At 40.9% G+C, this 127809-nt stretch overlaps 8 protein-coding genes across 10 annotated transcripts; 1 reads left to right on the forward strand and 7 right to left on the reverse strand.

Annotated features, from left to right (window-relative positions):
• Window positions 1-2872: 2872 nt before the first annotated feature.
• LOC133451164 (ras-related protein Rab-27B-like) lies at window positions 2873-9654 on the reverse strand. Of its 2 annotated transcripts, XM_061730121.1 has the most exons (6): window positions 9567-9651; window positions 8805-8975; window positions 7594-7679; window positions 6631-6734; window positions 6354-6477; window positions 2873-3388 (listed from the first exon to the last, which is right to left on the reverse strand). In XM_061730121.1, the coding sequence occupies exons 2-6, from the start codon at window positions 8955-8957 to the stop codon at window positions 3199-3201; spliced, it is 657 nt and encodes a 218-aa protein (XP_061586105.1). In that variant the 5' UTR covers window positions 8958-8975; window positions 9567-9651; the 3' UTR covers window positions 2873-3198. The 2 variants fall into 2 exon arrangements, with proteins under 2 accessions (XP_061586105.1, XP_061586104.1); XM_061730120.1 differs by having other exon boundaries at window positions 8805-9654.
• A 943-nt stretch (window positions 9655-10597) lies between these two features.
• On the reverse strand, window positions 10598-22944 carry poli (polymerase (DNA directed) iota). 2 transcript variants are annotated; one of them, XM_061729590.1, is made up of 10 exons: window positions 22742-22944; window positions 22524-22643; window positions 21638-21802; window positions 19389-19535; window positions 18927-19163; window positions 18647-18825; window positions 17028-17119; window positions 16806-16939; window positions 15663-15883; window positions 10598-11472 (listed from the first exon to the last, which is right to left on the reverse strand). In XM_061729590.1, exons 1-10 carry the CDS (start codon window positions 22830-22832, stop codon window positions 10696-10698), a joined length of 2163 nt encoding a protein of 720 aa, XP_061585574.1. In that variant the 5' UTR covers window positions 22833-22944; the 3' UTR covers window positions 10598-10695. The 2 variants fall into 2 exon arrangements, with proteins under 2 accessions (XP_061585574.1, XP_061585575.1); XM_061729591.1 differs by lacking the exon at window positions 19389-19535.
• Window positions 22945-25057: 2113 nt separating this feature from the next.
• Window positions 25058-36733, forward strand: LOC133451303 (RNA exonuclease 1 homolog). Its single transcript, XM_061730271.1, has 17 exons — window positions 25058-25208; window positions 26643-27287; window positions 27447-28060; window positions 28139-28237; window positions 29208-29466; window positions 30973-31319; window positions 31412-31558; window positions 32352-32466; window positions 32580-32651; window positions 32738-32875; window positions 33018-33131; window positions 33993-34066; window positions 34149-34253; window positions 34541-34656; window positions 34757-34895; window positions 36182-36302; window positions 36517-36733. The coding sequence occupies exons 1-17, from the start codon at window positions 25058-25060 to the stop codon at window positions 36603-36605; spliced, it is 3345 nt and encodes a 1114-aa protein (XP_061586255.1). The 3' UTR covers window positions 36606-36733.
• Window positions 36734-36989: 256 nt separating this feature from the next.
• LOC133450744 (UDP-glucuronosyltransferase 2A2-like) lies at window positions 36990-47538 on the reverse strand. Its single transcript, XM_061729592.1, has 6 exons — window positions 46737-47538; window positions 46443-46591; window positions 44718-44849; window positions 43819-43906; window positions 40008-40227; window positions 36990-37527 (listed from the first exon to the last, which is right to left on the reverse strand). Exons 1-6 carry the CDS (start codon window positions 47449-47451, stop codon window positions 37245-37247), a joined length of 1587 nt encoding a protein of 528 aa, XP_061585576.1. The 5' UTR covers window positions 47452-47538; the 3' UTR covers window positions 36990-37244.
• A 4393-nt stretch (window positions 47539-51931) lies between these two features.
• Window positions 51932-61298, reverse strand: LOC133450745 (UDP-glucuronosyltransferase 2A2-like). Its single transcript, XM_061729593.1, has 6 exons — window positions 60496-61298; window positions 60206-60354; window positions 58332-58463; window positions 57878-57965; window positions 53368-53587; window positions 51932-53161 (listed from the first exon to the last, which is right to left on the reverse strand). Exons 1-6 carry the CDS (start codon window positions 61208-61210, stop codon window positions 52879-52881), a joined length of 1587 nt encoding a protein of 528 aa, XP_061585577.1. The 5' UTR covers window positions 61211-61298; the 3' UTR covers window positions 51932-52878.
• A 6703-nt stretch (window positions 61299-68001) lies between these two features.
• On the reverse strand, window positions 68002-69960 carry tal2 (T-cell acute lymphocytic leukemia 2). The gene is made up of 2 exons (XM_061730122.1): window positions 69825-69960; window positions 68002-69124 (listed from the first exon to the last, which is right to left on the reverse strand). The coding sequence occupies exon 2, from the start codon at window positions 69118-69120 to the stop codon at window positions 68779-68781; it is 342 nt and encodes a 113-aa protein (XP_061586106.1). The 5' UTR covers window positions 69121-69124; window positions 69825-69960; the 3' UTR covers window positions 68002-68778.
• A 5677-nt stretch (window positions 69961-75637) lies between these two features.
• Window positions 75638-98777, reverse strand: LOC133451304 (protein shortage in chiasmata 1 ortholog). The gene is made up of 28 exons (XM_061730272.1): window positions 98773-98777; window positions 97812-97887; window positions 96717-96837; window positions 93005-93095; window positions 92768-92928; window positions 92475-92636; window positions 92238-92314; window positions 92026-92167; window positions 91831-91929; window positions 91625-91754; window positions 91410-91504; window positions 90752-90997; window positions 90142-90522; window positions 89302-89520; window positions 88428-88622; window positions 88209-88301; window positions 87832-88010; window positions 87632-87704; window positions 87350-87416; window positions 86017-86195; window positions 85828-85927; window positions 85002-85113; window positions 83183-83304; window positions 80075-80162; window positions 79455-79586; window positions 78198-78347; window positions 75959-76655; window positions 75638-75856 (listed from the first exon to the last, which is right to left on the reverse strand). Exons 1-28 carry the CDS (start codon window positions 98775-98777, stop codon window positions 75771-75773), a joined length of 4278 nt encoding a protein of 1425 aa, XP_061586256.1. The 3' UTR covers window positions 75638-75770.
• A 6223-nt stretch (window positions 98778-105000) lies between these two features.
• Window positions 105001-117439, reverse strand: krt1-c5 (keratin, type 1, gene c5). Its single transcript, XM_061730123.1, has 8 exons — window positions 117042-117439; window positions 115106-115188; window positions 113601-113757; window positions 112464-112628; window positions 112239-112364; window positions 106736-106953; window positions 106062-106090; window positions 105001-105732 (listed from the first exon to the last, which is right to left on the reverse strand). Exons 1-8 carry the CDS (start codon window positions 117432-117434, stop codon window positions 105617-105619), a joined length of 1287 nt encoding a protein of 428 aa, XP_061586107.1. The 5' UTR covers window positions 117435-117439; the 3' UTR covers window positions 105001-105616.
• Window positions 117440-127809: the final 10370 nt, after the last annotated feature.

Here is a 127809-nt window from a genome sequence, read left to right on the forward strand (position 1 = left end):
CTTCTTATTTGTATAAATAGCAGACGAATAATGCAAAAGAAAACAGCCTTTGTGAGAATAAATATGGAACATAAATGCACGCAGAAAGAATTTTGTTATAAATCGCATATTCTTTTGAGTAACTTCTGTATGAGAGATGCGTGAAGGCTTTAAATAAGCCAAACCGCTGTATTTTACACGGCAGAAAAAACCTCCACAGATGTAGTTCAAATATAAAAAGCTTTATTTTTAACTCGAGGTAATCCTGAGTTCTCAAGAGGTCCGGCCAATTATGCAAGACCGAGACAAACTTCTGGGAAAGTAGCTCAGGATGACTAGAGCCGAACAGTAAAAGCTGACCACATGAGCGTCTTATGATTCTGCAACATGTGCTCAAAAGTCTGCCTTAATCTGGGGTCATAGACTGTTTGTCCAGGGTCTAATGCCCCCAGGAACTCAGCCATTCACCGCAGGTAGCGCTGGTATTTAACCTTGTACGTATTTGACTCGTGATCGTGTGTCTTTTTATCCTCAGATAAAGCGTGGAGCCTTCGTTATGCCGTGCTGTGCTGCACGGAGGCAGAATGGCACCACATTTTGTTCCATCCTCTTTACGCCGCTGCGCCGCCGTCAGAGGTAATAACAGTTAATAAAGGGAGGAAATAAGCACAGTGTGAACTGGCAACGTGGGAAGGAGTTACAGGGCTTTGAACATGGCTCCAAACTCTGCGTGGATCATTTTAAAACAGACAGTCTACAGTTTAGGTGTGAAGAATTATTTTTAGAAACAGGCACCAAAACATCATTCTCACACATCTGTTACATCAGTTTAATCTACTGGAATTCCCTTGTTAACTCTTTATTCATTTACAGGCTCTGCCATTGAACTGTGTATAGTGAATTAAAGCTTTTGTGCATGAAATGACTAGATGGTCACACGAATTGCCGAAAATATAAAATGTCTATTTCAAATGCAGCTCCTGTTCCAACAGTGACCTGGTCCCAAAATCCTAAATCATTTCAACCGCCTTGTTGTATGTTTGGATGAAAACAAAAGTTCATATATATAAAAAAAAAAGAAGAAAGAAAGAAACCAAAAAACAAAAACAGTGTCTCGTTTGCTGTTTTGATTATATTCCAAACAACATCCACGTTAAATGTCCGTCATCTGGTCATGTCAAAGCTCGGCAGTAATTATTATTGTTATTTCTATTAATTGCAGTAATTTGGAGTTTAATTCTGTTTTTTGGGTGCCTTTAAAATTGAATTACTTTTAATTCTGCTTTGTTAATGATTTTCTAAGACAGTTTAGTAAAGTGCTACACAAATATTGTTTACTATTATTATATCTTCTAATTTGTGATAAAGACGACTACATTGTGAAAATGATATTGACAAGCAAACACTTGATCCTTACATACTTTTTCCGGTGGTGAAATAAGCCTGTTCAGTAATTTAAGAAGAGGAACAGCCTCTTGTAGACATCCTGATTAATGATCCTCCAGCTATTGATCCACGTATCAAGCACGGCTCCTTCAGCTGCAGATGTTTGTAGCTTTTCATACACGTCTGGTCCATTTCCAAGTCCCCCATAATGTTTCAGAAGGATTCACATGTGCTCTTTTCCACATTTCCCTGTTTTACTGCCTGCTTCTAGTTAATCTTCAACTTTCATAGTTGAGTCAGTGACCACAATGTGTGGTGAAAGAACCTCAAAAAATAATGTCTCCATTGTGCTTCATAGTCGTTATCCAGTTCTTTTTTTCTCTGAACTGTCAAGCATGTGTAATGTTTCTGTGGTCAAACTTGTCTGTCTTAGATCTTTCTCTCTCTCCGCAGCCCCCTCCCGGAGGATGGTCTTTGCCTGGATGTTTATTGGCGAAGGCGTCTCCTCGTGCCGCTCCAGTGTAGGTCAAAAATTCACGTTCAGTTTCAAAAATCATCAAACTTTGATCAAATTTAGCAAATTTTGAATGCCTCCTGATTAACTCTTTTATGCCCAAAAAATGAGGTGCAGAAAAAGAGGCAGGTTATGACAGAAATTAATATAAACCAGAATTTGACAGATCAGTTGCTGCATATGACTTTGAGGTAGTAATTCTAGTTGATTTCTACCACGACGGTTACAAAATCTTCATTTTTGTAATTTATTTGAGCGGCACTGTTTAAAGCAGCACAATGTAACTTTCAGCTTTTGTTGAGTTTGGCGGCTCCTTTGGACAAAGGCGGTAGTGCTTTAACAGAAAGAACTACATTTCCCATGAGCACCAGCGCGTACTGCCGGAAAACTCCTGTCCCCGTCGCTGCATTTGTTTGAATGTTTGTTTGAATGAACGGGACGGACTTTCAAAACTACTTTTCTGTTTTCAGCGGTCGTTTGCAGGATGGATAGTGAAGAGCTAATGTATCTATTTTTGACTAAACAACATAATATGACGATGTTCAAAATCACTAAGTTCAACTTGGTTTTATTAGTGAAGTCACCCCCGCCCCCCTGTCCTGTTTGGGCCAGATAATGCACCCCAAACTACAAATGCTCTGATTTTGTTCTACTGCACCTTTTTTAGAATTTTAGAATTGTGAAGAATGTGTAGAATGTGAAAACATTCTAATTTTGATTCTTATTGAACATAGAACTCTACATTTACATTTGTATCATAACAATTCTGTCTTTCTTGTCGGACATCCCTCCTCGTCTTTCAGCTCACGCCAGCGAGTGAACGCCGGGCCAATGTTTATTCTTGTCCGGGCATTTAGCTTGTTACTCTCCCGCTTTCTTTTTTTCGCCTTCTCCGTCAAAACTTTTTTTTTCTTCTGATTTTTCGCTGCTTCAGCCATGATACCAGCTTCTGCTGAGCTCTGCGCTCCACGCCCCGCCCAGCTTTCGTCTGGACTGCTAATCGGGAAGGAGGGGGAAGTGACGTATGCCGTAAAGCAGTCAAAGCCGTAAAAATGTGTAGTTTTTTAGTGTGGCAGGGTTCCTACCATGCTCCTCAAAGTTACATAGTGCCAGTGAAGGAGATACAGACCCCTCAGACCAGGACAGAGGTTCATTAAACCTTTTGGAAGTTGATGTACCATCACAATGACTCTGGAAATATGATATTAAGGTGGAAAAGTTACATAGTGCTGCTTTAAAACGAGGATCAAATGTTTGCTTCTGGTGAGTATATACAGTTTTGGGGGTCCTGCTCTGATGTAGGCTGGCCGGGGGTGACATCAGCAGGCGCACTTCCTCCTAACGGGGTATTCCTCCAATTGGTGGCTGGCGGTGAGGCTCCCGTTGGCCTCGGGGCTGGGGCTGCCGTGCGTGCTCCGCTCCATCCTCTTCATCACCAGGTTGAGGAGGGTGGTGACCGCCTGCTCCACACCAACGCCCGTCAAGGCACTCGTTTCAAAGTAGGGAATCCTGAGAGAAAATGGAGGGATGTGCCTTTTTACAAAAAACAGCTCGGTTACCGAGATTTAAAACTATGAAATGATCTATGACCGAAATCTTTTCAAACAATGGCTGAAATCATTGTTTTTGTTCAGAATCGGAATCAACTTTATGCGGCAGGTTTGGGCAAACAAACAGAGAATTTGATTCAGCAGACTTTGTCTCTCAAGGTTCAACAGAATAAATAAATAAATAAATAAAGATAAAAAGCCACAACAATCAAAAAATATATAAACAATGTACGAGACCGAACCAGTATTTACAGTCATGAAGATATTGGACAAATATTCATAGCGTGTTGCTGGTCAGTGAATTCCTGCTTTAGTCTGATGCGTCTGTGTTTTGTGCTTTAAGAGACTCGCAGAGTCTGTTTTTCATTTGGGACACACAAAACTGAATTATTAAAAGTTTACTTTAGGCAATTTGTTTCAGTTAATTCATCCATTATTTTCTGCGATTTATCAGATGGATTATGTTGTTAGTAATCGGTGGATTATTGCAGGAGTTTTATTTCAGTGCTTTTTTTTCAAATATATTTCATTAAATGCTAAGTTAAAAGTGGTTGAAATGGAGCTTTTGAACATCTAATGACATAAAAATAAAATAATTAAAAAAAAAAAATCACTTAATTAGAAAAACACTAACTTTAGTAATATTTTACTCCAGCAAAGGAAAAATCATTCAGAGAGATTTTTTGTGAATATGACTTTCATCAATATATCTGATCACAAGTGACAAATCCTAAATGAAAATAAAACTTCTCTACTCACAGAGGTGGGAGCAGGATGCAATAAAAAATGCTTTTTTAGTAATCATTATATTGATTTCTATGACATTTTTCTTTGATGACGCTTATGGGTTTAGGAAATAGCTAACAGGGTCCCAAAGAAAAAAAAATCTCTCAGCTCTGTATATTCTTCCCGTTCTGATAGGCTGATTTGGCATCCCCGACATTATAAAGACAATCCCCGTTAGCAAACACAAATAGATAAATAAAATTGAATACAATGTAAAGCAGCACAACATATTAAGTGCATGGCCAATATGGGGGATTTTTGTGATGTATGCATGTAACTTAATGTTCTATCAAAAATACTTCTGACCACTACAGCCGATTTATCAATAAAAGGACGTTCAGACGTCTCCAAAATGTGTGTTTGCTTTATGAAGGTCATAAGATGGAGACGTACTCTGAGTTTGTGGAGTAAAACTTGCTTTCGAACAGGTTATGTTCGCAGAGTAAGTTACCATGGTAACAGACTCTGAGATTAAGTTACCTCACATCGACTGAATGTGATGAAACGAGTTCTGCATTAAAAATAGCAAAAAAATGGAAATAAAAAAAATGCTTATCCTACCTTTAATCTCTAACAAGGTAAACTCCACTGAAATTAGCAACATCTTTTCCAATAAACCTGACCGAGATGGCAGCCTGACAAGGTGACATCAATGAATACTTCAATAATTTATGAATAATGTTTCTCAACGGCAAATATCAAAGAATGTGAGGATGACTTTATCTACAGCACATAACAAGTACAAGGTACAGAGGATCCACACAAATCTGTGCACACGAAGGACAAAGCAGAACATCACCATTACATTTATAACGGTCTATATTTTGCAAACATAATCTTTCAACATTTGATATTTAATCCTTCCTCCATACAACTGAACAGCAATAAAAACACTTCCATGTCTTTGCACCTTCTTGTTAATTGCATTTTACTCAATACCATAAATTGTTTGGGAAAAAATGGCCAATAAAATAATTATGAGAGGCAGATGAACAGGATGGAAGTCAAAGAAAGTACACTTATGAAACACTTTTAATGAGTTAAGTTTAAATTAGTTATAAACATGAACAGTAATGTAAAATGGAGAGTATTCAGACTCAAGTTATTGCTACGAATGTAAGTACCGGTACGCTGGACCGCCAGTAATCTGGTAACAAAAACAAATTAAAGGTACAAGCAGCGATGAACGGGCCGTCGCACTCATGGCCACCGCCACACCCCCCCCGGGTTCTCCCCACATTCCTAGGGCAATAATACTATAAAAAGTGCCTTTGCTGTTCACATAAAACTCAACTTATCATCATGAGCATATCAGTAATGACACCATCCACGACTCTCTATGTCAAACCATTCAAAAGTTATGGCAGGAAATAGGAACTATGAAATATCGACCAATCAGAAGAAGGGGCGGAGCCAATTTACACCAATGAAGGTTAAGGACTCAATACCGAGTCCGATGACACCACCCACGACTCTCTATGTCAAACCATTCAAAAGTTATGTCAGAAAATAGGAACTATCAAATATGGACCAACCAGATGAAGGGGGGGTGCGCTTTTTGGCGTCTAGCATCGCCACGGTAACGTTTTTGAAAGAGAAAAGTAATACGCATCTTCGCAGGATGGAGACGCACATTTTGATGTATAACACACCTGGGTGCACGTTACGGTTCGGGCCGTATTAACTGCCGAAGGAATGGCATAAATTTAGCTGAAATTACACGATTAATTCAAAATGGCCGACTTCCTGTTGGGTTTCGGCCATGGCGCCAAGGGACTTTTCTTTAAGTTGTGACATGATACAGGCGTGTAACGATTTTCGTTCATGTACGTCAAACCGTATTGTGGGGCTTGAGGCACAAAGTTTTTTTCTAGGGGGCGCTGTTGAGCCATTAGGCCACGCCCATTAATGCAAACCATTAAATATCAAATTTTTCACCAGGTCTGGCTTGCATGCAAAAATTTGGTGACTTTTGGGACACGTTTAGGGGGCAAAAAGGCCCTCCTTTCGTCGGAAGAAGGAAAATAATGAGAAAAAAGAAAAAAAAAACTCCTACAGATACAATAGGGCCTTCGCACTGTAAGTGCTCGGGAAAAAAGATAATAAAAAACAACACTTTTGGAAGGTTTTCCACTCACCCATATCTGTCTGCTAGATCTCTGGCTTGCCTGGCGTGAACATTCCTCAGGTCGCCGAGGTCGGCCTTGGTGCCCACCAGCACCACGTCGGGGCTGTCGCAGTAGGCGTTGGCCTGCAGCTGACCTGACCCCACACACAGGAATTCAGTTAAACCAACCGTGCGCGCCAGCCGACCCCGGACTGGGAATTAGTGAAGCTTATAACTGGTGCAACTAAAGGAAGGACAAAAATAAAATAACTAAATCAACAAAAGAGGAAAAATGCAGCGAAACATACTCATCCAGCTCCTGACGTTGAAGAAACTCTGCTGGTTGGTCAGGTCGAACATCAACAGGAAGCCCATGGCATCTCGGAAGAAAGCTGTGGTGAGACTGCGGAACCTGCAAACATGCAGCAGTTTAGCAAAAGTGCTAAAGAAAATAAACATGGTTTCCTCTTTATTAGAATTTAATTATATCCTTTTATTTGCTTTAAACTTGAATTTCAGTGAGCAGGAGTGGACACATTTGTTTCTGTGACAATCCTGGTGATAGCTGGGATCTTCAATTTTTTGTAAAAGATTTATAACCTTATTAACTTCTTAATTATTGCTTCTTTATTCATTTATCTACCATTCTCATCCAGGATTTTTTTCAAAAAGTAATTGTTGGTATTATGAAGTAACTGTTGATTCAATATCACCACTGGATGTTATCACAATGTGAAAATCTAATTTGTACACACTAAAATAGTCAATTCAATTCAAAAATAGTAAATCTTTACCGAGTCCGATGACACCACCCACGACTCTCTATGTCAAACCATTCAAAAGTTATGGCAGGAAATAGGAACTATGAAATATCGACCAATCAGAAGAAGGGGCGGAGCCAATTTACACCAATAAAGGTTAAGGACTCAATACAGAGTCCGATGACACCACCCACGACTCTCTATGTCAAACCTTTCAAAAGTTATGTCAGAAAATAGGAACTATCAAATATGGACCAACCAGATGAAGGGGGGGTGCGCTTTTTGGCGTCTAGCATCGCCACGGTAACGTTTTTGAAAGAGAAAAGTAATACGCATCTTCGCAGGATGGAGACGCACATTTTGATGTATAACACACCTGGGTGCACGTTACGGTTCGGGCCGTATTAACTGCCGAAGGAATGGCATAAATTTTTAGTAAATCTTTATTATTGTTTGTATGTAACTTTGCTATAAAATGACATGAAAATATGCAGCAAAGGCCAGACTTGCCTCTCTTGGCCCGCTGTGTCCCAGAGTTGAAGGTGAACTCTGAAATTCTTCTCACTTGTCCCATCAGCACCTGTTCCCATGTAAACCTGAGACGAACCAGAGCCGATTAATCCATCCATCCATGCATCCATGCATCCATCCATCCACCCATCCATCCATGTTATTTTTATTAACGTATTTGGGAGGTGAGTGTTTATGGCATCAATTCAACACCAAATGTGTGGCGAATCAAAATTCAAAAATCTGAGAAGCAAAATCCAGAATCTGCAACCTAGAAATCGGAATCTCTAACCGAGAGTGCAAACACCAGACAGGAAATAAAAGGGTTGGGGTTGAATCCCCCCTAATCACCCCCACTTGTTGTAGGTGGCTTTCCTGGGATAAGTGCAAAACCCTCAGAGCACTTGCATAAATATTTATTGAATTAAATATCATATTATCTGCTCATTGTTGGCTTGAATGTAAGGCTGATTTTGTTTCGTCAACATCTCATGACAGTTTAGTCTAATTGGGGCCCAGGGTTTCACCTCTCAGCTACATGCAGCATCGGTGCTCAGCGGTGCTCTTTAAATAGATTGAAAATAATTCAACCTAACTTTGTTTACTGAGCGTTACATCCATTTTTGGTAAGGAAGTGGGGACAGGGACGCTCTGTAAGAGAACAATTACATTTCACATTAAAATAACCAATCTGAACAGCCTAACGTTTCCTGTCAGTTCACCGTAATGTGGAACATTATAATGTTGGAGTTTTATTAACACAAAAATCAATATTTCATTTCTTAGTATGATTGTTAAATTCAATATTGTGGAGGGAAACTTTTATATCCTTACAGACGGCTTTTTTCTTTAAAGAAGAGGAAATAAATAATTATCGATGACATCAAAAATGTTTTCAATTTGTATGCCCCCTCTTGTACAATTTTACTTTATGTTATGTATTGTTACAGTACATGTATACATATACAAAACTAGCTAAATAACTAACTAAATAAAGAGTTTAAAAAAAAAAAGAAAATCTCTCAAAGAGGTGAAGTCTCATTTGGTTTCCTTAAAAAACAAAAAGAAAAACAGCTTCATTTAAAAGTTTTAGTTCCCGTCTTAATGCTTTGTTAAGAGAGTGGTTGAATATTTATCAGTGTAGCTTAAATAAAAAAAAAAAAAACAAAAAAAAAAACAAGATACAACCCAAAATCACAAAACCTTCTCACCACTCTCTTTTCCCTGAAGTCGATGCCCACGGTGGTGGTGAACTTGCGGTGGAACTTGTCGTCCGTGTACCTGTGGAGAAAGGTGGTCTTTCCCACGCCCGAGTCCCCCAGCGCCAGCAGCTTGATCAAATAGTCATAGTCCCAGTCAACCATTGTGCAGCCGCGCTGAACCTGCCGGAGTTGAGCTCACAGTACAACGCTTTGCTGCTTTTCATTAAAAAAAAAAAAACAAAAAAACAACGCAAAACTTTTGACAAGTCTATAAAACGGATCAAATTAGAGATTCTTCCACCTAATCTGCAGTTTTTCTTTGCGAGTGTGCACGAACATCACAGAGGATTAGCAGGACGTGGTAACTCCCCGGTCATTAGGGGATGATCAGAGACGGACGAGCACATGACTGGAGCTGGCTTCCACATGAGCAGTCAAATGCCTCTCTGGAGTTTTTCTCTGAATTAGCCTCGGCAGAAAAAACACGGTCTGTTAGTCAGACAGGAGTCCTTTCATCGACTTAAAGGTCTACGGGTGGGCGGCGCGACCCTGCATGATACGGCTGAGGTCATGTATGCCACCGGGGCCGGATCCAGTAACGCAGGATGGTTTAAGATTTGCTTAAGAGTCAAACACATATCAGAGCTTTAATGCATGCTTTGACACGACTGACAGGTTGTTGTAGTTTTGGGGGTTTTTTTGCAATCAGAATAAAGAGGAGAGGTGGACATTTTTAACCCAGTTTCAGCCAAAAAAGGATGTCAATCTTACCAGTTTATCTGCAGAAAGTAATACGATCCATTCAGAAGCTTTTCTGTTATTAAACAGTAACAACTACCATGAAACGATGGCTCACTGCACCCACTGCACCCCCACCCCCGTCTCACATGTGATCCAGGGAGGAGCTAAGGGCCAGCAAGGTTCCAGCCCGCCGGCGCTGTGCTTTAAGACCTCGTACGTGTGTTTTTTTTTACTTTGTTCTGGAAAAAAAAAAAAAAAACTGCGGTGGATTTGAGTGGAAAACCTCCAAGCAGTAATCAAAGAAGCAAACTTAACTTTTTGGTTCATTATATTCCAGAGGTGTCAAGTAACGAAGTACAAATACTTCGTTACCTTACTTAAGTAGAAATTTTGGTTATCTATACTTCACTGGAGTGATTATTTTTCAGACGACTTTTTACTTTTACTCCTTACATTTTCACGCAATTATCTGTACTTTTTAGTCCTTGCATTTTAAAAACAGCTTCGTTACTCTATTTCATTTCGGCCTTTAAAAAAAAACTATCCAGTTAAATTGCTCCGTCTGGATAGAGTGAATTTGGTTGTGGTTGTTTCAGATGTTCTTGTCCAGTTTTGTTCTTACATCCGTTCCCTCAGATTCCTGCAACTAAACTTGGATGTACATTCCAATAAAGGTTAGGATAAATGATAACATTCCTCTGAAGTTTGACTTTTTGCACCATTACAATACTTATAGGCAACTAGTCATCATATCTCCTGCTCTCTGAAACACATGTTAATGCTCAATAGTACACATATATGGTTCTTTAATATATTGGCATTATACTAAGATGCATTAACTTTCAATGGCTTTTGTCCTTAATGGCTTTTTCCCCCCTTACATTACCTTTACTTTTATACTTTAAGTAGTTTTGAAACCAGTACTTTTATACTTTTACTTGAGTAAAAAACTTCTACCTGAGTAATGCATGTGAATACTTTTGACACCTCTGTTATATTCAGATCACCAGAGTATTTCCAGCTCCACCAAAGAGGCATTTCAGAATATTGTTGAATGTTTATTTAGTCGTGAAGAACTCAATAAAGAGAAATAAACTCTGTTTTTAAAGAAATATCAAAAATGTATAGAACGCATTTAACACAGCCAACAATTCATTCTCTAACTGGGTTTGAAATATTTTAACAAGTTATTTAACTGGCTGCCTCTTCCTGCAGTCTTTCTGTCTTTCTCTTTCCCCGTCGAACTTCTGCCTGCTTTTCTAGACGAGGGAGTTTTCAGAAGCGGTTTCTGCTGCCTCCATTCGGACATCAGCTCCCTTCGAATGTCCGGCGGAAGCTCCGCAAACACCTTAGGGTCTACGTTTCCTGGGAACCCGCTGTCAGACGACCTGGGAGAAGACAGTTTCTCTCCCTCTGTGACAGTTTCTCCTTGAACACTTGTGCCTGCAGAACACTGGGGACTCCAGGAACTTGCTCTGTCAGATGCATCCGATTCACCTGCAGCCTCGTTCACGTCTTCAGTATTTTGAGAGTCTGTGAACGGCTGTGAAGGTTTGTTTTCTGATGTGTACCCGATATCAGCGACTGAGGGGCTGGCAGAAGTGCTTGACAGGGAGTTCAGGTAGGCAGGAGATAAGAGTTCCTTCTGGATTTCCTCTGGAAGGAGCTGAAACACCTCCGGGTCAACATTTGGTGGCACTTGACGCTCCAGTGCTCTCGTAGTCTCATTAGAGTTGCATCCTGCTGTACTGCAGGTCTCTTTTTGACTCCTTTTTACAGCAACGACAGCGCTTTGTTTCCACGTGAAGCCACTCACTGGTACCTCGGAGCCGGAGGAACTCTCCGGCGTGGTTTCTGCTCTGCGTTGAGCAGTCGTGATGCTTCCACTGACCTGATGGTCCCAGCAGCGACCGTCAGCATCCTGAGACAAATCCTCCTGGCGGAGCAAAGAGCACAGTGTCAAAGCCAATCACAAACACAGAGCAGAGTTCTTCCTTCAAAAGCTCCATTTCAACCAGTTAAAGACTTTTAACTTAGCATTTAATGAAATATATTTGAAGGCAGAGGCACTGAAATAAAACTCTTTAAAATGCATCTTGCTATAATCCACCGATTACTGACAACATAATCCATCTGATAAATTGACGAAAAAAATAATGGGCAAATTAAAGGTATAGTCTGTAATGTTGTAGAGCTAGCAAGATTTGAAAGTGGCACCTCCTCTAAGCCCCGCCCCTCCTCCCTCTCCCGTCAGCGCTCCGTCCAAAGCCACGCCCCCACAAACTTTGGGGAACGCGCATTTGCAGGAGTCCAGTTTTCCAGGACATTTTGGACAGCACATTTTCAACAAAACTAGCCCATGTCTCATTCACCTGTAAGCGAGGCCGGTTTTGGGGGGGGCACGCTGGAGGTGGTATTTTTGGCTGCGTTTTCTCGTTTTCTCTGCCATTCTTCAGATTTTCGACGTGACGAGTGCGCGCATGGGACAGAGGGGGGCGTGGGCGGGACTTAAAATGAAGGCATCTGATTGGTTCTTTCCCCCCTGCCAATCCTCTGGTCCTCTGACCAATCCGTGCCATTCGGTGCGCAAAAAACAGATTGGTCAGAGTTTTTACATGATTAAAGCCGTCAGAGGGGTCAGATTTTTTTCTTTCCTTTTTCTGAACACATTATTCACTGGCTACTATCAGGATGGAAGGACCATTTCACCCAGTATAACAATTACATAGCACGATTACATATAACGATTACAAACTATACCTTTAACTGAAACAAATTGCTTAAAGTAAACTTTTAATAGTCCAGTTTTGTGTGGTCCAAATGAAAAACAGACTCTGCGAGTCTCTTAAAGCATAAAACACAGACGTATCAGACTAAAACAGGAATTCACTGACCAGCGGGTCACCGATATTCAACACTATGAATATTTGTCCAATATCTTTGTGAGTGTAAATACTGGTTCAGTCTCGTACATTGTTTACATATTTTTTGATTGTTGTGACTTTTTATCTTTCTTTATACCACGGCCTGTGTGAATACTCGATTCTGATTGGCTGGCAGGTGGAGGTTAAAAGTGATAACCTACACCTAGGTGTAGGTTATCACTTTTAACCTACACTACTAGAAAACAAGTTCGGTCAAATTGCCTCATAACTTTAATATCATTGCGCTGGATCAACTGCCAGGTGGTAACCACGGCAACGGAGATTCAGAGAAGAAGAGCCGGCTACTGCAGGACGGCGACATGAGTGATTTTGTCATTTCTTTTAATCTATTTGGTGAAATGTTTATTTATTTGAATGATTGATAATGGCCGGGTTTCCCAGATCAGTTAAGTAGTTCTTAACAGCGAAAGACTTCTTTCAAACCTTCTTAAGGAGCCTGTGAAAGAAAATCGCGTTTCCCAGAGTCGCTCTTAGCTTAAGTATCTCTTTCATTAAGAAGGAAATGAAAGATGCTGCTGACCCAGTCTTTACAACCATCTTAGTGAACAAAGACTCACAGATCCAGCCGCGTCAGGCAAAACAATATCACACCAAGCAATGAGATATTAAAACAATGCACCCCGCACAAGTTTTGATCTATTTTATACTTTAGATTTATATTGTTTAGCATTTATTGGTGACAGCAAAGGGGGGAAAAAAAAGAAAAATAAGGAATAACAAGTGTGTTCCTGTATATGCTTTATGCATTACGAACAAATAAAACGATCATCATGAATATCATTTATTTGATGATTTGGCTGCTATACAGCATGTTCTCGCTGCAAATCAACCGCGTCACCGTGCGCGAAACAGAACTGTTTTTATAAACGCATTCGTGCGTCAGCACTTCAGTCCCCTGGACGTGTGTCGGACCGGGCTGTCCAGGCAGCCGGGACACCGATCCTCCTGCGCGGCGCCGCGCCCGAGCGCATCTATGTGATGACAGGGAAGCAGCAGCTGATCAACGGGATCCTTTGATGAATCGTTCATTACAGTCTCAAATATAATCAATGGTGTCGGTTTATATTAAAGAATCTTTTTGCCCAGAAGAAAAAAGAGCGAAGACAACGACCCATAACTATTTTCTTCTCTTGAAAAAACCCACCTGCGGGATGCAGCAGCATCAGAAGAGCAGGAATACGTGCGTGGCGGGGATGATCTCTGAAATCTGAAGCCCTCTATAATTGTAAAAAGAATTTCACTTATCACGGGTTCTTTTTGGAACATAACCCCTGCGAAAAACCAGGGATTGCTGTAATTCCACGTTGCGATTTGCGAAACTCGCCTTCTCTTGGCTCATGTTTTTGAACACACACAAACGCCCACCCCGTTTACTCCCGGTTTCTGCGTGTGGGGAAAAAAAGCCTCACTGTAGCCAGAAATAACGGAGTAACGCACCGTTTGGATGAAAAAGGGTAATTGAATTATATTTATCATCTTAATTTTTCATTATAACGCACAGGCAGCAGGGAATTAGTGCGTTAGGTAGCAGTGCTGCGTGTGAAAATGCGCTGATAGTGCTCGGTGATCGATTTGCCTGGCATCGATTGATTTGGTTTCAGAACCGGACAGCTGCTCCAAAGAGCTTCTGAAAGAGCGAAACTAAAGAACGGTGTTAAGAAGTCATCTGGGAAACACCCATATCTTAGGGTTCTCTCTTAGTTCAAACCTTCTTTGAACCTCTCTTAAATCCTTAAGAGAGGTTGGATCTGGGAAACCCGGCCAATATGTGTAGCTTTATAAAACGGTTTAGGAAACTATCTGTGGACTTTGATTCTTTGAAACAAATCTATTTACTGTTTGTTACTGCAGCATAGCAGAGTGGAGCTGAGCGGACTAGAATATCTCCCGTTGCTAAGTCGTATCTCTGGTCCGTCCTAGTTACTGAAGAATCAACACTGTGTCCATTAAGGAGCTTATGGGACGGTAGTGATTGTTCCAGGTATTAGTCAGACCCTCAGGTGTTACTGTTAAAAACTACCAGGTCCGCTTAGCCGCTCAGCTGTGGCTTGTTAGAAAACTAATGATTTACACTGAAAACACATTAAAGCATGAATAAGTGATTTAATATTTATGTTTTTTGGTAAGTGACCGTGGTATAAGCGGGATAACGCTCTTCGAGGTGACATTATCAGACGGTTCACGCCCCCGCGTCGTCCATATATTTCTGATAACGTACACCTCGTCGGGCATTATCCCTTACTTATTTATTCTGTTGAACCTTGAGGGACAAAGTCTGCTGAATCAAATTCCCTGTTTCTTTGCCCAAACCTGCCGAATAAAGTTGATTCCGATTCTGAACAGAAAAATGATTTCAGTCATTGTCTGAAACGATTTCTGTCATAGATCATTTTTAAGTTCTAAAAAAAAGCAGAAGCAGCTGCTTTTTCGTCTTTCATTTCACATTTTAGTTTATAATCAATGTTTTAACCTATAAGGGCGACTGGCGCCCAAACTGAACCATGGAAACTTTTTTAAATCTTTTTTTTTTTAATCTTCTTAATACCTTCACATACCGTATTTTCCGCACTATAAGGCGCACCTAAAAGCCTTTAATTTTCTCAAAAACCGGCAGTGCGCCTTATAATGCAGTGCGCCTTATATATGATCATTACGGTAATTTCTGTTACTGTAGTCAGGGGGATTGTAGCTACTATAGTTGGTGTCGCCGAAGTAATGGTGCTAAAAACGTCAGGAATCGTCACAGACGTTCAAGACAACAGCAGCGACGCTGACTCGCATAATGGCGACTTTGACGAGACGGAGCAAAGCTGGTTTTTATTTTGTTAATAAAGTTTGACATACGGTACTTTTCTTCTTGTTTTTTTTTTTCATTTGCTGTAAGATTTTGTATCATTTCCTGTAGCGCAGCTCCATCAGGTAGATACGTAACTCAACCACAGCCACTATAGTACGGTATTTTACCAGATATTTAATGCGTCTTATAACGCAGTGCGCCTTATATATGGAAAACGTTTTAAAATACGTCATTCATTGAAGGTGCGCCTTATAATGCGCAAAATATGGTACTTTTTAAGAAACTAAATTGAGTGTCTTTTCAGCTATATCATATTTATTAGCATGAAATTATGTGAACAGTATTATCAAAAGCACAGGAAGCAGCGTGATGTCACTCCCGTACCTGGCTCTGGGAGGAGAACACCTGAGTTTTCGTGGGAGACGTGTTCCGTGTAAAGAACGACGTTATGGCCGCCTTCCCGCTGACGGCAGCTCCTCTGGTCTGTAGATTACTGAAGCAGACGTTGATGAGCGTGAGGTGGAAGGCGGCGCCGCGGTCCACCATCTTATGGAAGAGCTTGACGGCCACTGGCACCAATACGACCACAGCATCTTCAATGCTCCCTGTGGAGGAACGAGGAGAGGATTCATCCTTATTCCTCATTCTAAAATAAAAACATCCTCATTCTACAGTCTTATTTTTAAAGATGATTCAAATAATTGTGCTGATTTCAAGCAGATGCCTTAACTACCTTGACGGAGACGACAGCAAAGTAAGACAGAGATGTCTCACACATTACTTTAACCCCTTGATGGCTGATATATGAAATAATACACTAAAAACATATTTTTTTTTTTAATTCAAGTGTTTGTCATAAATTTTAATTAAAAACTCTGCCATTTCTGTCTTTGACAGTTTTTTAATTCATATTTTTTTGTATCTCTTCTTTTTTTGGGGGCGTAGTTTTATTTAATTTTCTATTCATTGTATTTATTTTTTTATTTTTTTCTGAGGTCTCAGAAAGGTATGTATTAAATAAGCCTCATCAGCCATTAAGGGGTTAAGCAAAAACATTTAAAAATCATGGTTTAAGATCTAATATCTCTCAAGCCATAATATGAAGGCATGAGATTAATTCCATGAGATTAATTCCATCAGAGAAGCTTCTTTCCGTGGTAACTAGTGATTACAGTGAACCTGTTGACTCTTATTCTGTTAATAATTAAACCAAAAAGTGCATCCACTTAGAATCAGATGTTCTCAGCTCTGCTCTCTGCTGGCCCACAAAGAAGTGAATAAAGTCTGTGTGAGTGACTCTGATACTTCAAAGCATCATCAAATAGTAAAACATTTAAGCAAGTCCTTGTTTGACAATAGCAGACATCAAAAATGTGATGAACTTGTGACTCTGACGGACCAACCACTTTCAAAGTTCCCTTTATTCCTACAGAATTTAGTGCATCTTTTGATATTCTCAGAAGAAAAAGCCTCCACATGATCCTCCCTGAGCTTTTGCAGGAGTGATAGCAGAGCTTCCTGGCGCACCTGAAGTGATCTTTTGTCCGATGTGGCTGGGGATCGGGCACTGCCGGCTCTCGCGACTGAACCACTTGTTGGTCTCTGAGTATCTACGGATGGTGAGCCTGAGGGTTTGAGGCTGCCTGCCATCTTTGTGCATCCTTCATTTTCCAGCAAAATGGCAAACATTAGAATCTGCTACTGTAAATGAACAGATTTGAGTTAAAAGAACCTTAAGATGGTACTTACCTTTCCAGGAGACTGCTCAAAAGCTCCTGAATCTTATCCAAGACTTCTTTGGTTGAACTCATTTTTTTGAAGGAGTCTTCATCACTGAGAGACTGAAACATAAAGAAGACACTCATGCAAACCAGAAATATAAACAATTTGAAACAAGACAATGATTCAACTTTTGATTTTTACTGAGGAAATACTGGATTTCCTGCAGGGGAACAATCAGAAAGAGTGGATATGAATCATGGTTTAGGATTAATTTAGGATTAGATTTCTTAGTTGAAAGCTTTCTTTAAAAACTGAAAACGTCTCATGTGCAAGAACTGGCCACTTTCACTTCTGGTACAATGTAATAAGTGTAAACATGTTTAATTACATGATCAAATATACAGTAAATATAGAAATGTCTGCACATCCGTATAAAATTGCAGGTTTTAAAGCAGCACAATGTAACTTTCAGCTTTTGTTGAGTTTGGCGGCTCCTTTGGACAAAAGCGGTAGTGCTTTACCAGAAAGAACTACATTTCCCATGAGCACCAGCGCGTACTGCCGGAAAGATCCTGTCCCCGTCGCGTGCATTTGTTTTGATAGCGAATGAAGACAGGACAGACTTTCAAAACCACTTTTCTGTTTTCAGTGGTCGTTTGCAGGATGGATAACGAAGAGCTAATGTATCTATTTTTGACTAAACAATATAATATGACGATGTTGAAAATCACTAATTTCAACTTGGTTTTATTAGTGAAGTCACCCCCGCCCCCCTGTTCGGTTTCAGCCAGATAATGCGCCTCAAACTACAAACTCATACGCTAGTCCAACATACTTACTGACAAAATAAAAAAATACTTTATAACCTGTGAATAACTGAATGTTTTGCAGATCAGCCCTGCACAATTTTACAGTTCTCAGGAAAAAGAAATGTTTTATACATTTTCTTTGCGTTGCATTCTTTCCTCTAGGGCTGTAATTCTATTCAATTGTATTATTATTTTATAAAGCTTCCTCATTGCCAATTACACAATTTTATGATCACTATTATTATTCTATGTGTCTGTTGTTGATATTGTCAGTAATTTTAGAATTACCAAAACCACGCCAGAGAGTGAACGCTGGGCCAATGTTTATTCTTGTCCGGGCATTTAGCTTGTTACTCTCCCGCTTTCTTTTTTCGCCTCCTCTGATAAAACTTTTATTTTCTTGTGTTTTTTCGCTGCTTCGGCCATGATACCAGCTTCTGCTGAGCTCTGCGCTCCACGCCCCGCCCATTTTCGTCTCGACTACGAATCGGGAAGGAGGGGGAAGTGACGTATGCCGTAAAGCAGTCAAAGCCGTAAAAATGTGTAGTTTTTTAGTGTGGCAGGGTTCCTACCATGCTCCTCAAAGTTACATAGTGCCAGTGAAGGAGATACAGACCCCTCAGACCATGACAGAGGTTCATTAAACCTGTTGGAAGTTGATGTACCATCACAATGACTCTGGAAATATTATATTAAAAGGTGGAAAAGTTACATAGTGCTGCTTTAAAAGAATTAAATGAACAATAACATAAATGTCAGAAACATGGGCTGCAAAAAGTTGCGAAAAAGAAAACTCTGAGACTTAAATGTTTGGTTTTTAGAGGTGTCCCCGCTTACCTGAGGGGCTCCAGTTGGAGTGACACGTGCATCATCCACACCGAGGGCAAGGTTCTTCAAGCGCTGAGCAGAGGGACTTCCAAACTCTCGCACCAATTCATTTAGTGGGTAGAGCTGTAGGTCCTTCACACTCACCAATCCCAGGGCTTGAAGCCTCTTAGCAGTTTGGTGACCCACCCCTGAAAACAGATCACAGGAACACAAAGCGGTTATACTCACACTGATGACCAAAACACACCGAGGAATCGTGCATACGGTTATTTTTGTAGCGCGTGTACACCTGGTACTTTTCGGAGGCTGCTCAGGCAGCCCATGACGTGACTGACGTCCTCCTGCAGCAGAGCGGTTTGCTGATTGGGTTTGAAGGTGCCGGAGACCAGTTTGGCCAGCAGCTTGTTGGTGGCGATGCCTGCACAGCCAGTCAGGCCCACCTTACTGTGGATGGCTTCTCTCAGTTCTGCTGCAATGTGAGAACCCAAAGCCAACCGCGGGTGGTCGCTGGCTTGAACCTCTGCACCTGTGCAGGAAAAGAAAAAGAGGAAATAAGGATGGATGTGAAACACTCAAGAAAAAAAACTACCAACAAAAACTTAATGGTTTACTTATTACCAGGCATGAAACTGAAATTGCCATGTAAATATCTAACGCCTTTTAGCAACACGACTGATTTGCAAGTCATTTTTCAGTTTCCTTCCGCCGCCAGATGTGCAGCGAACATGCGAGAGGCACAAATCTGACTTACTGGAATGATTGTAGACGTGTCCTTTAAATGAAAACCTATCAGACTCTGCTGTCTGTGCAAGCCTGCTTTCCACCATTTCTGTGGCGTCCAAGAAATTTTCATCAAATCCAAGTCTCTCTACGAGTGGACAGTAGGACATCAGAAGCTCTGCAGGAAGGACAAGACGTGGTCCAGGTGAGAGCGGAAACAGGAAAAGCAGTGATCTTAACTTTAAAACATCAACTCCATGAAGCTTTCACCAACATTCAGAGCAGTATGTTTACGCCTCATTATTTGGTTATGTAGGACTTTCCAATAGTTTCAGCCTCAGTCACAATGCCATGCGTTTACTCTCTAAGTTTGGGCTTTGGAAAAATAATTGTAACTGCATGGATTTTACTTTCTGGCATCAAAAAGGGACATAGTGTTGTTACATGTGGGCAGAAACTCCGTTCTTGGAGTGCAGGTTTACTCGTAGTTCCTAGAGTATCCAAATGTAGATTAGGAGGGCGGGCGTTCTGCTATCAGGAACCGTTACTATGGAAACAACTTCCAATATGGGTTAAGGAGGCTGACACCACCTCCACCTTTAAAACCAAACTTAAAACATTTCTGTTTAGTAAAGCCTATAGTTAGTGTTTAGTAAACCTCTAGCTGGTGTTTGTAAATCTCTAGGTAGTGTAAACTCTAGTGCAGTGGTTCCCAACCTTTTTTCCTTGTTCCCCCCTACTTGTGTCTAAGACCAGCCAGGCCCCCCGACCCGTACATACTAGCACCAAAATAGTCTTTAATTGAAAAAATTAACATTAATTATGTTTTTTTGATACATTTCTCTTTGGTTTACTCTGTATACATGTGTTTTTGTCCAATGTCACCAATGTATAAAATACGCACAAAAGGACATAAAAATATTTCTGAAAAATATCTCTTTTAATATGAGAACAACAATTTTTTAAATTTTTCCTTTAACAACCTGTCGCAGTAGATTAAATGTTGAGTAATGATATAATAATAAGTAGTGAAATCATTTCCTGTGTTTGTCACCAGTGTATAAAAAACACAAAAAATATTCAAGACATTCATAAATTATTCCTAACAATGTCTTATGAATGACTCATTCGCAAATATAATTGTTACAACTGCATAATTTCAAAGCAGACAAAGTTTTGCGCCCCCCCCCCCCCCCCCAGAGATCTCTGGCGCCCCCTCGGGGGGGCCCGGACCCCAGGTTGGGAGACACTGCTCTAGTGTGTTAGAGTCAGTAGTCATAGTTGCAGCTATAGAACTAGACTATAATAGTTAGTCTCAAATATAGCTTAATGGTAGATATGCTGCTATAGGCTTATACTGCAGGGGGGCACCGACATGATCCACTGGGCGGTGCCTCTCACCCTTCTTCTCTTCTCGTCTCCTCTTCCTCTCTTCTCCATTTCCATTTTATTTATTATAAGTATCTCATAGCTATCATTTTTGTCCATCTCTCCTGTAGTTTCTTGTGCTGGCCCCCCTTTTCTTTTTTCTCTTTTGTACATGGTGCAGAATCCTCTGTTGGTGGCGAATAGCATCTCTGAATGCACAACACCGGATCCTGCAGCGTGGGAGTGAGGGGGGCAGGGTAACGGCCCGGTCAGGCGGGGGAGAGATTTGTCCGTCAAGACTCCTCTCCCTGGCCCTGCCCCTTCTCAACCTTTCCCCGACCCTGCACCTAACCTGGGGCTTGCTGATTGGGCCGGGGCTTCGGGAGCTGCGTGCTGGCCTGCAGTCCCCAACCCCGGTCATCCCGTTGCTGCTTCCACCTGCCTGCTGTGCTGTTGACGTCCCCGACCCCCCAGTCTGGCTTCCGGCAGGAGGGTCCCCCCTTATGATCCAGGTCCTGGTCCAGGTTTCTCCTTATGATCCAGGTCCTGGTCCAGGTTTCTACCCCCCTTATGATCCAGGTCCTGGTCCAGGTTTCTACCCCCCTTATGATCCAGGTCCTGGTCCAGGTTTCTTCCTCCTAAAGGGGAGTTTTTCTTGCCACTGTTTGGCTTAAGGCTTTTCTCCCACTAGGGGAGTTTTTACCTGCCATTGTTTATGTAATAATTGCTCGGGGGTTTATGTTCTGGGTCTCTGGAAAGCGTCTGGAGACAACTTTTGTTGTATTAGACGCTATATAAATAAAACTGAATTGAATTGAATTGAAAAGCATGTAAATTCCACATCTAGCAGTAATCAGATGGCTTGGTGATCCATATTTGTCTAAAACCTTGAGAAATGAGTGTCTTTCCTACCTGTAACTTTATAGGACATCTCTCTGTAGTGTGTCAGGTCCTCTCCCTTAACCAGAACCAGCTCAGGACATTTCTCCTTTGCAGCAGTTACTGACATCAGCTTATTGACACCCCTCTCCCTTGCCACGTAGTTACAGGTCACTATGATGTATTTCTGCTGAATACCTGAATTGATAAGGACATTTGGCCTTTAAAAGAATATACATAATAGAATGTATATTTTTTTTACCTGATCTTTGGAACCGCGGTTGAATTGGTTTGATATTGGATATTGGATATTATGAATTCAACACTCATAAAACTTGTGATACATACCACTGATTTTGGTCAAACCACTTGTGATGTGTTCATGGTCATAGACTATATATCACAAAACAGTAATTATTAAAAAATCATATATATGGGCATATATATGGGCTGATTTAAAAATCATATATATGGGCTGATTTAATGTGGTTTAATGAATTCAACACCCATAAAACTTGTGATACATACCACTGATTTTGGTCATATTGCTTGTGATGTGTTCATGGTCATCTAGACTATATATCACAAGAGAGTAATTATTATAAAATCATATTATGGGCTGATTTAATGAGGTTTAATGATGACTTAATGAGGTTTAATGAATACAACACCCATAAAACTTGTGATACATAACACAGATTGTTTTCATTAAACCTCATTAAATCAGCCCATAATATGATTTTATAATAATTACTCTCTTGTGATAGCCTATATAGTCTAGATGACCATGAACACATCACAAGTGGTTTGACCGAAATCAGTGGTATCTATCACAAGTTTTATGGGTGTTGAATTCATAATATCCAATATAGGCTACAATATCAAACCAATTCAACCGCGGTATCTTTGGACAGTTTACCTAAAGGCACGTGTGTCAGAGCTGGGTTTCTGAGCATCTCCACCTGAGCGTAGAAGCAGTCCAGGTCAAAATGCAGAATCACTCGGTGTGGAGGTCCCGGTTTCTTGTTGACACTTGCTTCTGAAATAGATATGTGACCAAACAACAGATGTCAGTAACTAAACGTCTGATTTCAGACAGTTTCTCAGCCCAGCTTGAGACTTTGAGACGCAATTTACCAGAAACAGGAGCCGGAGATGCTGCTGAATCCAGGAAACGACTCTCCCACTGGGTTTCATCTTCTTCCAGCTCGTCATTACTGATATCCATGTTAAAAGACCACTTTTCCTGGGTTTCTTTACATTCAAAAGAGATAAATAGCACTTCTGATTTCAGTAGTTATTATTGGTAGCGTGTCGCTCCTGTTGTACACTTTATTTACCAAATATCTCACATAGATATACGCATCCGCCCCATGGAGCTGCTGCGTTACGTCAGCGTCGCCGCCATATTGGATGAGGCAAGACTGCGCTGTAAACTAATACAAGTGAATGGACTTATTTTAATAAAGCGCCTTTTTACAAATAAATTAACGTTTTACGTCTCATTTATTCATTCACACACGCACTAATATACTTGGGAAACAGTTAGGCACCAAATATAATATATTTAATTTTCTCAGATGGCAAAAATAAGGACTTTATCGATCCCACATATATATATATATATATATATATATATATATATATATATATATATATATATATATATATATATATATATATATATATATATATATATATATATATACAGTACTCGAGTTGAGGGGGGATGAGGGGGGGATGAGGGGAGATGGCATCCCCCCTGAAATAAAAAACGGTCAAAATCAACCCCCCTGTAAAACTGCCATCCCTCCTTTCCATCCCTTATGTCATTTCATCAATGAATGTGTTTTTACTGCTATTTCAACATTTAGAGTCATTACCAGAAAAATAACTTATTTGACAATTTTCACCTGTTTCAAGTAAATTTTCACTTGAAATAAGTAGAAAAATCTGCCAATGGGACAAGATTTATCCTCTCATTACAAACAATAAAATCTTGTTCCACATGCAGATTTTTCTACTTATTTTAAGTGAAAATCTACTTGAAACAGATGAAAATTGTTGTTTTTTCCAGTGATGAGTCTTGTTTTAAGTGTTATGAGATTTTTTTTACTAAAATGAGACATTTTAACTAGAAATAAGACAAATATTCTTGTTAAGATTTAGAGTTTTTGCAGTGATCCATTTTACTTATCCTGTGAAGGACAGAGTCATATTGATAAGTTCAGAAAAGTGTTTTTTATTGTTGTGTTTTGATGTATTTGATGTAAGCCCAGTGGATATTTCAAGCTTACAGAAGGCTGCATTTAACTGCGGTTATGTCATTCCTGCAGTATTTCTGCAGGTGTTTTGGTCACTGCTATTATTTGTAATATATTATATTATTTGTAATCAGCACAAATTATCTGTCCCCATATGATAAAATCCACCATCCCCCCTGATATATATATATATATATATATATATATATATATATATATATATATATATATATATATATATATATATATATATATATATATATATATATATATATATATATATATATATATCCGTCTTCACAAAAATAAGAAAAATAGAGAAACATATTTTCTCATCAACAAAGCATATTTTACATAAACATATTTTAAAAGTAACAAAATAACATATTTGAACCATTTTTCAGATTTTTTCAGTTATTTTATTGTCTGAAAAATGGTTCAAATGTTATTTTATTGTCTGAAAAATGGTTCAAATATGTTATTTGAAAAATTTAAAATTTGTTTTGTTGATGAGAAAATATGTTTCTCTATTTTTCTTATTTTTGTGAAGGGGGATATATATTGTTTTTCGGCACTACCTTGTTCTCTATAGTTGATATAACATGAATTATTCCTATGTGGGATCAATAAAGTTCTTATTTTTGCCATCTGAGAAAATTAAATATATTATATTTAGTGCCTAACTGTTTCCCAAGTATATTAGTGCGTGTGTGAATGAATAAATGAGACGTAAAACGTACATTTCTTTGTAGAAAGGCGCTTTATGAAAATAAGTCCATTTACTTGTATTAGTTTACAGCGCAGTCTTGAACATCCAATATGGCGGCGACGTTGACGTATCGCAGCAGCAGCGCTCGATGGAGCGTCTACGTATATATGTCTATGATATCTCATCCCTTTTTTTTGCAGAACAGCGCCATCTACCGTGTCGGAGGCGACTTGACGACCAGCCTCCAAAAGTGAAAAGAAAAAAAAACCTCAATTTATTACATTTACCTCGTTATGAAACTAAACAGAATGAAATAAAACATGCTGAAAACACATTATTCATGATTATTTTGAACACAGTAAAAGTGAGACTGAGCGGAGCGGGCCGGTATAAGCGGGCCGGTGTGCAGGTGTGCAGGTTTCACCTGCAGCATCAGCGCTGATCAGCACGCCGCCCGGCGGCGTTGGGTCTCCGCTTCAGATGTTTCCTTCCGCGGGGCTTTTCGCCGATATAAACTGTCCCTTCGCTCAACGTGGGCTGTGTGAGAGACCTCACTGTTCATACAAACACACCTCAAAGCTGTGGGACACGTTTGGCAGCTTGAACAAATCCACCGTTGTGGATTTAACAGGTCAGTTGGACACTCAAGCCATGGCTGGCTAACACTCTTGATTTATTTATACCCATATCTTGACTCTTAATTAAAAAAATGCTTTTTAAATTTGATTTTAAAAAGCAGTATTTTTTTTATAATTTTTTTTTTGTGGCGTGTGTCTATGTGTGTGAGAAGTTTTATACTAATTTTCCCGTAGGTAGAGACATCTATAGCTTTAGGGTCGCTTCAATTCATTAGAGCACAAAACATTAAAAAAAAAAGTCTTAAGTCTTATTCAAATCACCGTTTTTAATCTCTTCAACTTTTGCTTAATATAATCACATTTTCTATGTCAGTATTTCATTTAGGATAAAAGTATATAATTTATTTTACATTTTTGCCATGACATGACATAATTTTCCCATTACAGGCCTATGCATGAACAATGTAATTCCTGTACAGTAAAACGTATAAAAGTACCTAATGAAGCATTAAAATCAACGCTGTTGTTAATTTTTTGGTATTAAGACTGACCTAAAATATGTTTTTTTTTCTAAATGCAGTGACATGTAATCAAATTGGCATTACATTAATTAAAATGATTCAGTATTTGGTCACGTGATTAAGACCAAACTTTTAGGAAGGGCAGTAGGCCTAAACGTGTTTTGTGTGTGTTTGGAACAAATCGAAATTAGAATTACATTTTTCAAGAAAAAAAAAAAAAAATCCTTACAGAGTAACAACCAGAATTGTGGCCAAACATTGGCTGAAAGGATGAAATGTCCCTAATTACCTACAAGGGTTGAATGGAAATTGTTTGAAAACTTGTAATGAAAAAAAAAAACTCATCTACACAGAAGTAATTTCTCGGGCTATAGCTTCCCTTCTGTATAAACAAAACCTTTCCTCTTCCTCCAAGCAGATTGAAGGTATTTGACTCTAAGGGTTAAAAAAAAGACTTAAAAAATATATATAATTATTTATTTATTTTTTTAGGGGGGGAAACGCATGCATAGATGCTAGTAAGCAATTACTGCTAAAAAAGACCCAAGGGTAAAATTTGATGAGTCATATTTAAACCAATTCAACATTTTTAATTTCTAATATGGCCAGATATTAATTTAATGAAATACTTGCGTAGGAAGTATCTGGTTAACAACTCAAAAGTTTGAAGAGCGGTATGCCCAACTCACTTCAAAAATGTTCATAGTTGCATTGTCACGAATTACAATACATGTTATATTCATTACAATATTATTGTGTCTTAAAAATTGCCAGTTTTGTTACGTTTTCTTTTTTTTTTAATTAAAAAAAAAATAAATTAAAGGGCCATTAACATATTATTTTTGATAAGGTGTACTCAGTTTTGTAATGTAAACCAGGGGTTTTGAATTCTTTGAATTGTATAGTCTCCAAAAATACCCAAACTTCACAATTCACAAAGTCTTATTTCCTATTTTTGGTGAACAGGAGAGCGTTCTCATGGTCCACACGCTTCCTATGGAGCACCGGGAAACGAGACGGCAGGCACCTGCCTGCATGAGCTGGAGCGCATCAACAAGGAGATTGAGACCGTCAGGCACGAAGTGGAGCGGGAGCAAAGGCGGCTTTCCTCCTACCAGACTGTTCAGGCAGAAAGCAAAAGCAATGCAGCTCCTTCAAGGTGTGCTTCTTATGAATCGCACTCGAGTGCAGATCACAAAGCCCTCCCGCGACCGAGGAAGTATGTGGTCGACAGCTCGCGACCAAGGACTGATTTAGAGTACGACCCTATGTCCAACTTTTCTGCTGCATTGCAGTCGTATAGCTCATCGGCCAAGGAGAAGAGAGTTAAAAACCGACAAGACTTGAAGAAATCAACGCCTGATCAGAAGGAACCAGCTACTCGGCAGGCCCACGTTTCTCAGTCGCCGTTTCCAGTACCATTAGATGACTCTAATGAAGACGGTGTGCTGATTATTGATTATCTTTCTCTTCCTGAGAAAATAAGTGGTCAACTCCAGAAACCTGTTGATTCTGTCGGGGGAAAATTCTCACAGGATTCTGCACCGCTGAACCTAAGAAAGGCCAAGGCGCTTTGTGACACCGGTTCATCTAGTTTAAGAGAGAAGAAAAGTAAGATTCATAAACATAATCAAAATGTACCTACTTTTGATGATGGTAAAGATTTAAAAAATGCATCAGTTGATGGGAGTATAGTTGATTTAACTGGCTGTTTAGAAGATCTTGAAAGTGAGTGTCAAATTGCTGATTTCCATTTTACTGAAATTGTAGACGATATCCCTGAGCCAACAAGTCTTCCTGTCGCCACAGACCAGCGGGATCACCACTGGGAAAGTCCTCAGCAGGAGCCGCTGGGCAGTGAGCACAAAATGAAAGGACTTGATTCACTTTTTCGTAAGGTTGAATATACTGATTCTCCACCCAGACAACATGCTCAGAAAGGCCCGACTGCAGAACAGAGCAGGCTCGATGACAAATGGCCAAGGCAGAGTGGACCATCAGTTGTGCAAGAGGGACAGAAAATCTCAAGCACGAAGCCAGTTCAAATGCACGGGAAATCTACCATGTCCCACCTCTCGTCTGTGAGACGCCAGGAGCAAGCAGGGGCAGCTCCAACTCAAGATGTTTCCTCTGTAAAGCCACATTTGAATACCAGAGCTGAGCCCAATGTGCAGCTTCAGAAGGCAGATCCTGAACCAGTTATAATCATCAGCTCCAGTCCGGATGAGGACGACGAAGAGGAAGAGGAGGAAGAGGAAGAGGAGGAAGACATCGGCTATTTAGAACTAGATTTGTCAGACAGTGACCCAATGGAGGAATGTTACAGGATCTTTATGGAGGCCAACGATGAGGACAAGGAAGACGAGGAGGATCCCGACACATCGGTGAGTGCCGTACGCTGCCGATAATTTTTCATTCAACCGTGTCAACATGTTCACGCATGTTTACTATTTGACTCTTAGACTGGATTTCCTATGGAGACGGAGAAGCCAGAGATGGAAGTGACACTCCAAGCGGTGCCGGGGAAGAAGAGGGTGGCTCATGAAGCCAAAAACACAGAGGTATATCAGTGTAAACCATGGCACATCCAGACATGTTCTCAAACATGAACACACACGCCTAGACTGAGCCGAGGAGGAATGGAGGGAATGCTTTCCCTATTCCATATTTTTTTTTAATTTATTTTATTTTTGTACAAATAAAAAAAAAAAAAAAAGAAACAACACTTCATGAGAAGTTTAAGAAAACAAGAATTTCATCCTTTAAAACTTGCTAACTTGATTTACATGTGCCAAAAAAGGAGTAGGAAGAAGTGTAAACTTATTTAGTCCTACCCCCATTCACTGATCATTTAACCTGTATTTATAAATATTCACACACTGTACTCACACTGCCAAGTAACAGTATTATTATTATTACTATTATATACTGTAATTATACTCACACACATACTTATACATGCATACATACATACATACACATAGTTGAATATTTCTATGTATTTGTACACATATGCCCATATAGATATTTATATAAATATACTTATTTACACTATATATATATATATATATATATGTATGTGTGTGTGTGTGTGTGTATATATATATATATATATATATATATATATATATATATATATATATATATACACATATGTGTTTTTATATTCGTTTTAAAACTGGTTAATGTTTGGACATTGTTTTATTTGATTCTGAATCCATTCTGTTCCATAGTTTAACTCCACTGACTGATATAGAAAATCTTTTCATAGTTGTTCGTATTCTACGAGTCTTAAAATTTAGAGTACCCCTTAAATTATACTTCCCCTCTCTGTCATAAAACATCTCCTGCAAGTGAAATGTAACAGTGAAATATGACACTGACATTGAAGTAAAAATACATGCACGTGAGAAAAGGAGAAAAGTAAAGTTGTACATGCTAAGAAAGGGGCATCGTCATGTGACATTGCTGCTCTTAAACTCCCGTGGTAGCCAGAGCTGAACTTATTTCTTTCTTCTTTCTTCTTTTCAGCAGCCACTGGCTAAGGTCAGGCCTCAGCCCCAGGTTTTGGTTCCTCTCAGAGAGCCAGGAGTGTCAGGGTTTGGTTTGCGGCCTTCATTCAGTTCTAAGGTCCAGCAAGTACAGCAGAGAGCCTCCACGCTAACTTCTTCAGTCAAAGCTGCTCAGGCGTTTACTTCCTCCAACAGCCAGAAGAAACTTGAGTTGCCGAGTTCATCTGCTACTCCGACCCTGATTCCTGAAAACCTGCAGCTTGCCACTGTACAAAACGGTAACCATCTGATACAGTAGTGGATCATGCTGGTTGGGATCTAGAGGTTGTTTTGTTGCTGTGGCTGTTGTAGGGCTGGGCGATATATCGAGATTTTAATATATATCGATATATTTTCAAACGCGATATGGTACGAGACAATATCGTTTATATCGAAAAAAGAAAAACACATTTTTTAATTTTTTTTTAATGATTTTGATATAGCTTATTTTGTGACAAATTGACTTAAATGTTTTATTTGAGATTTGCACAAATGTTTTGTTATTTGTTATTTCAACCTCAGTGGAAAAGTCTGCCTGTTACTGTCTACATTGTACGACAGAGTATTAGGGCCAAACTAAGACAAAAAAAAAAATGGAAATTACGAGAATAAAGTCGTAATATTTTGAGAATAAAGTCGTAATATTACAAGAATAAAGTCGTAATATTAAATATATTATAAATATAACTTCACAAGATGCTCAATATTCCTCATTTTTACACAGGGAGAAGAGTTCTCATAAATTATATTCTCATAATGTTACGACTTTATTCTCATAATGTTACGACTTTATTCTCATAATGTTACGACTTTATTCTCGTAATGTTACGACTTTATTCTCGCAATGTTACTACTTTATTCTCGCAATGTTACTACTTTATTCTCGCAATGTTACTACTTTATTCTCGCAATGTTACGACTTTATTCTCGCAATGTTACGACTTTATTCTCGTAATTTTACGACTTTATTCTCGTAATTTTACGACTTTATTCTCGTAATTTTACGACTTTATTCTCGTAATTTTACGACTTTAATCTATTACGACTTTAATCTCATAATATAATGACTTTATTCTTATAATACGACTTTATTCTATTACGACTTTATTCTCGCCACATTATGACTTTATTCTCGTAATTTTACGACTTTATTCTCATTATATTATGACTTTATTCTTGTAATTTCCAATTTTTTTTGTCTTAGTTTGGCCCTAATACTCCGTCGTAAAATTGTATTAATTGCACAGTGTATTTTAATTTAATTGTTATGCAGGAAAGGGATTTCGATTTGTTTTATTTTATTCAAGAAGCATTTTTATTCTATATATGCAGGCAGTTTATTTTTATTTCATTTGTTTTATACATTTTGATATTGTGCAGACCTCTGTTAATAAAGGAACCTGTGTGACATTTGGCACGAGGCTTTGTATTAAAACTGACTGTTTTTTTTAAGGGTTTGCCTCAGAAAAAAATGAAGCTAACAGAGATGCTAGCTATAATGCTTTGGGGGAAACCCCAATTAAGGCACAGAAAAAATATGGATATATATCGAGTATCGTCATTCAGCTAGAAAATATCGAGATATGACTTTTGGTCCATATCATCCAGCCCTAGGGTGTTGTTTTTGTTTGTTTTTAAAAAAACAAGAAATCAGGATGTCTTTTAGAATAACTATTCAAATGTCAGTAGTAACATTTTAGAAACAGTTACATGTGAGCTTTGCCTGAATGTTCCTTATTCCACAGGTTGTTTGAACTACATTCCTGTGGGGACTACTGTTGTCGAAGTGGGAAACGGCTTGCACCTGATTCTCCCTCAGGGTGCCTTCCCTCTCTCAGTCGCGTCGTCCACTTCCAGCCCGGTCACCTCGGTGTTAACGCCGGTGAGTCAAGTGCAGCCCAGCGCCGTCACGGCCAAAGAAACGTACCATCCACCCGGGGTGACTGCCGTCCAGAGATTCCGCTCGACGGCACCTCTGCTCATCGACGCTCCGCCACGTCGGCCTCCGCTCAACTCTGCCCTCGCATCCACATCTTTACATTCGCTGGTCTCTTCCGCAACACACAATGCCGCCGTCAAGGCAGCTACTAAGGTAGAATAAATTAAGTACTTTGAAACAAATGTAGGTCTGATAAAAGGCCAAGCATGCTTAAACCCATGAATATTAATAGTAGTGCTTTTCAGCCGGCGCCTTCCAAACGTAAACTGAAGCAGCAGCAGTGTGAGGCGGCAAAAGAAAAGGTACCCCATAACGTCCGTCAGCGTTATGTTAACATCTTCACAGAGGAGTTCCTGAAAACAACACCCAATGTTAATGATGCCTTTCAGAAGGTGAGCATATTGTGCTTCTAAATGTCGTCCTGACTGACAAACGTCCGTCTGGATATAGAGGGTCTGCATTGACGTCACTTTCCCACTGGACTCGCACTGAGTGGCAAAAATGGCTGCAACTAGTCGGGGAAACTGTGGAAAAGACGGGATAATAGCCGATTATGGGCTTAAATTAAAAGCAGTTGGACTTGACAGTGACCCGTACAGTTACCAAGAACCAATGGTCCATGGACATTAATATTTGGCCACGAATCCAGTTTCCTGATTTTTATATGTACTTAATTTCTACACCGGGGAAATACACAAAGCAAAGCTTGAAGACTTGAAGACAAAGCTTGAACAAAAGTCTTGACACTTGGTTCTACTTCAAGGCAGGATTTGTTGGCGATAGGAAAGTGATGAGGACACTGAACTTAATGATTTGACCGTTTAACGTTAGCTACCCAAAAATCCAACATTACCTGATACAAAATGGGAACCGCAAATCCACGTTTCGGTGCCTGGAATCCAGTTGTTTCTGTGAATTGCAGCGACCCATTTGTCTCTCTTAAGCTTATTTTTCATCAGTCTGTAAAACGATAACTCAGATTTCTTGCTAAATCTATGAGTACAGTCGATCCCACAACAGCTCTTTCCCATTTTAGATGTTTTTGAGTTGCTCAAACTGAAAGTCTACGAGCCAATCAGTCTTTCTGCCACTCAGTGGGCGTAACCCGCTGTGAAGTCACATCACATCTGTGACGTCATGTGCATTCCCTCTATTCATTGTACTCCCTTATGTTACCGTTGATAGGCACTTGCTGAAGAAAAAACTGTGTACAGCCGTAGTGTAAATAAACTCAAATACCTGAGCATTGCTGTGAATGCGCTCAAGAGGCTGAAGAACCAGAGTACTTCTACTGCAAAGAGTGAGTATCTCCGGAGGAGGGAGGAAACTGCAAGGATGTCCCTGCTGTTTATTACATCTGCTTCTAAATGGCAATTGGTTGGCTCTACTATATTTAAGATTTCTGTGGTTCAGGTGAAAAAGGAGTCAGCAGCCAGAGACTAAGAGGAAACATCCCACTCGACCTAAATATGTTGAAAGGAAATGGTGAGAGGCTGCTGTTGTGCATTGTTTTTTTTTTTTATTTTGAGTCATGTATTTTGAGAGCTTCAGTGTCTGTCCTGTTTCAGCAGACGATGCAGCGTTCTATGAAAGTCTGAAGGATCATCTTCTGAGTGACGACAGAATGATTGAGAGCAATTATCCTGTCCAGCACCCGGAGAAACGCGGTTGTGCTGTTCTGTTCGCCGATAAGAAAGTGAACACAGACCGTAAGTGAAAAGATCACACCACCACCAGCACATTCTCCTCAGTTCTCTTATTTATTCACTAGAGGGCACACAGAGCCACCACATCTGCAATGTGTAATGTTTCTGCGCATTTCTGTCTGAGCATTTTCATTGTTGACAAAAGCCCTCAAGAGAATCTGCTGTCGCTGCGGGGCTACGTACTCTGTGAGTGTAACTGGCAAACACATCCGTAAAGAGGAGTGCAACTACCATTCTGGGAAAGGAGTTGAAAGCAGAGGTAAGTTATTTCCATCATCTTTATCACTTTATAACTCATAAATGTACACTTTTCTTTTTTTTAATTCATGTCATTTGTGGAATTTCTGTGTTGTGATCCTTTTTTGATTAGTACTGCTGCATTAGTAATAGTACTGTGGTCTGTCTAGGTGAGTTTATGTAGCAAATGAGAGTTGAGTATTGACAGTTACTGCGTTTCCATGCATCAATAACCCTTTTAAAACCCGAATATTGGCAATAACCCGAATTTGCACGGCCATGTAAACACCTATAAACCTTTTGAATAACCCGAATTTGCTCATATTCAGGTTTTTAAAAACCCGAATATGACCTCTGGGTTACTCCTTTTAAAACCCAAATATTCGTTCATATAAACGCCTAACGGAATATCCCCATTAAACGGAACATGAATTTGTTTTCTGCACATGCTCTGTTCACAAGGAATCCTGGTCTTTTGAGTCCAGGAAGTTCTTATAAACACGGAGAAACACAAGACCAGGAGGAGACTAATCACTTCATAAATGTAATGAAGGATATGAACATTTCTGCATTTGTAGACGGTAGAAAGTACCGGGATAGCCAGATTTAAAAGAAGGTGAGCGAAAAGTTGCGCGAAGCAGCATTTGTTTTGAACTTGGATACAGGAAGAAGAAGCGGAAATGACGGTAATTGCGTCATCACGTTCTCCGTGCGTCGCTGGTTTGATCCAGATATCCCGAATGATTAATCACCATGTATACAGGGATAACCCTGTTTGCTCACACATGGAAACGGAATATTCAGAATGTTTCAGTAACCGGAATATTAGCAATAACCCGAATTTTTACTGCATGTAAACGTAGTCACTGTTTTGAACTTGCAGTACCAGGTGGAGTGGAGACCCGCTACAGCTGCTGTCAGGGGGTCATGGGAGCTCCTGGATGTCAGTTGTTTAAGGTAGAGAACATCTCCAGCTAGAGAAATGGCAGACCCTATAAGTGCAACAATACAGATGGTTATTTCTTATTTTTTTGAGCAGTTGCATGTTCATGATCATCTCAGCCTGGATGGGTTCGTGTCTACTGCCCTAAGGTGTCACACGGATGGAAGCTGTCCTGGGGTTTACTCATTAAACTGTGAAATGGTAATAAATATATATATTTTTTTAATATATTTATACATACTTCTAGTCAAAGGTTTGGACACACTTTACTTTTCAAATGAATGAGATACCGTGTCCAGACATTTGACTTGTGGTGTGTGTGTGTGTAAATATAAATATACTTAATCAATGATTATTGACAATAATTATTGATTATGGAAGCACATTTCCCTGATGATAAAACAGTCGGTGGTTCTGCATGTGGAGATGTCTGAACTTTAATACTTTATGTAGTGACGATAGTGCATGTCATCTGAATGTCTATATAGTGTTACACTGTGAAAGGTCTGGAGCTGTCCAGAGTGACGGTGGTCAGTTCAGATCTTCAAGTCATTTACGACACCTTCGTCAGAGCTGATAAGGAAGTCATTGACTATAATACCAGGTAAAATGTTTATACATTTGGATGTTTACGTTCAAATATTTTCTAATTAAGCATTGTTTTTTTTGTTTTTTGCCTATTGATTGCCTGTTTTACACTTAAGGTTTTCAGGCATCAGTGAGAAGGATGTAAAGGGAACCCACAGCTCCCTCAGAGAGGTTCAAGACACATTGTTGAGTTTCATCAGCGCAGATACGATTCTTGTGGGACATGGCCTAGAAATGGACCTCTGTTTACTGAAGGTGACCTACCAACTTACCGTTATTCACTCTCTTTTCACAGCTGACTTCATAACTATTGTATTTATTCCTGAACAGTTCCAAGCAGTTAGGAATTCACAGATTTTTGAAAACGTAATTTCTGCTAAATCTATTTTCTTCCAAAGGTCGTGTAAATCGTTGTACATTCAGACCCCGTCCACACGTAGCCGGGTATTTTTAAAAACAAATATTTCCCCCCTCCGTTTATAAAAAAATTTGCATCCACATTACATCATTTAAAAAAAAAAAACCCTTCCACACATAACCGAAGATCTGCATTTTCGACCACATTCATAAGCATTCTAACCTGTAGATCATCTGCGGCTCCCGGGGAAGCTGCACCTCCGCGCGGGCTCCGCGGGCCCTACACCGTAGGGTGCGCATCGCCGCGTACCCTACGGCGTAGGCTCTGTGTCGGTGTAACGTAGTAAGTGGTGGTCAAGACCAGAGACCATTTATTTAATAAATAGCTTGGAGAACAGATGCTGGATCATCTGTAGTTCTGTAGTAAACAAAAGTCGCACGTCAGAGCAGATTTGTTGTTGTTTTGGCGCATAATGTGACGTTCGAAAACGCAAAACTCCGGTTGTGTGTGTCTACACGCGTCTACATAAACGGAGTTTTCAAAAATCTTCACTTTGCCCGGAGTTTTTTTAAAGCTTCGTTTATTAGCGTTTTCGTGTGGATGACAGGTCAAAACGTAGGAAAATATCTCCGGTTTAGCAGATATCCGCAGATATCCGGCTACATGTGGACGGGGTCTCAATGACTCATTTAAAAGTTCTGTTGTTTTTTTTTTCCCCACTCAAACTGAACAGAATGTTGTCCTACTGTAACAATACAAAGTCCTTGAAAATATCTATAGTTTAGTATTGCCAAAGATTTAACCCAAATATCATCAAAGAGGACAAAGGTGGGTCACTTTTATATGCTACTTGTAGTAATGGTCAAACAGGTCTTTTTTTTTTTTTTTAAAGCTGTATTATAAAAGCTATCTGTGTCAGATGAGCTCACACAATTATGGTGATGACTTTGAGAAACACACTTAAACACTCCTGTCTTGCTCCTGGTGAGTCTACAGATACTGAATGTTCAGCAGCACCTCTGATCTCACTGACAGTGGTTGAGTTTGAGCTACTGTTATCTACCTGTAATAAAGGACCTGAAGGAGGCACTGGAACTCTATACACAACCACATGTAATTTATACTTTCAGACTCAAACCGGTAAAAATGTTCCAGATTATGTTCCTGTTTTACTGTATCATAGTTGCTTCATGGGATGGTGGTGGACACCTCGGTGGTCTTCCCTCATCGCCTGGGCCCCCCTCACAAGTTGAGCCTCAACAACCTCACTGCTGAATACCTCAGGAGGATCATCCAGGAGAGTGGTGGGTCATCACCATGCAAGCAGCAGATATTTATCCTAATGTCAGCTGGAAGATTCCACCCAGTTTTGTCAGTGTGTTAATAAAAAATGAGAGAAAAAAAAACAAACTAATGATGCTCTACAACCTGAATGGATAAAAAAACAGTTTGACAGATGTGCTGCTGTGGAGGCTGACTGACACTTTGCTAAATCAGTGTATTACTGTCTTCTCCCAGTTTGTGGTCATGACACTGCAGAGGACGCGGCTGCCTGCATGGAGCTCATGCTGTGGAGGATAAAAGAAGATGGAAAATGGAGAAAATGAAGAGGAATTCTCTTCACACAAAAATATGATGCATACATGAAAGTTGAAGTTGAAACAAAGGGGCTTATTGTTGTATTTACTTTGTTACCTCACTGTTTGTTATACTTTTCTGAAAGTGAAATATAGTTTTGGAGCCCCTTTTCTTTTTTTTCTTGTTTGTCTAATTTCTTTGTAAAAAGCTTGAAGGGTGGGTTTTCATGAACAGTTTAAGTAAAAGCATCAAATAAAAGTTCTGTCTGTGGCTTTATTTATTTTAAAACTCATACCAGCCAGTAACTAGCAGTTAATGCTAAATTGATCTCAGGTGTAGTTGTACAGATGAACACACCTGCCAGTAGTTGATGTAATTACATGATGGGGGAAAAAAAACAATGTCCACAAATATAAATTCAAGGTATTTTGTTTTTATGGCTATTGTGTTCTTTATTGACAGAGTGGAGACATGAAAGGGGGGTGGAGGGAATTGGGCAAGAGATGTAACAATAGGTCACAAGCAGGGCCTTGAAGCGCACTGCTCACAGGAGGACTGAAGGTTCATATATGAAGTTACCCATCACGCTGTCAGTGTTCCTAAATGTAAGTTACTTTACTTCACGTGTGTATTCTGCTCACAAACTCTCAACATCTCAGTTTAATCTGCTATTCAGCCTTTCTCTTTGTGCTTTTTCTGCCACAGCACTTCCTGAAACAGAGACTGCAGGTCTTGACGAGGATGAATGAGAAGATCAGAACCACTGAGAGCAGAAACATCAAGACATCCAGGCTGTGATACTGGTACCAGGTGAGCTCGTGGGCCTGGACACGCAAGTGTTTGGCCCCTTTGTTTCTCATGGTGAACTCGATCCAGAACACGGCCTCATCCAGAGGACTCAGGGGCCTGTCGTGGTGGATTCTGGACAGTCGCAGAGCATTTTCTTTATAGCTGTTGACGTGCAAGTGAAAACGTGGGTTACCGTGTGCACAGTTGGGCTTTAAGCTTCATTAAGAATTAATAAATGTGATAATATATAATATGCATTTTCCATGTAACTCATTAACAGATAAAAAAAAAAAACTCTTCAAGAAAGAGATAAGACTTTCAATTCCCTTTAAAGCAGCACTATGTAACTTTTCCACCTTAATATCATATTTCCAGAGTCATTGTGATGGTACATCAACTTACAACAGGTTTAATGAACCTCTGTCATGATCTGAGGGGTCTGTATCGCCTTCACTGGCACTATGTAACTTTGAGGAGCATGGTAGGAACCCTGCATCACTGAAAAACTACAATTTTTTTATGGCTTTGACTGCTTTACGGCATACGTCACTTCCCCCTCCTTCCCGATTGCAGTCGAGACGTAAATGGGCGGGGCGTGGAGCTCAGAGCTCCGCAGAAGCTGGTAACCCGTTGCTGTGTTGTGGCTGCAGCAGCTCCACACAACAGATGGGGGGGGGGAAAGATCAATAATGGTTTAACTTTTCACCGCTTTCCTGCCCGGAGGCAGAACCACGGAGACCAAGTATCTGAGATAACAGAGTAAAAGAGTGAAAGAGTCATCGGCTCGGTTGGATCGCGGCTGTAACGACCAAACATAACCTTCCACACATGATCACAAACAAACACTCACACAGACCGGGTCGGATCAAAACACAGGTTTTATTCCCCACTTCTCCAGCTAAACGCAGTTGCTGGCCAGCTCTCTGCGGAGCAATTAACCCCTAATCTTCAGATAAAACTAGTTTGAAAAAATATTAACTCTATTTGAGCTGCAGAGGAAAAAAATAATCGCACGAGGAAAACAAAAATATTGCTCACGCCTCGGAGCCTCTTCAACATAATATAGCAGTCAAAAAAAAAAAAGAAAAGAGAAGTAAGAGTAATACAAAACATGTACTGTATGTTGTACTATTATACAAATTTATTGAAACACATGGCGAGTCAAACATTTACCAAAGCAGCTGCCAAACACGCCTAAACAAGGTAGCCGGAGACGTGGGTTGTGCAGAACTGCGGCAGTAAATCCTTTCTAAAGAGTGGAGCTCCGACGAGGAGCTCCATTCTTTAGTAGGGATTTCATATGGATCTAAACCGATAATAATCATTATTTTCTCCATATACCGCTCCCTGGCTTCCTTGTTTAAGGTATCCCGGTAAATTCCAGTTCCTTTCCAGCAGTTTAACATCTTTTTTTTTGCGTTCCGTCTGTTCACTTGGTGAAACAGAAAAGTAGTTTTGAAAGTCCGTCCCGTCTTCATTTACTATCAAAACAAATGCACGCGACGGGGAAAGGATCTTTCCGGCAGTACACGCTACGTGCTTTAAAGCAGCACAATGTAACTTTCAGCTTTTGTTGAGTTTGGCGGCTCTTTTGGACAAAAGCGGTAGTGCTTTTCCAGAAAGAACACTACATTTCCCATGAGCACCAGCGTGTACGGCCGGAAAGATCCTGTCCCTGTCGCGTGCATTTGTTTTGAGAGAAGACGGGACGCTTTTCTGTTTCACCAAGTGAACAGACGGAATGCAAAAAAAAGATGTTAAACTGCTGAAAAGGATGTTTGACTCGCCATGTGTTTCAATAAATTTGTATAATAGTACAACATACAGTACATGTTTTGTATTACTCTTACTTTTTTCTTTTTTGACTGCTATATTATGCTGAAGAGACTCCGAGGCGTGAGCAATATTTTTGTTTTCCTCGTGAGATTATTTTTTTCCTCTGCAGCTACAAATAGAGTTACTATTTTTTCCTCAACAAACTAGTTTCATCTGAAGATTGGGGTTAATCGCACCGCAGAGAGCTGGCCAGCAACTGCGTTTAGCTGGAGAAGTGGGAATAAAAACCTGTGTGAATGAGCGCCCGGTCTGTGTGAGTGTTTGTTTGTAGTAAACTGTGGAAGGTTATGTTTGGTCGTTACAGCCGCGATCCAACCGAGCCGACGACTCCTTTACTCTGTTATCTCAGATACTTGGCCGGCCTCCGTGGTTCTGCTCCAAGCAGGAAAGCGGTGAAAAGTTAAACCATTAGCGATCTTTTCCCCACTTCTGGAGCTGCTGCAGCCACAACGCAGCAACGGGTTACCAGCTTCTCCTGAGCTCTGCGCTCCACGCCCCACCCTTTTTCGTCTCCACTGCGAATCGGGAAGGAGGGGGAAGTGACGTATGCCGTAAAGCAGTCAAAGCCGTAAAAATGTGTAGTTTTTTAGTGTGGCAGGGTTCCTACCATGCTCCTCAAAGTTACATAGTGCCAGTGAAGGCGATACAGATCCCCTAAGACCATGACAGAGGTGTCATTAAACCTGTTGGAAGTTGATGTACCATCACAATGACTCTGGAAATATGATATTAAGGTGGAAAAGTTACATAGTGCTGCTTTAACCTCTAAAACAAGAGGGAGCCAAAGATAAAAAAAAATAACTTACGATTTGTCGTTGACGACTGTGATGATGGCATCTCTAAGGCTCTCAACAGTCATGAAGTTCAGCTCCATAGCAACTGCAGCTCCTTTAGCTTTCACATGGACCATGTTGTCTGGCTGGTCAGCAAACATGGGGATCCCCACCATGGGAACACCGTGGTAGATGGCTTCATAAATCCCATTTGTGCCACCGTGAGTGATGAAAGCTCTTGTTTTAGGATGACCTGAAATCAACCAAAGTTATCAAATGAAAATACACATTTTTAAGCTTGTGCTACCAAGTATCTAACAGGCCCTTGAGTTCTGACTGACTTGAAGTATTTATTTATTATAAAATAAGGAAATGGCTGATGGTAGGTCACAGGTAGGATACATATTTACAAGATGAGTAACTTGTGAGATGAGATCTGTGAGCTACTCTGCCTTGGAGCCGAGGATGCCATAAACGGGCATATGTCCGGAACCACAAAGGATAGGCCATTGTTTGAACAATGACCACAAAAATGACGAGGAGCAACACCCAGATGATGGCGCATATTATCCTGCTAAGGTGGGGATAATGCTTCATTTCTACACGCCAACATACCTTACATTATGTTACATGGATAACGCCCCCGGACTAGCCTTCCCTCCCCTCAACTCTCCTTCAGGCATGATGTGGTAAATGACACGCCTTGTATTTATATTACCCTATGCACGTTAAACACGCATTCATCATCCAGCAATATGTTGGGCCACAGTCCTGTGTTGAACATGAAAAGACTTGATTTCAATTCTGAGGCCAGCCTCGATTTCTTACGGCTGACTGCATGGTTCGAAACAAAGGAACCTCCTTAATGACTCAAAGCCCCAGCAGGCTTTGCATTTACGGCCCTTCGGTGATAAGGAATAGCCCCCACGCCCCCTTTCTTGCTCTCTTCCTCCTATGATCCCTTCTACCTCTGACCTGTCCACGGTCCCATGGAGTTCTCTGTGAGCTATGAAAAGGCCACAGCTCCTATTTTAGCATGAAAAGCTACTAGCTATGGGCCGGCCTTCTCCATTATCGTGAAATGGCAACCATAGTCTGCAGAGCTGCAACGAGTGACCTGCAAATGTTCTGAGCCCCAGATGAGCCGAACAAGGGACCCTTGCATGCCCTGACGTGAACGCCTTTGGACCGACCTGGAGCTGAAGGAGGCCCAGCTGCTGTACCCATAATGCACCTCTCATCCACACTGAGATGAGAGCAGGATAGAGCGTAACCACCCAGCTGTTCACCAAGGAACGCTGACCGGCCAGACCAAACCACCTTTTTCTTCAACAACAAAGATCCACGTAAGACTCTGTTTTGTGTCTGGGCAGAGAAACATAGTTAACACATTTAACTAGCTTAGTTTTACGTTATGAGCCGACTGCTGATCCCGTCACAACTGTGTTTATTAGTTAAAGTGTGTTTATTTTATTGTTTGTCTACTGCTACATCCACGTTGCTGGATCTTGGTGACATGCTCTTCCACAACAGAAAACAAAGCCCTTCCTCATTTCCCGGTTGAATGACCAGAGCGCAGATGTGAAGTTAGTTTCACATTGGTGCGTCTCTGTGTGGGAAACATCAGAAGAACTTGGTTTTCTGGTAGTGAGAAGTTATTCTAGTGTCTTGGGTTTTACTTTATTCTTTATGCCTCTCATCCTCTCCTACTAACCCCCCCACACACACACGCACACTTATCTTGGCCATAAAGCCTCTGAGTTTGTTTTTCACTGGATGAGACGAACTCTCGTCCGCCATTTTGAATCACACGAGACTCAGTCACCACGTGACTTTGTCACAACCTGATCTCACAAAAATCCGTGAAATGCCCACGACCTCTCACCACTATTTTCCGTGGCACCAACACGGAAATGGTATAATTCCGTGTGAGCACCACGGATATTGTACCTATGCAAAGTCAATGGGCTCCGTTGTCGTGATATATACACGGATTATTACATTATTATTATGTATATTCTTTATTATAGTGGCTAAGTTATGAGTTTTTGACGCACAAGTTACTGTTTGTTACTGTCAGTTTGTAAAAACATGTTTTTAATGCTGTTTTAACAGTGTTTTAATGGTGTTTTTATGGAATTCCCTGTGGTTGACGAAATGGCAGAATGGTTAAAACAATGAATTTAAATATCGCCTGTCTCCACTTCCTGGTTCAAAAGCAATTAAAAAGAATATTTTGTGGCTGGACAACGATCTGGTTAAGGTCTGGTTAGGTTAATGCATCACTTATGATTGGTTAGAAGTAGGAAACGCTTGTGGTTTTTGCTAAAAATAATAATTTCACATCACTTACGCCACCTCCGTCGTCATGGCGACAGCAAACAACATGGTTAAATACTCGAATTTACGTTAAATACTAGAAAACATGGTTAAATACTCGCTGTCAAAATACTGTTAAAAATCATAAAAACACCATTAAAACACTGTTAAAACAGCGTTAAAAACATGCTTTTACAAACTGACAGTAACAAACAGTAACTTGTGCGTCAAAAACTCATAACTTAGCCACTATAATAAAGAACAATATATACATAATAATACTGTAATAATCCGTGTATATATCACGACAACGGAGCCCATTGACTTCGCATAGGTACAATATCCGTGGTGCTCACACGGAATTATACCATTTCCGTGTTGGTGCCACGGAAAATAGTGGTGAGAGGTCGTGGGCATTTCACAGATTTTTGTGAGATCAGGTTGCTTTGTCAGCCATCATTTCCTTTGCCTCACCACGTGTCTGAACACACACACACTCACACGTATATAATCTGAAGTTTGTGTTAATGTTTAGGTAGTTGTTGTTTCTGTGTAGTTTAGCCATCAGAATTTGTCCCATGTTGTTTCACTATATTTTAACACTTGTGTAAATAAATTCTGATTCATTTGAATAAGAGAAGTTGTTTGTGTTTATTTTATACATATTTGTCACAGCTGCTGGCTGCAAAGGTCTGTGCTCAGACTCCTTCCTTCACTGTTATTCTGTAACGCCCCCCCTGGCAACAGGCTGGCACGTAGGGAATAACAGTTACCTTGAGACTGATTTTGCTGTTCAGTTATTATTTTCCTGATAAGTAAGGTGGTGCCCTGTTTTGATTTCATTTTGATAAGTAATCTTCTTTATTAATTATTAATAATTATCGTAAGACAATTATTAATAACCTTTTAATAACTGAACCAGCACCCCCTTTGTGGCACACCAATTAATAGCGGGATCTAATTGGAAAACGCCTTATGTTTAACAGGAATAATCAGCGTTAAACTGGTTTCACCTACCCAGCAGTTAAACTGCAGTCTTGACTCTCCTTTCCTCACAATTTAACAGTCTTTCACACCTTAATTCATGTGACCAAAACATCTCGTATGCTGACCATGTAAACAGTATATGGTTGGAAAAATACCTTCATCACTATCATGAAAGTGGTTCAGTGACTTGCATTTATTTCAAAAACTGAGTGGGTAAAAAAAAGAAAACCTGCTTATAAATCTTAGCATTTTAGGTGTGTGTGTGTGTGTGTGTGTGTGTGTGTGTGTGTGTGTGTGTGTCATTTTATGGATGGTGTAGTTGTCATTTTAGGATAATCATTAACTTGTTTTGTAAAGGAACTGCAATAAACAAAGTAGATTAGCCTGAGTAAATGTATTGATGTGATTAGATTAACTGGGTTAAAGTCCAACTGACAGTAGTTAAAGCATCTGAATACGTATTGTAATTTTCTGTTAGTACAATGCAGTCATTCTGTTTTGAATATATCCTAAAATATGAAATCTCAACTTTACTCACCGAGCAGGTCATTCTGAGGGATCCAGTTGTAAATTCTGGTGTTCGGACCAGTAGTTTCTGGTTTTTTGCCACTGTATTTCCACAATACCTGAAACACAAGCAATAGTTTTGTCATTATATTTTAAAAATGTAATTGCACTACTTTGAATATCATTAATTTCAAAACCTTTTATTATTACAATTATTGTAAACAAATTCCATGAATTTTCAGTCTCCGCACAAAAAAGTCTGGGTCGTACTTAGCAATTGACAGATTCTGAAAAAAACACCTAATAAGTCCTTAAAAATGTAATTACTTTATGTAGCAAAGTCTCGTTTCATGGACCTCTGAACGTGCTCTTTGTAACAGACAGGATTTTACCCAGTCACAGAAAATTTCTGTTTAGGCTGGCTGGGGTTCAGGTTGGTGATTCTATTTGCGGTTTCAGCACTCCATATGCAAATGTCCAGAGTGAATGAGACATGCAGTCTAAAGCACTTCAAGTGGCCATCGAGACTTTAGAACTTTATAAATGCAGTCAATTTATCTTTAAACACTGTCATATTCAGGGTTTAGTGTCTTGACCAAGGGTTCGGTTGGTTTGGTGCAGCCTGGAAAAGTGAGGGACCAGATCACAGTCCTAATCTAGACCCACTCATTTTACAAACCTGTCCCAAAATTAGAAATACGTAAAAGGATAATAATTATAGAATGATAAATGATATGTTGCTCTTTGGAAATCAAAACAAATCTGGAGGTTTTCTCTGACATACAGGCTGTGATGTGGATTCCAACATATAAAAGCAGTGAACTAGTTCTAGTTCTGCAACATATTAAGGAAACTCCAAGTGCAGCTGTAAAAGTTGCTTTCAGGATTAATTGAAGCTGATTTAATCTGGAACCTGGAGATTGTTCTGACCTTCTGTGGAATCTGAGCGAGGGCTGAGGCAATCATGTTTGCCTTCTCTGTGGTGATGTTCTTGATCATGGATCCCAAAGTGAAGATCACAATTCCAGCCTCTCCAGAACTCTGCACAAATTTTTCCATATCCTGCAAGAACAGTAATATTACCCCACAGTCACCACACCAACTGTTTCAGTTTTTCCTTATAGCTCAGCATTTTACTACTACTATTGTCATTTTAGCAGACGGTTTTATCCAAAGCAACATACATCTGAGAGACCAACACAAGCAAGAAATCACATAGGAGGTCCAGCTGGATCAGTGCTGGTCAGACTGCTGTGAATCCAGTCTGACACAGGTGCTGCCATGCTAGCTTTTTATTCTTTAAGTGTACCCTTCACATTCAACACAACACTCCCTTTTATATAAGAAAACTACGTTTTAAAAGACGCCATCATACGATCATCTTGTCATAAGTGCATGCAGCTTTCTCAGTGCTGAGTCTTGCAAATAGTGGAGCAGATAAGTCACATAATTGTGCATTTGGTTATAAGAAAAGAAAATTGTCCATGAGTCACTTATCAAGAAAACCAAAGTGGCGGCCATCTTGATAAATGGCGGCCAACTTGAAATTTCCGGTGGCTGGGACAATTTTCTTGTCAAGTGACCCAAGGAGACTGCTCATGCCAATTTTCATGCCTATATCACCAACCAAACAATTACATCACTTAATTGATCGACCAAGGTGGCGGCCATCTTGAAAAATGGCCGCCAACTTGAAATTTCAAGTGGCTCAGACAATTTTCTTGTCAAGTGACCCATGGAGACTGCTCATGCCAATTTTAATGCTTGTATCACCAAATGCACGATTCTGCTTAAAATCCACTCTTAGCCGCTCCACTAAAAGAGCTGGACAATTATAACTCAATCTGATGAGCTGAGAAGTTTACTAGATGCAGCAGTGCTCCTTAAAGAGCTGAGTCTTTAGCTTGCTCTTAAAGGGAGGTACGGACCCTGCAGATAGGACAGTTTGGTAGGTCGTTCCACCATCGGGGATCAATGGAGGAGAAGAGTCTAGATACTGATTTCACACCACGTTGTGGTGGAAAAACCAGGCGTCTTTTGCTGGCTGAGCGGAGCTGTAAAGAGGGAGTGTAGCTCTGGATGAAGGAGTGAAGGTAGGCAGGAGCCGTTTGGGTTATTGTTTGGTAGCCAGAAGCAGAGCTTTGAATGTGCGCTGCAACTGGAAGCCAGTGCAGAGAGATTTGCAGCGGAGTGACATGAACTCTCTTGGGTTGATTGAAGACCAGACGTGCTGCTGCATTCTGGATCATCTGCAGAGGTTTAACTGATCCTTAAATGTCAGCTAGATGTCTAACATGACACAGAGATTCCTAGCAGAAGACTGGAATCCAGCTGCACGCTTATCTGAGGAGGTAAGGAGTGACTGGCTAGAGTCTTGGACAGATTTAGCTGAAGGTGACGGTCCTTCATCCATGCAGAGATATCAGAGGCTGATATTTGCATTGAGACGGCAATGTCACCAGGTGGGACTGAAAGGAAGAGCTGGGTGTCATCGGCATAGCCAAGCACCGATCCCTGTGGCACCTCTTTTGCCAGCACAAGGACGAGTGTCTCTCATCTGGACACTTGTCCTTGCCATGATACTCTGAAGGATCTTCCTGTTTTTTTACAAGAAATTGTGTCAATACTTTAAGCCTGATGTGGAGACAGACCCACCTTTGGTAAAGGTTTAGCAGGCCTGCAGTGGATTCCTCCAACATATTTGAAGTTGGGAAGCAGTGGACGAGGGAATTCAAAATCCCAGTATGTTCGTATTAACCAGATTTCTGCTTTACCCATCAACTCACAGGCGCTGGTGGGGGCTCCTATAACAAAATGTATCAGATAAAAGTTCACTTGATGTAAAAATATATCAAGGTACTTCAATTAACCAAAACCAAAATGAAATCATTCTCAGTAAATACACTTTTAAAAACATCAAGTCTAAGTGATTGTTGTTGAGTTTCTCACCTTTGACTTCAGAATAATATCTATCCACCTCATTCCACACAACGAAGTCTATTACTATGTCCTGCAGAGCATAGAAGATAAAGTTCCACAATCTCTCGGAGAAGTCCATCTTGTCTGTCAGTTTGCTCATGGCACCGGGGACATAGGAAGGTGGAGCGGGAATCTGACCACACAGTCTCTCCCAGTTATGAACCATGGAAAAACGCAAGGAAAAGACGAGCAGGATCCCCAGAGTATCTGCAACCAAGTCACTGCCGGGGTATATCGGGTCAGCCAGGAGAAGGTCATAGTTTCCTGCCTTCAGCTTCTTCATTATGGTTTTTGATTTAATCACACCATCCAAATACTTCAACGAATAATGCAGATCAGTTTTCATAATATCCATGTATCTCATGTAAAGCTGAAAGTAGTTTAAGTAATCAATTTCATACATGGAGAAATGAAAAAACTCTTCAAGAAAGTCCTCAAAATCCTTATGGGAGACGGAGACGTTGAAAGGTTCGTAGCGAAAGCGAGCTGGTTCGCTGCTGTTCATGAACATGGATACACTCGGAACCAAGACGGTCACCTGGTGTCCCCTGTCGATCAGAGTCTCCAGCACCGGCTTCATGTTAATCCAGTGGCTGGCCTCCGTGTACCACACCAATATGTTCCCGGCATTTGCACTCGTCAAACAGAGAACCAGCAGAACACAAGTAGAGCGACGCAGCTCCATGATGACTTGTACCGACGGTAAAAGTCACTGTCGTCTTCCAACAGCTGCACCTGCAAAGATATTCATCAACTTTATGAAGCTGAACTCTGACTCGCTCCTCTTTGTACTGCATGACACAAGATAACGGGTTACCCGGGTAACGCTGTTGGAGGTAAAAGGTTATGGTGGTCAAAGTAACAGACAGTGAAAATAGAACAATCACATTTATTACTGGTGCAAGCAAATGTTTTAACCAAAGTTAAAAACAGACATAGTATTTTCTATTAAGGACAGATGGCATTAAGATGTTCAAAAAAAATGAAATAAATTCAGCTGCATGGGTTAGGAGACTATTGTGTAATCTGAGACGGTACGTGCTGGTTTCTAACAGGGCAACATTAATTTTATTTTTTGTCTTTACAATTATGAACCTTTTTTGTATTTAGGATTGTAACCATCCAACTTGGTAGTGTTTTTAGAACTTGCAGTACCAGGCGGAGTGGAGACCCGCTACAGCTGCTGTCAGGGGGTTATGGGAGCTCCTGGATGTCAGTTGTTTTAGGTAGAGAACATCTCTTAAATAAGCACTATGAACATTTCCCTGATGATAAAACAGTCGGTGGTTCTGCAGGTGGAGATGTCTGAACTTTAATACGTAATTAGTGACGATAGTGCATGTCATCTGAATGTCGTCTATATAGTGTTACACTGTGAAAGGTCTGGAGCTGTCCAGAGTGACGGTGGTCAGTTCAGATCTTCAAGTCATTTACGACACCTTCGTCAGAGCTGATAATGTATGAATAAGATAACTTCCAAAGAGGAAAAATAGAGAAACATATTTTCTTATCAACAAAACATATTTTTAAATTTTCAAGTAACTAAATAACATATTTTAACTATTTTTCAGATTTTTTCAATTATTTTATTGTCTGAAAAATGGTTCAAATGTTATTTTATTGTCTGAAAAATGGTTCAAATATGTTATTTTTTTTATTTGAAAAATTTTTAATTTGTTTTGTTGACATATTTTTCTTATTTTTGTGAGGAGGGATATATATTGTTTTTCAGCACTACCTTGTTCTCTATAGCTGATATAACATGAATTACTCCTATGTGGGATCAATAAAGTTCTTATTTTTGCCATCTGAGAAAATCAAATATATTATATTTGGTGCCTAACTGTTTCTCAAGTATATTAGTGCGTGTGTGAATGAATAAATGCGACGTAAAATGTAAATTTCTTTGTAGAAAGGCACTTTATTAAAATAAGTCCATTTACTTGTATTAGTTTACAGCGCAGTCTTGCCACATCCAATATGGCGGCGAAGTTGACGTACGGCTCAGCACTCTATGCTTTGACCTGCCTGTGACGTCATTTCAACAGTTTTTCGACTCGTACCCATAAACCTGAATTCGTGTTCACAGTGAAGACTCGTAGTCGTAGAAATTAGAGTTGTATTCACAAGACTTTGCACTCACGGCTTTTAGATTCATACTCGCATAAAAACAATCCTAACCCTAATAATTTATCAGACTCATGTGTGTGACAGCAGAATTTTGGGTACAACTTTTTTATTTACATACAAATGTTTATCATTACGAATACGAATAGTTATAACATGGACACATCTTTTTGGAAGTTATCTTACTCCATAATAAGGAAGTCATTGACTATAATACCAGGTAAAATGTTTATTCATTTGGATGTTTACGTTCAAATATTTTCTAATCAAGCATTGTTTTTTTTTGCCTATTGATTGCCTGTTTTACACTTAAGGTTTTCAGGCATCAGTGAGAAGGATGTAAAGGGAACCCACAGCTCCCTCAGAGAGGTTCAAGACACATTGTTGAGTTTCATCAGCGCAGATACGATTCTTGTGGGACATGGCCTAGAAATGGACCTCTGTTTACTGAAGGTGACCTACCAACTTACCGTTATTCACTCTCTTTTCACAGCTGACTTCATAACTATTGCATTTATTCCTGAACAGTTCCAAGCAGTTAGGAATTCACAGATTTTTTAAAACTTAAATTCCAATAAGTCAAGTTTAACAAAGTGACAAAATGTTCATGTCTTTGTTCATCTTAAAGTTCTTTTTTTTTTCCTTTTCTATTTTTTATCTATTTTTAAACCTGTATTGTAAACGCTATCTGCGTCACATGAGCTCACACATGTTTTTTTTTTTTTTTCTTTTAATGTGCATGAATGTGTGTGACTGTGTGTGTGTCCTTCACCAGTCCTGTTTGACAGTCTGATCTGAAATATTTTTAAATTTGAAAGCCGTCTTCTGACAGAGAGGACTAAAATTACTGGTGGGGAACATGATAGGACAAAACTGAAAGAAAGACCAGACGGTGATGGCTGCAGTGTGTAGTGCAGTTATAACTGTAGTATTTGTGTGATGTCTTCATGGTGAAATGTGTTGCAGTAAAATGGACAGACATGCTAACATAAAACAGACGTTAAAAGAAAAGGACAAATAGAAATGTGTGTGTGAGAGAGATGCATGCTGGTCTATAAGATCTGTAAGTCTTTGTTACGTAATGTACAATATATATCCAAATTTAAACATGTAGGGATGCACTCGTATACATTTACAGAAATACATACATGCATATATATATATACGATGAGAGGGAGAGGTACACATACCAGTAAAAATACTATTATAATAATAGCAAAGACATCAACAACAACCATAAGCTCAATAATAACAATATTAACAATCTTATTATTATTATTATTATTGCTGGTATTACAATTAGTAGTACTACAAACAATAACAAAGCTAGTTATCACTTCCAGCATCCCCCTGGCTGCCTTGGATCCCATCGGAACATGCAACCAGCGAGAAGCAACCTGCACCCCGTCGGCCCGAAACACACACTTTAAAACACCCCCGTCTTGCTCCTGGTGAGTTTACAGATACTGAATATTATCCTTTGTCTACTAAATGAATGCTCACCAGCACCTTTTGAAGTCCCTGCAAGGACTTGTTGAGCTGCTGTTATTTACCTGGAATAAAGAACCTGAAGAAGGGACTGGAAATCAATGCTCAACCACCAGGCCCGGATTAAGAGGGCAGAAATTCTTGGTGCTCCCCCCCGAAAACACACACAAACATGCAAACAAACTGGGTTTTGAATTCTGGACTGCTGTTTGTTGGAAACACCTGTAGCTTATACAGGATTTACACTGATAGGGTACTGTCTGTATGATTACAATGGACAAAATCGGCACCTGCAGATATCCTCCATCATACAGGATTTTCACACACTTACCAATGATGGTTTCATCCAGCAGTGAGCAGAGAACCACAACAAAACATATTTACATCCAGGGGGGGGGGGGGTACATATTAAACAATCAGCCGGTTCTTCATCGCCGCAAACCTTTCAATCACTTTGCTCTCATCAATAGCGATGTCCCTCTGGATTGAGAGCAAGGTGAGGTTTGAGGCCTCATCCATGCAGCCCGGAGATAGTTTTTAATCATTTCTGCCTGCTGAAACTCAGCATGACTGTCCTGCTTTAAGGCTACTTCTGATGCGACAACTGGCTAAAGGCTGTTTATGGTTCCGCGTTACACCAACGCAGGGCCTACGCCGTAGGGTACGCGGCGGTGCTGTCAGTGCTGCGTTTATAAGGACAGTGACGTCCGACTTTGTTTGTCCAATCAAAACATTCCATTTTGGTAAAAAAAAAAAATCAACATGATTTTTATTGGTTATACAGTCTACGGGTTTCTCCAATTCTAGCTGCTCCAATCCCTCAAAAAAAAAAAAACAACAAAAAACAAACAAACCAAGAGGCTTGGCCATGGGCCCCTAGATGCGCGTGGGCCCCTGGGCGCCCCCCCATAATGCCCATTGGGTAATCCGGGTTTGTCAACCACATGTACCGATATTTATGCTTTTGGAATCAGACCAGTAAAAATGTTCCTGTTTTACTGTATCATAGTTGCTTCCACGCAAGCATCAGCTTTTTATCGTAATGTCAACTGGAAGCTTCCACCCAGTTTTGTCAGTGTAATAATAATAATAAAGAAAAAACAAACTAATGATGCTTTACAACCTGAATGGAATAAAACAGTTTCACAGATGTGCTGCTGTGGAGGCTGACTGACACTTTGCTAACACTGCATGGAGCTCATATTGTGGGAGATCAAAGAAGAGGGAAAATCGAAACCAAGAGAAATTCCCACACTGATCTTGCATTTAAAAAAAAAAAAAAAAAAAAAAGATCAATGATGAAGTTGAATTAAAGGGGCTTATTTTTGTGTACTTTAAGTTGCATCACTGTTAGTTGCAATACTTTTCTGAAAGTGAAATATTGTTTTGGAGCACTTTCTTCCTGTTTTTTATAACATTGTAAAGGGTTTAAACTAAAGGGTGAGTTTTCATGAATAGTTTAAGTTAAGGCATCAAATAAAAGTTCTGTCTGTGGGTTTATTTAAAACTCATACCGTCACAACCAGGCTGTGATTCAGGACAAACAGGGTTTGGTGTGACAAAAAAAATCTTTACTGTGATACTTTTTTTTTTTTTTTACAAGAAGAAGAGAGAACCAAAACGGGCTATAAAAACTCACTTCTTTCACACTTCTTCCAAACGGGAAGAAATGTGGCTATGAAATTTTACAAAATAAACAAAACTCACTCCACTGCAAGTAGTAGTAGTAAAGGTTAATAACAGAAAATGTCTTCAGCTATGGAGGAAAACAAGAATCAGAAAGGAAGACAGTGTCAACAGAGAACACTTTAAAAGTGGAGGCACAACACTATCATGAAACAAAAATCTCTGATTTGGATGAACGACGACTGTGGTTGTGGCTGGAGTGGACACAAACTGACGAGATACTGGCACAGGACAAAGGGAGACTGTTAAACATAGGGTAATGGATAACAGGGGGAGATAACGAGACCAGGACACACGAGGAAAGGCAAGTGACCTGTAGTGAGAGGAGGGTTATGTCCTTCAAAATAAAACAGGAAATGAGAAACGGAACGGGGAGAGAGAAAACAAAAACCCAGCTTGACCTCACCCCGGTGTGACACATACCAGTCAATAACTCTTCAGTTGTTAATGCTAAATTGATCTCAGGTGTAGTTGTACAGATGAACTCACCTGCCAGTAGTTGATGTAATTACATGATGAAAAAAACAAACAAATGTCCACCAATCTAAATGGGAGGTATTTTGTTTTTATGGCTATTGTGTTCTTTATTGACAGCGTGGAGACAAGAAAGGGAGGGGGGGGAGAATTGGGCAAGAGATGTAACAAAAGGTCACAAGCAGGGCCTTGAAGCGCACTGCTCACAGGAGGACTGAAGGTTCATATATGGAGTTACCGATCACGCTGAGGGGAACAGTCGGTGTTCCTAAATGTAAGTTACTTTACTTAACGTGTGTATTCTGCTCACGAACTCTAAACATCTCAGTTTAATCTGCTATTCAGCCTTTCTCTTTGTGCTTTTTCTGCCACAGCACTTCCTGAAACAGAGACTGCAGGTCTTGACGAGGATGAATGAGAAGATCAGAACCACTGAGAGCAGAAACATCAAGACATCCAGGCTGTGATACTGGTACCAGGTGAGCTCGTGGGCCTGGACACGCAAGTGTTTGGCCCCTTTGTTTCTCATGGTGAACTCGATCCAGAACACGGCCTCATCCAGAGGACTCAGGGGCCTGTCGTGGTGGATTCTGGACAGCCGCAGAGCATTTTCTTTATAGCTGTTGACGTGCAAGTGAAAACGTGGGTTACCGTGTGCACAGTTGGGGTTTAAGCTTCATTAAGAATTAATAAATGTGATAATATGCATTTTCTATGTAACTCGTTAACAGATAAAGAACACATTAAAAAAAAACTCTTCAAGAAAGAAATAAGGCTTTCCCTAACCTCAAAATGACAGAGCTAAAGTATAAAAAAAATAACTTACGATTTGTCGTTGACGACTGTGATGATGGCATCTCTAAGGCTCTCAACAGTCATGAAGTTCAGCTCCATAGCAACTGCAGCTCCTTTAGCTTTCACATGGACCATGTTGTCTGGCTGGTCACCAAACATGGGGATCCCCACCATGGGAACACCGTGGTAGATGGCTTCATAAATCCCATTTGTGCCACCGTGAGTGATGAAAGCTCTCGTTTTAGGATGACCTGAAATCAACCAAAGTTGTCAAATGAAAACGTACATTTTTAAGATTGTGCTACCAAGTAAAATGAAGAAAAAACACTTAAAGGTTGAATAGAAGGCAACTAAAGTAACTTTTCTGCTTCTTGAAGATGTTTCACTTCATCCAAAAGGTTTCAGTTTTATAATTTTTCTGTTGGGCCATTTATTCTTCAGTCTCTCAACTCACGTGTAGATCAATGACATGTCTGCTTCTTATGGGTCATTGAGGTTTTTTTGTGAACTTTTTTGTCTCGTCACCATGTGAGATGTTTTGTTTTGGTCACATTAATTAAAGTGTGAATGGCTGTAAAAGCATCTGGGGAAGGTGATCAAGGCTCCCTTGTGAGTGTGAGGTAAAACTAATATTCACCTTCTCTTGTTTAACCCTTGTACATTGAAAGGGTACATGGCTTATTTTACTCTTGTCTCATCTGAAACTTGGCACCTGACCTACATCTCAAGGACGAGGAAAGCAATGCAAGCATTGTTGATGAAAAAGTTTGAGGGAGGAGGGAAGGAAGTGTTGTGCCACAAAGGGGACACTGGTTCAGTTATTAAAGAGTTATTAATAATCGTCTTACGATAATTATTATTAATTAATTAAGAAGATTACTTATTGAAATGAATAATCAAAATGAATCAATCAAAACAGGGCACCACCTGACTTATCAGGAAAATAATAACTGAACAGCAAATCAGTCTCAAGGTAACTGTGACAGCCTGTTGCCAGGGCTGGCGTTACAGAATAACAGTGAAGGAAGGAGTCCGAGCACAGACCTTTGCAACCAGCAGCTCTGACAAATATGTATTAAAAAAACGCAAACAACTTTTCTCATTCAAATGAATCAGAATTTATTTACACAAGTGTTAAAAGACAGTGAAACAACACTTGGGATAAACTATGATGGCTAAACTACACAGAAACAACAACTACCTAAACATTAACACAAACTTCAGATTATATACGCGAGATTATATAGGTGGTGCCACCTTTTGATTGATTCATTTAGGTAATTCATTTCAATATTATCTTCTTTATTAAAGGAGCTGTATGTAAGAGCAATAATAAAACTAATCATAAAATGACCCTGATATGTCAACAGACATTTAAAAATCATGTTCATTTCAAATACTTATGTCACTGACAACAGCACTCAAGCCAGGATATTCCAGTTTAAAAAGAGGAGTTGCAGCCCTCAACTGATGTTGATGTTGTCATTTTTTGTTTTGGCCTGAAGCTCCACCCTCCACCTATCTCCCAATCACCAAGTCAGTATTGTTTCGGCATCCGGGTTGCCAGCTCGGCTCTAATTATGGCAGCCATGGCAGCCTACGTTCCTGCTGCATTCTGCAGCCTACCTGGCAACCTCTGGTCGGGGGGAGGAGGGGGAGGGTACACGCCGCTCAACAATATTTTGAAAGTGACTGCAGCACCAGTTTTGGCCATTTCTTACAGACAGCTCCTTTAATTATTAATAATTACTGTAAGGCGATGATTAATAACTTTAATAACTGAACGGGAACCCCCTTTGTGGCACAACATAAATGGTGCCCCTTGTGAGGCTTTTAATATACCAGCTTTGTGTCAAATCTGTGTAAAATAATCCATTATTTATATATAAATATTTATATTAATTATTTATTTATTTATTTTTTTCAATTTTGTTTAATTATTATTATTGTTTTTTTTTACGGTAATGGATACCCCAACTTCTCTAAAACCTAAGCATACATCAGATGCGTTTTGTGTATTGCTTGACTGCATTGTAGTGCTAGTGCACTGATTGCACTGCAAAAATGTTATTGTAGTCTTAACTGAATAAAACTACTCAAGTGTGACAGTATCACTTTCACCTCAACTGACTCCTCTCAATGTGAAGAAGCATCGACTCCGAGTGACTGAGCTTCTCACCCTATCTCTAAGGGAGCGTCCAGGCACCCGACGGAGGAAACTCATCTTGGCCGCTTGTATCCGTGATCTTGTCCTTTCGGTCTTTATCCAAATTTCATGACCATAGGTGAGGGTGGGAGTGTAGATTGACCGGTAAATCGAGAGCTTCGCCTTTCGACTCAGCTCCCTCTTCAACGGTCCGGTACACCGACCGCATAACTGCAGACGCTGCACCAATCCGTCTGTCAATCTCCCGCTCCATCGTTCCCTCACTCGTGAACAAGACCCCGAGATACTTGAACTCCTCCACCTGAGGCAGGACTTCTCCGCCCACCCGGAGAAGGCTTGCCACCCTTTTCCGATGGAGAACCATGGCCTCGGATTTGGAGGTGCTGATTCTCATCCCTGCCGCGTTGCACCTTCAAAGCGCCCCAGCATATGTTAAAGGTCCCGGCCTGATGAAATCCTGTGGTTCCCAAACCGGAACCCCTCCGGCCCCTGGCTGCGCCTAGAAATCCTGTCCATAAAAATTATGAACAGGACCGGTGACAAAGGGCAGCCCTGCCGGAGTCCAACATGCACCGGGAACAAGTCTGACTTACTGCCGGCAATGCGAACCAGACTCCTGCTCCGATCATACAGAGACCGGACAGCCCTTAATAGAGGGCCCCGGACTCCATACTCACTGAGCACCCCCCACAGAATGGCACGAGGGACACGGTCAAATGCCTTCTCCAGATCCACAAAGCACATGTAGACCGGTTGGGCAAATTTCCATGAACCCTACGGAGGGTATAGAGCTGGTCCAGTGTTCCGCGACCGGGACGAAAACCGCTTTGTTCCTCCTGAATCCGAGGTTCAACTATCGGCCTTAATCTCCTCTCCAGTACCCTGGCGTAGACTTTAGTTGGAACACACTCTCCGGTCCCCCTTTTAAACAGAGGGACCACCACCCCGGTTTGCCACCCCAGCGGTTCTGTCCCCTTCCTCCATGCGATGTCGCAGAGGCGTGTCAACCAAGACAGCCCTACGACATCCAGAGACTTGAGGTACTCAGGGCGAATCTCATCCACCCCCGGTGCCACTGAGGAGCCTATGAACCACCTCAGTGACCTCGGCTTGGGTGATGGATGAGCACGTCCCCGAGTCCACACTCTCTGCTTCCTCAGTGGAAGGCATGTCAGTCGGGTTGAGGAGATCCTCGAAGTATTCCTTCCATCGTCCGACGATGTCCCCAGTCGAGGTCAACAGCTCCCCACCAGCACCATAAACGGTGATGGCAGAGTACTGCTTCCCCCTTCTGAGGCGCCGAACAGTCCTCTAGAATTTCCTCGAGGCTGACCGAAAGTCTTCCTCCATGACCTCCCCGAACTCCTCCCAGGCCCGGGTTTTTGCCTCCAGGACTGCCCGAGCCGCGCATCGCTTGGCCTGCCGGTACCCATCTACTGCGTCAGGAGTCCCACCGGCCAACATAGCACGGTAGGACTCCTTCTTCAGTCTGACGGCATCCTGTACTTCCGGTGTCCACCACCGGGTTCTAGGATTGCCGCCACGACAGGCACCGGAGACCTTGCGACCACAACTTTGAGCCGCCGCGTCGACAATGGAGGCAGAGAACATGGTCCACTCGGACTCGATGTCCCCCGCCTCCCCCGGGATCTGAGAGAAGCTCTCTCGGAACAGCAGATAGTGAGGAAAATACTCAAGACTATCATGACTATAAACACACACAAGTGGTTCAGTGATTTGAATTTGATTTAAAAAATCCACAAAATTAGTGGGTTCAAAAAAACACTTAAGTCTGATGTTCCTCCTACCCAGATCTAACTGAATAAGCCTCTTAAATTAGGCAAAATTGTCAAGATCCAGGAAAAAAAAGTCCAGTTTTCTTAAAAAGTAAGATAGGATAATGGATCTTCTTAAGAAATAGACGTAGATGATAAAATACCTATCTGAGTCAAGTTATGACTTCCCAAACCAACTAAACCAGCAGCAGAGTTTCAGTAGTTTTTCTATTTATTTATTTATTTGTATTTATATTATTTTTTGTACATGTTAGACATAGTCATTTTATGATGATCATTAACTTGTATTGTAAATGAACTTCAATGAACAAAGTAGATAAGCCTGAGTAAATGTGTTTACTGTATGTGGTGACATTAACTGTGTTAACCCTTCACTTACCAGCCTGTTCCCAGGCTTCCGCTCTCAAATCACATGTGCCCCTTGTACAGGGGGCAACAGATTATAAAACAACAGGTTTAAAGTCCAACTGACAGTCGGTAAACCATCTGAATACATACGTATTGTAATTTTCTGGCAGTATAATGCAGTCATTCTGTTTTGAATATATCCTAAAATATGAAATCTCAACTTTACTCACCCAGCAGGTCATTCTGAGGGATCCAGTTATAAAGTCTGGTGTTGGGACCAGTAGTTTCTGGTTTTTTGCCACTGTATCTCCACAATACCTGCAACATAAGCAATAGTTTTGTCAGTATATTTTACAAATGTAATTGCACTACGACCAGATCACAGTCCTAATTTAGACCCACTCATTTTAAAAACCTGTCCCAAATGATGAATAAGTAAAAGGATCATAACTATAGAATGATAAAGTAAATAATAAAATACTATCATTTACACCTTGTTGCTCTTTGGAAATCAAAACAGATCTGGAGGTTTTCTCTGACATACAGACTGTGATGTGGATTCCAACATATAAAAGCAGTGATCTAGTTCTGCAACATATTAAGGAAACTCCAAGTGCAGCTGTAAAAGTTGCTTTCAGGATTAATTGAAGCTGTTTTAAGCTGGAACCTGGAGATTGTTCTGACCTTCTGTGGAATCTGAGCGAGGGCTGAGGCAATCATGTTTGCCTTCTCTGTGGTGATGTTCTTGATCAAGGATCCCAAAGTGAAGACCACAATTCCAGCCTCTCCAGAACTCTGCACAAATTCTTCCATATCCTGCAAGAACAATAATATTACCCCACAGTCACCACACCAACTGTTTCAGTTTTTCCTTATAGCTCAGCATTTTACTACTACTACTGTCATTTTAGCAGACGCTTTTATCCAAAGCAACATACATCTGAGAAAACAACACAAGCAAGAAATCACATGGGAGGTCCAGCTGGATCAGTGCTGGTCAGACTGCTGTGAATCCAGTCTGACACAGGTGCTGCCATGCTACTGCTATATTTTAAATTTTTTGTTGAAGTGTTCCCTTCCCATTCAACACAACAGTCCCTTTTATACAAGAAAACTACATCTTAAAAAACATACGATCATCTTGTCATGAGTTAATGCAGCTTTCTCAGTTCTGAGTCTTGCAAAGAGCTGGGCAATTATAACTCAATCTGATGAGCAGAGAGGTTTACTAGATGCAGCAGTGCTCCTTAAAGAGCTGAGTCCTTAGCTTGCTCTTAAAAGTAGGTACAGACCCTGCAGATAGGACAGAGTTTGGTAGGTCGTTCCACCATCGGGGAACAGTGTAGAAGAGGTGTCTGGCTACTGATTGACGTTGTGGTGGAAGCAACAGGCTTCTTTTGCTAGCTGAGCGGAGTTGTCAAGAGGTATAGTATAGTGCTGTTATAGCGCTGGATGAAGGAGTGAAGGTAGGCGGGAGCCGTTTGGTAGCCAGAAGCAGAGCTTTGAACTTGATGCTGCAACTGGAAGCCAGTGCAGAGAGATTGGCAGCGGAGTGACATGAGCTCTCTTGGGTTGGTTGAAGACCAGATGTGCTTCTGCATTCTGGATCATCCACAGATGTTTAACTGAGCACACAGGAAGGCTGACCAACAAGGAATTACGGGGGGGGGGGGGGGGCCTCGCAGGCGGTGGGTTGCCTCCCTCCTACTTCTCCCCTCTGTGGGGTTGCTGGTGGCCTGGGTTCCGGGTTCTTCCGTGTCGGCCTCTGGTCTCGCGGGTGGCGGGGTTGCTCCCCCCCCTCCCCCACTATAGATACACTTCAGGTGGAGCTTTGTTTGGTTTATTACACACACACACACACACACACACACACACACACACACACACACACACACACACACACACACACACACATATAGCCACTCAGTCACATACATATACACAAACATACACAGCCACACATAGCCACAAAGACATGTACACACACACGTACGTACGAACACACACACACACACACACACACACACACACACGCATGATCATATACATACACGCATACACACACATAGACATACATGTCTATGTCCATACTGGCTTGTTCACCTGCATGCTTGCTCTGTAGTTTTTGGGGTTAGGTAGCGGTAGCTTAGCTCAGACTGCGATCAGATCTCAAGATTTGGGTCGATCGCTGTTCATGTTTTGGTCGGCTCCGTGCCGGTTTCGTGTTTTGTTTGTGGTTTTTTGTTGCAGATTTCCAGTGTCTGACGTGTGTTTCCGTGTGTTCCTGCTTCCTGGATTGGCAGTGGATGTCGTCACGGGGTCAAACTATGAGAGCTGATGATTTCACCTAGTGAAGAGGTGTATAGTGAAAAGAGAAGAGGGCCAAGCAACGATCCTTGTGGCACCCCTGTTGCCAACTCAAGGACGAGTGTCTCTCATCTGGACACTCGTCCTTGCCATGATATGATCTTTTTTTTTTTTTTTTTTTTTTTTTTTCTTTTTTTTTTTTAACAAGAAATTTTGTCAATACTTTAAGCCCGATGTGGAGACAGACCCACCTTCGGTAAAGGTTTAGCAGGCCTGCAGTGGATTCCTCCAACATATTTGAAGTTGGGAAGCAGTGGACGAGGGAATTCAAAATCCCAGTATGTTCGTATTAACCAGATTTCTGCTTTACCCATCAACTCACAGGCGCTGGTGGGGGCTCCTATAACAAAATGTATCAGATAAAAGTTCACTTGATGTAAAAATATATCAAGGTACTTCAATTAACCAAAATAAATGAAATCATTCTCAGTAAATACTTTTAAAAACATCAAGTCTAAGTGATTGTTGTTGAGTTTCTCACCTTTGACTTCAGAATAATATCTATCCACCTCATTCCACACAACGAAGTCCATTACTGTATCCTGCAGAGCATAGAACATAAAGTTCCACAATCTCTCGGAGAAGTCCATCTTGTCTGTCAGTTTGCTCATGGCACCGGGGACATAGGAAGGTGGAGCGGGAATCTGACCACACAGCCTCTCCCAGTTATGAACCATGGAAAAACGCAAGGAAAAGACGAGCGGGATCCCCAGAGTATCTGCAACCAAGTCACTGCCGGGGAAGACTGGGTCAGACAGGAGAAGGTCATAGTTTCCTGCCTTCAGCTTCTTCATTATGGTTTCTGATTTAACCACACCATCCAAATACTTAAAGGAATACTGCATGTTAGTTTTCATAATATCCATGAATCTCATGTAAAGCTGAAAGTAGTTCAAGTAATCCATTTCATACATGGAGAAGTGAAAAAACTCTTCAACAAAGTCCTCCATAGCCTTATGGGAGAAAGAGACGTTGAAAGGTTCGTAGCGAAAGCGAGCTGGTTCGCTGCTGTTCATGAACATGGATACACTCGGAACCAAGACGGTCACCTGGTGTCCCCTGTCGATCAGAGTCTCCAGCACCGGCTTCATGTTAATCCAGTGGCTGGCCTCCGTGTACCACACCAATATGTTCCCGGCATTTGCACTCGTCAAACAGAGAACCAGCAGAACACAAGTAGAGCGACGCAGCTCCATGATGACTTGTACCGACGGTAAAAGTCACTGTCGTCTTCCAACAGCTGCACCTGCAAAGATATTCATCAACTTTATGAAGCTGAACTCTGACTCGCTCCTCTTTGTACTGCATGACACAAGATAACGGGTTACCCGGGTAACGCTGTTGGAGGTAAAAGGTTATGGTGGTCAAAGTAACAGACAGTGAAAATAGAGCAATTATACCATTTCTTACTGGTGCCAGTTAAGTTAAAACAGACCAAGGATTTCCATTTGTTAAGGAGATATGGGATTAAGTTGTACAAAAAACTAATATGTAATGTAAGACATGTGGTTGTTATTTACGATTATGAACCTTTTTGTATTCAAGATTGTTGTTTGCAGTTTTAAAATGTTTACTTTAAGTGATTATTTAAGTCTGATTAATCAGGAAAAAACTTTTTCACTTTACTAGGGCTATTTACACACGTAGCCGGGTATTTTTAAAACCGAATATTTCCCCCCTTCCATTTATAAAATAATTTGTATCCACATTACATCGTTTTAAAAAAAAAAAAACCCTTCCACACATAACCGAAGATCTGCGTTTTCGACCACATTCATAAGCATTCTAACCTGTAGATCATCTGCGGCTCAGCTTCCCCGGCAGGCGCGTCTCCTTCTTGGTAACGAGCCCGAGTCCCCCCCGTGTCCCGCCACGGAGCTGCCGCGTTATCGACGCAGCCCTGCGCCGTACCCTAGGGTACGGCGTAGGGCTGCGCGTCGCCGCGTACCCTACGGCGTAGGCTCTGTGTCGGTGTAACGCAGTAAACGGTGGTCAAGAGCAGAGACCATTTATTTAATAAATAGCTTGGAGAACAGATGCTGGATCATAGTTCTGTAGTAAACAAAGGTTGCACGTCAGAGCAGATTTGTTGTTGTTTTGGCGCATAATGTGACGTTCGAAAATGCAAAACTCTGGTTGTCTCTGTCTACACGCATCTACATAAACGGAGTTTTCAAAAATCTTAACTTTGCCCGGAGTTTTTTTAAACATTCGTTTATTTGCGTTTTCATGTGGATGACAGGTCCAAACGTTAAAAAAAAATCTAATACTGTAAAAACACATTTTAACCATTTTGAGTTGGTAATAGGGCTTTGATTAGTGTATTATTCATCTTTTGCATGCAAAAGGGCCAAAACGTACATCTCAAGTTTCAATGCAGGAGTGACACGAGGAGTCTCCAGTGCAGACGTTTTACAGAATAGGGCTCAGTGCTCTTTAGACAAAATAACCTGCACTTATCAAAACAACATCTTTGGGGGACAGATAATCGCAGTAGCCTAGCTTTGATTCAGTCTCAGGGACATGAAATGGTTGCTGCTTATGTCTCCGCCTGTTCTCGCGCTCGTTGTGCGTTTCCCTGGGTTTTTCGCGTTTTAGACTAGCAGCGGATGTCACCCCCCACCCCGACCCCCGCCTCCCGTTCACATAAAAAAAAAAAAACATATATATATGAATTAAAAGACAAAAAACATCTTTGCAGCTGTGTAAGACAGCTAAACCCCAAACTGCATAGATCAGTGTTTCCCAATCCTGGTCCTCGAGGCCCCCCTGTCCTGCATGTTTTAGATGTTTCCCTGCTTCAGCACACCGTCATACAATAATGAGGACCATTAATTTGAATTAATTAGACTGTGTTGGTGCAGGGAAACATCTAAAACATGCAGGACGGGGGGGGCTCGAGGACCAGGGTTGGGAATCACTGGTCTGACCTGAGTGGACTCATAATGACCTCACAGAGGGACGGGAACTTTCCAGCACAACATCCAGCATGTAAAAAAATATCCTTTGCTCTCAGATAACGTTTGTTATCGACTTTGTAACCCCATGACCTCCCTGTAGCACCACAAAGAGTTTGCCATTTGCAGTTGTGAGTGATCAGAATTTATTTTTTTAACCATAAAAACGATCTTTTCAGCTTGGCAAATTCTGAATTTAAACTGGTGGGCTAATTACCACAACTATCAAACCTCCGCTGGACTTTGTGCAAAGTCAGATCTTTACAAACTCAAATTGTAAAAAGTAAGGTGATCAGGAAAATATGTGTAAAACAACAAAAAAATCAACCTCAATAACACATTGATCCTTCTATTTACTTGACTTTTAGCTTTTTGCAGACAATATAAACCAAACCTATTTTGTTTTCTTTTCCTCACCAACTTTTTTTCATTTGTCACATAAACTCATCAATTTCACAAGTTCAAAAAGAAAAAACTGCAGAAGAAAATTACGTGGAAATTTGTTTTTTAAGCCTCGATAGATGGTTATAGCAGCTGTAGATAAATGTTGGTTTCTTGATGCAGTACGGTCTGAGGGATCTGATATCACAGGGGTCCGTTTAAGGCTTTGTCTTGACCTTTACACCCCAAAACTGCTCTGACTCCTTACATTTATTTTAACGTCACAAGCTATAGAAGGAAATATTCAAATCCCTTCCAGTGTTTCTCCAAACAACAATAATTTTTTAACATTTTAACTTTTTTTTATCCATCTATTAAATTGGAGATCACCTCCCGACCTCAAAGACTGCCTTTCATGAAAAATGCTTTTATACTTAATTATTAGAGAGCGAGCTTTTAGTGCCAGATAATGGCATGTATCCCACGCTTAGCCGAGCTAGCGACGGCCCCGGGACTCCCCCTTACAGAAGTTACGACACCGCGAAAGCCAGAATATCAACTCAGTAGGAAAAGTAGAAGACAAACAAAGAAGGAACCGGAAGTACAGCAACGCAAAAGTGCGTGTGGCGTGTCTTCTCATGCATCTATACTTGGATTTCTCAGAAACTCCAATTTAATCCTTAGCTCAATTGTTGCCAATAGCTTGATTTTAGATGTGCATGTAATCGCGCCGACTTAAGTACAGCCCAGTGTTCTGTTCTTAGTCATCTAGACTGTTTTTAGTTGTGTGTTTTGGGTTATTATCGTGTTAAAGGACCTGTTACCTGCAACTGTAATGAAGCACTGGACACTGGATGGAACATTCAGCTCACGAATGTCTTGATAGTCTTGAGAGTTCGTTGTATTTGCACAGATTAGACTTCCTGTACCAGACCAGAGCCGAGCCTCCTCCATGTTTCACAGTAGCTGTCTTTGATTTACATGCTTCATCTTTGCATCCGTGAAGATGCAGCTGATGTGACTCGTCAAAGAGCGTCATCTTTCATCAGTTTAAAGTCATCCCAGTGACCATTGTGGGTTTTTCTTCATCTAATTTGACCACATGCATAAAAGTCAAACGCAAGAATCGTTTGTGCTTTTTGTTCTTTCTTGTATGTTTAATTGTTTTTCCAACCCACTGTTTTCTGATTTGTGCTTGCATGTCAACCTGGCAAATTAAGATGCTGTGTAATTCTTAAAAAGCTAAGACGACTCGTTGAGATATTAGAGTGGAAATAGTTGAAATAGCCACCTGATTTCAGACTCCGTGGTTGGAGAGGGCCACTCAGTGAATATTCAGGAGGCGGGGGTTGTCAGCCGTGCCATGGCGTTCTTGGAAAATGTCACCTCCGATTGTTTGGGCGTCTAAGTCTTAACTCTGGGCATTTTGTCCCCCCTCATTAACATTGTAGATTCCTTTTGACACTGGATTCAGGAGCGTCTGGAAAACAAAGAGCATTTGAATATCGGATTCGGAGTCCTGTTGAGGGAGTCAGTGGCCATTCAGAGTGGGTAAGTGTGTAATGTTTTCATGCTTAGACCTCCCCTGGTGGATGAGAGGGAGAAGTAAAAAAAAAAAAAAAAAAAAAAGAAGCAATGGGTAAAAATGGTTGTTGTAGAATTATCAAGCCTTTAATTGATTTTACTCTTTGTTTAATTTTTTCTTGGGAATTTGCGGTCGACTATGTCCTTTTTCTACATTCCTGTTGGTTCCTCTTCATCCTTGTGCCGTCTCTCCAGCACTTGGGGAAGGGTTACAGCGTATTGCTTTTTGAAGTAGATATTTGCATAATCAGATTAGGATGGGTGATTGTCAGAGGGCTCCCCCATCAGTGGGTGCTCCAGAGGAGAGAGGGTGCTGTCCACTCCAACAATGGAGGACTCCCTCCGTCCCTCGCCATCCCGCCAGCCCTGCAGCTGCATCCCACACGCCCGAGCGCTGCAGGTCAACCACGACGGCAGTCGCGGGCTTGGACTCTTGCAGCCCCGCAAGAGGGGTGAAAGAGCGCGAGAGGATGCAGAAGGAGGAGGGGACTCGAGAGCGTGATGGGAGTGGGAGGGCAGGGGTTGAGCTGAGATATTTAAACATGCAGAGTGTGAATTGGCTTTAAAGGGATAAAGAGCTCAGGGCCTATCGGCTGGCACCCAACTCCAGAAATTCTTTTTCACCGCCGCCTCAGCCGGGAGAGCGAGGGGCTGCCTGCACTGATCTGGCCCATTGTGATAAGGGATTCAGACAGCGTGCTAGACGCCGATAAGGAAATGTGCTCTCAATAGACGATTACCCACATGCTTGGGAGAGAATAGTCAATCAGGAAAATGCAATTGGCGGTGGGAGTGAGAAGCATACAGATTTGTTATTATTTTTAATGCCGGGTTTCATAATCCTGCCGGAAACTTTAGGTCAGAGTAACGCTCAGACCTGATTGGACCTGATTTGTAAATGAGGTGTATCAGCAAAGTATAATTTACAACCTGACACCGTGTTCACAGAATCTGTCGCTTGCATTTTTGTCTAGTTTACAAATACATGATCAAATATTTGAGACTTAAATGTTCCACGTGTAAAGAAGTACATTTTAATGTTCTGTGTTATATTATTACCAAGAGGTTGGGAACAACAGTATTAATTTTTTCTTCTCATTATTATCTATGAATTTGCCGACTAAACCGTGAAATGATACAAGAAGTGAATGTCTCCTGGATTCCCGCTGTGGGAGGGACAGACAGCTGCTGTACAGTACTCATCGCTCTCCCAGTATAATATGATTTCTTTAGTATTTTTACAGGATTACAAAGAATCACCTGTCAGTTCCCACAGGCATCTCGCTAGTGTGTCCAGCTGCCCTCTGCTCCGTTTACACATCATTAGCCACAGTTTAACAGCCAGAGTGAGAACACCCAAAGCCAGCTCACTGTTTACCCTTCAGCTCAGTTAGATGCAGCCTTTTGCCTAAAACTAGCACCCATTTTCTGCTATCAAAGTAGATGTTTAAATGTCCTACATCTGCTTAAATCGCTGCCAAACACAGAGGCGTGCAAACAAAACGGCTCTTATTTGAAACACACAAGTCTGATTGTTAAAAAGGAGAAAAGTGTTACGGTTATTAATAAGAGATCGGGCAACTTACAAGCACCGTAGATATTGTTGCAATGTGAGGACTTGATGCCTCTAAATCTTGTATTATTGTTAACTTAATGTGGCTTTTGAATAATTCTAATTGCCATTTCAGACTTAAACATTGAAATATCAGTGCTATAAAAAGAAAAAGATCTATAATCTCATTGCTCAAATCACATAGATGCTAATTAAGTTTATTGATAAGTTTCTACATGGATGATTACGTCGTAACAGGGATGAATAGTGGACATCCCGGTTCTTTTTCTTTCCTACAGATCCTGTTTTACAGTTAGCGGTTATAAGCTGAGTTCTGTGAAATACTCTCTGCATGCAGTAAAAAAGAAAAAAAGAAAAAAAAAGCAGCTTTCCCTCAGAAAGCTGCAGCTGCCTGTGGTGTACTGGGCAGTGTTTGACTCCAGAGCAACCTCTGACCTCAGGGGTGGCAAGTTAAGCACTCGCATTTAAGACCACTGGTCAGTGGACAAAGAGCGGGGGTCAGATCTGTGTCTGCGCGGCCGTCACAGGAGCTCACAGAGCAAACGCTTCTGGACTTGTTGAACATAAACACTCAGCAGCTCAGCCCTTAACCCCAGTTATCTGGCTTGGGCTGAAATCATTTACAAAATCCACGCTAAATATTAACATTTACAGTATTTACTGTATGGGAGTTTAAAAGTGATCTCGTCTAACTAAGGATTATTTCCAAATTGAATTTATTGAAATAACAGTCTTGTCTGATAAATCAAGCTTTTTCCTGTCCCAGTTAAGCTAACAGTGACCTGATGGTCAGGAGTGGCTGGTTCAACGCCGGTCTGACGTCGTGTCCCCAAAGTTGTATAATAGCAGCAGTTACACGGCCGGGAGGAGCAGCATTTAATCACCTGTTTCTCCTGCCTGGACAGACTCCAGGAGATCTTTGGCTCTGTTCTTCTAGGGTTTTATTTCTGTCTTTATGGCCCCTAGTTTCTAGGAGTTTCCGGAGTTTTTCAGCTGAACATAAAAGTGCTTGGAGAGCTTATTTAACTGCAATAAAGCAATATTTCTATAGTTTCAACGGTTTGAAGTAAAAATGTGGTGGCATGTTAGTGACTTTTGCATAGTTCTTTTTATTTTGTAGCTGATTTTTATTTTAAATTTTAAACTGCAGTTGACAAAATACAATTTAAATCTAAATCTTCCTGTAGTGTGAGAAATAAACAATTCGGCTAGTTTGAAAAAGAGACGCAGCAACAGGTGTGATTTATTTCTGAATCAGCATCTTCTTTTTCAGCACTTGGCGAGCATTAAATTTGCAATATTAACGTTTTGGTTATCAATAAAGGCGGTTTTCATGGCGCGGATGCAGATTCAGTTGGCTCTCAGTGATGTGCAAAAGGTTGTGACACATTCAGAAAAGGGATTAATTAACAAATCATTTATTAAATAAATAATTAAAATAAATAACATTCTATGTATTCAACAAAACAAAATAACTTAACATAAAAGGAGGTATAATAAGATAATAATAACACTCATCACAGAAGACAGTTCATTATCTTTGGCTCTATGACATGCATATTTTACAAAAAAAAACCTCAAATGGAAAAACATGGAGAGAAGATATTTGTTGAAAAACTTGTTGAGAGGATTGTCTGTTTTGCCAAAAATTTCTCAGCCCAATCAAAATGTTAAAAAGTTTACAGTCTAAAGACTTGTTAGAGGAAGAAACAGGAGAAGTAATTCTTCTAAAGTCCAATAACCTTGATTAATAAAACAAAGGTCACATTTACTTTCATCGAGGGGGAAAAGCAGCATGTCGACTGAGAGGGGGGGGGGGGGTGCCCTTGGCTATTTTGAAAGGATTGCAATCTGGAGAAACGGCTGAACCATTATCTTTTCAAATGCTTTCCTCAATCTATTTCTTGAAATGAGAAATTCCTTAATCCCCTCGCATTTTTCCTCATTGCAAAACTAAATGAGTTCCAGGCGGGCCGGCAACAAGGAATATTAACATTTAGACACGAAGGCGGGGCGGGGGTGGGGGGGTGTGTGGCAAATCCAGGTTTTACACTTCCATGCAGAACACAAATGAATGTTCATGTGAAAAATCATATATTCAACAACAATCAGTGTGCAGGCAGTCTCCTCTGCGTGTTGTGTCCGTGTGTCGCCCAACGTTGGGGACTGAACACCAGTTTCAGTGTCATTCAGACTGAAGGAAGGGTTCTGCAAGTCTCTGGGCCTGCCGGGTCAGCCGGGTCACCCGGGTGAGCCGGGTCTGCCGGGTCTACCAGGTCTCGGAGCTGTCACAGCTGGAGCCTCCAGGTGAAGGAGCGTCTGTGTCGCTGGCCGTGGCCCACGTGTGCGGAGGCGACTGCAGCTGCTCCATGTTCCCCCGGAGGAAGGTGAGCAGAGCCGTGGGGGAGTGGCCGGCCGGCTGGCCGCTCTGGCTCTCCAGCAGCTGCACCAGGAAGTTGATGTAGCGCATGGCCAGACGCAGGATCTCGTTCTTGCTCAGCTTCTTCTCCGGAGGATGCGTGGGGATGAGCTTGCGCAGCTCTGCGAAGGCGGTGTTGACGTTGTGCTGGCGCCAGCGCTCCCGCGTGTTGGTGAACACCTTCCTGGTCATGGTCCTGAGCAAACACCGACACATACGGTTTAGGATCGGGACTGAACCTCAACACTGTCGTCTCAGCTTTGACGGATCTGATACTTGACATCTTCAGTGTTTGGCACTGATGTCAATATGTTAACGGTCATAAATATGATGAGGCATTTTGGGAATTATTCCTAGCTTCTACAGTCTGATTATTTTCTCACATCTAGAATATAAACCATTTATCATATGTTGCTATGCAATACAACATTTTAAATTACTGATAAGTGTTTACTTTTTCCAGACTTCCAGTAAAATAAATCAATTTTCACTGATATCTGTTGTCAGATAATTTGACATCCACACAATTTTACTTACGGTATATTTTATTGACTTATTTAGACTAAAACGCCTCTAAAATGTGCATGCATGCCCTGATGAATTCTATGTTTTATTCTTTATTTCATTCATTAAAAGAAAAACAAAACAGTTCAATATAATTACAACAAATCTCTTTCCTTGAATGAAAGGGAACAGAAAGAAGACTAAGCTTATTTTATCCGTCCCTTTTTCCTAAGAAATCAAATTTCAATAAATGTAATAATAAAAAAAACAAATTACAAATTACGCAATTAAAAAAAAAAACACTTTCCAATAAATTCTGATAAAACTGGAAACAAGTGGCTTCGAGGGAGAGGAAACTTCACTATCAAAGGAAAAATAAAACAAGGTCTCACCTGTTTGTATGTGGAGCCGTGCAGAGATCTCCGAGGCGAGGGCTGCTGTGCACGGGTCACCAGTGTGCGCGTCCACTTAGCTGCGTCTCCTCATGCTCGCGAGGTCCTAATGAGCGGGAGGGATGGGGAGCGGAGAGAGAGTGAGCAGGGGTGAGAATGCCGCATGCTTGCATCCCACATTTTATAGCAGGGTAAGCCTTATTGTGTGACGTGTGCTGTCGTGGAGCCTCTGTGTTTATTGTGAGGTTGATGTGACTGCAGCACTGCACAACGCCCCCCCCCTCCTCTTTTTCCCCCCCTCAGTTAGATAAAATGGATGTGACTTACTAATGATGGTGCTCCCCATAAATTGCCAATGTCATTTTTTTTCTCCCCTCTTTTTCTTTGTATATATTTTTTTGCCTTTGGTACATTTGAAAACATTTGAGGAGCTTTTTTTTTTTTTGCAGCTTTCTGTATTCAATGAGCTTTTGAGAGACTATTTGTGCTGGTTTTATGATTCATTGCTTATTTAATCCTTGAAGGTTGCCACTGAAGGTGAAAATGTCCTTTTGAAGTGAAACTGAGACATTGGTCCCTCTGATCCTTCGCTCACTGCCGTGGACACTTATTCCTTTCTGTTTCCCTGACATTAGGCATGGACAGCCCACCCTCTCCTCCACCCAGGAAAACCCCTTGATGTCACTGCTGCTCTGCTTTTGAATCCGCTCTGATTGGGCCACAAAAGGTAAAAATACCATATCCAGATTGACAGTTGAACAATACGGGTTTTGTTATGACTATGGTAATCTTGTTGAACCATTCCAAGAGTCCACACATAAATTAAAGGGGAAACATGGAGAGCCGTGTCTGACTCACCTCTACGCAGCCACTCCTCACTCCTCCGCCCCCCCCTAAACCCCCCCCACCAAAAAAAAACAAGTCTAGTTTAACCAATTGTCAATGTTCTTTTTACACCCTTCAAGTGTTGTTTCAAAGACGCAGCCTTCCATAAAGTTTCTGTGTGGAGTAGGAATTTACATAATCCGATTAGGGGACGGGATTAGCCCTGAGCCTGGAGAACAGCCCCGATGGGGGCCGGTTTTTTTTCCTGAATCGGCCATTCATGGGACCTGCTGCACGTCCAAGGGGCTGCACCTGCAGGCCCGGCGCCGCTCCTCTCCTCTCCAGGCCCGCGCACACATTCACCAGGGCCGGCACCGGCCAGTGGTTGACACCCATCACAAACGCAGGGACAGGTGACGGCTGCTACCTGACCAAAGCCACCAATGCAGGTCGTTGCTTCTAGTGGACATTTAGTTTCTGTTAGAAATGAATGTTGTGACCCATTTTTTGTTTTATTTATTTTTTTATTTAACCTTTATTTAACCAGGTAAGTCAGTTGAGAACAGTTTCTCATTTACAATGACGACCTGGGCAAGAGTCAAGCACATACAACCAACACAATATATAAAAAACACACATAACAAATATGAGTAAAAAGTGGTAGCGCTTGTCCGGAAGAGTTACAAACACGTGCAATGATCACAGATGAATGTCGGGAGTGTATTTTTGAAGGATGAGAATGGGATTGATTGTGGGAAGTGTTTGTTGCAGATGATTCCAATCACTAGCAGCAGCAGAACTGGAATGAATTCTGGCCAAAGGAGGTGCAGGCTTTTGGAATGACCAGGTTACGTAGGTCCTTATTACTGATGTTGATCTTAAGTAGTGAGCCAAGATATGTAGGGGTGCTTCCAGTGATGGTTTAGTAGATGAAGTGACACCAGTGGATCAGTCTACGGGAGTGAAGTGAAGGCCAGGTGAGTAGAGGTTGCAGTGATGGGGGTTAAAAGGAGCACCTGTAACAAAGCTGACGGCGGTGTGGTAGATGATATTATTATTATTAGGGCCGAGCACTTACAGTGCAAAGGCCCTATTGTATCTGTAGGAATTATTCTTTCTTTCTTTCTTTCTTTTTCTTTTCCTTCTGATGAAATGAGGGCCTTTTTGCCCCCTAAACGTGCCCCAAAAGTCACCAAATTTTGCATGCAAGCCAGGCCTGGCGAAAAATGTAATATTTAATGGTTTGTATTAATGGGCGTGGCCTAATGGCTCAACAGCGCCCCCTAGAAAACTTTGTGCCTCATGCCCCACAATACGGTTTGACGCACATGCACAAAAATCGGTACACACCTGTATCATGTCGGTACTTAAAAAAAAGTCTCTTGGCGCCATGGCTGAAACCGAACAGGAAGTTGGCCATTTTGAATTAATCGTATCATTTTGGCGAAATTTATGCCAGTTCTTCGGCCGCTTCAGAGCCCGAACCGTAACGTGCACCCAGGTGTGTTATACATCAAAATGTGCGTCTCCATCCTGGGACAATGCGCATTACTTTTCTCTTTCAAAAGCGTTACCGTGGCGACGCTAGATGCCAAAAAGCGCGCCCCCCCTTCATCTGATTGGTCCATATTTGATAGTTCCCCAAAAGTCACCAAATTTGGCATACAAGCCAGGCCTGGTGATAAATTTGATATTTCATGGTTTGCATTAATGGGTGTGGCAAGAAAACATTTCTCTGCCATAACTTTTGAACGGTTTGAAATAAAGAATCGTGCGTGGTGTCATCGGACATGGTTTTGAGTCCTTGACCATAATTGGTGCAAATTCGCCCCGCCTCTTCTTCTGATTGGTCTATTTCATAGTTCCTATTTTCTGCCATAACTTTTGGATGGTTTGACATAGGAAGTCGTGGGTGGTGTCTTTTCTGATATGCTTATGGGGGATGGTGGCCGTGAGTGCGAGGGCCCGTTCATCACTGCTTGCAGCTTTAATTATTATTATTATGGTAGATGACGTCAAGTTTATTGAGAAGGGTTTTGGAGTCAGATCTATAAACTATATCACCGTTATCTAGAATTGGGAGGATTGTCATTTTAACCAGAGCTTTGCAGAGTGGGTGTAAGATGCTTTATTGCGGAACAAAAAAACTATTCTAGATCTGACTTTAGAAAGTAATGTTTTAATGTGGACGTCAAAAGAACTGTCGAGCCAGAGACCCAGATATTTGAAGGAATTAACAAATTGGAGTTCTGATCCGTCCAGGGAGGAGATATTGAAAGGGCAGGTGATACGTGGTAGATTCAAGTTGAATATCATGCACTTTGTTTTGTTGGTGTTTAAGTGAAGGTGAACGTTGGAGAGAGCGTGTTGGATATTGTTGAAGCTAGTTTGCAAGAACCTAAGGCAGTGTCCAGGGAAGGACTGGATGTGTACAAGATGGAATCGTCGGCATATACATGAATGTGTGAACTGCCTGCAGCAGAAGCAACGTTGTTCATATAGATTTTAAACAGGGTTGGACTGTTGTTGATCTGCACGTCTGGCAAGTTGAATAAGTGAAGCAAGTGTGACTTCTTTCAATATGTCTTGCTTGTTGTGTTTTCATCCTGCAGTAGGAGGTCATATCCAAAATTTGTTTAGCCACTTTGCTTAAGGATCAAAAATCTGTTCGACGGACTCGGGTTCCCAGAAGATGAACCCTAAAACTCAAGTTTGGTCCATCACTAAGTGAGTCTTTTGATGTATTAAGTTTCATTTTTCAGTGATGGGCGGGCACACTATTTCTTACAGGTGTTTCCAGAGCATAATGTGTAGAGATTATGGGGATCCTCTGACTTTGTTTGCTGTATCATTGAAATACAATGTTGCTGTTTCAAGTTGAAAGTCCCCACCATTGGACCGTTTTCATAAAACCCTAATAGTCTCAGTTTTTCTTCTCAGCCTTTAATAGATTCAACATGTTCAATTTCTCCAGTTTGTACTTGAGAAACTGATCTTTCAGGTCCTTTTAACTGTACTTGATACGAGTCGTGTTTTCATTACACTTTTTCACAAAAGAAAAGCAGCGAGGGTGGTCGGTGTTTCCATTGAACTGTGTTTTTCAATGTATTTCATTATTCTCCTCGTTCTCGTATCTCAGGAACTTGTGTATCTTGTTCTGCGAGACTTCTCTTCAAAACAACTAAAATGAAAATCTCAAGTTTGAAGATTCACAAAAACATCTTTAGACTTGGACAAAATATTGTGATAGCTGCGACCGCTGTTGAGAAAATAGTCAGATGATGAAGGCAGCGGAGCAACATTCAAGTGATTATTCAGACAAAACCCTTAGATGCATGACGATTAAATAGTGTTATAGCACAACTTTATTGTATTAATTAGTCCAAAAGCTGCTGGAAACTAGATTTTGATGACTTTAGGTTGATCGGCTACGTCACATCCAGCACTGTCAGAGATGAGCAGATGCATGAAAAGCATTTCTATTACACTTTTGGGATAAACTACAGTATATTATCGAAACGCCTGCAAAAACCACCTCGTAAAAGTGTAAAAAAGTTGGGGTTTTTTCGGTGATATTTGGGAGCTTTTTTGAATTACGGCCGTTTCCATTACAGGATTTGGGTTTTGCTCAAATCCAGGGGTAATGGAAACGCGACTATCCTGAACTCTAGTGTGTATGTCATCAGGACAAATTTGCTGTGTTACCAGTGTTTAATGTTTTTGTATGGCCTTTTTTTTGTAGCAAATAACATTATACAGTTTTGTTTTGTCTCCTTTCATCGGATCTAAATTGCTCCAAAAGTCTGAGGTTTTTTCTTTGAGCAGATCAGGAAACTCACAGGTGACAGTTAATTGCAGCCTGCGATGGGAGATAAGAGCTGAGTGACCTTTACAGCTGAATCCTGGGCAAGATCCAGTCTAAAGGATGCTTTGGTTTAAACAGCCTGTTAATTCTCACATTATCTGGCCTGTGCCATTCAGTCACAGGGCTCAAGTGTAGTCGGGAGCCATTACCGTGCCATTAGGCTGCTGTTTACCTCGCCGTCGTACGGGGGACTCCTTTGACCACCCTGCCGACTGCTTTTGTTCCTGTGCCAGTAAAAAAAACAAACCATTCCTCTTCCCTTTGTTTGTCCGCAGCTTCGGGGAAGACACAGGCCGGAGAGACAGAGATGTAAAAAAAAAAAAGCAGAAAGGGCTGTCAGGTTATTGATGGTGGCTGGCCTGTGCTGGATACGGCTGTCCGGAGGAAGGGAGGCTCGCCGTCCGCGTCCCCCGGGTCGTCTTTGTCTGGGGATCATTCCTGAGGGAGCTGGCTTCACTCTTCTGGCTCGTGAAGATAAGCACTCTCTCCACATGCTGAGAGAGCACGATAAGGGGATTGCTTCACTAAATTATATGAAAAAAAAGGAGCCCCACCAATAGAGCCGCTAAAATGAGAGACTTTATCAGCGTAGCTGGAAAAGACCCTCAGTTCCAGTCCTTCACCCATAAATCACTCTTTTTTTCTACTTGTGAGGATGCCCAAAATGAGGGGGAACCAAAACAGTCATAATTACATTTAATCTTATTTTCTGAAAAAGAACCCAGCAACCCCCTTTTTAAAATGTAAAATAAGTAAATTGTTAATTTACGAGTAATTAATATTTTAATTAATTATTTAACTCAATTAACACAAGCTAATTTAGGATGTTGCATATTGTAAACAAATATGCCTTTCCATGTAAAAATGAAAAAAAAAATAAGGTAATTACTGTATAATCTCAGTTTATGTGCAAGATAAACAAGAGGAGATTAAGGACAACCAAATAAATAAAACCATCAACGATCCGGTTTAATAATTCACTAAGAAAACAATTAACAGTGGATGCTGCGTCTTTAATGTTATAATACTTTGTATACATCTCTTAAGTTATTTATTTCATGTAAGTAACTGTTTTAACTTCACTCTGAATAAATAATGATACATTAATTTATCCCCTTAAAATTCTGTCAAAATGCATAAAGCAGGAACTGATGAAAATATATGTCTCAACGTCAAAATTTTTGCAACGAAACTAGTTGCAACTGAATCAGAAAAGGCCATTTCATGCATTTTAAAACACCGTTATCTCCTCGGGTCTAGAACAACCGGAGCCTCGTCTGTCCGTCCATTCTCCCAGGAACTCTCTCGTAGCTCAGCCGAGCTCTCTTGGTCGGTGCCAACACTGCAACAGAAAGCCCAGGAGATATATCTTAAATAAGAGGCTGAAAATCATGGTGAGGTGTACGTTGGGAGGTTGGATGTCGGTGAAGGCGCCATCGTTCACCTGAGGACACCAGGCCTGATGCTTCATGGCCCCTTTTCCTCTCCTGACCTTTCCAGCACCTGGAGCCGTAGTTGGCCGGCGCTGCCGTCGCCCCTGCGTCCCCGGGGAGGAAATCTTCACAAACCTGACCTCTACCGGACGATGGATCTGTGTGCGGACTCAAGCTCCAGGTAGGACGGGGAGGCTGGCTGTCGCTGCGGGGGAACTGGCTGTAACTGAACGTGGAGTCCAGGTTCAGCGGGAGGTCGGCTGGGTGTCGCTGCGAGCCGTAGTCGTCGGGCGGGACCCTCGGAGGCCACGCATCGTCCTCCCTTCCAACGACCCTCCCCGCTGCTCCGGCCCTGCTGCTCCAGAAAGTAGACGTATGTTCCTCCCTCCAGAGGCCGCTGCTCATCCAGCTCCTCTGCAGGTGAACCTCTGAACTGTCAAAGGTGCAACTCAGGTCAAGTTTGAAACCAGCAGGTTCTGAGTCTCGTTCAAAGATGGAGTCCTCTGCATGTGTGCCTCCAAACAGGAAACTGGTATTGTGTTTGCTGGAGAACACATCTGGATCCAGATCCGGAGTGTGACTCTCAACTGCGTGGCTCACAGGGCTTTTTGACGGGGTGTTCTGCCGCTCCGTGTCATTGACAGTTGTCTGGGCATTTTCGGGATCTGCACCCGTCGTTGAATATAGGGAGGTGGTGTCACTTAAAAGCTGAAACCAGAAAAAAAAGGAGGTTTTTGAGGCAAACTAGAATAAGGTATTCAGACACCGCAAATTTAAATTTACCATCGATGTTCAAGGACTCGGCAAGAGGCTTTGATCTGCATGAGACCCTCGATTCAATCAGGCCCAAGTAATAAATGTTGAATGGAATAATAGGAAAACTTAACGATTGAAAGTTTAATTAGCTAAAGTTTATGTGCAATACTCCCATCCTTTCAAGGGCAATATTGTTTTTCCATCCATTTAAGTGCAATATCCCCCCCCACCCATCCATGTACATTTTTTTATCCTCCCATTCACTCTTGTTTATAGTGTGTGTACATATATATACATTTATGTTTCCTTGTTTACATAGTCTTTGCATGCGTGCACTTTGACGGAGCTGCTGCCTAATTTTCACTGTACCTGAACAATGATAATAAAGGCTTTCTATTTATTTTCTATTTATGTTTAGATTTATTTCAACAGGAAAAATCCAAATACTGATTTCACATTTTCAAATGTCACATTTGTGGCCATTTCAGCTCATTTCTTCCTTTTATTCTTTGTTACAACAAATCATTTTGAATGAGCTCGAGCTGTTTTCGCGCCTCACTGGCCTCTTCTCAACTAATCGTAGAAAACGTACACTTCTGGACCCAACGCTTCCTTTAACTTCCTTAAAGGTCTATAAACTTGTGGCACTTGTACAATCTGCCTTTAACTAAGACGGTTAATTATGGGCGGCAGAATAATAAAATGTTGAACATTGATTTTGGAAATCTGAACACGAGTATCAGCCTTTACCTGGACTAAGTTGCACATAGGCAGTGCTAACATAACTATCGTATTGGCCTGAATATAAGACGGTGTTTTTTGCATTGAAATAAGACTGAAAAAGTGGGGGTCGTCTTACATTCGGGGTCTAGACGTTATACCCATTCACAACGCTAGATGGCCTCAGATATCTTTAAAGCGAATGCTGAACTTAACTCCCCAGGCCCAAGCCAACCCCTGTCACGAAGAAGAAAAATAAAAAATAGTATAAGAAAGAAAAGAGAAGAAAATAAGAGAAGAGATAACAGAAACTGGAGAAACGTAGCGACAATCTGGAGAAAAGAGGGTGGAAGTTCGGCAGGTAAACCGGCAGCTGAGAAGTTATGATGCAAACTTCAAGATAATGATTTCAAATAGTCAAAATAACATGCTTTTTCTCTCGAATATATTGTTATAATAATTTGTTTCAGATGTACTGTAATTATTTTCTGTATAAAAATTTAATTTGGTGTTCAAAAAGTCTTTCTTCAAACTTGAGTCTTGAAAAAGAGGGGGTCGTCTTATAATCGGGGTCGTCTATTCGGGACAATACGGTAGTATTAATATAACTAATACTTTTCTCCTATAATAAGAAATCAGATTATTAATCTGTAACAAAGTGAATTTAAACTGCAATGAAACATTTCAGGGAACGTATTCTCATGAGTGTCCTACTGAAAGGTTAGTAATGAAACAGACGCTTCATGCTCTCTATGAATTAGGTGCTCTGGTTACCTTGAGGACTTTGTGGGGCACATCAGGAAACATCTGCACCAGCTCGGGGAGAGCGGCCGTCAGCAGCCACTGCAGGGACGGAGCTCTGCTCAGCATCAGCTGACCCACTAACGGGTTGATGCACGGGAACTGAGACAGACACTCCTCCTCCTGGAGGGGATGATAAGGGGAAGCTCACACCGCATATCCTCAGGTCAACTTGCTGCTTTCAGGATTTACTCTATTATGTTACTTGCATTATACTTTTAATGATATAAGGGTATGCACTGACGTCACATCCCCACTGGACCAGCCCCCTTACTCACACCGAGTGGCAAAAACGGCTGCAACTAGTGGAGAAGACGGGATAACAGCTGATTATCGGCTTAAATTAAAGGCAGTTGGACTTGACAGTGACCCGTACAGTTACCAAGAACCAGTGGTCCATGGACATTAATATTTGGTACAGTTACCAAGAACCAGTGGTCCATGGACATTAATATTTGGTACAGTTACCAAGAACCAGTGGTCCATGGACATTAATATTTGGTACAGTTACCAAGAACCAGTGGTCCATGGACATTAATATTTGGTACAGTTACCAAGAACCAGTGGTCCATGGACATTAATATTTGGCCACGAATCCAGTTTCCTGATATTTATATGTACTTAAATTCTACGCCGGGGAAATACACAAAGCAAAGCTTGAAGGCATACAAAAGTCTTGACGCTTGGTCCGACTTCAAGGCAGGATTTGTTGTAGAAATTAAAGTGATGAGGACACCGAACTTTATGATTTGACCGTTTAACGTTAGCTACCCAAAAATCCAACATTACCTGATACAAAATGGGAACCGTAAATCCACGTTTCGGTGCCTGGAATCCAGTTGTTTCTGTGAATTGCAGCGATCCATTTGTCTCTCTTAAGCTTAGTTTTCACTAGTCTGTAAAACGATAACTGTGATTTCTTACTAAATATATGAGTACAGTCGATCACACAACAGCTCTTTCCTATTTTAGATGTTTTCAAGTTGCTCAAAAGTTTACGCTGCCACTCAGTCTTTCTGCCACTCAGTGGACGTAACCCGCTGTGAAGTTCCATCTGTGATGTCATGTGCATTCCCTCTATTGTTATTCACCCACCAGGGGTACCCAATAATGTTGAGTGTATAGTAATAAAGTCAATGTAAATAGAAGAACTTGTTCACAAACCAAACTAATTGTTTAACCAGAGCAACAAATAAGTGTTCATAAGGCTGAAGCTGAAGTTCTGATCACCTGTGAAGGGATCACGAGCAGCCAGTCTCTGTCCAGGTAGTTCAGGGTGTCCCCGTCACTGGACATCATCGTTGTGAAGCAGATCTGTTTGATCAGTTTGGCTGTTTGTACGACTTCTGACACGATCAGCACCTGAAGGGCAGATCAGGAAACTAACAGGCTGCGATTGTTCCATCATTTTCATGTTCAGAGTGTTAGCCGTTTGTGGAAAATTGGTTTAATACTCAATTTAATACATTTCATTTTACTCATCAAATCAGTTTAACTGCTTTTTCTTTTACAACCACCATGATTTGAAGAATATTTAAAATGTCAATTTTCTTAGTTTTCTACTCACTTACAAACCACTTAATGAATGGAATCACCTAATGAATGGAAAAACAATTCTTACTTCGTGCCCTTGTAAACAACTTGGTGAAACACTTTATTAATCAGTTGTTGCATTAAGACCTTGAAGTTGGTTCAGATGATGGACATAAAACACGTAACATACACAAACGTAATCATTAATCCTGTTTTAATCATAATGAAGAACTAAATGGTATATTGTTGAACTTAATGATTAGAAATAATAAAACTGCTACTGGCAGAAAAGTTATGTTCATGCAGCACGTTTTTACCTTCACATCCAGGTCCTCAGATTTCATGCTGAACAGCACCAGAGACGAATAAATTAACACCAAGTTGCTGAAAGCTTCACTGCAAAATCTGCCCCCACACACGCACACGCGCACACACACACACACACACACACACACACACACACACACACACACACACACACACACACACACACACACACACACACACACACACACACACACACACACACACACACACACACACACACACACACACACACACACACACACACACACACACACACACACACACAGAGAGAGAGAAGCTGACATCACATGGCTTTGTGTTTGTGTATTTATCAGTGTGTTGGAGCCTCCCACCCTTTTTAAGACACATCTAAAAGTGTCCCTGTTGTAAAACAGTGTGTAACCAGTGTTTCCCCTAGAATTTTTTTCAGGCCCGGTGGTACCACCGAAAAAATCCTAAACAGACGAGGCGCGTGGGACGGCATATTGGACATGTAGCAATATAACAAAGTTTTACATTAAAAATCATTGTAGGCCTATATTGCTGAATGATATCACTTCAATGAAATAATTAGATTTAATCTAACCTTTAACCAAAGTGTCATGGGCCTGAAAGGTCTGACCCCATATGAGCATTGAGCACATCTTTTCTATATATTTCAGAGGGATCTCTATGAAAACTCTCTGGGATGGTCCTCTTTTAACGGCTGCTTGTGCACGGCATATGTGACAAAACATCCCTATTCACAATTGAGATTATATCAGTTAGAAATAATTTAAACATTGTAGATTTGTTTTACCCGTTTTGTTATAACAGAGTTACATGCATTTGACTGGGGGGAAAATTAACCTTTAGTGGTTCTAATCTAGTGGAAAGCCTATTGTCTGTTATTTTCATCATTATTGCTTACCAAAAAAAGAAGCTCAATCAGAACAAAAATGTAAGCTAAACAACAAATTGGAAATGTACCATGGGGACTGTGGTACAACCAAGGGCTGTATTTATGGTTATTAAGCAATTTGGGATCCCAGCCAGATGTTTAAATGCGTTGTTTTTTACTGGGTCACCAGTCGGACCGGTGTCAGCGACGGTAAAGGCTGATTTATGGTCCGCGGTACACCAACGCGGCGACGCGCACGTACGGTGCGTGTCTCCGCGTAACCTACGCCGTTGGTGTACCGCAGAACCATAAATCAGCCATGGATGTATTAAAGGTATTGTGACATCATTTTTAACATGCTTTTAACACTATTAAAAGTCTTGGCCAACATCCCTCAAATGTGTCTAAAAGAGTGTAACAAGAAAAACTTCACTCTAGTACTCTTTTCCTGGCTTTTTATTACAGTGTTTTTTTGCGCCGTGAAAGATGCTTCCTTTTCTCCCTTTCCTGTCAATCATTGCTCCGCTCCTCCTCCAAACCTCCTCCTCCTCCAGTATACGCTCACAGCGGCGTCGGGAGCGACAGGCGAAGCATGCACGGAAAAGCAGGAGGGCGAACCACAGCAAACAATCATAAAAATAAAGGCATGCAAGCAGCAGTGTCCCCTTATCTTAAGTCCAGTCAGTGGCCGTGGGTCTTCTTAGCAGTTTTCCTCCGGTGATTAGAACAAAAGAGGCTCTAAACAGCTCCGTGTTAAGCCTCATTTATGGTTCCGCGTTAAATCGACGCAGAGCCTACGCCGTAGGGTTCAGCGTACCTTGCGCGTCGCCGCGTAACCCTACGCCGTAGGCTCTGCGTCGGTGTAACGCGGAACCATAAATCAGCCTTTATGGCGCGCTGGAGAGGAGAGAAGACAGGGAGCTGGGTGGAGGGGGCGGTGATTTAGCGGATCGTTACGTAACGATCCGCCACCAAACCACATGCGCCGTTTTTGCATAGTTATGCGGAAAATCCCAGAAAGCACACAATACACTGAATGTTAAAAGTTCCTTGTTTTTTGGGTGTAATTGATGTCAAGACACCCAACAAAACACAAAAAATCAAGAAAAATGTGTTTTTCATGTCACAATCCCTTTAATAAAAACTGGGTGGGACTTTGAAAATGGCCGCCCATTCATTTCAATGCATTTTACTCACTCAGCGCATACGCTGAAAAATTTCTGACTTCCGGGTTTACTTCCGTGTTGTGCGGCCCATAGAGCATGCGCAGTTGAGTCACCTCCCATGATGCTCTGGGGCCTCCCATCATGCCTCGGGGCAATGCCGCGAATATTAATATAATATGTATTAATATAATATATTAATGAATGTATATTATTACATGTATAGTATTACATATATTATTAATGTATTAATATAATATAATTACATAATATATATTAATATAAACATCCGTGGAATGCACGGACACGGCTGTGACGTCAGCCGTGACGTCACGCCCAGAAAGAGACTTTTCTTTTACTTTTCTGGCCGTTATAAAACATTTTTGACGGATATAAAGTCCATGACTTAAAAATATAGAATACAAAGATTAGTAATTGCCGGTGATTACAGCTGGAGGTGTTCTGTGAACAGTTTTAGAGGCTTCTCTTTTACTATTGCGGTCTATGGGAAAAAAGCTTTCTGGGCCGCATGGGATTTTTGGTTGCAGTACCGCGGTTGGCCACTGGGAAAAATCGGCGCGCCTTCTGAGTGGGAGACCCGGGGGCTGAAATCAGCCTAGACGCTCATACAAGGCTGGCGCTAGGACCCCGCGGACGCATGGTGTCGTCGGGCTGTGTTTTCATGCTTCCCTGCAGCGTCTCATGCAAACACAAACACACGGACCTGCAGAAACATTTCTTTATATAATGTTGTCTGTCGCCCGCGATATTTTTTCTTTTTTTTTTGACTAGCTACAAACTCTATACATCCCATAATATATTATAATATGACTGCGCTCTCAGCAGCGTTACTAGGCAACGAAGCAGGTTGACTCCCGTTGCAGAACAGCGCTGCAGAGGAGCTCCTAAACGTAAATGATCATTGATTTTTTTTTTTTTTTAGGCCTGGCGGGGGGTCTCGTTGGCCTGGCGGCCCCGCCAGGCCTATATAATGGTAGGGGAAACACTGGTAACTGTACTCTTGAGCGTTACAGTATTTGCTTCAGAGAGACTGAGGGGGGTGTGTGGACTCTCACCCTCCTCCCGGGCTGTCGGGGCAGTGCAGGATGAGCCAGCAGCAGCTGTACTGCAGAGAGAGAGCGGTCAGCCTCATCACCAGCCCCTCGCTGGCTCGCTCCTGACCCAGTTCATCCTCCTCCTGGACACACACAAGGTACACGTGCTTGCATACGCTGACGTAGACCTGATCACTTGGTGAAGAGTAATAGTGCACTTTTACAGAGGACAGTGAGGCTTTACATGTTCAATCCTGCATTTCAGACTGGCCCTATCAAGACAGGGTGTGTACAGGTTTGACCAAGTTAAATGTATTACTTTTTAAAACAATTTTCAAACAAAATTCAAGACCAAAAAGACCGTCACACACTTTGAACCCAATGTAACAGTGTAACAATGTGAAGGCACAAACACTTGAAACGTAACCTCACTTATGTTACTAGAAGCACTTGACACAAAACTCACACAATACTATCTCAGTTACAATACAATACTGCTCTTCTCCGCTAGCGGTGCAAAAGACACTGATTTGAGGCTGGCATTGGCAGGCTGCAGCAAAAGCTACGTGTTTTCTGCTCTGCATTATGAGACTCCAGCCCTTTGATCCCAGTTTAACCCGACGCAAAACGTTTACACAATAGCTTCGCTGTCACAGCTTTCAGCTACCACGAGAAACTGGTATTTTCGAGCCATTTGTTGCTAATTTTACATTTACCCATATTTTCTTGCCTTGTCTCGAGACTACGAAGACTAAGAAATCCAGCGCTGAGGTCGAGGTTGCCAGATCTGACAGGTTCCAGCCCAAACTCAATGTAAAACCCACCGAAATAATGAAAAACCAGCCCAAATCATACTCTCTATGTCAAAACCGTCAATTATTAAAGCGTAATACATTTCAAGTAATATGCAAATGGAGCTTCACAACACCACTACATAGCCAAAAATAAGTTCAGGCTCCAAACAAAGGCTACAATTAAATTGAGTAGATTCAAGCAAATAAAATATAATTTGAGTTTATTGTGTACGTTTTTACTTTTCTCTGCCATAATGGCAACTTTTTTGGTAATAATTTCTACAAAATATTTTGTAAAAACCAGGAAAAGCAGCCTGAATTTTATCAATCCGCCAGTCCTATATTTTCAGCCCAAAGTCAAATGAAACCCGCTCAATCTGGCAACACTAACATGTTGTCGAGCAATTGCGTGTCTAACTGGTAATCAACCTCAGCAGAAGATTCTCCTCAAAACGATTAAATAAACTTTTCCTTTTCAAAGTGTATGAAAACTTTTTAATGATGACTGGATAAATTCCCTCTAAAATTAAGATTAAAAAATGAAGACCCTTGGATCGAGATTTAAGACAAACTAAGACATTTAAAGGCCTTGTTTTAGCTAAATGGAACTTAAGACTTTTTAAGGACACGCGGCCGCCCTGCAAGAAACAGTTTAGCTCTAATAATCAGGTAAAGAGTCACTATAAAAAATGAAGCTTTTTTAAAAGAGTTGATGATAAAAACAGGTGATCATGATTTAATACAAAAGTTGGACTCCTCGAGAAACACGGATGGCTGGAGGGTGTCCATTTTGTCAAATAAATGTGTAAATTATCATTAAAATGTTTATAACAATGTTCCAAAGGAACTTACTAATTCCTCCAAATGTGTGTGTGTGTATTTTTGTAAGAACAAACCTTTGGACCTTACAAATGACAACACTTAAGCCAATCTTCACTGAGGCAGAGATTTAGAGAACAGAGTTTTGAGCGTCTGTTGAGGGAACACTACGTATATCAGAGTAGGTCCTCATGAATATAGAAATAGGTGTGTGTGTGCTGTTGAACCTGAAAGATAATAGCGGTGCTTTCATCCACCGTAATCACATCGTAGTTTTGGATCCCGCCGAGCATCTGCAGGGTTGGACTGTGCTTCCTCTCCAGCACCGTTACACTGAAGCTGCAACACAGACACTTTTCACAACACTGCATTCAGGGGGGAAGTTAGCACCGTCACGTATGTTGGGTGCCTCGCAGAAGAAAGCATCAAGCTGATTTACTTCAAATTGTTTCACGTGGCAAAAGTCTGAAAAATTGAGTGTTTATTTTCTTGTCTGCCCTTTTGTTTTACTGTCAGTATCAAGAATCATACATCATCGACGATACAGATGCAAAATAGTGGAGATCCAGTTAAAGGAGCTTGAGGCTCCTTTTAAGAAATGAGACTCTCTAGCGCCACCCTTCACCACGACGGCCGTTTGGGGTACTGCAGCCAACAGTGAAGCCTGCACGGGAGAACGGGGAGAACGCACATGCAGCGTCATGTGACTTCACATCCGCAGCCCAGCGCGGGAAATTCGGGACCGAATTGCAGCACATTTTGCAGAACACAGCCTGTTCAAGGCAAAGGAGAGATACACTAGAGGAATCATTCTTTTGGGTTTGGAACGCTTCATCTGACATTATTACTAGAAAACTTAAAATGTATACGGATTTTTTTCATAAATCTTGCCACAATCCGGCCTCAAGCTCCTTTAAACCGTACAACTGACCTTAATAACGATACATGGCCACTTACGATCAGATCATTCCCAGTTTAAAAATATGTTCAATAGCAAATATGTGGCAATAATTCTTAACGTAATGCTCTGTAAAGACAAGTAATAAAGCTTGCCTTGACTCAAGTGTCTGTAGCAGCAGTGGACGGTTAAGAAGCCCGTCTGTCACAAACAAAATGAATGGCACGTTGTCCTCCAGGCACCACAGGGTTTGATCTGTGTGTTAAAGGAACCAAAGAGATATTTATGCAGGAACCAAACACAGTATGTGACGTGTAGAGCAGAGTGAGCGTGTGGCAGCAGACCAGTGTCAGGAGTCACGGTGGTGTTGAAGGTGAGGTGGCTGATGCTCCTCTCACTGCAGACTGTGGACCACGGAGATTGTCCCGGGTGGTCAAACTCCACCACCACAGAGAAGCAGCTCCATGGGAAGTCGGGGCCGATATGCTGCTCATACACCACCACGCAGTCGGCCTCGCTCACGCTGGTGGGCCGGGATGGAAGTGTGAAAATGATATTTGAATCAATATTCCCGAGCGGCAGATCATTTTCCATTTAACACTAGATTTAGTGTATGATAAAGCTCATTTTGCTCAGTTTTATTTAGTATAAATGCAAATGTTTTGGTCCAATTTCCAATTTTTTTTTTTTGACTTGCCATCACACATTTTTGCCAGCTTCGAGTTTCTTTGATTTTATCTCCATTTTTATACTCCATGCTACACAAGTTTTTTTGTTTTTTTTTATCATTTAGCATATATTGTTTTTATTGTTAGTGTGGTGATGTTGATAATCTAGTATAAGCTTTACCACTTGTATCTTTAAACCTGCACTTCTTCTCATACTTTTATACATAGCCCTGTACATACTGTACAGGACTGTCTCAGAAAATTAGAATATTGTGATTTTCTGTAATGCAATTACAAAAACAACAATGTCATACATTCTGGATTCATTACAAATCAATTGAAATATTGCAAGCCTTTTATTATTTTAATATTGCTGATCATGGTTTACAGCTTAAGAAAACTCAAATATCCTATCTCAAAAAATTAGAATATTCTGGGAATCTTAATCTTAAACTGTAAGCCATAATCAGCAATATTAAAATAATAAAAGGCTTGCAATATTTCAGTTGATTTGTAATTAATCCAGAATGTATGACATTTTTGTTTTTTTAATTGCATTACAGAAAATAAAGAACTTTATCACAATATTCTAATTTTCTGAGACAGTCCTGTACATTAATATAATTTTAAGCTGCAGCTTTAATTGTGTTTATTCTTCACTACTAGTTTGCACTTCCTGTCAGAGACTAACTGCAATTGGCTGCTTGTACTGGGGATGTGAAGAGACAAAGATGAATCTAATCTAATCTACCAGAAGGCTATAAACCTTGACTTTATAACTAATCTGAGACCATAACTGTAGCCAGAGTGCAGCGGGGCTTCCCTTCGTGTTACTGAACCTTCTCTGAAGCCTCCAGTAGTGTGGTTTGAGCGATTATAGTTTGTTTTTTACCATGTCTGGTTAGGGTTAGGTGAATTTATCCTTTAAAGCATTAAATTGATTTGTAAAATAGGGCGTATAAATAGGGCGATTGACACTCGGCTCAGCCAGACAACTAAACAGCCTCACCTGCTGACCACACTTGCACCGTTGAGCTTTTTCCTGTCGTCCTCAGGACAAACAGAAGTAGCAGCATCTAAAACAACCAAAAAAAAACACAAAGACAACTGTATGGTACACAGATTCTGCACTAGTACTTTACGGATTGCTTGTACTAAGTTTATTTAGAGTCATCAGGCTTTTTGAAAGTAATCACAGGACTTGTTTCCACCGCAAGAATCTCCACAACCTCTGCTGCTACAGTAATTGTATGATTGCAGAAATGTATGAAGGTGATAAAGAGCTGCTCACCGACCACTCGGCTCAAGCTGCTGATGACGACTGATCTGCTCTCATCACAGTCAACTGATAGTATGACAAGAATCTACCGGGGAAAAACCACCAGGATCTTATCAGGTGAATCAAAACTGCACGCCCTTGACTAATTTAAGCAATTGCACTACGTTAATTATGCACACACAAGTATACACTGTCTTGTGGTAAACACTAACTTTCTCTGCAGTTTGTCTCTTGCTGCCGTGCAGCCGTTCGGACAGGGACCGCTGCAGCTCCAGCAGCTTGAAGTTGGACTCCAGGTTCTTCTTACTGAGGTAGAGGATGATCTTCAGCTTCTTCAGTAGCTTTTGCAGACTCTGCTCTGCAGATGTCTCCCATGCCTTGGTCAGGTACACTTCAGATAACAGAGGAACGGGAATACTACAGTCTGATTTAAGATGAAGAAAAGGCTCTTCAACATTGATGTAAGACTTAAAAGTGGCTCTTTGTTTCTTTTAAAGCGCTTTTACTATAATGTGATCAAAGAACGCTAATTGTAATGTGCTTTATATTGTACATTTGATTAAGACTGGAAGCGATGGTTGTTACTGACCCACTGCAGTGCTCAGATCACACTTCAGCAACAGCTCTCTGAATGTCACCAGCACATGGATCAGCGCTGCCTGGCCGAGAAGCTGCTCCTGATCTGCACTCAACACAGTATGAGCCGTTTTTTGTAATATTTAAGGTGAAAGTTTAATAGATTAAGACAAATATAAGGATGATGAGAAACAATTTAAAACAAAGTTGCAATCGAGAAGGCATTTCGTACCCCTGAGCGCTTCTACATCGTGTGCAGCAGTCCTGCAGAGCGCCCTCTCCTGCTGTTTGAGGAGGAAGTGCGTTTGGTCCGGGGCCAAGCAGCTGAAGTCTCCCCACGACGGGAAGCTGAGCCCCAGATTTCTGGCTGAGCTCAAACAAGGCTGAGCAAAAGCCAGCAGCTCCCGGTACGCACGCTGCTGGCTGTCTGCAAGGCAGCACAGAGGGTTAAAACAACACCACCGAAAAAAAGTCTTGACTGCAGTTTTTCTACTGTACATGACACCACGCTAAACCTCAGATCATGAGAAGTGCTCAGGTTTAATTCTTTAAACATAAGACAAAAACTGTAACTGCTTATCATTATAATCAGTAGAATCATGTACAAGAATAAGTGCACTTTTACTGACTATTAAATATATATATATATATATATATATATATATATATATATATATATATAAACTATTAAATACTATTAAATCTGAGTTACGGATTATCTGTTTTTTATTTTTTATTTTTGACTCCACATTTTCATCCAAACTGGGGTACAGGCTTCTTTTACTTTTTGTTTTTGAAGATGTTTCAGCTCTCATGTTCTTTTTTCTTCTTAACTAACTCATTACTGAGAGAACAAACACACCATTTCTCCCGGGGAGCAATTGGGATTAAGGGCCTCCCCTTAACCCTAATCAATTGTTATATTTAACTTTTCACTATCTGCTCTATAGAGCTACACCTCTCCTCTGATGGCACGCACAGACTTACTTTTAAGATTGTTATAACTGGTAACTTAAGTAGTGCCTTCTTCAAAGATTTTTGAATAAATATTGTGAGTTAGTAATTGCCGTTGGTCACTCCCCAACAGTGTGGCGTGTGAGTCCCACCTGTAGCCTGGACCTGTAGGACTCTGCTGCCGGGTCTCTCCTGAGAGCTGGACTGGCTGTCGGGTCGGTGGATGAGCTGACTGGACCACTGAGCAGCGCGTCTCTGCTCTCTGGCAGAGTCTCCAGCCACGCTCACCGACGCCACACTAACGTCTGGTGTTGCTTTCTGCTCGGGAGGAGTCTGCAGCTCAGGCTCTGGTGCTAGTTGCTTCTCCTCTGCTGATGTTTTATGCAGAAAAAGATCAGAGTGTAAAACTTTTAATTTGAATCATTTGGTCTATTAAATGTCTGAAAACGATTGCTCTTTTTGGTTTGTTTTGTTGTTGTTTTTTTTAAATCGGGGGAAAAAAAAGTTCAAAACCTCATAAAAGCTAAGTTTAACTCCTGGAAATCAATAATCAAAAACAACAAGTTTTAATCAAATAAAATGGTCTTACTGCACGTAGATTTAACATGTACACACGAAAAAAAGAGCAAAACTGAAAAAGAATCCCACATTACTGGAATAAAAATAAATCTGATGAAATAAGGTCAATGGGATACTGTGATTTATTCATATATATATATATATATATATATATATATATATAGATATATAGAAGTTTCTATGAAAGTAGAAAGATGGAAGTCAGTGTTGAGGGAAACACTGCTCCAATTTCAAATGTACAGTACACGTGTAGATTCCAAATTTTTCAAAATGACACAATTTAGTGAGTTTGAGTCCCTTTTGTAACATCTTTCTCTCTTGTTATGACAAAAAGAAGACATGTGAGGCAAACCACTCATCATAAACGTGTGATTGAGTGGAATTCAGACTATAAGAACTTAAAGCAAGTGTACCTGCCGTGGTGTCTGGGCTGTGCGGCGTTACAGCAACCTGAAGTGCATGCTGGGACCTGAGCATCATGAAACTGGACAGAGGGTCGACATCCTTCTCTGGTTGACGTCTCTTGAACACCTGACTTTTGTCATTGTCTCTAACGTTCTGTCTGGAGGACAGAAGCGGCTGGAACCCGTGGCCGCTCCGCTCTGCCTGGCCGTCCCTGCTTCCCGCTCTGACGTCGTTTGTCTGAGCAGAAGACCTGTTCCCTGAAACGCCCTGTTTGCCGGCAGGACTTTCTTTCCTATTTTCAGGGCCAACGGCAGGTCTCGTCAAGGTGCTCGGAGTGGGTTTTTCATAGCGAGGATCTTTGTATGAAGGATCCAGCAGGATGGCTTGGTCTGACACCAGAAGAAAAGAACAATTGAATAAAAACTAGAAACTCACTTTTTTATTCATCATATTATTATGTTGTTTTGTTCACTATTACTTTATTATTCTTATTATTGTCCTTATTTTGCATAAAATAAGTGAATAAAATCAGACCAAGTAAAACAAATACCTTTTTCCCTAGAGTTGCAGAACCGTTCAGTCTGAAACAAGCGACCCAGACTCGACTCAGACACTCACCGTCTCCGTGTTCAGGCAGCAGTTTCCTGAAGACTTCCATCTCTTCCACCCGGGTGGCGGCAAATTCAGACGTGAATCTCTCTGTGAGTTCAAGGCTGCTGCCCAAAAACACCGGTGGGGTCCCCGTCTCCACCTGGAGCTTCAGTTTGTCGACAGCACGGCTGAAACCTTCCGTCTCTAATGTGATAACCCTCAAGGCTTCGCGGAGGGGCTGGAAGTCGACATGGGATTCATTTCTCTGAGGCTCTGTGAGAAAATACAGAGTTTTGTAAGATGCTTGTGAGGACAATCGTCTGTAAATCTTTCAAGATGAAAGTGTAATTTGATAATAGATGGTGGAACGTTTTAATGAATTGACACAAGTGCCATTAAAGAGCTCCTAAGTATCTGATAAATGATTAATGCACCAGTGTACTTCCTCAGACAGATATGAACGACATAGGATCCAACAGTTCCCATGATGCATCATCATTTGGCTTGACAGGGCCTTTACTCATTTCATTCAAAATACCGTATTAATCTCTGAAGGGAATTGATAAAAACTGGATGCACACTGACATCTAGTGGTGTGAAAAACCTACAACAGTCCTCCAAGACAAATCCCTGCAGCACCTTCCCGAGTTTAGAGGTTATGTCATTTATTTAATGATTTATTTACCTGACAACAGTAAGCGCACCACAGATGTTGGACACTTCTCTGCTTTCCAAACTAGCCCCTCCAGATCCTCCTGAGTCTTTGCTGACATCAAAGATCTGCAAGACAATCGTCCGTGTTATTTACGGAGGCAACGTCGAAGCATCGGGTTCCAAGTGGTGACTTCGGATTAAAAACACACATCTTAATAACAAAGAAATGAGAAAATCAACACTCACGGTCTGCAGAAGGGAGACAACTCTTCCCTCTGGAGGTGAGAGGTGGACAACGTAATGTGGGTTGGACTCTTCTTGGTAGTTGGGCTGAGTATCAAGTCCAGCTCTCTGTCCGTTGAAGGAACCAGGAGTCCTGGGAAAGCAAAGGCCACATGTGCGCTGACTGTTGGCAGTGAATTTCAACCGTGATAGTAAAACCGGGGAAGTACCTCCAAGTTCTATCAGGTCTCCACTCGTCCCAAGGTCTTTGCTGTAATCCTGCGGCAGATCATACTGGAAAATATCCACTGATGTATTTGAAAGGGAATCTGAGGAAAGTCCAAATATGTTGCAGTTAATTTTCTTCTTTTTCCCCATTTTATATTTTCTTTTTTATCTTAAATCATTCCAGTCTCCCCTCTCACTTTTATGAAGCAAATCCAGGACTGAACACTCCTCATCCAGTGGTTCAGGACAAACATCCATACGACTGCACAGGCTTGAAAAGGCAGTGAAGTTTTGCAGCGTAGACTGAGGAGGCTCCAACACCGCAGGCAACTGCAGCAACTGCACAGGAGAAGTTATCAGCAATGACATGATCAGAAATAAATCTGTTCATTCGTAAAAGTTGAATTACCTCTGGCTCCATCAGTGACTCTTGAACAAACTCCTCGGGAACAAATGCAGACATGTGAATGTCAGTGGTGTCCACATCTGGAGGTTTTTCATACGGTGAACAGTGTCTGAAACAGCTGTAATCACAGGTTTGGACATTCTAGTTACCGGTACTTGGGACAGAAGAGGGGTTTTTCTTGACGGCAGTGAACATATTCTAACATGCAACAACTCTGAGTGCAGCATGATGTGGACAAACACCTGAACATGGCGTCCGCAGAGATGACGAGTCCTGTTGAGTTAAGCAGAGGGTCGGCCACAGGAATTGTCCCAAGTCGGGAAAGTTTGGTTTTCAGTGAGGGGAAAGGTCTCATCCGTGACAGGTGATCAGCGGGTATCGGCTCCGCTGGCAGCAAAAGGTCTAAAGATATAAACGTGTTGATTATTTTATGAAAAGTGCTTTACAAATAAAATGTATTATTATTATTATTATTATTATTATTGAGCTCATCATTATTCAGTATTTAATCAGAATTAAAATGGAATAATAACCTTTGCTCTTGTTTCCTGGCTTTATCTGCTCAACTGTCAACTTGAAAAATGATTCCTGACATGGATTATTGATCTGTAGCTCATTCTGATCCCGGTCAAAATCCTCCAATGAGTCTGGATTAGAGCTGGGTATCACCTCCACATCATCTTTAACATCAAACCTAAAATGTGACAGCAATCTATCAAAACTCTCTGCAACTAGCAGTTTATTTTTGTTGTTTTTCTAAGTGACAGAACCTTTCAAGTGGATTAAGCTGCTGCTTCTTTCCTCCCAGGTCATCGAGCACTGAACCACCAGCAAAGAGTTTGCATGAAGGAATGAGCTTTCCTGTCAAGAAAATCAATGTATTAATACATATGTTACTGTTATCATGGCTGCAGGTACTCAAATAGTTTCTCTGTTCAGCACAAACACCGTATTATGATTTTGGGTTTGGTTTTACTCTTATTTTCCCTGATTCCACATGTTTCTCTTCTCTTCTTGTTGTGGTTCTTTGTTTATCTCTCCCTGTATGCATTGTGTTTCAGTTGATAAAGGTGAATGTATGAGTAACCCCTGGTGTCATCCCCAGTCTCTCCTCAAACTCCTCTACTTCTGATCCCTGTTTTCAAAAGTTGGGACTGCACAATTTACATTAGTTCAGCATTGTCTGGCCGTATTATATAAATTGGCCCGAAGAAAAAAATAACTATGCAAGGTGTGACATTTTAATGTGCATATATACTACTAAGAAGGAATAGCATCTTCACAACGTATGAAAAATGCTTCAATGCACTCCCGTAACAATTTTTTTTTTTTTTTTATATATGTTTTTATTGGCAGATTGTTTCCACAATACAGAGCAAAACAGATGAACATACCTTTTTTTTTTCTCCCTCTCCCCATCCCTCCCCCACAGTTATCATCATTAATTTCCTTTGGGAATAGCAAAAAAAAAAAAAAATAAAAATAAAACAAATAATAATAATAAAAATTAAAAAAATAGTCAATAAACACAAATAAAAAGATACTAATATAGTGATATAACAAAAAAGTAGTAGTAGTGCAATGAATGTAAACTTAAATAAGAAAATAAAATGAGAACGAAACCGAAATGGGTTATCTAGAGATTAATAATTATTTCTTAGATCAATAATCAGCAATTCCAGTAGTAGTCACAAGTTATACTAGTAAACACTTGAGTGGGAATGTTGTCATATATCACCCCCAGAGTTATATACCAATGTATTGGGCTGTTACTATTTTTAGAAATAGAAAAACGAACCGTAACATACTTTTAACCAATCCAGAAGGTCACAAGTTGTTGTGCATCTTATATTTCATTATATTCAGCCCCACACTTTAGTTGATTGATTAAAGTCCTCTTTTAACATCAACTCTGGCCTAACATGCCGGCTCCCTTGGGGGACGTCATCAGGAGACACGGCATCAGCTTCCACAGTTACGCTGACGACACACAGCTGTACATCGCCGTGTCTCCTGATGACACAGGGCCACTTGATGCCCTTTTTAACTGTATTTTAGATATTAAGTCATGGATGGCAGATAATTTCCTACAGCTCAACCAGGACAAAACAGAGGTTTTAGTTATTGGTCCTGAAGGCCGGAGAGAGAAACTTTTACCAAAACTACAAGATTTTAAACCTTCGCAACGTGTAAAGAACCTGGGTGTTATTTTTGACTCTGAGCTCACTTTTATTCCACACATAAAGAATATCACGAAAATAGGTTTTTACCATCTTAAGAACATAGCCAGAGTCCGCCCGTTTCTCTCTCAGGCCAGCACGGAGGTGCTGATGCATGCTTTTATCTCTAGTCGTTTAGATTATTGTAATGCCCTGCTCTCTGGTCTTCCTAAAAAGAGTATTAAGAACTTACAGCTATTACAGAACTCAGCCGCTCGCGTGCTGACGAGGACCAGAGGGCGGGAGCACATTACACCTGTTTTAAAATCGCTGCATTGGCTCCCCGTCCGTTTCAGGATTGATTTTAAGGTTCTTTTACTGGTTTTTAAGTGTCTTAACGGTCTTGGGCCATCTTATTTATCTGATCTGCTTTTACTGTATCAACCCTCACGGACCCTGAGGTCCTCTGGTACCGGCCTTTTAACCATTCCCCGAACCGCGACCAAAACCCACGGTGAGGCTGCATTCAGCCATTGTGGCCCCTCTTTATGGAACAGCCTGCCAGAGAACCTCAGGGCCGCAGAGAATGTTGATATTTTTAAAAGGAGGCTCAAGACACACCTTTTTAGTTTGGCTTTTATCTGATCTCATTTACCTAGTGTTTTTAGCTATGTATTGTGTGTACTTCTTTAGCTCTTTTATCATCTCTAAAACTTTAATCCATTTTAGTGACTTTTTACTTTATGTTATTTATTATTCATCTTAAGTTTTATATATATTTCTCTAAAATTTTACACTTTTAGGCATTTTTTACTTTCTTTTAATCTTTTAGTTTTTAGCTCCAGTGTTTCCTCAGGGGGGTCGTTCACACTGGGAGGTGTGCCTGCTCCGCCCATGGGGGTGTCGTCATGGGGATCCCTCAGGCCTGGGTAGCTGGGGGGTGGCTCCACCTTCTGTGTGGGGTCTGCCCCGGTCTGTCCGGGTTGGGGGGGTCTCTGTGGGGATGCTTCTGGTGGTCGTGGTCGGTGATGCCTCTCGGTGGGGACGGCCACCCATAGGTAGTGTTTTCCTCACCTGGATCGTTAGTGCTAAGCCATGTCACCAGTCCACTTATTGTGTGTGTGTGTGTGTGGGTGTGGGCGTGTGAGTGTGTGCACAGGTATATGAGTGTGAGTGAGTGTGTGTGTACGCGTGGGGGGTGGGGTCGTATGGAATGTTTTAAATTGTGTTTTTTATTGTTATTTTATTCTGCATGTAAAGCACCATGTGTTGCATTTTATATTGTATGATTTGGCGCTATACAAATAAATAAAGTTTAAGTTTAAGTTTATGGACTTTTATGGATTTATCACCTCTCCCCTTTCTCTGGGCACTGATGAAGATGATGGGCATCACATTGTTCAATCTGGTGATGACATGATCATGGAGTATTGAACTTCACAGACTTTCATAAGTTGTCTTTCTCTGAGATAAACAGTCCAAGAAGAGATGGCAGTGAATTTACGGAGGATTCATCCTGCCATTTCTCCTGCTGTTGCAATCACACAGCCTGTTGAACCTGTGTGTTAGTATAAACACTGTGGCAGTATACCTGACGATAAGTTGACCACTGAAAAACATGATGATGATGATCTTTAATATTTAAAATTTTAAATCGTTTAATCTCCAAATTAAGTCCAATTTAAATCAGTAACATTTACTATTCATGACTTTTCTGAGGTGGAGGGGGGTGTTGGAGGCTGGTTATTCTGTTAGTAGTCGTGTCAACCCTTAAAAGCACTGCAGTTTGTTTTTGGTCTTGAGGATTTGTACTTTACTTGCGTTTTTTTTTAATCAGGACTTTTACTTTTACTTCACTACATTTAAAAGTTAAAAAATATACTTTTACTTTGTTACTTTGACATTTGCCACCTCGTTCCTTGTTACAAATTAAAATAATCAAAGAATTATATTTTGCAGGAAAGACAGTTTATTTTTGGTGTTGTATTCTGTACCACATTAGTTAGAAAGTAAAATAAAACAAACAGGGGAAGGATAATATTTGGTTGTGTTGTTTCTTTTCATGCGTACTATAAAATACTTGTACTTTTGATACTTCACAAGATACTTTTGATACTTAAGTACATTTAATGTGAGCTACTTTAAGACTTTTACTCAAGTAGTTTTCTTATGGGTGACTAACTTTTAACTAAGTCTTTTTCAGTTATGGTATTTCTACTTTTACATAGTTACTTTTTTCAAGTACTTTATAAACCTCTGCTCTCTGGTCTTGGTCTGGGTCTGGGGGGTTTAGGGGGGTCTAGGGGTCTTGGTGCTGGATCACCTCTGGTCCAGGGGCAGCGGTAGCTCCTCTCCGCCCAGCTGCTGCTCAGCGCGCTGCTCTCAGCCAGATACGGAGTTGGCAGCGCCAGCAGATTCATGCTCACCCTCAGGCTGGTGCTGCTCTACAGGAAACACCATGGGGAAGAAAATCAACACCAGCAACATTTACCACCAGTTTTGATAAAAGAATTCCACTACTAAATCAAGAACAATGTATCTAACATTACCTATTCCCCCCAAAGTGAAAGAAACACACTTCAAAATTATGAACAACATATATCCTTCCAAAGAACTACTCAGATCACGTTTTGGTTTTGATGATATTTGTTCATTCTGTAAAAATGACACAGAGACTACGGACCATATATTTTTCTCATGTGGTACTTGTGTTCTGGCTTGACATTCACAAATGGAGAAAGTGAAGGCTTTTATCCTTCCCAACTTCTATTACTAGAGATAATATAACATTTGGCATGTTTTTACAAAACAAAAGTGATGAACTCTGTTGTAATGTAATCCTCTGTATAGCCAAATTCTTTATTCATAAAAATAGATATTTAAAGTCATCCCCCAAATTTGTTTTTTTAATTTAATTTGGATTATATTTAAAATCTTTAAAAAAAATAAGTGTTAAGACATTTTCCCACTGATTTGGAAGACTGATATCATTTCTTACCCCTTGTATGATGGACATTGTTGCATTATTTTACTTAAAAGTCATGTATTTAATTTATTTATTATTGTTTGTAGGCTACCTTATTTTCATATTATATTACTGTATAATTGTCGTGGGACATTCAATCTCTATACACTTTATTCTCAGGTTTACATACAGTGTCCAATCTACTGTTCCCTTTATCAACCTCGTTTCGATTACAAATGTATTTGTATGGAATGTATATTTGCCATGTTTGTTTTATAATGAACCTTTGACACGAATAAAAAAAAAAAAAAAAAAAACATTTACCATGATTTTCACCCAACAATTCAAGCCTAATTTATGGTTCCGCGTTAAATCGACGGCGTAGCCTACGGCGTACCCTACGCCGCTCTGCGTTGGTGTGACGCGGAACCATAAATCAGCCTTCAGACTCACCTCAAACACGTAGTCGAGAGCTTTAAATCTGACGGCGGGGAAGAGTTTATCCGCAGCGCAGCTGCTCGCTTCACACCTGCGAACAACAGCATAAAGGCTTATTTTAGCCCAAGTGACAAAGAAAAAACATTTACTCGGAAAAAAAAAGTGTCGTGGTTATAAAACCGTGTTTCGCTATTTTACGGTTGTTTCGCGCGCTAGCTTAATGAGTATATACGTGATTTATGTATAACACTTGATAAAGAAACTTTAAACATTAAATCTCTACATCACTTACATTTTGACTTGTATGTCCGTGTTTTTATAAGGAGACGCGGTGTTTCGGAGAGTTTTTGTCACTTAAAAACACCCGCTGTGGCTTTGACTCACGCATGCGCACTTGGACTCTTAAAAACAAAAACACAAATATGAATGATTTTCTTGTAGGCTACTATGCTGTATAAACATCACAATATGACATGTAGTCAGATTCAATCGTAACATCAGACCAATATTTAATTTTTATTTTATTCTATTATTTTATAATAGAAAAGGAAAGGAAAAAGGTTACAACTTAATAACACCAATCCAGAAATGTCGTCTAAACAGACATTTATAAAACTGGTAGCTTTGTCAGGGGAAATGTAAAGATAACTAAGGTGGAAAGAACAATTGGTCGCATGTCAGTTCGTTTAAAAATGTAAATACTCGCTGTGAGACCGATGTGCTGTTAAATGAAAACTAGGAATCCTATTCCTATTATAGGATATTAGGAAAATCATTACGAAAACACTTACACATATGATTGTATTCCACATATTTAACAATACAGACTAATAATAAAGTATATAAAACACATAAAACAATACTGTATCATCTGAGCAATAAGGGCCTTGCCAATGTTTTTTCCATCGTCGCCCCTTTATAATAGTTTTCCTCTAGATGTAACTTCTGATTCCCACCACAGGGGGGCGCTGTTTACCTCATTATTGAAATAGAACTGATTCCTAGGATGTCGGTGGGTCTTCTTTTGGTATCAAATCAAAACAGGGCACAAAATGATCAAATCATACTGAAATTGCCGAGTTTTAATTGCTCAAGTCACGTTATTCATAATGCAAATGTCTTTCCTGTGTGACTACGAAGGATTTTTCCAGTCTTTGAACGATTCTTGCTGTGTATACAATTTCTGTTGCTGTCTTTCTGAGCTTGTACATTTTTGAGGTGTGACTCAACTGGATGGTCTGGAAGGTAATTAACTCATAAAGATCTATTTCTGCAGTTTTAATAGTTTCTCATCAAGGTGACAAAAACCATGCAGTTTGCATGCCACAGTTTCAGTGCCAGTGTACTTAGGAAAAGTGTTTTTTTCCACACTGGAGTGCCAACCTATAGAAAAAAATCCCACCGAGGTGATACTCCAATAAACTGAACTAACTTTTCTATCTCTCCGCCATTAGCAGCTTAGAAAATCAGAGTGTTGGTTACTTTGTGATTAACAGAGCACTACACTATCAAGATCAAGCAAGATTGTTGCTCAAAATCTCAAAGGACTTAACAGAAAATGCATTTGACTTTTTTCAAAAACTTATTTTATTGGATATTAATACTAATTGTCTGATAGTTTTTAATTTATTTTGTGAGATACTGTTTTTTTTCCATTTATAAACATGTGGTAGCAAGACTTAAGTATAACATAATGTTTTAAAGTATCAGAAAATATATTTCTGATATTTTGTGAGTTCCTTTAGAAAGGCTTAGATTATTCAAATAAATATTTGGTTAGAAAAAAAAAGAAAATTATGTCCATTTTAAATATCATTGCAAAATTAATACAAAATAAACTATGCCGTAGAAAGAAAATACCTTAAAAAGGGTTTCCTCCCTTTTTCCAGAGCAGATGAAAGAGTAAATCATGATTTTAAGTGGCTGAACTAAGAGTAAATCAAATGCTAATTTGAGTCATTTGCTGCCTGGAATGAAGAAGTGAATCAAAAATAACTGTTTAGTTTAAAGATTAACATCTTAAAGGAGCTTGAGGCTGGATTGAGGCAGGATTTATGAAAAACAATTCGTATACGTTTTAAGTTTTCTAGTAATAATGTCAGATGAAGCGTTCCAAACCCAAAAGAATGATTCCTCTAGTGTATCTCTCCGTTGCCTTGAACAGGCTGTGTGCTGCAAAATGTGCTGCAATTCGGGCCCGGAATGTCCCGCGATGTGACGTCACATGACGCTGCATGCACGTTCTCCCCGTTCTCCCGTGCCGGCTTCACTGTTGGCTGCAGTACCCCCGACGGCCGTCGTGGTGAAGGGTGGCGCTAATGAGTCTCATTTCTTAAAAGGAGCCTCATGCTCCTTTAAGTGACAAATTGTCGTTCATCACTTGTAAATATTTGTGATAGTGCCACGTCTTGTACACAATAAAGCTTAAGAACAAAAACTTCAATAAAATTGTGTTTTCTCAGTGGGACCTGAGAACATCTGTGGTATTAATTTGGTAATAATTTAGTTCAATCATTTTATACATTGAAACATACCCTATGTTTATTTCTTTATGTAATAGCTTCCCATTTATTTATACCTTTACTGATCCTTCTTCTACAATCAATGTATCCTATTTTCTTTCCTCTTGAGCCAGTGTTGAACCATCTTTGAACTGTCATCTTCGTAGCAGTCCAGAGATGTTTCTAATGATTTCTGACTCTGGGTTACCCTGGTTACCCAAGGACAGACATTTCTTGTATTACCACCTCCTATTGTCTTGGCACCGTTTTTGACGCCACCGTGGTGCTAAAACGGTGAACTAGAACTCCGGCAGCTTCACATTCTCCTCCACTTGAACCTGCTTTTCTGTAAGGATACTGCCACCCCCATGCTTCATTGAAAGAATGGCATTGTCCATGATAATGTATGTATAGGTAGGTGTATCCTAAATGGTTTTTGTATCATTAGTTCAGATATGCTTCCATGTCCTCTCAATGTCTTAAAAGCTGTTTAAGAAAGTAGTCTTATTCTTACTCTGTCTTCTACAAATCAAAAAGCGTTGATGGATAATGAGATGTGATGATGGACAGACTCTTGGGTTTTTGCTATTTTCACTTTTATTCTTACTAAGTTTGGCTTGAAAGAATTAATCAGTGATGAATCTAAGTGCTTTTACTTCTTAGAGTGATTCTGTTCCTTTAAAATTCAATTCAACTTTTATATAATGTCTGTTACAATACAGGTTCACTGTTGGTGCTTTCCAGAGACCCAGAGCAATTATTAAATAAACAAGGAAAAACTTGAGCAGGACCTGGCTCATAAGGGGGGCCTTCTTGCCGAAAACCAGGTAGGTAGAGCAGGAAAAGGGAGATAGGAAAGAGAGGATGAAGAACAGAGAGCGGAGAGGCACAGATTCAGTGGGGCAAAAAAGTATTTAAGAAAGGTATATCTCAATTATGAAAAAAAAAAGAATAAAAAAAAATCACATTGTCTGATTTTTGAAGAATGTATTTGAAAATTATAGTGGAAAATAAGTATTTGGTCAATAACAAAAGTTAATCTCTTAATACTTTGTTATATACCCTTTGTTGGAAATGACAGAGGTTAAATGTTTTCTGTAAGTCTTCACAAGGTTTTCACACACTGTTGCTGGTATTTTGGCCCGTTCCTCCATGCAGATCTCCTCTAGGACAGTGATGTTTTGGGGCTGTCGCTGGGCAACATAGACTTTCAACTCCCTCCAAAGATTTTCTATGGGGTTGAGATCTGGAGACTGGCTAGGCCACTCCAGGACCTTGAAATGTTTCTTATGAAGCCACTCCTTGGTTGCCCTGGTGATGTGTTTGGATCATTGTCATGCTGAAAGACCCAGCCACGTTTCAACTTCAATGCCCTGCTGATGGAAGGAGGTTTTCACTCAAAATCTCACCATACATGGCCCCATTCATTCTTTTCCTTACACGGATCAGTCGTCCTGGTCCCTTTGCAGAAGAACATTCCCAAAGCATGATGTTTCCACCCCCATGCTTCACAGTAGGCACGATGGTCTTTAGATGCAACTCAGCTTTCTTTCTCCTCCAAACACGATGAGTTGTGTTTCCACCAACAAGCTCTATTTTGGTTTTATCTGAATATAATATTATATTCTCCCAATCCTCTTGTGCATCATCCAAATGCTCTCTAGCAAACTTCAGACGGGCCTGGACATGTACTGTCTTCAGCAGGGGGAACGTCTGGCCCTGCAGGATCTGAGTCCCTGATCGTAGTGTGTTACTGATGGTTCCTTTGTTACTTTGATCTCAGCTCTCTGCAGGTCATTCACTAGGTCCCCGTGTGGTTCTGGGATCTTTACTCACCGTTCTGGTGACCATTTTTACCCCACGGGGTGAGATCTTGGTGGAGCCCCAGATGGAGGGAGATTATCAGTGTCTTGTATGTCTTCCATTTTCTAATAATTGCTCCCACAGTTGATTTCTTCACCAAGCTGCTTAACTATTGCGGATTCAGTCTTCCCAGCCTGGTGCAGCTCTACAATTTAGTGTCTCTGTCCTTTGACAGCTCTTTGGTCTTGGCCATGGTGGAGTTTGGAGTGTGACTGTTTCAGGTTGTGGACAGGTGCCTTTTATACTGATAACCAGTTAAAACAGGTGTCTTTTATACTGATAACCAGTTAAAACAGCTGCATTAATACAGGTAACGTGTGGAGGACAGAGGAGCCTCTTAAAGAAGAAGTTACAGGTCTGTGAAAGCCAGAAATACTGCTTAAAATACTTATTTTACTCAGGAATTTACCAATTAATTCAGTAAAAATCCTACAATCTGATTTCCTGGATTCTTTCCCCCCATTCTGTCTCTCATAGTTGAAGTTACATATGATGAAAATTACAGGCCTTGCTCATCTTTTTAAGTGGGAGAACTTGCACAATTGGTGGCTGACTAAATACTTTTTTGCCCCACTGTATATTGTCAGCAGTACGTAAGACAAGATAGTAGTCATTATACATTAGCTGGAGAACTAAGAGTTCTGTGACTGATACGTTGTCAGTAAATGTACAGCAGAGAGATCTGTATAAGGTGGAGGTAAACACGGCAGGGCAGCTCTTGAAGCTCTGGCCTGCAAACATGTACAGGAGAGAAAAAAGGGTCCAGAACACAACAAAAAACTACAAGAACATTGGAGCTCAATTATGCTCATAAGATACTCCCAATCTTTTACTGGATTGAGCTGAAGAAAGGAAAGAGAAGAAGAAGAAGAGAGAAAAAAGGGTGAAGGGCAGCGCTCAGCGTAGGCACATCTACAACAAAGCTATGTTTAAGCTGCAGCTATGACTACTGGCCCTAACACACACAACTTTAGAGTAACTATAGGCTTTACTAAACAGGCATGTAAATGTGGTTTAATTAAAGTCTTAGTGGTTTATATCCTTATTATCTACTGTGCTGTAACATCATTTTGTCACGGAGGGCTTTGTTTTTGCTCGAGGAGTGTAGGACTGGGATCTTTTGCATAAACATGTTTGTTTAAAGCATGTCCTATCTATCTACTGGAGTGGTATAATAAAGGCTCTGTACTTCATACATATACATATACATATATATATATATATATATATATATATATATATATATATATATATATATATATATATATTTCATTTTTATTTATTCCGATCATGGAAATATGCAAACAAAAGAAACAAACAAGTCAAATGACAACACAATCAAAAGCATATTCCATAACCAGAAAGGAGCTGGAAGAAGAAAATCTTATTCTACCTGTCCCTCCCTCAAAACAAAATTGAACTATAATAACAGATGGTCTGCACAATTACTTAGTTAATATCACAAGGAAAGAAAAACAAAAAAATCAAAGATAGATTGTCTGTCTCCATACGCATATATTATACATTTTGACTATTTCATCCATACATTGCTATTTTATTCTCTTTAAATTTCTTTTTAAACTGAAATATGTTCATACAGCCCTTTAAATCATAATGTTTTTTTTTTTTTTTTTAATATTTTTTTCATCCCCGATTTTTTACCCATTTCATCACCCAGTGCTCATACCTAGACAGTCCTGGGCATTGCTCCCCTCTGCCAACCCAGGGAGGGCCCTACACTGGGCTCAGGTCTCCTTCTTATCCTGAGGAGAGATGGGCCGCTTCTTTTCACCAGACAGGGTGGGGTTTTTAAAATCATAATGTAATGAATTCCATAACTTAATTCCAACAATTGAAACGCTCATCTGCTTTAAAGTTGTTCAGGCAAATAAATGTTTAAAATGAAATTTTCTAAACATGTATTGTAAGTTTTCTGGTAATGCTTTACATTTAGCTGTGTACATGATTGTGAGTGTCTGTAACTTAACCAAATCATCGAGTTTCAGTAATCTTGATTCAAGAAATATATATATATATATATATATATATACATATATGAAAAAAAATATAGAAAAATTGTCTCCACTTTGTGATCATGTGTAGATTGACAATCAAAAATGGCAGTTTTGCAATACTTTAGATCTATACCGTAAGATTAAACTTTTTAATCTTATCTGAGGCACCAATTTAAAGAAATATCAACATAGAAAGAGAAACCTTTGACAAATCCTAAACTTGTCACCAACGGAATGCGTCGGCGACCACAAACTCAGCATCAAATATCCCAAACCCCCAAATGAAAGCACGACAGCACGCCAAGCCCTTTGTAACCCAGGACACGATCAAGTTTCAGAGGCGTGTTTTAAGAGTGTTTTACAATAAAAATACAGTAATCTGAATCCTAAACGGTAACGCCTTAGGGGAAGCGCGCGAAAGAGAAAGAAAACTCCTCATGATTGTTTTCAGTTATTGTATAACACTGAGATCTCTGTGGATGTGTTGCTGTTTGACCCGTTCTCACTGCATCAGGATGACCCACATTAATGGCTTTTACCTGCAGAAATGTACGAGTATGTCCAAAATAAAATCTGCCATTGTGTCAAAGAAGTATGGTGAGGATTTTCTACATAACTCGTTTTTAGTCTAAGCACAAAAACTGTCAGACACAGCAGGCTGTTACCCGACTCTGATCCAGACAGGTTTAGCAGTTTTTGTCCTCATGTGCAGAATCATATTTCCTTGGTTCTGCCTCCTGCTTTGTCGTCCGAGTATCAGTAAAAGTTTCTATCTGAGATTAAATCTAATCAAAAGAGAAAACTTTAAACATAATATTTTATTGACACTGCAGAGCTGCATTTATTTCTCCAATAAAACTACAAAACAATATTCTGATTTTACAGAGAAAGTATCAAACCAAATCCACTATTGACCAATTACAACAAAAGCACATCTCAGATCATTACATCAGTTTAGACAGTGAAGATTAAAGAGACCTTAAAAGTTATTTATGTATTTTTTTTAATAATATATAATATGTTATAATCAGTCTGATATTTTAGCGTTGATTTCTGGAAGACGTGACACATAAATTCCTACGGTGGCAGACAATATTTTTATTTTTACTTACAAGGAAGCAGCAATGTCGGCATCATTTATGGCACTGTGATGTTTGACAGCGTTTGAGGAAACACAAGTGCACAGAATACCGCACTGAAGCCGGATAAGACCGACCGGGAGATCGGTGAAATATTAAAATATCATAAAGTACAGTAAAACAGTAAATGTGTGAACATTGGCTGCAGGAATATTTCATCTAAAGTTCAATTTCAGTGTCATTTGAAAAGTTTCAGGCATTTTGAACAAGAGGAGAAAATAAGTAAGACAAGAAGCAGATGCAAATTCTGCAGGAACTCTGGATATAGGAGACATTAACGCCTCGTCACAGAAGACTGTGGCTCATTTCTTGCGCTCCTCGATCTGCTCCACCTCGCTGGACTCATCCACCACCTTGCCGTTGACCATAGTCTGGGTGACCACCTTCACGATCTTCCTGGTCCTCACCTCTGGGTCTTCTGTTACACAGATATAAACCATGGTGAACGACACTGACGCGTATCATTAACAGTTTAATAAAAGCACAGAAGTACCGTTTCATACTGAGTTCACAAAGCTGCATGGAAATCTAATGCTGGGGTGGCTTCAGCCCACAAACATATGAAAGGAGGAAGAAAAAGGGAGTCATCATCTGTTGTTGTCAGTCTTTTCTTTTAAACAATGATGTTCACCTTCATGAAATTGTACTTTTTGGTATGAAACTACACGAACGTGGGATCTGAAAGGACTGAAAAAGTCTCCTCAAGACAACATGAAGTATCTGTTAAATGAGACAAACCAAACTTACTTTTGGGAGGTGGAGGCGTGTCCTTCACCCTGTAAAATAAAACGATATGAGCTCTTATCATGGTACTGTAATCAACAAAAGTATAAAAATGGTCTTTCAATCTAGAAGCACCCCACACTCTCGTCAACAGTCTTATTTGTTTTAGAGCGCTCGAAGAACGTTGATGCATATCTTAAAGTTAGTCATTCAACTGTCAAACTTTGCTTTGCGCTAATTTTGTTTAAATGGATGAAAAGGTTTCTAAAGTGAGTAGAAAGACCAGACTTTACTGCTTGGAAATGGATATGTAACCTTTGAGGGCATAGCTGTTTGTCCTGTAAAACGTTTATATGCTAAGCTTGCTGAACTGCATGAACTCGTAGGTTAACTTTGACTAAGTACTGTATTAGAGCTGCACTGAATGACAAATACTTCCGAAATTATCAGAATAGTTGTCATTTTAGGGAAACAAAAGTCAAAAAAAGGACTAACATTGTCGAGCAAAACTCCTTTAGACAAATAAGCTTTTTAAAATTTAGTCGAGTTGATGTGATGCTAATGTACCAAAAAATAAAGTATTTCCTTATTTCCTATTTTTGTAAAGTCAGAGTATTACTTTAGACGGATTCATGGTGTGTTGGTGCCATTAAACAAAGAGAACAGATATTCTCGAGCAAATTACGGCCCTCGCTTACGCTTCCTCCCCCTCCAGCAGCCTCCTGTAGGTGGCGATCTCCATCTCCAGGTTCTGCTTGATACGCAGCAGCTGCTCGTAGTCCGTCTTGTTACGTTGCATGTCCAAACGCAGCTGGGACAACTCGTCCTCCAGCTGCGTCAGGCTGGCTTGGAGGCGGTCCATCTCCACCGAGTACTTGTGACCCGTTTCTCCCAGGTTTCCCTCCAGCACACTGACCTGTGGGCCCAGCATGCGGGAAATGATCAGCAGCGGAAAATCACATTTATTACAAAACAATGCTCTTCAATGCTTTGCTGCCATTTGCTTCTGTGAATTCATACAACATGTATTAAAATCTCAAAGTCAAAACGTGGGATACAGCACCCTGGGGGTACAGAATGAAAGAGGAAAGACCAGGCCTGGTAACCATTCACTGTGTTGGACTCCAGGAGAGAGAAACAACTCCCTCCTCACCCATATATGACTTTGTTGAGGTATGGGGAAATACTTACATAACAAACATTGATCCAATAATTAAAGGAGCATGAGGCAGGATTGAGGCAGGATTTATGAAAAAAATGTGTATATGTTTTAAGTTTTCTAGTAATAATGTCAGATGAAGCGTTCCAAACCAAAAAGAATGATTCCTCTAGTGTATCTCTCCGTTGCCTTGAACAGGCTGTGTGCTGCAAAATGTGCTGCAATTCGGTCCCTGTCTGGTGAATTTCCCGCGCTGGGCTGCGGATGTGACGTCACATGACGCTGCATGCGGGTTCTCCCCGTTCTCCCGTGCCGGCTTCACTGTTGGCTGCAGTACCCCCAACGGCCGTCGTGGTGAAGGGTGGCGCTAGAGAGTCTCATTTCTTAAAAGGAGCCTCATGCTCCTTTAAATTACAAAAGAGAGCCATAAGAATTGTAAATAATTCAAAATACTGCGACCCAACGAACCCACTCTTCATTAAACTAAATACCTTAAAATTTGTAATCTAGTTAAGCTAAGGACTTCTCTTATAATGTATAAGGCACAAAAAAACCTACTCCCTTACTGCATTCAGGAAATGTTTACACCCAGAGAAAGTCGCTATGAACTCAGGGGAACTTAAAAAAAATAAAGGTAAGGACAAACTTTAGAAGTAGATGTGTTTCTGTTAAAGGGGTAAACTTGTGGAATAGTCTCTGTGATGAGCTAAAAATGTGTAGTTCTATCCACAAATTCAAAAAAATGTTTAAACTTAGGACAATTGATAAATATAAACTATGACCAAGAGCAGCTTCTCCTGTAAATCCTCTATATCACATGCTTTTGTTGTAATTGATCTCTGTAATACTTTTGATTTTGATTTGTTGTGATGTGATGTATTGTAAAAAAGGGTAGGTATTTGAGACTAACTAATAGTTAGTCTCAAATATAGCTTCGTGGTAGATATGCTGCTATAGGCCTATGCTGCAGGGGGGCACCGACATGATCCACTGGGCGGTGCCTCTCACCCTCCTTGTCCTTCCCTCTTCCCTTCCTCTCTTCTCCATTTCCATTTTTATTTATTATAAATATCTCATAGCTATCGTTTTTGTCCATCGCTCCTGTAGTCTCTTGTGCCGGCCCCCCTTTTTTCTCTTTTGTGCATGTTTGCAGGCCGGAGCTTCAGGAGCTGCGTTCTGGCCTGCGGTCCCGGTCCCCCCCCTCCCACCCCCGGTCATCCCTCTGCTGCTTCCACCTGCCTGCTGTGCTGTTGATGTCCCCGACTCCCCCAGTCCGGCCTTCGGCAGGAGGGTCCCCCCTTATGGTCCTGGTCCTGCTCAAGGTTTCTTCCCTCCTAAAGGGGAGTTTTTCTTGCCACTGTTTGGCTTAAGGTTTTTCTCCCACTATGGGAGTTTTTACCTGCCATTGTTTATGTAATAATTGCTCGGGGGTTTATGTTCATGTTCTGGTCTCTGGAAAGCGTCTAGAGACAACTTTTGTTGTATTAGACGCTATATAAATAAAATTGAATTGAATATAAGCTACGGCTTCAGTCTACACCTTTTTTGGTTCATTTATTTATATATCCAGCTTTACTGTGGTGCATGTTTTGATTGACTAATGGACCAAAATAAAACTAACTAAAAAAAATAAAAAATCCTGTGGGGGAAGTAGCTCTCTTCCAGCTCCCCTAGCAGAGGCCTGGGAGCTGGAGGGGACTGGGACTCTGCACCTCTGGACGGAGGTCTGATATTGCTCCAGGGATCTGCTGGAGCTTGGAGGTCACAGCTGCAAGTGCTCCAACTATCGACACCACCGTTGTCTTCACCTTCCACATCTGTCCCTTTCCTCTCTCTTCCTTCAGTCCTCTGTACTTTTTCCTTTCTTCCATTTCTCACTCTTCTGGATGTCGTGTCGCTTGTGACTGCTATGCCCCTCACTTGTCTGCATGGTAGATCCCGGCTGCTTATAAATGCTTGCAGCATTTAGAATCAGTTTTTTTTTTAATGAACAAGGTTAACATGATTAAACTGTAAATATATCAGGACAATATCTGACATTTACTGTATACGATACAAGACTATTATAGGGCATGTATTTCAAACCAGGTTGCAAAGTTTTTCTTAAACCTAATAAACACCTTTTAGCGCATTAAAGTAATCAAACAGCTAATTAAACTGAGAGTAAACTGAGTAAATGAAAATAAGGTTGTGGAAATTAGCTGGTATTGATTTCAGGCTTCGCATTCACATGTTCTTTCCCTGTCTTGCATTACTCACTAAGAGGAGCTTATTGCTTAAACAAATAAACACTTGTCAGAAGTGAGCAGATCTGACTCACGCTTGCAATGTGTGCTGTTCTCTAAAAGACAGCGCATGTGTGTCTCAAATATGCTATGGGGAGTATTAGGTTCTCTGCAGATGAGAAGAAATGCAGCAGGAGATCTGGTTTACTTTTTCCTTTTCTTTTTTTTTGTTTAATCCTGGACGGAGATCAGAAAGTTTAAGTACTTAGATGCGTCTGTTTCAGTTTTCAAGTCCAAATTTCGTCTGATTTTAGGTATCTGTTCCACAGATTTCCTCTGGGTCATATTCGTTACTCCAAACCAAAGACTGTGTCCGGATGTTGGACTGTTTCCGACAAACAACCATCTAGTTGTGTCAGTCCCGTTAGATGAGAATAGGTTACGACTAATTATTTGCAATGTATAATAAATACCGTTAAAAGAGATCATGTTAGAAGATTGTATTTCATGGGCAATTTGCTTTATATAAATAATCATAATAATAATAAAATAAAAAAAAGGAAATGAGCAGAAATGTGCATTGAGTGCCGAGCTGGCCGTGCATAAAGTAGTTATCAGAAAGGGTCTGTGTGCAGCCTGGATTGTGAGTGTAGACTGCTCCTTTAATGGTATATCCAACATGTTGCAGCAGACGCATCGACGGAGAAAGTAAACACCGGTAAAGATAAAAGGGTGAAAGCTTCCGGATCAATTTAAACCGTTAGCAAACAAAGTGAGCGCGTCACAGCAGTCAAACAATAAGTGTTGCCTCCAATATGTTCATGACCTCATCCTTTCCTTTCGGGTCGTCACTCCACAGACGCTGGAGCGACCGTCAGCACGGACACATCTCTGCAACTCTGGGAACTCGCTGTGAGGCTGTGCAAACATGCGAGCCTCTGGAGTAAGCCGTTTGATCTGAGCTCACATGAGACGGGGACAAAACAGGGGCTCGTTTGTGCAGACGTCTCGACACGCTGATTCATTACAGTTTAGTGAGATCGCCGTGTACATTGTATCTTCACAAAGTAATACCTCTTTTTGTAGATAAAGTGTAAGCAGCTGTTATCCATAGACTGTCCCTACATGTCTGCAGGGCTGTGGGAAGAGGAGAGGTTGGGGTTGGCTTCTATAGGAGTCGGGGAGTGGCTTTTAATGAGCCGTCTAAGAGGCTTTTCTATGTTTAACATAAAGCTCTCAGAGAAATAGGTGGCGGTTCACACACGCACGCAACAAAATACCCACGCTGCGAAAATACCCGTCTCATTAACATAGTCCATAACATAACATAGCTTGGGCAATTTCGTTTTTTCTTGCTCCCTTTTCTTTTTCTTTGAGTTTTATCGCTCCACTTTTGTGTTTATAACTCCCGCTCATGTTTAGGCTGTAGGATTATTGTGCTCTGTTGACAAGTGATCGATGATGACGTATGACGTTGCAAGACACCCAAACTCCAGTTTCATTTGACGGAATATTTGCTTACTTTTAGGAACAGTAGTTTAAGGCCAATCCCAATACACCCCCTACTTTCTACCACTAGCCCTCACCCACTACCACTAGCCTTAAAAATGAAGCCACTTGGGTAGGGCCCTTGTAATGTTCCCTAGGGATTGGGACACCACTTGCTACGTCACTGCGTGGTTTACGTTCGGGTACGTAAGCGACTGCGTAGTTACGTTTGCACATACGTCACACCATATCAGGAAGCCCAGAGCTAAAAGCTGTTTTAATTTCTGCTGTAGCGCTGTTAATATGCCACTTTATTAAGTTTTAATATTTTTTCAGGCGTAAAAGTAACCGTTAAGATCCCCAACCTGGACTCAGTTTATCCAAATAACGCCTGTTAAGAAATTTGCTCCGAAGTTTTCGGGGATGAGAAGAATCGCCGGCGATTTATGGTTCCGCGTTAAATCAACGCAGAGCCTACGGCGTAGTACGGCGTACGCCGCGCGTCGCTGTGTAACCTACGCCGTAGGCTCTGCGTTGGTGTAATCTGGAACCATAAATCAGCCATTATTCTGGCGACATCTGAAGATACAACGCAACAACGGGCAAGCGAGTGATTATGTACACTCACTGAGTGAATATTATGAAAGTAAAATATATATATATATATATTTTTCGCTAGAAATGTAATCAAAACGCATTTTTATGCAGAAACTTACTCAGAATATTGATTTTAATCACTAAAAAATAAGAAATGTCCGCCATATTTTTTTGTTTGATTCAGTGTGCAAATGATGACGTAAAGCATTCTGGGAAATTTTCTCTAGCCCTCGGTCAGTTAGTCAGCATCTGAAATCCCTTGCTGTGAAGGGCTAGATTCATACACACTACCCCTCGTTATGGCCACTAGCCCTACATGCAAAGAGGAATTGGGACACCACTACCCTCATGGGAACGCGCAAAATTTAGGGGTAGTGCTGAAAAGTAGGACATCTTTTGTCCCTGTTGTCGGCAAAAACCATCTAAAGTCATTTTCCGCCGAAGCGCTGGAGCCCCTTAAATGATACACCTGCCAGCTCTAAACATTTTTAAATTTTACCCAAAATACATTTGGAGATTCACTTGCAATTTTTGTTTTAATGTTAAATGTGAATGTGAAAATCTCAGCACGTCATATTATAAAATGCTTTATACCTAATATGAACCAAGTGGTGCCACAAAAAATAAATCTTGCGAGCGGGGCCTGCTGCCTCAGGGGGGGCCCATTGGGCCCCGGACCGGGAGAGTACCGCCCCCCCTGAAACCCCGCCCCTGGCACAAACTGCACTTCACCTGTTTGCGAAGGCTGTCGAGCTCGACCTCCAGCGACTGCAGGAAGCGTCGCCTCTCACCAAGTTCACTCTGGGCACAACGCAGCGCCTCGTTGCTCTCTTTCACCTCCGACTGCACTGCCTCCAACTGTGGACACACATCCCATTATCCAGCCGAAACGTACAAGTGCGTATCCCATCGGAGAGAACGAGAAAGGCGAGAGATGATAGGATAATAAAGACTGGCCTTCTTGAGGTACCAGGCCTCAGCCTCCTCCTTGTTCTTCCGAGCGATGCCCTCATACTGGACCCTCAGCTCCGCCATGACGGCCCCCAGGTCAGGCCCCTGAGCTGCGTCCACCTCCACGTTCACCTGCTCGCTGGCCAGACGGGCCCTCATCGAGCTCATTTCCTTAATAATACGAAAGAAAGAAGAAGATTTAATACAATAGTTGTACTTACAGGTGAGACTTGCTGCCACGGCGGCTGCTGACATCAATGCAGACTCCAGCGAGACCTTAGTCTGCACGCTTGCACGGAGATTTCAAAAAGAATATATTGTTTTTCTGAGAAAAACTTCTGATGAATTGACTCTTTGCTTCACTTCATCGCTTTACACGTGCATGTATGGAGATAATGATAACAGTGGTGCATTTGTGATTACGCATCCATGGCTATTATCAAAACAATGGATCCCTGATTTCAGACAAGGTGACGTAGCAGCTGAAGGTTTCAGCCAGCTGAAGTGAAAACTGATGCAGACTATTTTTTCTCATCTGCAAGCAAGTTGACAACAAAAGCTTCCCGAGGTTTTACCAGTGGGTCTTAAAAGTCATAAAAGACATCAAAAAAGGTGGAGCCTGTCACATTGTCATTGTGTTAGATGTAAAAAGATTGGAACTACGTATTGTTCAAGTAATTTACCAGGAAAAAATGTAATATTTCTTTATCAGATATGCCTTTGTTCGCCTCAAATTGTAAGATACAAAGACTATCGGTTCTAGTATGTACCATTATGGGATATTACCTGTGGCAATCAATAAAGGCTATATCCTGGACACCACACCTCCCTGTCTAAACACACACTGTCTATGTGGCTGAAGCATTTAAATGGGAGTTATCTCACTATCTAGAATCACTGTGGTTGCAGAATGAAGGGTGTGTCTGTGCACATACTGGATGATCTCAAAACTAAGTGAGTAAACACTGGCGCAGCGCTGCTTCACGCCAACCTGTTGTGATGTGGGATGAATGAATCGCCTTGCAGTGAAAGAGAATGACTTTTCATTTAGTTCTTGACAGACATCTAAAAAAAAAATCTAATTATATCTATGAATAAAAAGAGAAGTCAATTGCGATTGACTCGGTCTGCCGCGAGTCTCACCTCCTCGTGATTCTTCTTGAGAAAGTACAGCTCCTCCTTCAGGCTGTCCAGATCTCCCCTCAGAGTAGCAATGATCTGGTCGTGGTCCGACTTGGCTCTCCTCAGAGCCTGGCAGTCCCTCTCCACCGACTGGCACAAAGTGGCCTCTGCTTCCCATCTGCACAGAAAAACACACAAGTTCACTTGTAAACGTGGGCAATAAATCGCTTATTTTTTATTTCATTTCATTTGTTATTTAAGCGTACTCTTAAATTAAAAACTGCACAAAGTTATGGATATGCCCTGAATGCAGGTATTGTGGCATAGAATTGTCAAATTGGTCTGATTCCCGAATCGGCACAGATTACTTTTGTAATACTGTATTTGACCCGTTATTTGTACGTTTTTGGCCGTATAGAAACATAATTATCGTCAGTTGTGTGAAATAAGACCTGGAAACAGGCATTGTGGATTAGAATTGTCAAATTGGTTTAATTCACCATACGAATTGTTACAGATTACTTTTTTAATCCTGTATTTGACCCGGTCTTTGTACATTTTGACCGTATAGAAACGTAATTCTTGCCATTGTAAGAATGAGATGTACCTGCTGTATCTACTGCCCTTACTTTTTAACAACTTGTGCTTTTTATTATTTTACCTCTTTTCTTATCATTTTATTCCATTTTATTTGTTATTTACTGTTTAATTGTGTCTTGCCACTTTTAATGAATTACCTTGTGTTGAATTGTGCTATACAAACAAACTTGCCTTGCCTTATTGACCAGGTTCAGAGGTGGAAGAGAGTACAGCTGAGGTCTTACAGCATTTAACCGCTGCCCAGTTTCCTGTTGTGCATCATATTATTGTCTTTTTATCTTTTTTATCAATTAACCACAAAGCATCAAATGACTGCATTTTCGATCTTTCCATTTAAGTTACTTACTGACCACAACTGTCAGAAAAATGTACTGAGCTGAAAAGAATAAAAATGTGCAGCAATGAAAAAAAAAAAAAAGTGCCACTACTGTAAATAAACCCGAGCACAAAGCTGCTGGTGAGGAAAATCCCAGAGTGAAGGCATGTAGTGATGAAGAGACACAAATTCACAAGAGAAAAATTCCAGCTATTCCCTTAACGTCTAAATGTCTGCGCGTCAACCCAACATGCACTTTGCTGTTAATGCGATTTGTCATGGTCAGTCAAAGCAGCTGTCTTTTACATGCGCCCACCAAACATACCATCAATACGCTGTGAAAAACACCAGCGGCGGCTACGTCCCTACTGCAGCATCGTCCTCCCCGCGTCCCGCTTGCCAACTGCGGACGCGGAGACGGATGATGTCTTTCTGACCTGCTGCGATCTATCACGTCCTGCGCTAATGGACGGCTGAGCCCCGTGAGAAACGGCGCTCTTGTTTCACAGCCTGACAGAAAGAGCATTTATCCACATTTCTTCGCAGTCTGACGCCCCCGTGCGAACACTCGCAGGCAGGTAAAGAAAGAGGACTCCGGTGTGACACTCACTTGACCCTGAAATCGTCGGCCGCCAGCCGGGCGTTATCAATCTCCAGCATGATCCGCGCGTTCTCCAGCGTCCTCTTCCTCACCTGTGCACGGAGAAGAAACGTTACAAACGTACTCCGGTGTTCCTGGAAGATCAATTCACTTTCTGCAGGATGTTTTCACATCTTTATGAACTTGTTAACATAAACATGCATGGACGTGCAGATGGGGGGGGGGGGGGGGGGGGGGGGGGGGGGGGCAGAGGGTGCCCAGGCTCCCGCCCCCTTTACTCAGATGCCCAAAGGCCTTTTTTTTTCCCCAAAGGCCTTTAAAAAAAAAAAAAGATTTCCATTTAAAAAGGAGCTTGAGGCAGGATTTATGAAAAAAATTCATAAACGTTTCATGTTTTCTAGTAATAATGTCAGATGAAGCGTTCCAAACCAAAAAGAATGAGACCTCTAGTGCAGGGATCACCAATCCTGGTCCTCGAGGGCCGGTGTCCTACATGTTTTAGATGTTTCCCTGCTTTAACACACCTGATTCTAATTAATCATCGTCATCAGCTTGTCATCCAGGGCTGCACAGTTCTGTTAATGACACAGTCACTTGTATCATGGTGCAATGAAGCAGGGAAACATCTAAAACCTGCAGGGACACCGGCCCTCGAGGACCAGGGTTGGTGACCCCTGCTCTAGTGTATCTCTCCGTTGCCTTGAACAGGCTGTGTGCTGCAAAATGTGCTGCAATTGTGGGGCCGAATTTCCCGCGCTGGGCTGCGGATGTGACGTCACATGACGCTGCATGTGCGTTCTCCCCGTTCTCCCGTGCCGGCTTCGCTGTTGGCTGCAGTACCCCCAACGGCCGTCGTGGTGAAGGGTGGCGCTAGAGAGTCTCATTTCTTAAAAGGAGCCTCAAGCTCCTTTAAGTGTGGACCTATCATGCCATTCAATCACCAATATCATCTAACAATTAATAATAATTGAGCTAAATAAAATGATATGGTGAACAACGCTCTCCCTGACATGCACCTGGCAGGTCCTCATCACGTGCCATAGGCCACGTTTACACATAGGTATTTACAAAAACGGATATTCCCCCCTCTACGTTTTGAAAAATACCATCATTTACACGAACCCGCATAAATACGCTGTTAAGGTGCGATGAGCTGCCAAACCTACAGGGGGCAGTGTAACGAGAAGATAAAGTCCCAGGGACTGCGGTTGAAAATTAGCCAGGATGGCTAAACTGGCACATTTACAGAAATGTTTATTAATGTGCATTGTCCCTGTAATCTTAAACTAAATAAATAAATAAAGTCATGCTAGCCAATCAGAATCCTGGAAAAAAACATCAACAAATGACAAGAGTAACTACAGTGGCTAAACAAATTGTAAACACAGGTTGCACACATGACGCTGGTGACGTTTCTTTTGCATAATGTGACGTTCTGAAGCCTAATATCCATTTTACTCTGTTTACAAGCAAACGTGAAGTCGGAATTTTTGCAAATCGCCACTTTGGCCGGAGTTTTCAGAAATGATCGTTTTTGGTGACTTTGAGCTTCGTTTTTGTCTAAACGAACGGCCAAAACGCGTGAAAACACCACCGTTTTTGCTAAATGTAAACGGGGCATTAGTTTTGATGAGTGGTATCCAAAGTTATTATAGTTTTGTATTTTTTCCATTAGTTTCAGTATTAGATTTAGTTTGTTATTATAATACGGGGTATTTTTCGTGGGTAAGGTTTAAGAAGTTCAGCGCAGGTATTACAATACAACACACAACAGTGTGTTGTATTGTAATGTAACAAAGTAACAAATGTAACAAAGTTATTGTTGGAGAGTGTTAAAGTCGTGTTCCATGTGTCCCTTTTTAAATTTCAGCACCTGGCCCTCCAAAGGTCTCTGCACGTCCCTGCAAACGTGAGCATTATCTGCTGCGTATACTGAAGCACTGACCTCCTGCCCGATGGCGTGCGCCTGCGCCATCATGCCCTCGATGTCGTGCCCTTTGGGACTTTTCTCCAGCATGAGCTGCTTGATCTTGCCCTCCAGCTCGGCGTTGGACCTCTCCAGGGAGCGCACCTTGTCCAGGTAGTTGGCCAGCCGGTCGTTCAGGCCCTGCATGGTCTCCTTGTCGCTGGCGCCCATGCCGTTGAGGGAGAGGCCGGAGCCCAGCGCGTTGAGGCCGTTGCCCACGGACAGGGACCGGGGCAGGGGCAGCAGGCCCATGGCGGACAGAGAGGAGACCTGGGACTTGGAGCGGAAGCTGCGTCCGCTGTCCCTCACGGAGACGCTGGAGAAGGAGGGCTGACGCGTGGAGTAGCTGCGCACGGAGAGGGTGGAGGCCATGGTGTCCACTGCAGGGGATTCAGGTTAAGGGTGGTGTTACTGGTGCACATATGAAGCTTTACCACCACGCCCCACTCAAGTTCAAGTTCAAGTTCAAGTTAACTTTATTAACACCGGTAGATAGATTTGTTTTGCAGAAGATGGAAGGCATCTCACACACAATCTTTACCGTCATAAATTTGGCACAGGACAAAAACAACAGGTTTACAACAGCACAAGACGGACATGGCAGGTACTCACAATGCAATAACAGGATAAAAGTAGATGTTGCCCACAAGGCAAAGAAAATCAATAAATAAAGAAAGTAAAAACCAAGGTCAGGGTTTCTAATACATAGAAATAAATAAATTAAAAGCAGGATAGACCTAGGTAATAAATAAAATGTATAAATCTTCTTCCAAAAAGCCTTTTGCAAGCAGGAAACCCTTATATTTGTATGTTTCCACCTTTTTTGTAAATAGTTTTACCTTTCATTTTGCCCGCCTTGTCTCACTTAGTTGCTATTTTGTAAAATCTTAGTGGGTTTCCTTCATTTATTGGCCTATCTTTATTTGTTTTGTGCTTCTCTGAAAATATTTTCTAGGAAATTCACCTCACTTTTGGAAAAGTATTCTGACATTTAGGACCGACAACAGATGTAAGATGTATGCATACATGATGTATCAGATGTGAATGTCTAATGATGAATGTCAATAAAAAGAAACGTACAAAAAAAAAAAGAAATGATTGAACATTAACTTCTACCCGTGTGCCAGATCTCTTAAATACATCTTCTCGGAAGTCTTGGAGATTAAATATTATTGTTCTTTAAAAAAGGGAGAATCCAGTCAAATTTAAGATATTTCTCCCAAAATGCAACACTTTCTTTGTTAGATTTAGATCTTGATAATAACATTAAGGGACTGTTTGATATGTAACAGGGAAGAAATAAGATGAAGAGAACTTACATGTGTGTGAGATGTTGCGCAGGTCCGTGCGGGTCGTGCTCAGGCAGGTGTCTGCCCTGATGGTGAAGCTGCTGCTGCTACAGGTGAGTCCTGCTGCAGAGGCTCCCCGCCCTGTTGGGGAGGAGCCCCATAGGCGTCCACTCCTCTGCAACATCACAGGATGTAACATGACGCTTGTAGATGGGTGAAAAACAAATAATCACCGCCTTCATTTATATACATGAGTCAAAGAAGACTTTCTTGCTTGTTTAGAGGCCAGAAAAACACACTTTTTAGCTGTTCAACCCTAAACTTTGCTTGTTGCACATGATTATGATGATAAAATGTTGTTAGAAATAGGCTCATTTTGAATATGAAAGCATCTGACTGAAGCACTTTCCATTTACAGTACTCCAAAGGTTTGTTTTTTTTGGAGGGGGGGGGTATATTTAGTGTAATTCCTGAGATCCACCTCAGGTTCTCGTCTCACCTCAGCAGTGGAAAGCGCTGAGCCTCGTTGGGCCCAAACAAAGACCCGGCTGTCTCCACTGTGCATTGAAGGTGAACACAAAGCATCCAGAGCTATGTGAGAAGCCAGCTTTACCTGGGGACTGCCCAGCACGGTGAGAGGAGCGGGAGGAAGTGAGAACAATGGAAATACAGAGTGAAAAGAAAATGAAGACCCCTGAGAAATGCAGGGCGTTGGTGAGTCTGGTTGAACTGGAAACCTGATTTCTCTCTCTCTGTAGACAGAATATATGTGCTTCAATCAGGGGGAAGAAACATTACACTAACTTATCTGTAACTCTTCCATCAGTGAGCTGGCATCAACAAAGATGGCCAAAAGTAAAGCATGTTGCAAACATAATATCACACATATAGAAGATGAGTTGTTGGATTACATGATAGAAAAAAAGAAAACCTTTGCAGATCTGATGAAATGTTTTGTGGTTTGTAACATTGAAGCTCACAAGCTAAACTCAGATGTGTCATTGATATACCGCCACCTTGTGGATAAAATGACTCATTACATGATCCAACAATTTTTATGATTAAGACATTACAGGACTGTCTCAGAAAATTTGAATATTGTGATTTTCTGTAATGCAATTACAAAAACAAAAATGTCATACATTCTGGATTCATTACAAATCAACTGAAATATTGCAAGCCTTTTATTATTTTAATATTGCTGATCATGGTTTACAGCTTAAGAAAACTCAAATATCCTATCTCAAAAAATTAGAATATTCTGGGAACCTTAATCTTAAGATGTAAACCATAATCAGCAATATTAAAATAATAAAAGGCTTGCAATATTTCAGTTGATTTGTAATGAATCCAGAATGTATGACATTTTTGTTTTTTTAATTGCATTACAGAAAATAAAGAACTTTATCACAATATTCTAATTTTCTGAGACAGTCCTGTAGAACCATGAGATCATACCACAGACTGTAAAATTAATTAGACGATAAAAATGTAGTTATGAAGCTTTACAGAGCTCTTATCATGACTACTACTAATCTTCATAGTGGAGTTTTGAAGTTTTTTTTCGAGGTTTACAGAAATTACTCCAGAAAACGATGACAGTGTTAAGTCTTATTGCGTATTTGAACAACATATTGTAGAACAGAGTACATATTACTGTTTCCTGTAACGCAAACGTTTCACTCGCTGTTGTCGCTGTTCAATCTTAAAAAGAGAAAAATCAGAAATCATCCGTCTTCCTCCAGCAGTCTTGCAGCTTAATCATTCATGTGACATGCAGCTTCCAAAACCTCCAAATTATTATTTAATCATTTGAATTTTACACACAGATATATAAATTAAAATTAAAAGTTTTTTTTTGTACTCAAATGTTTCAAGAAGAAACTGATGTACTGTAATTACAATATGTGACATGGTCAGAAGTAAATGCATTTGATTCAAATCTGTAGAATAAAGGATGTTGATAAAATAACTTAAAGCATTACGCCAAAACCACACATGAAAAAGATTTTCACATACTAATATACACATCAAATATCTTGGATGGTGTGAAATACATTCTTTAGCAAAATAGGAAACCAATAAAACTCATCCCTGCATAATATTCTCATTATATTTTTACATGAGTACATTTTACTTTGTAAAAGGGGTTCATTTTTTTCCTGCTCCTTCTTCAAGGGGATGAAGAAAAAAGGAAAGAAAGGTTTCAAAGGCTCAAGAAAATATCAAAAAGACAACCAGCAACAACTCTAAATCATAAAATTGATGGGGCCAGTTTTAGGAGGTGCTCCCGTCATAAAACCTTAACTATATTTAAAAATATCTAACTGCCTGAGATAATTCTTTTCTTTTCATTGCCTAATTTCATCCACATCTTGTCGTTTTTCTTGCCGTTCTCTCCTGCTCTCCTCCTCCTCCTCCTGCTGCTGCTGCTGCTGCTTCTTCCTGATTGCTTGCCGTCTTCAGCTGCACTGATTACACACACCTGTGGCTGATTACCGGCTCAGCACCCAAACGCATCAAAAACCCCACTCTGCCATCTGCCACCTTCTGAACGCAGAGGTTGTCTTAGCTTTTCTTTGAGTGGTTTGACATGAAGCCCTTGGTTCTGTCAGCAGAAGAACCTTATACGTTTTAAAAGTAAAGATGGATTGTTTTAAGTTGCCCAGCAACGACTTTTAACCAAGTTCCAGTAAAAAAATTGAGACTTTTAAAGGGGCATGGGACTGATGAGCAGCAGTTATAGCTACCCCTTTTCCACCAAAGTGCTGGTGCTGGTTCACAACTGGTTCAACTTGCGAAGCAGCTGAGAACTGGTTTGTTTTTTCATAGCTCGGGGTTCTAAGAGGAGCCACGTCATTACGTCACTGCAAACGTCAGTTACGTCGGTGCCTTTGCATTAAAGTTGAAGCAACAACAACTTATTTCCTCTAATACGTCCTTGGTCCACGTAGCACCTCCATGGACCACATCACTAAAATACTCTCCTCCACAGACCACTGCTGCTTTGCTGCATCCAGATTAATTTGTTGTTTATTTGACAATGTCACCATGCGACTTCACAGCGGGTTACGCCCACTGAGTGTCAGAAAGACTGAGTGTCAGAAAGACTGAGTGGCAGCGTAAACTTTCAGTTTGAGCAACTGGAAAACATCTAAAATGGGAAAGAGCTGTTGTGCGATCGACTGTACTCATGGATTTAGCAAGAAATCGGAGTTATCGTTTTACAGACTGCCAAAAAATAAGCTTAAGAGAGACAAATGGGTCGCTGCAATTCACAGAAACAACTGGATTCCAGACACCGAAACGTGGATTTGTGGTTCCCATTTAGTATCAGGTAATGTTGGATTTTTGGGTAGCTAACGTTAAACGGTCAAATCATAAAGTTCGGTGTCCTCATCACTTTAATTTCTACAACAAATCCTGCCTTGAAGTCGGACCAAGCGTCAAGACTTTTGTATTCCTTCAAGCTTTGCTTCGTGTATTTCCCCGGCGTAGAAATTAAGTACCGGTACATATAAATATCAGGAAACTGGATTCGTGGCCAAATATTAATGTCCATGGACCACTGGTTCTTGGTAACTGTACCAAATATTAATGTCCATGGACCACTGGTTCTTGGTAACTGTACCAAATATTAATGTCCATGGACCACTGGTTCTTGGTAACTGTACCAAATATTAATGTCCATGGACCACTGGTTCTTGGTAACTGTACCAAATATTAATGTCCATGGACCACTGGTTCTTGGGGTAACTGTACAGGTCACTGTCAAGTCCAACTGCCTTTTAATTTAAGCCGATAATCGGCTGTTATCCCGTCTCCTCCACTAGTTGTAGCTCTTTCTGCTGATGTTTTACCACTCAGTGTGAGTAAGGGGGCTGGTCCAGTGGGGGAATGATGTCAATGCATTCCCTCTATTGCCGTTGGTCTTAACAACTCCGCCCCCTACGCCTACGTGAGCAGATCTTTCCTCTGGCCCAGCAAAGAGTTGGTGCTACCATGGAACTGGTTTTTGGCCCAAAGCCAGTTCTTTGTAATTTCTTTGTCGGTGGAAACGGAAAGCTCCAAACTCAGCACGGGCCCAGAACCAGCCCTGGAACCGGTTTGGTGGAAAAGGGGTCTTAAAGGTTTCAAAATGCCACAAGAAGCCTACAGCAGCTGTTATCAGTGTTGCCAACTGACATTAGAAAACTTCATTTAATATTTTTAGACTTTTTATTTATTATTACTTATTGATTGCAAAGTTATTATACTATAAATCTGGCCTCGCTTGAAATTGAGCCTAACCTTTTAGTACACATAAATGAATAAATGCCAGTACGATGGACTGATGTGTAAAGGCTACTACAGGATCAGCCAGCTGCAGCTTCGCCCACACACGGGTCATTTGCAGGATGTGGAGCGGTGAGCGTGCTCAGCTCTGCCTGACGCTGGCACTGGCTGCTCCAGCACTGGTTAGCTTTAAATACTTCACCAAAACATCTGCAGAGCTGCTGGCAAACGTTTACCGCAGAACATATTTTTAAACATGTTCTCGGCAGTGAAATCAAAAATGACTGTTGCGTTTTTGTCGACGCTGGGTTTGTATTGTAGCATGACGATTACAAACGAGGAACTTATAGTGGCTAGCCATTGGCTAAGCTGACTGTCAATCAGTCCTATTAGAAATAAATGTATTGCTTGATCAGATTTCGCCTGGTGTAGTACGATTGCGACCGAAACATTTTTTTTTTAACTACTGAAATGTTTTTTTTTTTTTTTTAAACTAGGTTGTATTATGTTTATTCCTGCACTGTAGTCAATGGAGATTGACTCACTTTTAGAGCCGCCCTCTGGTGGTCAGTCGAGGAACTGCAACAGGACGTAGTTCCACATGAGCCTCAACTTGGAAGTTAGATGATAGGCGCTTGGCTGTTATTTAAGTCTTATTCTTTTTGTGAGGTTTAACGGCGACTAACACCTAGTTTGAAAGTGCATTGCTGTCACCTACTGGACTGAGGTGTTCATGCTGCAAAAACAAAATCAGTGGAAGGTAGACTTGTAGTCAAGACCGCCTTAACCGAGACCAAGACCAGAGAGTATCAAGACCAAGACTAGTTCAGTTCAAGACTGAGATAAAAAAAACCTAGTCATTTCCTGATCCTGCGTGATTGTAGAACATCAGCTCCATCCTGGTTCGGCTAGTTTCCATATGAGCTTGTATTCAACTGCAGCTCAATAACACAGAGAAGTGGATGATGATGTTGAACTCACTATAAATGTTTTCATCCATCAGCTGAGATCAAACATGTGTGGCAACTGCACTACCGCTATTTCTACACTATTGGAGGATTGACTCCAGTGATTTTAAGGATTGACCCGACTAGTAAATGTTACTGATTTAAACTGTACTTAAGTTGTAGATTAAACGAGAATTTTAAATATTAAAGATACACACAATTATCGACTTGAACTTGGATTATTTACCATTATAGTAGCCAGATTACATCGTATATCAGCATCACTGAAATGGCATAGACCTGATGCTTAATAAATTACGATATGCAAATATTATTCAAAGGCCAATGATGCCATATATTTATTCAAACAAGGCCATTGAATACAGACACACATGCAGATGCACCAAAATTAAGTCAACTGCAAAATACAAATAGTTTACAAAACTGTACATTAACAAGAGGAAGAACTGCTGATCACAAGATTCTGTCACCTTGGTGTTTGTAATGGCATCTCAATTATCTGAGACTAGACCAAAGACTGTCCAGGCTGAGACGAGACTGAGACAACAAAAAAGTGGTTGACCGGTCTAGTGTCTAGTGGAAGGGGCCAGTTTTTGTGAGGACCTCTTGTGGATTACTGTCCCTCCTCTTTCCCCCCGCATTATAAAACCCTTGCTCTTTAAAAAATAACTGAACTACATTTTATTTGTTAATTTTGACTTATTTCTTGAGATATTATAATATTGTACAACATTCCTTAAGAACAATAACCGTAGAAAGGAGGTCACTTGTCTCTGGTCTAGAGTGGAGCTCTGATTTTACCACAGTACAAAAATTGTCTCTGGTCACAGGCTTCATTTTTTTTTCTTTTAATAGTTTAATGAGATTTTAGAAACCTTGAATGAGAAGCTACGTCCATTTTAGAAACCACGTGATATTGTAAACTGTTCATAATGATATTTGTCAACATGTGGCACCAACTATGCAGCATTCAAATAGTTGTACCCAGGTGATGTGCTACGTCTGGTGTTTCAGAGTGTAACTGACCAGTCAAACTTAAATACTAATAATAATAGCTTGTAGTGGTATAAACTTGGTGAAAACTATCAATAAAGCAGTATGCAGCATGTAGTGTACTCTACATCTTTCCTGTTATGCAGTTCTGTAAACCCTAACCCTGTAAGCCTGTAGTTGAGGTCACGTGTCTCTGCAGAAACGCTTTTTCTTTGAAGTTAAACGTCTGTTTGGCAAAAAATTGGAAGCCACCTTCAGCTACCTGCACCCTTGTGGTTTCTAGTCGGTTATTTATTTATTTAATTATTTATTTTGTGTGGGTATGGCAGCACGGTGGCTTAGTGGTTAGCACTGTTGCCTCACAGCAAGAAGGTCCCCGGTTCGACTCCCAGGCCCGGCAGGGGCCTTTCTGTGTGGAGTTTGCATGTTCTCCCCGTGCTTGCGTGGGTTTCCTCCGGGTACTCCGGCTTCCTCCCACAGTCCAAAAACATGCATATTAGGTGAATTGGTGATTCTAAATTGCCCGTAGGTGTGAGCGTGAGTGTGATTGTGAGCATGGTTTGTGTGTTTATATGTGGCCCTGTGATGGACTGGTGACCTGTCCAGGGTGTAACCCCTGCCTCTCACCTAAAATAGCTGGGATAGGCTCCAGCAGACCCCCGTGACCCCGCAAGGGATAAAGGATGGATAATAATGGATGGATGGATGGATTTTGTGTGGGTATGTCATCTGCACCCATGCTTGTTGTCAGTCTGCAAACCCGTCCAACTTCAGGCAAAGCTACAACATTCACTTGATATATTTCAGTTTAGCTAATATATCAGAGCACAGCTAAGTTAGCCACATGCTAACAGATGGTGCGATTGGTCTTATAAATTTTGCTTCTTTGCCACTTATTTTTATTTATTTAGCCTAAAATTGATACATTTAAGCAGAACAATCATCAGCCTCTTGCGAAGCTTGTAGAAGCTATTTCGCTACATGATCATAAATTCATGATCCTGAATTTAAAAGACTCAATATCACACCATCATTATGAAGTTGACATTTTGAGTGATTTGCGTTGGATCTCTTTTTCTTTTGTTTGTTCTTGGATAACAAGTCCAACCCGTCTCAGAAGTCCTCAGCTTTGTGTCTGTTTTCACAAAATGTTCCCCTTAAGTTATTACAGGAAAGTATCGTCCTCGTATCGTATCATCCTCCACTGAAAGTACAGTAATTCCCAGCATCTTCAAGCGTGCTGCATCTCCAGCATCTGTATCTGACGTCCAGTCCCTTCTGCCTCCGGCATGCCCCAGAGAGCGTGTTGGATCCTGCGCCAGCTTCTTATAAATCAAACTGAAGTGCTGTGATATTTCAAATGCCGTTGTCATCCCACCAGGATAAACACACTCTGGGAAACTGCTGTGGAGTCCACTGTTTATTTTTGCATAGTGCACCGTTGGCCGTCAGCCTGGGCGAAGTGAATCATAAGTTTCAGCTTTTTCTTTTCTTTTATTTCATTTTCATCGGCTCTCCTGCTCCCGGCTACTGTAACTCGTGAAACAAATAGTTTTTGTTTATTTCTCTGAATTTCCTTAGTACACTTTGCACTGGCCCTAAAGTCCAGAAGCAAGTACACTTTTTGCTTTTGTTTTAAGTCTGTTTGGACACTTGATACTGAATTGAGTTGTGCAGAGATTTTATAGCCGGGGTTAAATGGTAGGCCTGCGCAACATCCACTTTTAAGGACAACACACTTGGCCACAACATAAATGCACTGCGGTCCAGTTTTCCCAAAGAGATGATGTTTCATCTAAAAACGCTCACTCATGTAGTGTCAACCGTGGCACCGTGTGGTGTGTTGTCGTGCTCCGGCCCTGAAACATAAACTAGTCCAATTTTGGGTGACAAATTTAGTAACACTCAGCCTTGTGCCACCAAACAGCTGATGGATGGCATTCAGCGATGAAGTTTTCCTTTTAAATCAGCTGCTGCTGAAAGAAAACGTAAAGGATCTAAGTAATTCCAGAAGGAATTTCAGTTTATTAAAATAAATAAATAGATCAAAGAGGCAGATTTATCATGATTTTTATTCTCAGGTATTTACCTACTGGTGTTAAAGGTTCATTATAAGAGAATATTGCTGAGTGCAGAAATAACTTTCTGATGCTTAAACGGAAGATATTCTATAATTTCTTCAGTATTTTTTGCAGAGGATAAGCAGAGTTGTGCATTGTGTTTGGAAACCTGTGCAACGTTTGTCTTGTCCACTTTGCTCTAACCCTCCGTTGCATAGAGACAGATTTTTCAAAAGTCTGCTCAGCCTTTTTAAACTCAACTTTTATTTCTACGCCATCAGGTGAATCCAGATAAAATGCTCCTTAGCTAAGGCTTATACAAAATATGAAACATCTTGCTACAAACCCTTGAGGACCTAATCTCCTTCAAAAAGCAGAGTCTGCTCTGCCCCCTACCTTCTCCACTGATTGATGCAGTCTTTTGAAAGGCCTTGAGATGATATTTATTGTGATTTTATGCTTTAGAAATAAAACTGAGCCATCCTTAATTCTGACGCTGCCACCAAAATGCTGAAATGCTGCCAGCCACGGTCCAATCCCGCTCCACCAGGACTCTCAACTAACTTCTGGCCATGGCTAGCACGCCCCTGCCAGGTCCGAGCTCCTGGTCTGAACCGGAGCTGGAACCTGGCAGAGTCCCGGCTGAGTTAGTCAGTCTGAGAGGGTGCGGTCCAGTGCTTAACCTTTCGGTTCAACAGTACATGCCTGTTAAGTCTGAGAAAATGGGCATGACCGCTGTAACCTGAAATGTGCAGCAGTAAATCCTCCCCAACAGACTGATGAGGCCACGTCTACTATGTAACTCAAGTCTGAAAAGTACTTAAGAAAGTGCAGGGCTTTGTGGTATTTTCTATTTGCAAAGACAAACAAGACTCGATATTCAAATTTCAGTGGAAAAACTTAGGTCAAGCAAGAAAAACGACAGAAAAACTAAAAGAATTGCTGGGATCTTACGATGTCAGAAGCCTTTGGGTTTGTGAGAGTATAATAACCAGTAATAATAAGAACTGGTGACGTTTCTTTTCTTTCCTTCTTTACATTGAATACTTTAATCCAGTGGTTGCCAACCTTTTTTCCTTGTAGCCCCCCGTACTTGTGTCTAAGACCAGCCGGGCCCCCCGACCCGTACGTACTAGCACCAAAAGAGTAAAGTGATTCGTTA

Source organism: Cololabis saira, chromosome 9, assembly GCF_033807715.1.
Source record: "Cololabis saira isolate AMF1-May2022 chromosome 9, fColSai1.1, whole genome shotgun sequence".
Classification (NCBI taxonomy): Eukaryota; Metazoa; Chordata; class Actinopteri; order Beloniformes; family Belonidae; genus Cololabis; species Cololabis saira.

Bases quoted from the DNA above. Each gene is read 5' to 3' on its own strand.
- poli (XM_061729590.1), bottom strand. From the start codon at position 22,832: ATGGATATCAGTAATGACGAGCTGGAAGAAGATGAAACCCAGTGGGAG. The intron at 22,644-22,741 runs GTAAATTGCGTC...TATCTATTTCAG, and splicing joins ATCTCCGGCTCCTGTTTCTG to AAGCAAGTGTCAACAAGAAA. The intron at 11,473-15,662 runs GTACGGGAGTGA...TTGCTCCGCCAG, and splicing joins TGTTCTCCTCCCAGAGCCAG to GAGGATTTGTCTCAGGATGC.
- tal2 (XM_061730122.1), bottom strand. From the start codon at position 69,120: ATGACCAGGAAGGTGTTCACCAACACGCGGGAGCGCTGGCGCCAGCAC.
- LOC133450745 (XM_061729593.1), bottom strand. From the start codon at position 61,210: ATGGAGCTGCGTCGCTCTACTTGTGTTCTGCTGGTTCTCTGTTTGACG. The intron at 60,355-60,495 runs GTGAGAAACTCA...ATTTTGTTATAG, and splicing joins ATATTATTCTGAAGTCAAAG to GAGCCCCCACCAGCGCCTGT. The intron at 53,588-57,877 runs GTGAGTAAAGTT...GGTTGATTTCAG, and splicing joins CCCTCAGAATGACCTGCTGG to GTCATCCTAAAACGAGAGCT.
- LOC133451304 (XM_061730272.1), bottom strand. The intron at 85,114-85,827 runs GCAAGCTTTATT...TCTGTGTTGCAG, and splicing joins CTACAGACACTTGAGTCAAG to CTTCAGTGTAACGGTGCTGG. The intron at 83,305-85,001 runs GTTCAACAGCAC...GTGTGTGTCCAG, and splicing joins GCACCGCTATTATCTTTCAG to GAGGAGGATGAACTGGGTCA.
- LOC133451303 (XM_061730271.1), top strand. From the start codon at position 25,058: ATGTTTCCTTCCGCGGGGCTTTTCGCCGATATAAACTGTCCCTTCGCT. The intron at 34,254-34,540 runs GTAATAAATATA...ATGTCTATATAG, and splicing joins ACTCATTAAACTGTGAAATG to TGTTACACTGTGAAAGGTCT. The intron at 34,896-36,181 runs GTGACCTACCAA...ACTGTATCATAG, and splicing joins TGGACCTCTGTTTACTGAAG to TTGCTTCATGGGATGGTGGT.
- LOC133451164 (XM_061730120.1), bottom strand. From the start codon at position 8,957: ATGGTTGACTGGGACTATGACTATTTGATCAAGCTGCTGGCGCTGGGG. The intron at 6,735-7,593 runs GCAAGTCTGGCC...GCATGTTTGCAG, and splicing joins GACACAGCGGGCCAAGAGAG to GTTCCGCAGTCTCACCACAG. The intron at 6,478-6,630 runs GTATGTTTCGCT...GTGTGGGGTCAG, and splicing joins CAACGTCAGGAGCTGGATGA to GTCAGCTGCAGGCCAACGCC.
- LOC133450744 (XM_061729592.1), bottom strand. From the start codon at position 47,451: ATGGAGCTGCGTCGCTCTACTTGTGTTCTGCTGGTTCTCTGTTTGACG. The intron at 46,592-46,736 runs GTGAGAAACTCA...ATTTTGTTATAG, and splicing joins ATATTATTCTGAAGTCAAAG to GAGCCCCCACCAGCGCCTGT. The intron at 44,850-46,442 runs GTGGGTCTGTCT...CTGTTCTTGCAG, and splicing joins CTGCTAAACCTTTACCAAAG to GATATGGAAAAATTTGTGCA.
- krt1-c5 (XM_061730123.1), bottom strand. From the start codon at position 117,434: ATGGCCTCCACCCTCTCCGTGCGCAGCTACTCCACGCGTCAGCCCTCC. The intron at 113,758-115,105 runs GTGAGTGTCACA...TTTTCTGTGCAG, and splicing joins GCCGACGATTTCAGGGTCAA to ATGGGAAGCAGAGGCCACTT. The intron at 106,954-112,238 runs GTGAAGTGCAGT...CTGGGCCCACAG, and splicing joins TCGACAGCCTTCGCAAACAG to GTCAGTGTGCTGGAGGGAAA.